This window comes from Triticum aestivum, chromosome 1B (genome assembly GCF_018294505.1).
Source record: "Triticum aestivum cultivar Chinese Spring chromosome 1B, IWGSC CS RefSeq v2.1, whole genome shotgun sequence".
Taxonomy (NCBI): domain Eukaryota; kingdom Viridiplantae; phylum Streptophyta; class Magnoliopsida; order Poales; family Poaceae; genus Triticum; species Triticum aestivum.
In genome coordinates, this window is record NC_057795.1 from 572,801,341 (window position 1) to 572,945,519 (window position 144,179).

General features: G+C 45.0%; 3 protein-coding genes, 2 long non-coding RNA genes and 1 pseudogene across 8 annotated transcripts; 5 read left to right on the plus strand and 1 right to left on the minus strand.

Moving 5' to 3' along the window:
* Positions 1 to 1,585: 1,585 nt before the first annotated feature.
* On the minus strand, positions 1,586 to 4,980 carry LOC123139193 (uncharacterized). 2 transcript variants are annotated; one of them, XR_006469505.1, is made up of 2 exons: positions 4,558 to 4,980; positions 1,586 to 2,525 (listed from the first exon to the last, which is right to left on the minus strand). XR_006469505.1 is itself a non-coding variant. In XM_044558998.1 (2 exons), exons 1-2 carry the CDS (start codon positions 4,808 to 4,810, stop codon positions 2,080 to 2,082), a joined length of 345 nt encoding a protein of 114 aa, XP_044414933.1. In that variant the 5' UTR covers positions 4,811 to 4,978; the 3' UTR covers positions 1,586 to 2,079. The 2 variants fall into 2 exon arrangements, 1 of the variants encoding a protein (XP_044414933.1); XM_044558998.1 differs by having other exon boundaries at positions 1,586 to 2,171; positions 4,558 to 4,978.
* Positions 4,981 to 16,153: 11,173 nt separating this feature from the next.
* Positions 16,154 to 17,093, plus strand: LOC123079960 (uncharacterized; annotated as a pseudogene).
* A 25,080-nt stretch (positions 17,094 to 42,173) lies between these two features.
* Positions 42,174 to 78,851, plus strand: LOC123139206 (uncharacterized). 3 transcript variants are annotated; one of them, XM_044559009.1, is made up of 11 exons: positions 42,174 to 42,861; positions 43,345 to 43,700; positions 43,777 to 43,926; positions 44,000 to 44,074; positions 44,163 to 44,339; positions 44,446 to 44,696; positions 44,777 to 44,926; positions 45,013 to 45,621; positions 45,718 to 45,912; positions 45,991 to 46,116; positions 46,211 to 46,263. In XM_044559009.1, the coding sequence occupies exons 2-8, from the start codon at positions 43,635 to 43,637 to the stop codon at positions 45,020 to 45,022; spliced, it is 879 nt and encodes a 292-aa protein (XP_044414944.1). In that variant the 5' UTR covers positions 42,174 to 42,861; positions 43,345 to 43,634; the 3' UTR covers positions 45,023 to 45,621; positions 45,718 to 45,912; positions 45,991 to 46,116; positions 46,211 to 46,263. The 3 variants fall into 3 exon arrangements, with proteins under 3 accessions (XP_044414944.1, XP_044414957.1, XP_044414949.1); XM_044559022.1 differs by lacking the exons at positions 44,777 to 44,926; positions 45,013 to 45,621; positions 45,718 to 45,912; positions 45,991 to 46,116; positions 46,211 to 46,263 and having other exon boundaries at positions 44,414 to 44,688; XM_044559014.1 differs by lacking the exons at positions 42,174 to 42,861; positions 43,345 to 43,700; positions 43,777 to 43,926; ... (3 more) ...; positions 44,777 to 44,926; positions 46,211 to 46,263 and adding exons at positions 78,167 to 78,294; positions 78,375 to 78,450; positions 78,526 to 78,851 and having other exon boundaries at positions 45,018 to 45,621.
* Positions 74,130 to 75,863, plus strand: LOC123139235 (uncharacterized). Its single transcript, XR_006469512.1, has 3 exons — positions 74,130 to 74,818; positions 75,301 to 75,656; positions 75,733 to 75,863. It is a non-coding gene; the product is annotated as an uncharacterized lncRNA (long non-coding RNA).
* On the plus strand, positions 75,995 to 77,387 carry LOC123139225 (uncharacterized). Its single transcript, XM_044559029.1, has 5 exons — positions 75,995 to 76,030; positions 76,119 to 76,295; positions 76,370 to 76,652; positions 76,733 to 76,882; positions 76,968 to 77,387. Exons 3-5 carry the CDS (start codon positions 76,551 to 76,553, stop codon positions 77,181 to 77,183), a joined length of 468 nt encoding a protein of 155 aa, XP_044414964.1. The 5' UTR covers positions 75,995 to 76,030; positions 76,119 to 76,295; positions 76,370 to 76,550; the 3' UTR covers positions 77,184 to 77,387.
* Positions 78,852 to 128,218: 49,367 nt separating the features above from the next.
* Positions 128,219 to 129,323, plus strand: LOC123095748 (uncharacterized). The gene is made up of 2 exons (XR_006446325.1): positions 128,219 to 128,743; positions 129,003 to 129,323. It is a non-coding gene; the product is annotated as an uncharacterized lncRNA (long non-coding RNA).
* The last annotated feature ends 14,856 nt before the right edge of the window (positions 129,324 to 144,179 follow it).

Consider the following 144,179-nt stretch of genomic DNA (forward strand, 5'->3'; position numbering starts at 1 on the left):
TGCCATGGGATAGAACCGATGCTATGTCCAATACATATGGATGTTGGATGTACACTACACCAATAAAGGAAGCTAGAGTATCCGCCTCCTAGGGACTTCGACATGCGAGAGTGCCCTCCGCGCTGTTCGTAGCGCCCGGGTCTCTCGTCGATGCCTCCTTAGTAGGCCCTCAACCCTCCTATCACAGTAGGGACCCCACACCTAACCGGTTTTCCTCGGAGGTCCATGAACCATCAAGCTCGCATGCTGCCCCGTGCACGTCGGGTGCCACTGGGTCCGCCTAGCCCCTGCCAGGCTGTTTCGCTCACGCGAGCAGGGTGCACGTGTTCGCAACATCGTTTGCTTCACCCGGGGTTGTTCCATTCGCCAACCTGGGTATGCATAGCCACATCGTTCACTTTGTGCCAGCCTGTTTCATTCGCCCGACACGGGCACGCGCGGATGCATCGTCATTCACTACGTGTTTTGCTGTTTCGTTCGTATAGCCCACTGGCGGTGCGAGTAACAGACCCAGGCCGCCGAGGCTAACCTATGAGGTGACTCCTGGGGACGATGCTTCGCTTGTGCGAGTTGGGGTGCTTTGTGGGTGCTTCGGTCCTTTCCTTAATGCGGTTGCGCTTTCCTAGATATCTGTTTTCTTATGTCGCACACTGGACACCGGCCTTTCACTTACTTTGCTTTGTAGGGGATTCTTCGAGCTTTCTCAGCATAGTTTAAAATCGCGGCGGAAAGACCGCTATCGCGGCACTATCTCAGCGTGAAATCTGCCTCGCGATTTGCTTCCTTCCCAGAATCACAGGAGATCGCGTCGTCTCTTTGTTAACTATCCCGGCAAATTTTCCTTCCGCAATTTCCCTTCGCCTGCGATTTTAATCTATGTTTCTCTTTGTAGGTGCTTTGTTTGCCATCAGCGGCGTCCAATGGCCCATTAGCTTTTGGTGCCAGCTCGGGTTTGTGTTTGTGGTCTATTTGGTCCTCGCGCCGACTGTGGTTATTTGTTTCCTACTTGGCTATGGCGTGTGTTTTCTTCTCGCTCACCGTCCTTTGTCTATCTCTTCATTGCGGGTCTCAACAGCCTCTGCTTCATTCTTTGCCAAAGGCGAGATGGTGGAAGGAAAAGGTGTGGAGACAGGCCCCGCAAAGATGTCTACTAAAAACACTTATCAGGTTGGAAAATATGGTCGTTTCAAGCTGTTAATGTGTCTGCAATTTTGTGTGATGTCTTTGCTTGAAAAAATGGTGTTGTTGAATATTACCTTTTTTATGTATATACTGCTGATCGATGGAGCTTATTCAATCTAATTGCTTAATTTGATGCCTTAATGGGCGAGTCCTAGAGTCGCGGAACGCGCGATTGTGTAGCCTGAACAAATGTTGATGTTGGATATTGGTTTCTTATATGCAGTCCTTATGTGCAGCACATGTTGCTTATGCATGCGATACCAGGTTGTCCGTACATGCTGATGTAAAAAGGCACTAGTAACACTAGTGTGTATGCACGTGCAATGCACGTCTTAACAGTATGGTGCGATTATAACAAAATGAGGAGGAGCGGGGGGCATACATTACTTTGAAAATGAATTCTGGGCAAAAAAATATATATTGTTGATGTGCGCAAAATGAAGTTTAGAAATTTACTAATTGCTACAATACAACCACTGCCTGTTGTCACCTTTTTCTATAAGAATATAAAGAAAGATGTACATGGTGGAACCCACAAATTGTTTACTTCAGCTTCTATTTCTCCTCCCGCATGGACTCACAACCTACGTTTATTTTTTACTCATCACAAGTTCACAACCTGACAATTACAACATGGCAGAAGAGGCATAGGTCTTCTTTTCTAGGAGGTACCATGCGATAGTTCCAGAACCCAGTAGATTCAGCTGCATGCTATTGTTCATTACGAATCCCTCTAATCTCAGCCGTTAGATTTGGAAAACCAGTGGCTAGGATTGATGCTCCAGTAGTATAGATGTATGAATGTCAACTCATATGGACCGTTGGATCTTATTTATCCAATGGCTCACATTTAATGTCATTAGCTAGAAGACAAGTGGCTGCAACTACACCGTTGGATTAGTGTATCAAACGGTCCGTACTGCAGGGATTCGCGGCCAATGTGGCAGCATGCTCTCTGGACAGGCTTGTACGAACTGACGACGTGACCTCTGTGTAGAAAGTTCCCGCATGCTCACGTAATTAGTGATTAGTAGGACTAGCAACAGTAAAGAGAAAGAGAGAGATAGCTCTGCCATGCTCACGTGAGTGTAGTACTACTAGGCTACTAGCAACGGGTAAGAGAGAGAGAGATGGATTAGAAAATTCTACTAGCATGCTCACGGCAGGAAATAGGTGACACAAGAAATGACATGAAGGCATGCAACGGTACAGCCGCTGGAAAGACGTTTCTTTGATTCTTTCTACCAACTTAGACAAACCATGAGTAAAATGAAATGTACTCCCTCCAGGTTTTTTTACTCTGCATATAAGGTTCATCTAAACTCAAATTTCATAAAGTTTACCTGCAAAAAAAATCATAAAATTTGACCATGTTTATATTAAAAAATATCAACATCTAAAATATTAAACTTATATGATATGATGATAAAATCCATGATGCATCTACTAATATTGATTTTATATTATGAATATTGTTTTTTTATATATAATTGATTAAACTTTATGAAGTTTGACTTCAAACAACTCTTATGTGCGGAGTACAAAGGACCCGAGGGAGTGCCAATGTGATGTATGGTGTAACTGGATGTCTTTTACCTTTACTTATAGATCTTTTTACAAATCTTGTGACATGGTTTTCCCTTTATTTTATCAACATTTTTTATATAGAAATTGGTCAGCGGCGAGGTTGCTAGTCAAATTGATATGCAAATTACTAGTCAAATTACTAGTCTAAGTTAGACTCCACTATGACCAGCCTAAGATGGTGGGCACGTGGGTGCCAGCGGCGAGGTTGCTCGCTCGGCAATGGCGCCGTCCTCCGCTTGCTGTACCAGATGGCGCGGCACACTGCTGCGGTCCCTAGCAGAAACGGGCTGAGCGCTAGCGCTTGAGCAGGGATGCAAGACAGGTGTCCACCGTCTCACGTCAGGTAAGCAGGGCAGAATTCGGAATTTTCTTCCCATGCAGGACACGCCCACGAGAGGACCCTCACGTCAGCCAAAGTGAGGCTGGCGATGGCCTGAGAACTCGGCAAGATGGCCGAGCCTAAACTTGTAGGGGATATCACCCCTGCCTACATGAACCACTCACGCACGGCACAACACTGCCTAGCGTGAGTATGTGCTTTTTCCCAACGGATCAAACAGGCAACGACCCTAGCCAATGGAATCAGAGACCCGAAACGGCAACCCAAAACTCAAGTAGACAACACATCAGTACAAAGAAAGTGGAAAATCTTGGCTTACCCGGTTGAATTTCTCACCCCAAACGATGAAGGCAAAAGGGAGCGGAGCAAAACCATATGGCTATCCAGGGGAATAACGTGACTTGAGAACACATGCAAGGCACATGCATATAGTGTTGGTATTGATCTAGAGGTCCAATGGGCCGAAACGAAAACAAAAGACCAGAAATAAAATTACATTAAAGAGAAACAAAGAGGTCACGAACCAACGTTCGTACCCCTCGATCTCCACTTACGCGTCCTGATCGGGGGCACCCTAACCAACTATGGTTTTGGTCCCCTGTCGCCAGCGCACATTAAAAGATGAGGGAGCAGCCGGCACCTACTTCAGACGAGTTCTCGTAAGGTTTACTCCTGCTCCCCACATCCCAAAACCCTAACCGATCTGGGGGAGCGCTGCACGACGGGAAGATCATCTCCTACCACTGCCCGTGTTCCAGGGCAGTGCCGGTGGCGCCCGGAGGGACGCCGCTACCCGCTGCGAATATCTACCCCAAGTCTGCATCACGCCTGCATCGAGCAGGCACGGGACTTCGCATCGCCTACACCAATGGCTTCTTCCATTGGTGGTAAGATCACTCAACCCCTCTCTGTTCATATGCAATTAGGTGATCTAATGCCTGGCTTACGATCTGTTAAGTGATCCTACGGGATTTATTGTCTAACAATGGTACCTTGAGCATGGTTAAGCCTACATTAGATCCCTAAGATGATCTATTTAAGTTTGATGATCATGATTACGTACGGATGATTAAGGCTTAAGATTATGGTTCATGATTAGATTGATTGCCCACTGTTCAAGTTAATAATGCTAGGTTAGGGTTCATTGATTTCGGTTAAAGGACTATTTGCTACAGGATTAGTGCTAATCAAATAACAGAAATTATGATGATTAACATGTTCTGTTAGTCTAGCTATGCCACATTTCCGCATCAAGATATGGCAATTAGCACTGGTTTTAGTTCTTGTTAGCAATTAGAACATGATGAATTGGCGAAGTTAAAGTCAGCCGAACCCTAACTCCAGGAAATCCCCAAATTTGAAACCCTAGTTTTCCTTTTGTGAAATCCTCCATTGGTGAGTCCAAATGATGAATGAAATTGGAAGAAGAGAAAAGATGACGGGCTCACCTAGATGATGCCGGCCTTCAGGGTCCGCACGGCCGCCGCGGTGCGTGCATGCCATGGCCGGAACGCCGCCGCCCTCCGAGGTGGCGCGCGGAATGAAGCAGCAGCTGCCGCTGCCGCGCTCACGCACGCGCGCGTCGCCTGGCCTCCACACCTTGGAGGTCGCCGTCGCCGTCGAATGCCAGTGCCGGCAGCAGCCGGCGAAATGACCTCCCGTCCACTGTACAGGGCGCCATGCGCGTGACACCGGAGCCATGCTCGCCGGAGGAGCGCACTGGATTCAGTTTGTTATGCGCTGCTCCGGCGAGGACAGCTACCGTGCCGCCATGGCCGGCCCGTTTCGGTCGCCGCTGGCGCCGTCTCTGTGGCCGTCGTGAGCGAGTGGATCGGGAGGGATGGGGAAATGAGGCTAGGGTTTGACGCTCGCTCGTTTTGCTCCGTGCGGGACGATCGCGGCCATCGGCCCGATCGGACGGCCAAGAGCGACGGGTGGCTCAGGGCAGGCCTTCGGGCATTATACAGGCCGTTTTCGCGGCTGGGCTTCGGCCCAAGTTGTCTTAGCCCGCAGAAAAGGTGTTTTTTTTTTGTTTTCGTCTGCTGGGCTAGAAATTTAACGGACCGCCATGGGTTGATGGGCTAAAATAAAGTTTCAGTGCATTTTCTATTTATTCAGTGTATTTCTGTATTATGATCATTCCCAAAAATGTTCTTGCACTGTTAAAAATAGAAAATTGCCAGAAAAATAATGCTGTTAAATTATGTTTCAGTTTTCTGAATGAAATGGAACCAATGAGAAATTTTATTTAGAAAACATTTATGAATTAATGTTTGTGTCATTTTATGGCATATTTCATCTCATGGTAATTTCAATAAATGGTGAATTATTAATGTTGGAAAATTGATATTACACATGAGATTAATGTGATCTTTTTTGTAATACAGACCAACGTTGCTTTACATTTTTGAATCACTCTGTTAATTCCTTATTATTTTCTGCCTAACGGTGATATAATTTGGAGTTAATTTTTGTTTTATTTTTTTGCATGAAAATTGATTAAACCAACGTAGGTTAATTTTTGTGCAATTTAATTTTATGATGTTCTTTTCCTTTGCTTATGATATTTTGAAATCATGACAGCTTCCGGTCCTCGTGGTCTCGAGAATATCGAACCACTCATGGGAAACAACTTCCAAACTTGGAAGGACTTGTTGCTTTTGCATTTGGGTTGGCATGATGTTGACCTTGCACTAATGGAAAGTAAACCAGTGGAACCTAAAAAGGATGCCACTGGGTATGCTGAGCTTAAGAAAGCCTACGACACTAAAGTTGAGAAGTGGGAGAGGTCCAATAGAATGGCACTCCTAATTATGAACTTCTCCATCTCCACTGAGATTAAAGGGGCTATTCCCCCTAATGAAAGTGCAGCCGAATATTTGAAATCGGTGGAAGAACAATTTAAAGGCTCAGAGAAAGTGTATGCTGATGAGGTTTTACACAAGCTGCTTGCAAAATATGAAGGAAATGGAAATGTGAGGGAGCACATTTTGAGCATGAGCAATGCCGCGGCAAAGCTTAAAACCATGAAGTGTGACTAGAGCCAAGAGCTTCTTGTGCTCCTAGTTTTTAGGTCACTACCCTCACAGTTCAATCCATTCAAGATAAACTATAATTCTCTTGAAATCAAATGGAAACTACCTGAACTCATTGCACATTGCATTCAGGAGGAAGAGAGAATTAAGAGTGAACAGAAAGATCAAGCTTTCCATGTTAGTTCTGGGAAAAGGAAGCATGAGAACCATGCTCATAACAATAATGTGCCCAAGAAAAAGCAGTTTTTCAAAAAGAATCCTCAAAAGCCTAAGCAATGCAATGAGGCAAGTTGTTCACGTTCCGCTCCTCCAACGGCTATTCCAGTTAATCTTACAAATGCCGCTGGAGAAAGACTTTGCAATTTTTGCAAGCTGCCAAATCATGTCAAGGCGGATTGTCCAGGTTTTCTTAAGTGGCTGAATAAAAGGGGTAAGGATGAGATCACTCTTGTAGATGAATCTCTATATGTTGATTTTTCTGAATCTACATGGTGGATTGACTCAGGTGCGACCGTTCATGTCGCGAATTCTTTGCAGGGATTCTATATAAGCCACACCCTAAAGGGAACAAGAAGACTTAATGTCGCGAATGGGAAGGAGGCTGAAGTTGAAGCTGTGGGCTCCCTCACCTTGAAGCTGCACACTGGTTTCCTACTTCAGCTCAAGGACGTTCTTTATGTGCTTACTTTGAGTAGGAATTTGATTTCAGTTTCATGTTTAGATGATTTTGGTTTTTATTGTGCCTTCAGGGAGAAACAATGTTTTTTAAAGTATTGTAATAAGGATGTTGGTCTCGCCGTCCGACGTGGCAAACTTTATATGTTAAATCTTTCCGGTTATCCTATGTGTGTGAATCTCTGCGAAATGAATATGAATGAACGTAATCATAAAAATAATGGGAGAAGTAACAATCCTTCTTCGAAATTGTGGCATCTTCGCTTGGGCCACATTTCGAGGGAGAGAATGGAACGATTGATTAAAGAAGAAATACTTCATCCGCTAGATTTCTCTGATGCGGGCAATTGTATTGACTGCATTAAGGGAAAATATGTGAAAACGATTAAGAAAGGAGCAGTAAGAGACACATCGGTCCTTGAACTTATTCATACTGACATATGCGGACCTTTTAATGTAAAGTCTATGGATGGTTTTGATTCCTTCATTATGTTCACAGATGATTTCTCTCGCTATGGCTACATTTACCCCATACGTGATCGATCCAAAGCTTTGGAAAAATTTAAGATTTATAAAGCCGAGGTTGAAAATCAACTCAACCAAAGATCAAAGTAGTACGGTCTGATCGTGGGGGAGAATATTATGGCAGGCATGCTCCTCATGGGCAAATTCCAGGACCGTTCGCAAAATATCTTGCTGAAAATGGAATAATTGCCCAATATTCAATGCTTGGTGAACCTCAACAAAATGGCGTAGCTGAGCGTCGCAACCGCACTCTTATGGACATGGTACGTAGCATGCTTAGTCATGCAAACTTACCAGCAAGCCTTTGGATGGAGGCATTGAAAACAGCTGCACACATCCTAAATCTTGCTCCAACTAAGTCAGCACCGAGCATACCTTACGAGATGTGGGCGGAAAAGAAACCGAGCTTGAATTACTTGCGAGTGTGGGGCTTCCCGGCGGAAGCTAAAGTATTCAATCCACATATTAAGAAATTGGACCCAAAGACAGTTAGTTGTTTTTTCATTGGGTACCCTCATAATGAAGTCACTGAGGTTAGGGCGATTGATCTTGAGGAGAAGCGGGTGTACGTTCCATCCCCGACTATCCAACAGAACTTTATCCCTATGCCTAATATGCATGAGACACCTACTGGTGATCCCGAACCTGAAGTGGATCCTCAACCCGACGAGGAGCCTCAACATAATGAAGATCCTCAGCCTGATGAGGATCCTCAGCCAAATGATGAGCCTCAACCCAATGTTAATCCTCAACCTTCTCGGGCAAGAGAAAATGCACATACTAATGAGCCTACGAGAAGATCACAACGGGAAAAGAAAAAAGCCATCTCTAGCGATTATGTCACTTTCATGTGTGAGGATGAAAATGACATAGGGAAGGCACAAGATCCGACCTCATATAAATAAGCCACTAAAAGTGAAGACTCGTCCAAATGGTTGGTAGCCATGGAAGACGAATTGAAATCTATGAGCTCGAATGATGTTTGGGACTTAGTAGAAGTTCCTGATGGAGCCAAAAGGGTAGGCTGCAAGTGGGTCTACAAAACCAAATATGATTCCAAAGGGAACGTCGGAAAATTCAAAGCGAGACTTGTAGCAAAGGGTTTTACACAGAGAGAAGGAATTGATTATAAGGAGACCTTCTCGCTTGTGTCATCCAAAGATTCTTTTAGAATTGTCATGGCACTTGTAGCTCATTATGATTTGAAGCTGCATCAAATGGATGTCAAGACGACATTTTTGAATGGTGACTTAAAAGAAGAAGTTTACATGACTCAACCTGAAGGTTTTGTTGTGGAAGGAAAAGAACATATGGCATGTCGTTTAAAGAAATCCATATATGGCTTGAAGCAAGCTTCAAGGCAGTGGTACCTCAAGTTCGACGAGATTATTAGAACTTTTGGTTTTAAAGAGAATGAAGTGGGCAACTGCATATATGTTAAATTTAAAGGCAGTAGGTTCACATTTTTAGTCCTATATGTGGATGATATTCTATTGGCTTGCAGCGATAAAGATATGCTGCATGAGACCAAGAGATTTCTATCCTCAAAATTTGACATGAAGGATCTCGGTGAAGCCTCATATGTCCTTGGCATCGAGATTCATCGAGATAGGTCCAAAGGAACATTAGGACTATCGCAAAAGGCATACTTTGAGAGAGTACTAAAGAAATTCAATATGCAAAATTGCTCTTCCTCACCTGCCCCCATAGTTTAGGGTGATAAGTTTGGGACATTCCAATGTCCGAGGAACCAAAATGAAACTGATCAGATGAAGTCGGTTCCTTATGCTTCAGCTGTCGGAAGCATCATGTATGCTCAAGTATGTACACGCCCTGACTTAGCTTTTGTAACCGGGATGCTTGGCAGATTTCAATCTAATCCAGGGATGGACCACTGGAAGGCCGCAAAGAAAGTCTTGCGTTATATGCAAGGTACTAAAGATTTCATGCTTACATATAGAAAGTCTGATAAGCTGGAAGTTATTGGTTATTCAGACTCTGATCTTGCCAGGTGTGTGGATAGTATGAAATCCTCGTCAGGTTATATATTCACACTCGCTGGAGGAGCCATATCATGGAAAAGCTCCAAGCAAAAGATAGTTGCCTCATCTACGATGATAGCAGAATATCTAGCATGTATTGAGGCCACTGGGCAGGCTGTATTCCTAAAGAATTTCCTTCCTGGACTTAGTGGTTGAAAGCATTTCCAAACCACTGACATTGTACTGCGATAATGAACCCGCAGTTTTCTATACGAATAACAACAAGTCAAGTGCTGCTGCCAGACACATTGACCTAAAGTACCGTGTTGTTCAACATAGAATCCAGGATCAAACTATTAATGTTAAGCATATCAATACGACACGTATGCTTGCGGATCCGCTTACTAAAGGCTTACCACCCAATATATTTCGTGAGCATGTAGCCGTCATGGGATTATTGGAAGCCTCTTCATTTTGGAATTATGGGACCGCTAATATAAACCACTCCTAATAAGTAAAATGTGTTCCACTTTGAAATAGGATGTGTGCTATGAGTATTGAGGTTCAATGGTTTTTCATCGGCTATTGTAACACCTTACTCTGGTATACTATTCCTATGGAGAATGGACATTGAGCCTAACGATCAAGGGGGAGAATGTTGGTATTGATCTAGAGGCCTAATGGGCCGAAACGAAAATAAAAGACCAGAAATAAAGTTACGTTAAAGAGAAACAGGGAGGTCACGAACCAACGTTCGTACCCCTAGATCTCAACTTACGCGCCCTGATCGGGGGCATCCTAACCAACTATGGTTTTGGTCCCCTGTCAACAGCGCACATAAAAAGGGGGGAGCAGCCGGCACCTACGTCAGACGGGTTCTCGCAAGGTTTACTCCTGCTCCCCACATCCCAAAACCCTAACCGATCTGGGGGAGCGCTGCACGACGGGAAGATCATCTCCTACCACTGCCCTGGTTCCAGGGCAGTGCCGGTGGCGCCCGGAGGGACGCCGTTACCCGCTGCGAACATCTACCCCAAGCCTGCATCACGCCTGCATCGAGTAGGCACGGGACTTCGCATCACCTACACCAATGGCTTCTTCCATTGGTGGTAAGATCACTCAACCCCTCTCTGTTCATATGCAATTAGGTGATCTAATGCCTGCCTTACGATCTGTTAAGTGATCCTACGGGATTTATTGTCTAACATATAGAACACGTGTGGCACTCCGGCTTAGAACGACCGGTTTACCTTGCATTGCCAGTCAAGACATCAAGTCTTCTGGCAACACACAACAGCTTGGTACAGAAAGATAGCCGCTTTATTAAAGCATAGAGTCAATATTACATTAAGTAGCGAGGCCAAGCGGCACACACAGTGCTGCTGAACATATGTACATTATTTAGTGAACATGAACAGGGGCCTCGGCATCACGACGAAGCTACGCGGCAGCGGAAAGACGACGTAGAAGGACTCCATCTCACAGGGACACTGATGTCGACACGGTCTAGACTGCGATTCAACGATGCAACTCCAACTCCGGTATGACTTCTCCTAAAACTGGCATGACATGCCAGATGAGTACGTTGAATGTACTCGCAAGCTCACACAAATAAAGTAACAATGGCAAACAACAACATGATATTTAAGCAGGTTAAATGCAAGAACTAGCATGCTACTCATGAAGTGAAAGTGCTCATAACAGGGCCTTTCAGACCCGCTTAACATCTCGGTTACCTTGTAACCACGAACATGATCATACCAAGGTGATCACCTCTGGATCACAAACGAAACTATCTCGATGGTCTCAACAACTTCACCAACACAACAAGTGCCATGAGTATACATTTAGTGTGCAAGTTTAACATTTCTATTGATCCGCGGTGTGATCTATTACGAACTTGTGTCCATGATCGAGGATGCGGCTATCGATAGACTATACACACTCTGCAGAGGTTAGCACACTGTACCCACATCACAGAACCCATGGTCTCGTACTCCCATTCGGGTGGACCAATGGCGTTCCGACAGAACCAGTCTATTGCCATGACACTCTCCCGGCCACTCCGACCAACTCCCCTTTGGGCTAAGTCATGGGTGGCCCCTATGCCACTCCAGACATCCAACGACCACCGTCGTGGCAAAACAAACGGTCCCAAACGCGGACAGGGTATGAAAAAAACTACGGGCACACAAGGCTATGCCTGCCTACCGGGCCAGGGTAGCGCAAGCGCATAATCTTTCCTAGTTGGAGGCACCGACAAGAGGCATAACAACAGTCCTACAAAGGGCATTCCCATAAAAGGCAAATGTGGTTGCACTTTGGGAAGCTCGCTCCACTGGCACCATGACTCGATCAACAGTATGTTCAAGTTGGATTATTATCAGGTTTCAACTTGCAAATAAATTTCACCGAGTCATAATATGCCATGAGAATGCAATGAACTACATATGCATCATAACAACATAGTACCGACATGAACTACATCAAGGTCATCATCATGTTACCCTACTGCATAAACTTAGTTATCCAACTAAAATGCTACTGATAACAGAACAAGCATAGCAAGAACATGAAATAAGTTCAAGTGATATTATAGGAATTTTCTATATGCTTTAAAAATAACCATATTCAAGTGAAATTCATAGTTCTTGAAATGACACTCTTGCAAATATTTGTGATGGCTTGCCTTAGTGCACAGGAGGCTCACACTCCTCCTGGTTATCCTCAAGGAAGCAAGTTCCTTATGAAAATAGTTAAAATAACAAAAATAAAATATCACATAACACTGTTTAATGCACAAGAAAATATCTACAACAAGCAAAGATCTCATCTTTTCCATGCATAGAGGAATTCAACAAAAAACCAATGCAAAATGAATCATATCATTTGGACTTATAGAATAGAAGTTAGAGCAGGTCAAAGTTTAGTCAAATTTCTGAATTTAATTGATTTTCAGAAAAAATAGAGAGGGGGTGACGTCGATGGCGTAAACCCGAAAGGCACCACCACTTATACCGCTTCGGGGACGGCTGAGAGGCTGACCAGTGGCCCCCCTTGGCAGGTTTAGAAGGAGAGAGAGAGAGAGAGAGAGAGAGAGAGAGAGAGAGAGAGAGAGAGAGAGAGAGAGAGAGAGAGGGAAACAGAGGAGGTGCCACGGTCGCCGGTCGGTCTTCGGTGAGGAGACCACGGCTGCCGCTGGAGAGTGGATGGATGGATGCGCAAGACTACGGCGGACCTGCACGTACCCGTAGCTCGGCGAGAGGTGGACGGACGGCGTCGCGGTGGTCGTCTCCACAGGCGTCGATGGAGGAGGGCTCGTCGGAGTTGATGAATCCGGCGATGCAGGGCCGGTGCAGCAGCTCCAGCAGCACCAGCACGACCAATGGAGCACCACGAACTCGCCGGAGAGGTCGGAAGAAGACGATGAGCGCCGGAGGAAGCAGAGTGTCGAGAGGGGCTCGGCGGCGATATCCAGAGCAGAACGGCAGCCAGAGGCCCGCCTGGCCTGGCCACGACCTTCCCCGAGAAGTGTCGTGATCTGAAGAGGTGGGTGGTGTGGTGGAACGAGCTCGGGAGGGTCCTATATATAGCCACGAGTGAGAGGGGGATCGAGAGCGTCGACGAGCTCTCTGGAAGCGGCACACGGCGACGAGAAGGGTCAGAGAGTGGGAAGAAATGGCCAAGAGCTGACGTGGCCACTGTCGAGGCTCACAGCCAAGCACACGGCACGGAGACGGACGAAAACAGAGGCACGAGTTCACTGTGCTCTCTGCTCCACCGTGCCCGTGCTTGCGGCGGCTGTCGCCGATGTCGGCGAGCGCCAGGGAGGGGTCAGGGTGATGAGTCGCGGCAGAGAGGGGCTCCGGGACTTGCTAGTTTGGGCCCGTGCTCACTGCACCGTGTCCACACGCGGTCACCGCGTGCACTGGCACTATGCATCGCGCCCGAGAGGTGAAATCATGTCTAGGAGCTTGTCCCTGCAGTGTTTGGTCTAAATGAGCTAATGGATCGAAGCCAGTGAGACAGGAAATTACGTGAGCTTCACAGCAAGTTTCTGGACAGAAACTTGGGAGCTAAGTAGAGAGGATTCAAAAGAGAGTTAGGAGCTGATTTTTGGTAGTTAAGGGTTACTTCGGAAGGTAATGATGCCACAAAAATTTCAGCTCCAGAGGATCAAGCAAAAATACACTTCCTTCAGAAAGTGCATTTTCTGACCAGAATGGAAAAGATTTTCTGTAGCAAAAATATTCCAAATAACCATGAAATATTTTTGCACAGGAAGATGGGCCAAGGTCCAAAGAATATTTGGGACTTTTCTTAGATTTTTGTGGGCAAGAAAAATGAGGGTTGCTTTGGAGCAGAAGTGAATGAAGGGCTTTATCAGGAGGAAAATGAATATTTTCATTTAAGAAAAATATTCCCAAGGTCATATTTCGATATATCAAAGTGCAAGAGATGGGTTGTAAGGTGAGATGAGTCACTTGGGTGAAAATCAAAGAAATACCCAAGTGATTAATTCCAAATGAGTTGACTCAAAACTCAAATACCAATAAAAATGCAATAAAACCTAGTAAAAGAAAAATGACAAAAACCAGGGTGTCACGACACGTCATCTTGACTGGACCCCCCCCGCTAGGCCATCAGCATGGAGACGAGGCCTTCAAAACGTAAGTTCGATGGTGTTGATTCTAATAAATAAAGTGCTAAAAAGGAGTTTTTACCGCAAATATAAAGCGGTGTTCCGCTCACCATATTGATGACATTATTCAAAAACTGTACCACCCTGTATTCTGTGTGGAACCACCATGGTGTTGTCCGGAGATAGTCGCCCACCACACCAGGAATTCCTCACAATCATGCACCAACCAAAGCACATGCCCGAAGGGGCCACCTAGTTCCTGAGGCTGGTCACAATGGGCAAGAACATAAGCTAGTAACTTACATGATTGTGACCAGCCTGAGGAGGAGTGCTCCGCCACCAGCAGCAACAACAAGAGGAGTTCGTGGTGATAGCGGAATGGTGGGGTGTCTTCATACCTATGTTTGACGCCATAGCAGTCGGGGAGCCTCCAAATTCGTGTTGTGGATCTGGTCAATGCCACCAAAGCTTGAGTCAGTCATATCGACAATACTACCGAGCTAAATGGATCTAGCAGCAAGGCTTCACCCACTGCCTCCTCTCCCACAAGTGAGCGTGCGCTAGCCTTCGGGAACACCCTTCACCCCCAGCCTACACCAATTACCAGCACGAGGAGTTTTGCTACAACCACTCAATTAAATTTGGTCGTCACGGCCACCATACAAGCTTTGCTCGATGGCGCACTGCAGCGGCGGTGAGGGGAGGGGGGCACGGAGGAGTGAGTTCTGGAGGACACGATTGTTGGTAGGCCCATGTTACTCGAGAGCGATGCGGGAAACATCAGGTGTGCTTCTACCAGTGTCAGAATTGAGGATATAGTCACATGGTCCACCAATGGGAGCAACTTGATCATGAAATCTGTATCATTGGTTTTCTTGTTATTTTTTGAGTAAGGCGAAACCTTTGTCCATCTCATCAACAACCATAAAGCACAAAAAGGAACAACCTACCTGCATTAGTGCATTGTACACTGGGCCAACAATGCAAACACGCATTATGGAGACAACTCCAAAATTGGTGTGACCAATGAACTCAGGAAAAGAATTGAAACCCACTATTGTCATATTAATTTATCTTCTCCATTTACTGACACCCATTTTTGGGTCAATTTGAGTTATATATCGTCACCTAAATTCCAGCATGAACGATGATGCGCGAACAAATATCACCTCATGACGTTGCTATGAGTTAAGAAATAAACCCAAATTGCAGCTATCACTTAAGTAACCATCTTGTCACCCTTTTGTATTTGCAACGTTAAATCAGCAAATAGAGTGCTACTGCACCCACAAAATTTTGAGACACATGTTGATATGTAAGTTTACCAATATTTTAAGTTTCCACTGCAATTTGAAGCAATCAACTAACTGTGGAAGCAAATCAACACATTTCAAAATCACCGAGATATTAAAATCATGCGATGATTTCTTGGTATTTTGGGTACCACAATAAACATTCTATGGCACTGGTCGGCTGCCAAACAAAAACCCGAATTATATGAAACCATTTTCCCATATTTGTTTCCACGGTGTAGTGTATGATGTCCTAAATGCCACTCGTTTATCATGTCATAAATGTCCTAACTGTGGAAGCAAAGCAATACATTTCTTGTTACCAATTTCATTGAAATGAAGTCGACATGATAGTTAATCAAGGATCTATAAGGGAAGCCAAAACATTCCCAATCGTACTATACTCAAAGACTAACGCATCCCTAGCTAGCCCGCAACAATGACTACCCTGATCGTCATCACAAAGATCTCCCATGTTTCATGTACATAACAAATAATCTTCCGGTATAAGTATTGCAGGGTCTCGACTCATAGCAAGGAGGGGCTCTCGCACTACATTAAGCAAATTTACACCATCAACAATAATTCCCAATGTATCTCATTCCCTATGGATATCTCGCTTTGCAGAATAAGATGCCACTTGGTGCATGTACACGTCGGATGCTATCATCTACCATTGATTCTGAAGTGATTGACCTGTTACTTATGGATACACTATATGTAAGCTGTTACCACTCCCTTACTCCATAAAGATGATGGTACATGTACTCGCTGTTCTCAATGAATGAGACAATGCGGCTAGCGTTGTAAAAGGAGCTTCTTGATGAGTGAGAGTGTGTATATGCATCGTCAATATACGTGTCACCTCTGAGCACAAATCAAATGTAGCACTCCCAAGCTGAAAATTTGGGCAAGGAAAGAAGAGACCGAGCCGGCCGGTAACATGGAAACTGAAACTGTAGAAATGAGTGAACGCCCTTTGGGTGTGGTTGCTGGTCCCTCAAGCTGTTGACGGAAATGCAGACAAGAAAAGTAAGCATCGAAGGAGATCACCGAGCTTTCTGTCTCAGAGCGGGAGTGGCAAGTGTTGCAAGTTGAAATGTGATATGATATGATGATGCCAGCTCTTTTTGGGTTTGTGATAATTCATCGGTCCACACGGCAACGATCTCCTTGTCTTTCAAATCACTAGCCTTCGCCCTTCGCCGCTCAACGGTTGCGAACGAAATCTGTTGGCGCACCATTGACTATTTTAATCTCTTTCGCTCGCTCTTGGCTCCATCCAACACTCTCCTCTTGCCTAACACAGTCCTTTGCTTCAGTTGCTTGGGAGTGATAAAGAGCTTGTGTGGTGTTGGCAGCAACAATGGCGGGCAGGCAAGTGGCTGGACACAGGGCATTGCAACTATGCAACTACGCACTTCTGAGAGCGGCGTCGGCCTGCACTTCCTCACGCTCTCGCTTCGTCTTGTCCCATCTCCGAGCGGCCTGCTCCTCCTCTTCCTCCACGCACTCACCGCCGTGTTCGTCGTGGCCAGCTTCTCAGGCTTGTTCACCACACCCACCGCCGGCGCCAGAAACCAGCACAACACGCACACCGTCGGTGCCATCCTAACTGCCATTTTCCAGTGCGCTGCTGCGGTCCTCGCATTAACCCGCAGAGCCGAGTTCCTCGTCAAGCTGCGATCCAATGCCCGGAGGACGACGGCGCGGCCATTCTCATGCTTGTTGGCGCTTCGGCTCGGCAACCACGGTGACGAGGACGCGGTGCAGGAGGAGTACGCCAAGAGCTGGCCATCTGCCTACCACGTATGTTTCCGTTTGGGCCTTTAGTCGGTACAAAATAAAGGAGAACTTTCGTTCGCAATTTGAACAAAATTGTGTTGCACGGGCCTCTTCTAACTTGCTGTTAAGTCAACCATGACTCGGAGGTTGACTTACTCTGCCTCTTCCCGCACGTACGTAGGAAGCTAACTGAATTATTTTTATCCTAAAAAAATGGAATGATTTTTTCTGCGTAGGGTACTGCTAACTATAACCGATCCTCTATAACCGGTTAGAGCATATCTAGCAGACCCCGCATCCCGTCGACCTGCATTTCGTGTTTGCAGTTCGCGGAAAAGCTGTTTTGCAGTCCCTAGCGAAAAGCTGCAGAGGCAGACCCCGCAAAGCCGACCCGCATCCTGTTTTACGGGTCGGCATTGCGGGGTCTGCCTGTGCGGCCGTCCTCCCCCAACCGGCAAAATGTAAATTTCACCTTAATTGGCATTTCTTTGCATTTTCAACCACATTGGATACATAGGACATCACCAAAATTTTGCTAGAAAAGCAAGCCCATAGAAAACAAGAACCACAAGTATGCATTTTAGAAGATTTCCAACTTCCGAGGTGCTTCGGCGTGTCCGAAGTCAGCCGCAGCACTGTCCGCGGGCAGTCGTCGCACTGTATGAGCGGCATCGGCGAGCCACAGAGCCTCTGTGCGAGGGCCGAGCCCGGCGGACGGCCGGCTGAATCCATGCCGGCAAACCGTCGGCGGCGGCGAGCGGACGAACCCGCACCTGCATGAGCCGATGAGCCTTTGTCGGGACTGCACGAGGTGCTTCCTGACCATTCCATAGCTTGGTGCAGTCGCCAGCGGCCGGAAAAGCCAAATCCGGCCGCCCGCGATGAAACGCCGCAGATCTGCAAGGTCCCGGCCCGCTGACACAGGAGGAGGGGGAGGGGAGGGGGGCGAGGGGCTACCTCGTGCGTCTGGAGGCCTTTCCACATGCTCCCGCCAGCCACTTTCGCCAAGAGGGAAGGTGGTTGGTGGGGAAAGCGCGGGCTGAAATGTTCCCCCCACCAACCGCTCCCGCTATATGCATGGCACCGACGGGCCGAGGCGGGGGCGGGGGGGGGGGGACCGCGAATACGCTGGTTGGGGCCTAGTTTTTGCTGCGCCCCTCAAATTTTTTTGCAGGCTAGCCGCGTTTGCGGTGTCTGTTCGGGCGGGGTTTTCGCCGGCAGCCCGTATTTTGGCGGTTAATTTGCGGGTCGGGGGCTTTTGGGGGGTCTACTAGAGTTTCTCTTAGAGGAGTAACAATCCGATTTTACTCCTCTAATCGAGACCTAACCGAACCTCTAAATCCGTTAGAGGAGCAAACTATTACCTCCATTGGTTATCCGGCAACTATATTTACTCTCCCGCTCGGCGGCGGAGTAAAAAAATCTTCCCCTTCCTCTGCATCTCCTCCTCCCCAATCCCCGACTCCGACGAGTCCCCTGTTGTCCTACCGGATCCCGTGCGCGCCTCTCCCCACCGCCTATCCGCAGTGCGGATCCACGAAGCCAAGAGCACATCGTGGGCTCGTCCTCAAGACACCGCCGCCACACCAATGCGGCCCCATCCCTCCGGCTCTCCGGCTTCCCCGTCCTCCATCCGCCACGGCAGCCGCAGAGGAAGTACCTCGGCATCTAACAGCGGGCATGGGGATGTGGGTGACGAAGATAACCGACGACGACACCTATACTAAGCACTGGCTGAGCTCCTTCCTCACGGTGGGCTCGCCGCCCTCGAGGACGACTGGTGGCATCGTCGAGGGCCCTCGAGTATGACTGGTGGCAGGTGATGATGTTATGTATCTAGGGTAGGGTCATGGACCTATCTAGGATACCATACCCAAGGACATCCTTAGACGAAGCTACCTTCCAGTCGACTAAGAGGGATTCCACTCGACCGGTTAGAAGACACTCAACGAACCTAAAGACACTCGACCATGAAGACTCACTCGACCACCAGGAGTTCAAGATCTACTCTGTATCCAAACGGTCTGTAATTAAGTAGTCTTAATGGTCATGATGACACTTTATGTAGGGCGTTACCAGTAACGCCCGGCCTTAATGTACTTTAACCCTCTGCTACGTGGGTTGGCTGGGGTCCTGGCGTCCTCTATATAAGCCACCCCCCTCCACTGGTAGAAGGGTTCGCACCCCTGTAACTCATATACACATAAACCAGTCGACCGCCTCCGGGCTCCGAGACGTAGGGCTATTACTTCCTTAGAGAAGGGCCTGAACTCGTTAAACACTCGTGTGTACAACTACTCCATAGCTAGGATCTTGCCTCTCCATACCTACCCTCCATTCTACTGTCAGACTTAGAACCACGACAGTTGGCGCCCACCTTGGGGCGGGTGTCTTAGCGACTTTTTGGAGAAGTTGCAATTTGTCCGATTGCCTTCATCATGGTTTCCAGCAGAGCTCTGGTCGAGGGCCGCGAGATCCGTCTCGGTGCGCTCGCTTTCATCGCCGACGACTCCGCTTGGCTCCAAGAGGCACCACTCGACATCGACGCGCTCCCCGTCCGCGGGGCGACGCACTTTCGGGCGTGTGTCCGCGGCGTCCTGCTGCGGCAGCCGTCGACCCCATACCGGTCGACTCCTGTGCCATCCTCCCTCCCTGTCTCCCGCCAGCGCAAGCGCTCCGGTCGGTCGAGGCTCCAGCGATGGGTGAGACACGTAGTGGCTCGCCAATCGACCACCACCCAAGTCGCAGCAATTGAGCCCGACGAATCTCTCTACGGCCTGTTCGACTGGCTCCGTAGAGACTGCATCCGAGTGCGATAGCAGTGATCCAGCGGCGGAGGTCCTAATGGTCAACGGGCCTCGTAGTCCTCTCGGTTTCCCCCGCAACAACGGGATGGACGACGGGGGCGACCCCGCTCAGGCCCACGAAGAGTATCAGCCCGAGCCACTCACTTCTCAGCAGAGGGAAGAACTTCGCCGCCGGAACATGGATGCCCTGCATACTCCCATTGCAGGAGAAACTCCTGAGGCTCGTGCGCTGGAAGAGGCGCGTTTGGCCAATTTGGCTGAATGCACTCGATTGGAGAACCTCCAGCGAGCACTCGACGAGCGTGCGCGTCAACGAGTACCCGACGTCAGCTCTTTCCGCAACCGACTCAGGTATATCGAACCCCGATTCAGAATTTGGCAGCTGCAACCCGTATAGCGGAGTCAATTTAGCCCTCTCAGTCGGAGGCTGGAAGAGGCTTGATGCAGATCAGAGATTTGCTCCGGGCGGCAGGAGATCAGAATTCAGTTGTGTCACAATCGCGCAACAGGATTCACAGTCAATCCGTCGCTGCGAATACTATTCAGTCGGCTCACAGTCCAAGGTCGCCTCTGAGGCGCTTGGGACATGAAGGCCGGCGGGACCACTATGATGATCGATTTGATCGTGATGACCGGCGTCGAGTGCCCACTCCTCCCCCGAGAAGTGGGTCTAACGCCCATTGGCAGCAAGATGGCAGACGCCAGCTCAGTGTTGGGCGGAGAGCTCCAGTCGACCCCAGAGAGCCAGGCTTTGACGCGACATCCATCATCGTGCAAGGTTTGGTCGACCGGAACAGAGCTCATAGAGGTGGCCATGACAGAGATGTGCCCACAAGCAGCCGAGTCCATGTTTCAGGTCCAGAATGCTTTAGCAGAGCCATCAAAGCCGCAGTGATACCCCCCAACTTCAGGTTGGCGACTGGAGTGAGTAAGTTCACTGGAGAGTCTAAGCCTGAAACTTGGCTTGAAGACTACTGAGTGGCTGTTCAGATTGGTGGCGGTAATGATGAGGTGGCCATGAAGCATTTGCCACTTATGCTAGAAGGTTCGGCCAGGGCGTGGTTGAATCAGTTAGCTCCTAGCAGCATTTACACCTGGGAAGATCTTTCCCGAGTGTTCGTCAGGACGTTCGAGGGAACTTGCAAGCGACCGGCCGGACTGACAGAGCTGCAAGTTTGCGTACAAAAGTCAAGTGAAACTCTGAGAGATTACATCCAGAGATGGATCACTTTGCATCATACTGTAGAGAATGTGTCGGACCATCAAGCGGTCTGCGCCTTCAAGGATGGTGTCAAGAACAGAGAGTTGAGCCTGAAGTTTGGTCGAACTGGAGATATGACCCTGAGTCGGATGATGGAAATAGCCACCAAGTACGCCAATGGAGAAGAAGAGGACCGACTCCGGAGTGGCAAGTACAAGCCGAGTCAGTCTGAGAAAGGAAACTCCAGTCGGAAGCAGAAGCGGAAGGCCGAGCCAGCTGCTCCTGGAGAGGCTCTTGCCATGACTCAGGGAAAATTCAAAGGGAAGCCCAAAGGATCTTGGAACCCCAAGAAGGTAAAAGATAAGGAAGGTAACGACGTGCTGGATCTACCATGTCATATCCACACGAAGAAAGACGAAGAGGGTAACTTCATCTACCCAAAGCATACCACTCGCCAATGCCGGCTCTTAATCCAGCAGTTTCAAGGAAAACAGCCGAAGGACAAAGAGAAGGAGTCGTACAAGGCTGAGGACAAGGAGGACAGTGATGGAGAGTACCCTCATGTCAACTCCACTCTGATGATTTTTGCTGATGTAGAGAGCAAAAGTCGACTGAAAGTGATCAACTGTGAGGTCAATATGGTCACCCCGGCGACACCAAGCTATCTGAGATGGTCGCAAACTCCCATCACTTTCGACCAGTCTGATCACCCCACTCACATTGCCACCCCTGGGAGGCAAGCGTTGGTGGTCGACCCAGTCGTCAAAGGCACTCGACTGACGAAGGTACTGATGGATGGTGGCAGTGGATTGAATATACTGTATGTAGAGACGCTCAAGGGAATGGGCATTCCAATGTCCAGGCTCAGTTCCAGCAACATGAGTTTTCACGGAGTCATCCCTGGAAAGAAGGCTGAGTCACTCGGCCAAATAGCTCTGGATGTAGTGTTCGGCGACTCGAAGCATTTCCGCAAAGAGAAGCTGACATTTGAAGTCGTGGATTTTCGAAGCGCCTACCGCGCTATTTTGGGAAGACCAGCCTATGCCCGCTTCATGGCTCGACCATGTTATGTGTACCTCAAATTAAAGATGCCTGGCCCCAAAGGCGTGATCACTATCACTGGCAGCCGGAAGAAGGCAGGAGAGTGTTTCCAGAAAGGCTCAAAGATTGCGGATGACCAGATAACAGTGGTAGAGCTGGAGGAATACAAGAAGAATGCAGATCCGAGTGATTTGCTGCGGGCCAAGAAGCCCGCCACAGAGTCAGCATTTCAGTCGTCTGGGGAGACGAAGCCAGTTCATATCCATCCGACTGACCCCAATGCAGCTCCGACCCATATTTCCACAACACTCGACTCTAAATAGGAAGAAGCGCTCATCCAGTTCCTCCGTGAGAACTGAGACATCTTTGCATGGAAGCCAGCTGACATGCCGGGTGTTCCCAGGGGGCTGGCTGAGCATCGCCTTAGAGTCGACTCAAAAGAGAAACCTGTTAAAGAACATCTTCGACGATCCGCCGTTCAGAAGAAAAAAGCCATTGGCGAGGAGGTGGCTCGACTCCTTGCAGCAGAGTTTATCCGAGAGATATACCACTCCGAGTGGCTCGCCAATGTCGTCATGGTTCCCAAGAAGGACAACTCACTTCGCATGTGCATTGATTTCAAACATATCAATCGGGCCTGCCCGAAAGATCATTTTCCTCTCCCTCGTATCGACCAAATTGTCGACTCGACCGCAGGGTGCGAGAGATTGTCTTTTTTAGACGCTTATTCCGGGTATCATCAGATCCGTCTGTATGGACCTGACGAAATCAAAACAGCTTTCATCACTCCATTCGGGTGCTTCTGCTATATCACCATGCCATTCGGCCTCAAGAATGCCGGAGCCACGTTCATGAGAATGATTCAAAAGTGTTTACTCACTCAAATCAGTCGGAATGTGGAAGCGTACATGGATGATATCATGGTCAAGTCGCGAAAGGGTTCCGACCTATTGACTGACCTAGCTGAAACATTTGCCAATCTCAGAAGGTATGATATCAAGCTCAATCCATCGAAGTGCACATTCGGAGTACCTGGCGGAAAGTTACTCGGTTTTCTCGTTTCAGAACGAGGAATCGATGCTAACCCAGAAAAAGTTGGCACCATACTCCGAATGAAACGCCCTGTGCGTGTGCACGACGTCCAGAAGCTTACTGGATGCTTGGCCGCTTTAAGTCGATTCATCTCTCGCCTCGGTGAAAAGGCATTGCCCCTTTACCGACTGATGAAGAAGGCAGACAAGTTCGAGTGGACTCCAGAAGCTGATGCAGCGTTTGCCGAGTTAAAAACTCTGCTCTCCACCCAGCCGGTGCTTGCTGCTCCAATCAGCAAAGAGCCTCTGTTGCTTTATATTGCAGCCACAGGACAAGTCGTCAGTACAGTACTTACGGTCGAGCGGGAAGAAGAAGGGAAAGCCTTCAAAGTTCAGCGCCCAGTGTATTATCTCTCTGAAGTTTTGACCCCATCGAAGCAAAGATATCCTCATTATCAGAAGCTTGTATATGGGATCTACATGACCATGAAGAAGGTTGCTCATTATTTCTCTGATCATGACATTACAGTCGTCAGCGACGCACCATTGTCAGAGATTCTGCACAACAGAGATGCAACTGGTCGAGTGGCTAAATGGGCGATTGAACTCCTTCCCCTTGATGTCAAATTCGAGGCAAAGAAAGCCATTAAGTCCCAGGCTATAGCAGATTTCCTTGCCGAGTGGATTGAGCAACAGCAGCCGACTCAAGTTCACTCGGAGCATTGGACCATGTTCTTTGATGGCTCTAAGATGTTAAATGGTTCTGGTGCTGGGGTTGTTTTGGTTTCCCCCCGAGGAGACAAGCTCAGATATGTGCTCCAGATCCACTTTGATTCCTCCAACAATGAAGCAGAATATGAAGCACTCTTGTATGGGTTGCGCATGGCCATTTCACTCGGCGTCCGTCGCCTTATGGTCTATGGGAACTCAGATTTGGTGGTCAATCAGGTGATGAAGGAGTGGGACGTTAGAAGCCCAGCCATGACTGGATACTGCAATGCAGTGAGGAAGCTCGAAAAGAAGTTCGAAGGGTTAGAGCTCCACCACATACCCCGACTGAAAAATCAAGCAGCTGACGATCTGGCGAAGATAGGATCCAAGAGAGAAGCCATCCCCAGTGATGTGTTCTTGGAGCATATCCACACTCCGTCAGTCGTAGAAGATCCTTTTACCGATGAAGCTCCCAACCTAAGAGTGTTACGGATCCCGACTGAGGTTGAAGTCCCAGCAGTGGTCGACCTGATCATGGAAGTTTTAGTGATCACTCCAGATTGGACAGTACCATATATCGCGTATATCTTGAGGAAAGAACTCCCGGAGGACGAAGAAGAGGCTCGACAGATCGTCCGCCGATCTAAGGCCTTTACCGTGATAAGGGGACAGTTGTACAGAGAAAGCGCGACTGGAGTTGGTCAGAAATGCATAACACTGGAGGAAGGTCGAATAATCCTTGATGACATCCACTCGGGGACCTGTGGCCATCATGCGTCCTCTCGGACCATCGTGGCCAAAGCATACCGAGCCGGATTTTATTGGCCAAGAGCGAATGAAATGGCGAAGGAGATAGTCGACAAGTGCGAGGGATGTCAATTTTACTCCAATATGTCACACAAGCCCGCGTCAGCTTTGAAGACTATACCACTCATCTAGCCCTTTGCAGTGTGGGGTTTAGATATGGTCGGTCCTTTGAGAACAGGCAGAAGCGGTTTTACCCATGTGCTGGTAGCAGTCGACAAGTTCACTAAGTGGATCGAAGCTAAACCCATCAAGAACCTCGATGCCGGTACTGTTGTCAGCTTCATCAGAGAATTGATATTCAGATATGGAGTCCCGCACAGCATCATCATTGACAACGGGTCAAACTTCGAATCCAAAGAGTTCAGAGCTTTCTGCACGTCTCAAGGCTCACGAGTCGACTATGCTTCAGTCGCTCATCCACAGTCGAATGGACAGGCAGCACGAGCCAACGGTTTGATTCTCAAAGGGTTGATACCCCGTTTGATGCTGATCTTAAGCATGCGGCTGGTGCATGGGTCGATGAACTTCCCTCGGTGCTTTGGGGGTTAAGGACCACGCCCAACTGGTCGACTGGAAGAACTCCATTCTTCTTGGTCTACGGAGCTGAAGCAGTCTTGCCGAGCGACCTTCTCCACACCGAAGCTGAATCAGAACAAGCGCGGCAGGATGCAGTCGACCTTTTAGAGGAAGAAAGGGAGATGGCTCTGATCAGATCGACCATTTACCAACAAGACTTGGGTCGCTTCCACGCCAAAAACGTGAAGAGTCGAGGCTTCCATGAAGGAGATTTAGTTCTCCGAGTGGATCAGCAGACACCACACAAGCTTGCTCCTTCTTGGGAAGGTCCCTTCATCGTCACCAAGGTTCTCCACAATGGAGCAACCGTCTTTACAATGTCGAGCATCAGATCGACGAGCCCCGAGCTTGGAACGCGGAGCTTCTCCGCCCCTTTTACACTTAAGTATTCACTCGGATGAGTTGTAATAAAAGTACTTCTGTAGTTTATTTATCAAAGACAAGAGCTTTATAATTTCCCCAGTAATTGTTATTTCTTTTGTCCACACAAAACAATCCACCAGTGGGTGGCTTGGCTGCGAATCCGATTCGCCCAAGTCTGTAAAAAAATCCTAACCGAGTGGTGAGCCAGTCTCCCACACGAAGGCTTAGCTGCGAAATCCGTTTCGCCTAAGATAAATAAAATCCTACCGAATGGTAAGCCAGCCTTCCACTCGGAGGCTTAGCTGCAGTCCAAGTACTCGCCTAAGATAAACAAAATCATGTCGAGTGGTAAGCCAACCTTCCACTCGGAGGCTTAGCTGCAGTCCAAGTACTCGCCTAAGATAAACAAAATCCTGTCGAGTGGTAAGCCAGCCTTCCACTCGGAGGCTTAGCTGCAGTGCAAGTACTCGCCTAAGATAAACAAAACCTATCGAGTGGTAAGCCAGCCTTCCACTCGGAGGCTTAGCTGCAGCATTGCGCTCGCCTAAGTACAAATACAACGTGCGCTCTGCAAGGAGGACGAGGTGCAGGTCGACTGCTACCCTCTCCTTCCGAGCTACGCCACAAATACAACGTGTGCTCTGCAAGGAGGACGAGGTGCAGGTCTGCTACTACCCTCTCCTTCCGAGCTACGCCACAAATACAACGTGCACTCTGCAAGGAGGACGAGGTACAGGTCGACTGCTACCCTCTCCTTCCGAGCTACGCCACAAATACAATGTGCACTTTGCAAGGATGACGAGGTGCAGGTCGACTGCTACCCTCTCCTTCCGAGCTACGCCACAAGTACAACGTGCGCTCTGCAAGGAGGACGAGGTGCAGGTTGACTGCTACCCTCTCCTTCCGAGCTACGCCACAAGTACAACTTGCGCTCTGCAAGGAGGACGAGGCGCAGGTCGACTGCTACCCTCTCCTTCCGAGCTACGCCACCAATACAAAATCCTACCGAGTGGAGAGCAAACCTCCCACTCGGGGGCTTAGCTGCAGCCCAGTGCTCACCTAAGTTCTTGAAAATCCTACCGAGTGGAGAGCAAACCTCCCACTCGGGGGCTTAGCTGTAGCCCAGTGCTCGCCTAAGTTCTTGAAAATCCTACCGAGTGGAGAGCAAACCTCCCACTCGGGGGCTTAGCTGCAGCCTAGTGCTCGCCTAAGTTCTTGAAAATCCTACCGAGTGGAGAGCAAACCTCCCACTCGGGGCTTAGCTGCAGCCTAGTGCTCGCCTAAGTATCTAAAATCCTACCGAGTGGAGAGCAAACCTCCCGCTCGGAGGCTTAGCTGCAGTCTAGTGCTCGCCTAAGTATCTGAAATCCTACCGAGTGGAGAGCAAACCTCCCACTCGGGGGCTTAGCTGCAGCCCAGTGCTCGCCTAAGTTTTTGAAAATCCTACCGAGTGGAGAGCAAACCTCTCACTCGGGGGCTTAGCTGCAGCCCAGTGCTCGCCTAAGTGTATTGGGGAACAAGTCGATTGCAATGAGCGCTTCACTTTAACCTGCAAAAGACACCTCAAACCAAATGCAAACATATTCAACATTGAATCCAAGTTCGGATAACACCTAACGGAACCGAAAGTGCTCAGGCGCTAGGCCTGTTAAGGTTTGTCGGTTACAAAACTCACTCGGCATACCGAGGCAAATTTAAAGTATCAAGCTCAGAAGTTTTTTACCCCTCCTGTGGAGGGCTGGAAGGTGCAACAAACTCGTCCAGGTCAATTCCATCTGCAATCCGAGTGGCAGCAGCAATGAAGGTCTCCATGAAAGATCTGAAATCGTGCTTCTTGGTATTAGCCACCCTAAGAGCCACCAGCTTGTCCTCTCGTGCATCCTTGCAGTGAACGCGGACCAGAGACAGAGCAACATCCGCACCGCACCTGGCCGAAGACTTCTTCCACTCCTGCACTCGACTTGGGACCTCGTTCAGTCGAGTCATCAGAGACTCGAGGTCGTTCTGGAGTGTCTCTCTTGGCCAGAGTGTTGTGTCGATGCGAGAAGTTGCGACTTTCAGCCTTGCGAGATAGTCGATGACAGCAGCAACACGAGATTCAAGCCGGAGCACATTCATGGCGACTTCATCTTTCACGGGAGAGTTGATGGGGTCCAGGTTTACTTCCAGTCGACCAGTCTCCTCTTCAAAGTTCTGGCAAAATTCTGCAAGCACAACCACCGAGTCAAGACAACAGTCGGAGGTTACAGTTAAAATATTTGTTTGATACAAAAGATTACCTTCAAGCATGAGGAACAACTTCTTGGCGAGTCCACCCAGATAAGCCTCCAGATCGTTCTTCTTTCTCATCAACTCACTGGCCTTGTCATTCAGGGTGGTCTTGTCACTTTTCAGTCGACTGACCTCCTGGTTGGCAGCATCAAGAGCAGCTTTCAGATTGGTGTTTTCTTCTTCAAGCTTGGTCACTGAAGCCAGCTTCTCATCTGCAAGCTTGGTCTTCTCTAAAGCAGTTTTTTGCATCTCAGCCAAGTCAAGGTTCTTGCTTCTTCAGGGCATCCCTCACTTTGTCTGCAAAGTTACAGTGAGATTAGATTCGGAAACAAGTGAGAGGCAAAGGCAGTCGTCAAAGGCCTCACCAAGCATACCTTTAGCTTCCTCCTTCGCCTTCGTCAAGTTCTCTTGGGCCAGTTTCAGATCGAGCTCGAGCTGAATGTGTTTGTTCTCCAACTCAGTATAACGAGCCGCAAGGTCACAGGATTTCTACGAAGAACCAATCGACAGATGTCAAAGACAATTCACTTCCGAGTGAGTAAGGAAAAATCATAGTGTTTCTAAGACTACGGCCGAATACAAACATTCGACCATAGTCTCGGGGACTACACCCAGTGGGTGCACTCAGCGTGCCCCCACTAGAGTCGACCAGTCGACCAACAAAAAAAAGGAGATGTTCTTCAGACTATAGTCGACTGCCAGCAGTCGACCACAGTCTCGGGGACTACACCCAGTGGGTGCACTCAGCGTGCCCCCACCGGTCTATGAATCTATTCGACCTAGTCGAGTAAGGAAAAAACTTAAGACATAAAGCCTATGGTCGACTGCCAGCAGTCGACCATAGCCTTGGGGACTACACCCAGTGGGTGCACTCAGCGTGCCCCCACTAATCCGGAATTTCAATCGACACACCCAGTGGGTGTAGGACAAACTCTAAGAATTTCAGAAGGAAGAGTTTTCAGATATCATATCCTAACAGAACAGGCAGTGACCGACTGACCTGAACATTACTCTGAAGAGCCGAACTGGCGTCATAGGCTGCCTGGCTGGCTTCTCGTATTGCCTTCACTTGCTCCATCATGACCCCCGCTTGGCGTATTGCTTCTTTAGCAGCACTAGCTTGGTCTTCAGGAACGGGGTAGGTTGAGAAAAGCGAGGGTTGAGCAGCACTCGACGACGAAGGACGAGCACTCGTCAACGGCACCGCAAAGGTTACGGTAGGCCGAGTGACATTGTCTCCCTCCACGACCAACGTCTCGGGTGCTGGCACGTCCTGAGTCGCCTTGCCAGCAGACGCCTTCTTGCTCCTCCTCTGCCTTGGTGGTTCCTCGTCGTCGTCATCGGGAAGATCGATAACGACGTTAGATGAAGCTGCAGAAAGAATCAAAATTAGAGACAATAAGTCAATCGACTGAAAACGGCATCACAAGAGTCATACCAGGTTTTGAGGTAACAGCATCCTCCATCTCGTGGTCTTCAGCCCTGGCCGAAGTATCAGAAGTAGCAGCACTGCAGTTCCAGAAGTCAGTCGATTGGCCCATGAGTCGACCAAGAACAAGTTCATGAAACGGGGAAAACTCAAGACTACCATTACCCTGAGATAGTGGGGATCACCATCTTCATCTTCGGCAAGACCTTCGCAGGTTTCGACGGTGCCACTCGAGATTGCTTCGGAGCCTTCTCAGTCGGCACCGGAGAAGTAGTCCGAGGGCGCTTGGTCGACTGTGTAGCGGTTGCGACCCCCTTACCACGCTCAGTCGCGGGATCATGGACAAGCTTCGAGCGTCTTTCCGAGCGGGGAGGTGCAACTTCCTCCTCCTCCTCCTCCTCTTCCTCCTCATCAGAGTCATCACCCTCATCATCGTCGTCAGCATCCGAATCCCACTCCTCCGGGCTTTCGCCCCCACTTCCTTCCTCCTCTTCAGTCGGCGTCTGCGCTCCATTTGGCATCGAGTACAACTCAGTGGTGGCCTATCAGACAACAAAACAAAACAAAGATCAATCGACCAATTCGCAGCAAAGCAGAATGAATACAGCAAGATTACAATTGGAGATAAGTGGTCATACCGTGTCCGGTGTATAGGTACAGTCGAGTGGTGGGATCCTCCTAGCCCCTCGAGGGTTGTCCTTATTCCCTGTGATGGCTGCCACCCACCTCTCCAGTGTGGCGTCGTTGACCGCTTCTGGATGGACCCGAGTGGTGTCTTCGGTACCACAGTACAGCCACATCGGGTGGCCTCGGTACTGAAGCGGTTGGATGCGCCGTCTAAGGAAGACCTCCAGAAGATCCATACCCGTCACTCCGTCCCTAACAAGTTGGACTACGCGCTCCATCAACAATTTCACCTGAGCTTTCTCCTCAGGAAGCACCTTCAGAGAAGAGGGTTTGTCCACTCGGTCCATGGAGAACGGAGGGAGACCAGTCGACTGCCCCGGCGTCGACTCGTCTTGGCAGTAGAACCAAGTCGACTGCCACCCTCTGACCGACTCAGGAAGGGTCATGGCCGGGAAAGTACTCTTATTCCTCATCTGAATCCCAAGACCACCGCACATCTGGATAACCTTAGTCCTCTCATCGTCCGGACTCGCCTTTTTCACTGTCTGTGAGCGACAGGTGAATTGTGCTTGAAGAGACCCCAGTGTGGTCGACAACCCAGGAAGTTCTCGCACATGGACACAAAGGCAGCAAGATAGGCGATGGAATTGGGGGTGAAATGGTGAAGTTGCGCCCCAAAGAAATTCAGAAACCCTCGAAAGAAAACACTCGGCGGCAGAGAAAAGCCATGGTCTACATGAGTGGCTAGGAGAACGCACTCACCCTCCTGCGGCTGCGGTTGACACTCGGTCCCCGGAAGCCTTGCTGACCCATGGGGGATCAGTCCCTCATTGGCCAGGTCATTGAGATCTGTCTCGGTGATGGTCGAGTGGATCCAATCCCCTTGGACCCAACCTTTCGGCAGGCGGGACCTTGACGAAGATCCGCCCCGACTGGACGGTCTCCCCTTCGCTTTCCCCGTCGTCGTCGCCTTCTTCGCGCGCTCTAAGGCCGCCATCTTCTCCTTCACCATTGTCGCCGGCGAAGCGCGCGAGGAATGAATAGGCGGAGGCGAGAGCAGGCGCAGTGGGCGGAGGCAAAGAGGGCGGAGAGAAGAATGGGAAGGCACTGTTCAAAAAACCCTCGCCCGACGCTTTATATAAGGGCGCTTCCGAGTGGCTGACGAGTGGGTCCGGGCGGTCCTGTCACATCCCGAAACAGTCGCGCACGCACGATACATGGCGAAAAAGGCGGAGCGGAAATCAAGGCGTCCACGCCTTATCCCATCCGAGTACCGCGGTCCGCCCCGCTTCGCGCGCTTCCCAAAATTTCGGATCCCGCAAAATCCGCTAACAGCAGATCAATCTGTCAGATGATATCTTTCCTGCGATCCGTCGCTCGGAAGTTCACTAAAGTTCAAAAGTTCACTCGACAGAAGACAAGAATGGATCAAGGCGACTGAAGTAAAAGTTGACGCCAACGCCGAAAGAAAAATCGCCGATCCAAGATACGACATAATCAAAGCACGGGAAATAGGTCGGAGAGAAATCATCAACTCCTTCCTCACTCGAACCTCGATCCATTCGGGGGCTAATGATGATGTTATGTACCTAGGGTAGGGTCATGGACCTATCTAGGATACCATACCCAAGGACATCCTTAGACGAAGCTACCTTCCAGTCGACCAAGAGGGACTCCACTCGACCGGCTAGAAGACACTCGACGAACCTAAAGACACTCGACCATGAAGACTCACTCGACCACCAGGAGTTCAGGATCTACTCTGTATCCAAACGGTCTGTAATTAAGTAGTCTTAATGGTCATGATGACACTTTATGTAGGGCGTTACCAGTAACGCCCGGCCTTAATGTACTTTAACCCTCTGCTACGTGGGTTGGCTGGGGTCCTGGCGTCCTCTATATAAGCCACCCCCCTCCACTGGTAGAAGGGTTCGCACCCCTGTAACTCATATACACATAAACCAGTCGACCGCCTCCGGGCTCCGAGACGTAGGGCTATTACTTCCTCAGAGAAGGGCCTGAACTCGTTAAACACTCGTGTGTACAACTACTCCATAGCTAGGATCTTGCCTCTCCATACCTACCCCCCATTCTACTGTCAGACTTAGAACCACGACAGCAGGTCCGGCTGCACGACGCCATGGCACGCCTCTACTTCCGTGGAGGATGGTGCCCGTTTGACGGCCCGCCGCCATCAGGGGTGGTGAGTACGGTGGAGGCCGAGGAGAACCAGGAGGCGAGGGAGTGCATCATGGTGGAGGCTGCCTATGAAGAGTACATGTTGGACCTCCGCTGCTAGTACCCCGAGCAAGTGGAGGTGGAGCTTAAGATCTTGGCAGAGCGCGCTGTCGATGGGCAGGTCATCGTCCTCTCCGATGACGCGGAGCACGACAGGAACGTCGGCGGCAACGACGAGAAGGACGCCGACGTTGAAGAATTGTGGCGCATCTTCACTGACTGCGGCAACAACGGCACAGGGCTGGGCCCCATGGGCGGTGGGATGTTGCAGGCGGATTGGCTTGCCCTCTATAAGGGTGATGATGATGTATACTTTTACTTTAAATTCATGTTTAATTTTAAGTTCAAGGTCATATTTAGGCTTATAAACTAGACTATGTTTCGGTGGATCGTTATGTACATTATGTGTCGAATTTTTGTTTTTTAAATCGATGTATGTTAAAGGTACAAAATAAATCTTTTTACTACATTAAATTTAGGTGTTCGGCTTGGTCGGACCAAAACATAGTGGAGTAAAAATCCTGCACTAAGTATACTCCGCCGATTTGCTCCTAAATGATCTATTAGAGTTGGCCTTAGAGCATCTCTACGAGATCGTATATTCTAAAGATCTAAAATCTCTCCTCTATCCTAAAAAGTAAAAACAAATAGGGGATTACACTTTTTCTCAAGAATCAGATACTGAAAACATAATCTGACACAACATGTACCCACATGAATTCATATAAAATAGAATTTAGACTACTCGCTTCCATCCTTCCGCTTGACGATGACATGGTGCAGCCACACACGGGTTCTTGCGGACGATGACCTGGTACAGCTACAGAAGTGGATTCTAAATTTCTTTTTCCACTTTTTGTGGTCTATTTTGATGGCTTGTAGCAACCAGGGACTTTCTTTTATGAAGATGTGGCGATTTTGTACTAATATATATTAGTTTTGATTGTCATTAGTCTCGTAGAATTACCACCATGAAAATTTTAGCTTTCTTAGTAAGAGAATAATTTAGAATATTAGTATATGAAGTTTCTCAATTATTTACATAATTTTTGACGAGTTAGTATCACAATTGTTAGGGATAAGTATCTTGCAATTTACTTCTAGAAGATGCAATTTCATGGAATTTGTATCACAATTGTTAGGGATAAGTATCTTGGAATTACTTCTTTTTCATTTACAATTTTAATGATCATCAAATAAACTATTTATTTCTAATATTTTGGGATTATAATTTAAGTTTTATCACACATAACTCACTGAAATTATTATGTTTTGTACATGCTAAATTTTGGAAATGTTTTAAATGCATTAAACATTAATTATATTTAAATTTTAAATAATAAACTCATGAAATCTATTTTTATATTGAATTCTGGTATTAGTTGCTGAAAATCATATGTGGGAACGTTGTTAGATGTTAGTCCAACAGTCGGAGGTAAATGCATTATTATCATTCACTGAAACCAATCACTTATGCATATACTTATATCTCGATATACCTATCAAACACAAGTACTATTACAGAAGTTAAGAATCTCAAGGCATGTGAATGGATGGATAGCAGTGAGTTGCACCTAATACCCTTTCCAGTGATGTACGGTGTATTGGTGCTAAGAATGCAACATAGGCAAATCAGTTAAAGAGGAGAGGGAGGACTTTGGTGACCCAAAGAGGAAACAACGTCAAAGGCGTGAACCTATGCAAAATGCCTATCAACCAATGCATGGTGGAGTTTAGTTGCTAAACAATTAAATGAAGGAAGTTTAGCTACAAAAGATAAGCATCTATGCATTGGTGACATTGGTTGCTAAGCCTTTTAATGCATTTCGCACCGGACCTAAGCACCAATGCATTGAAAGAGGGTTGAGAGCTCCCATGGAATTACGCTCATTCATCTCATTTATCCAAAATAAGTTTAAAGGCTACTCATGCACCGGTTTGTATGGAACGTAATGTTACATGCATGTTTCTCCATATAATTTTGCTTTGATCTTTTTATATGCCCTCATGTTTACATTTTATATTTTTGGCTCATTAGCTGATTGCTCATGCAAGTTTGCATTCAAGCATATACATGTGGTTTTACTCAAGTTTCTAAAATGCCACACTATTACTTTGAGATGGGACTAGCATTTAGTATTTGCAAGAGCATGTGCATGTGTACATGTTATACACACATCTATTTTTGTTAAGAAATATTCCGTTTACTCTCCTGGCCTCTCCATGTGTCAAGAGGATGCTCGGCGCCCAGATATATATAACATCCTAGTACATGTAGTTGAACCAACCCTTAATCAACAACAGTACAAGCTAGATAGCATGCCTGGATAATGCATGTGAACAAATTGAGTGGCATATATAGGCTATTACATAAAGAGGCCATTTAGCTGGATGAGAGACATTGGGAATCTTACTTGAAGTTGACCCATAGAGATGCATGCAACCCAAGTTATCCCTTCAATAAGTTAGAGAGTATCCCTCTAGCTTCTTTTATCTTTGTTAAAAAGAACAAATTACCTTGCACCAGCCACTCCAACAGATATTTGTTCATCAGTAGACAATGGGGCGGAGCTAGGATTTGGACATGAAGGGGGGGGGGGGGGGGGGGGCGTTGCGAGAATCCAATGCTCTCTTGCAAAATGATGTGTCTCCTACTGTAACTTTCCATTTACTAGTACGAGAACTCGAAGACATGAAAATTCTCAATTCTCTACGATGTCTAGTAGATAGATAGACTATTTTCAGGAACAAGTAAATCTCAGGAATCTTTCTCTCTATTCACTATCATTCCGCGTCTTTAACTTCTATTAGTTTCTTTTCTTCTTTAATGCAGTAGTTATAGATTGACATAAGAATCCATTTCTTAGTTTCACAGTAACATTGAAAACATAGCATAATGATATAGTATGACTGTAAATATAAAATGAAGTTGCATATCAATTATCTTAAATTGAGCCCTAGGACTACCCGTGTCTTGCAAGTTGATAATCTCCTGAGAAGTGATCGATCCAACTAGTTCACTGCCAATTTATATGATCATGTAATGCCTAATAAAGTTGTCTCACATTTTGTTTCAAAGACATGCCTTGACTAGCTTCATAGCCTAAAAAGCTCAATCGATTATTGCGTTTGACATTCGAAGAGTTATGACCAACCATGCATAGTAAGCTATCAAGGGTTGAGTATGTAACAACTTCACATATTTTAAATAATCAAAGAGCCAAATTGGCAAGATTTGTGTCCAGCTGTGTACTAATGTATCAACCATTGATTATGTAGCAATTATACATGTTTTAAATAACCCAATAGTCAAACGAAAAGTGAAGGCATGTTTTCTAGCTCCGGATGGTTGCAAATATCCAGTGGGAAATGAATTAGTTGGGACTCCAATTGGGTCAATTATTCACTAGAAAAATCTATAGGATAACTTTGTTCCACCAATGCACATATATCAGACACATCAAATGAGTCATGTCATAGATCCGAAGATTGACACAGTGTCAATACCTCTACGCTTTGATAACAAAAATGATCATTTAACTCAACCAATTGTTGATCTATAGCAACATCAAAAACATCTACTTTGTAGTGATAACACTAGTAGAAAAGGGGGGATTTGTCCCGGTTCGTGAGGGCCTTTTGTCCCGGTTCTTGAACCGGGATTAAAGGGTCGTTACTAATGCCTCCCCCTTTAGTCCCAGTTCTAACACGAACAGGGACAGATGGGCCTCCACGTGGCCGGTGCGCCGAGCCCAGGCAGGGGGGCCTTTGGTCCCGGTTGGTGGCACCAACCGAGACCAAAAGGCATCCAAGCGTCAGCATTTCAGTGGCTGGGGTTTTTGTTTTTTTTTGAAAGGGGGGAGGAGGGGTTGGGGGTTTTGGGGGGTTAATTTAGGTGTTTCATATATTGTGTTAGCTAGCTAATTAATAGAGAGAAGTGTCGTATCTTATGTCCGTGCTTGGTCGACGCTACGTACTATACATAGAGAGGCCCTCGACACGCTAGCTAGTAAGAAAATGAAGGGAACCATTAAGTACAGAAGTTCGTCATGCATACCGAGAGAAGTGATCGATCGACCTCTCCTTCTCCGAGAGATTAAGGTCGAACAACAATTTTTCGTATTATCTATCCGACGCTACTGGCTACATACATATACAATATGTAAGATCTCTTAATTACAATCCCTAGCAATTGAAATCAACTTCCACATGGTATTCTCCGGCTTTATTGATGATGTGGTCAAGAAAGAATCCCGCCAATTCCTCTTGAATTGCTTTCATGCGATCTTGTTCTAGGAGTTCATTCCACATCTGCTACGTCTAATTTGAAGAAGGGAGTTAATTAATACATATATATGAATAAAACTCAACAGAAATGATGGTGTAATAAAATGAAATTTTGAATATTATTGCTTATGCACTTCATATTGTCTTTTAGAGTAGCCCCGCTTATTTTTTAAAGTCGCATTGTAGATGAACTCGCACACGTAGTATCCACAGAAATCATTCCCTTGTTCCTGCCACAAGCACTTTATGAGAAATAGAGGTCAATCAAACTAATAATGAAGCATTATAAATGGCACTGATGAAAGTATAGCTATAGAATCAACGGGAGATGCGCGCAACTAGCTAGCTAGTAGTACTTACTTTCGGGTATGTATATCGCAGCTCCTTCGGCAGTCCCGGAGCTTCTGCAGTGAACTGTTTCCAAACCCTGCAAGACAAAGAAAATAATTATTATTACTTGAGATATCAGGAAATGAACAAAAAGTTGCCGATATGGTGCGATAATGATCGATTGAACTTACTTGTTGAGCAATTCAGTCATGTCCGCATAGGTTTCAGGATCTTTTCGTCTCGAGTCTAAGACAGTTACTAGTCCCCGCTCAAGCTTAATCTCGAGAAGAACATAGTGGAAGCTGCGCACGCATGCATAACTCATCAATTACATTACTATAACCTCGCTCGAGTAACAAGGGAAACCGAATATGCACACGACAGTAACACTCACTTGAAGTTGTAAGGAAAGAGTATGGTATCTTTGTTTTGATTTTTGATCAATGATTGTAGCAAGTTGGCCTCGGCCTCGTCGGCGTGCTGTTTAACCTGAATATCATCTATGATATTTGTGTTAATGAACCCAATATCATATATTTCTTGTTTTCTGCACTCGACGATCTTCAATCTACATAATATATTGAGGATAATTAATTATAAATACATGCAATGAAAGAGCCAAGCTATATATAAAGACTTAATGACAGAAATAGTACTTACAGACAGTAGCAAAAGACCGTTAATTTATCGAGGGCCTTTTGATTGAAGAACGCGAAGAACTCCTCAAATGGAACAGGCAACAGATCAGTTCCAACGAGGTCGTGCTCCTCTTTAATGTTCAGATACAAACTATTCGTACCCCCAGACTCTCTACAGGTTTTCATGTACCAATTATGGAATCTTCGCATCATCGTTGTTAGAGATTTTTCATCTTTGACGAGAGGCTTCCCGTACTCGTATCTGTGTTCGTCCACCTCCATGAAATCAGGAAGTTGATCGTCAGGCATGTAATCTGCAAGATTGCCCTAACCGGCCACCGTCCCCGGAGCATTAGCGACGATGTCGCCGCTAGACACATTGAGCGGGGGGCACGATTGATTTGCTTGTTCGCCGAGCTAGGCAATATTTTTCGCAGCTGCTCGTTCTCTTGACCTTTGATGTCTGACAGTACTTCCCGACCGCTCCGCTTGGAGATATGTCTGTTCTGTAATGCGCTCATAGTTGGTTCTTGGTGGAGATTTTGTTGGTTTCTTCAGGGCATCGAGAGTGCGCTTTGCTTTCACCGGATCTACCTTCCCCTTCGGAGGTGGGTGTCTCTTTGCTTTCAACCCTTCAAAGAAGTTGTCCACTTCAGCCTGCACGATCTTCGCGTTTTCCTCCACGGTCCTCTCGTACGGTAACTTCTCTAGAGGCTTGAGAGGAGGACCGTATCTGTATTGCTCCCCGCCTTTGGCTGTACTGCTAGACGCCGGAGCAGACGGAGCGGCTGCGGCGTCTGTCTTATTTCGTGCTTGCTTACGAGGCGGAAGAGAAGGACTACAACGCGCCGGAGCAGCCGGGGCGGCGGTGGGTCTCTTTCGCCCTTGCTGGTGAGGTGGAGAAGGGGGAGACTGATGGCTGCTCGGGCGTGCTGGCGCAGGCGGAGAAGGAGGCGGAGTGCCGCCACGCGCCGGAGAAGGAGGCCCAGTGCCCTGATCTTCACTCGCCGGAGGAGGAGGTGGTGGAGGAGGCGGAATGCCCTGACTCGCCGGAGTAGGAGGAGGAGGCGGAGGCATCCAGTTTGGAAGGTTGATGAGCTCCTTCCGCCATAGGCATGGACTCTTCAGAGCAGAACCCAGCCTAGTCTCCCCTTCACCGGTAGGGTGGTCAAGCTGGAGGTCCTCAAATCCCTCCATTATTTCATCCACCATCACCCTAGCATATCCTTCTGGAATCGGCCGGCAGTGAAAAGTTGCGTCGTGTTCAGTAGGATAAACAGAGCCAACAGCCGCCTTGACCTTCAAATTCATCCATCGCGTCATAATGTGGCAATTTTGAGACTCCGTGATAGCATCCACGGGATAGCTGGCAGGAGCCGTCAACACATGCTCCGACTGAAGCAGCTCGGTGGAAGCCACGCTGCTTCTCCGCTGAGATGGCGGGGTAGCTTCGGGGGAAGCTTCGGCAGGTCGTTTGCTGCGATCTGCTTCTCGTTCCTCTAGCCACATTACCCTTTCGTGCAGCGCCTGCAGTTGGCTCCGCTCCAGTTTCTTCCTCCTCTCCTGGGTCTTGTAACCCCCTGCGTTTGGAAAACCAACCTTCCACGGAATGGATCCTGGCATGCCTCGTGTCCGTCCAGGGTGCTTAGGATTCCCGAGGGCCATTGTGAGCTCGTCCTTCTCCTTGTCTGGAACGGACGTCCCTTGTTGCGCTGCATCGATATACTGCCGAAGCCTTGTGACTGGTGTTTTCAGTTGCTCGTCCGTCCAATGGCACTTCCCTGATACAGGTTCCAAGGTTCCGCCAGCCCCGAAGAACCAAGTCCGGAAACGGTCTGGCCATCTCAACGTCTCTGGTTTGATCCCTTTATCAAGCAGATCATTCTCAGCCTTGGACCACTTAGGCCGGGCTTTGAGGTAGCTACCTGACCCCGTGCGCTGGTGAAACTTCTTCTTCGCAACATTTTGCTTGTTTGTCACCGACATCTTCTTACTCTTATCCGATGTCGTGTGGGCCATAAATGCGGGCCAGTGATCTCTGATCTTCTCATATTTACCGATGAATTCTGGTGTCTCTTCTTTGTCGACAAACTTTTTTAGCTCTTTCCTCCACCTCCTGAATAGGCCTTCCATCTTCTTAAGAGCACATGACTTAATTAATTGCTCTTTAAATGGCTTATCCGGATCCTCCGCTGGCGGTAGGGTGAAATTTGCCTTCAGCTCAGTCCAAAGATCATCTTTCTGCATATCATTGACATAAGACACCTGAGGGTCCTCCTCCTTAGGCTTATACCATTGGTGGATGCTGATCGGGACTTGTCCCTAACAAGAACCCTGCACTGAGCAGCAAATGCATTCTTTGTCCGGATGGGTTCAATCGGTTCTCCGTCGCGCGCGATTGTTGTGATCTCAAACTTTTCATCCGAGCTCAACTTTTCTTCGGGCCTCGTCTCCTTACCGAAGTTGTGCTCGATCCGGAGGGCTAGAAAAAAGAAGAAAGATGAGAGTTAATTAATATGTGTACACATACCAAAACAATGAATGCATCAATTAGCTAGTCAACAGGCTTAACTAATATATATACCTGGCCAGACTCGGTTCGGTCACCGGAGCCGTCATCATGGTCTCCTTCTTGCACCGTCATTGGGTCACCGAAGCCATCCTCATGGTCTCCTTCTTGCACCGTCATTGGTTCACCGAAGCCATCCTCATGGTCTCCTTCTTGCACCTGCTTCTTCACCCTGTCCTTCCAGACCATCGGTGTCGTTCAGAAACGATAAGACGGCATCACTTCCATGTGCGATTATCTCCTCCAACATCACTTCTGTTGCTTCGTCTCGAGGGGTGTCCATAGTTTCTACAAATATTTACAACATGGCAATTATTATTCAAACATGACAGATATGGATATATTAGTGGCAAACATAGAACTAGCTAGCTAATCACAGTAAGGAATCATATTAATTAGTGGCCTCGATGCTGCCTCGAGAGAGTTTGTCGGGTAGGGGCGCGGTGGGAGGGGGTAGGAGAACAAGAGTTTTTTCTCTAGGGATTGGGTGTCCTCGAGAGTTTTGGTCGAGCGAGAGGGCCGAGGGGGGTGCTGCCGTGGTATAAGTTATCACGGTCGAGAGGGGGTATATATATCGACCGCCCTCATGTCGAAGTTATTCGGGAGGGGTTATATCGACAACGACGACATACATACATGGGAAAATAATGTTATCGGGGAGGGGGTATATCGACCCTCCCCCCTCGTGTTGAAGTTATCGGGAGGGGGTATGGCAACGACATACCCGATAAAAAAGTAAGAAGACAAAAAAAGAAATAAAAAGAGGAGAAGAAGAAAAGAATAGAAGAGAGGATCGAAGAAAAAAAGAAGAAAAAAAGAGAGGAGAAGAAGAAAGGAATAGGGGAGAACAAGAAAAAATAGAAAATATTCTATTTTCTCTTCTTCTCCTCTATTCCTATCTTCTTCTCCTCTTCTTTTTCTTCTTTTTTCCTCTTCTTATTTGTTTCTCCTCTTCTCCTCGTTTCTTCCTATTCTTATTTTCCTTTTCCTCTCATTCTTATAGTATTGCTTGTTTTTTTAAAAAAATGTTCAAATAGAAAATTTCGAAAAAAGTAAAGGTTTTGCCTAATGCATTGTTCATATGAATATAAAAATATTTGTATATTTTACAATAATTAATATCACCAAAAAAATCTATGAACAGAAAAAAATCCTAACTTTTCTAAAAATCTGTCTTTTGCATATATGAAAACATTAATACACATATGAACAAAAAATACATATATGAACAAAAACATGCTCTGAACAATTTTTTTATACATTTTGAACATCTACATACATACACATATACATTATATATATATATATATATATATATATATATATATATATATATATATATATATATATATATATGAACAAAAAAACTAAACTAATAAAAATGAAAAAAACAGAGCCGCATAGCCACATACATACACATATACATTTTATATATATATATATATATATATATATATATATATATATATATATATATATATATATATATATATATATATATATATATATGGAAAATCCATCCTACCACCCGGTGGTAGTTACCCCACATGTCTCATATACTATCATTTGATACTATATATACTATTTTACTATTTTAAATATGTTTATATACTATATCTAAGATATTTCAAAGCAAGTTACATGAAAAAAATTGCATATGAGCCTATAGTTTTTGTTCTATTTATGAAATACGTACATATTTGTACGTAAAAAAGAGCATACTCAAAAAATGAGTCATACTACCTAAAAACTATTATATATACTACCTAATCTTTGTTATATACTATGTACTACACATATATACTATCGGTTTCGACAGATACTATATACAACATAGAAAACGCAAGTGGTGGTAACTATCACTGCTTGTAGGAAACATTTGTCATATATATATATATATATATATATATATATATATATATATATATATATATATTTATATATAGACAAAAGCAAAGATATAAAGTTTCTTTGGAAAGGTGGCAATCAGAGCCACATAGTCTTCTTGAGATCTGGTCCAACTTCTTTCCCTTTTATCATTTCATTCATTTTAGACGGTCGAAGGTTATTTCCTCTTTGAGATGAAACAGGACCACGTTTGCATGTGGATAGCTCACTAGGCTGAGCTCGTAGGCTGACATGCCTGTACTGTATCAGACCTCGGCCGGTGAGCGAAGGGTTCATAGGCGACGAGAGGTTCCAATGAGTGGACGGTGCCAAAAATTTCTGGACATTTTCCTCTCTTCCCCATCGATCCTCCTATTTCTTCCACTCTGTCATCTCCGGTCACCTCTTCCCATCCTAGTTCAATGCATCCAGCCTGTCGTGGCACCGTCTCCCCTTTGCTCTTCCTCCACCACGGCCGTAACTCTACGGCGGCCAAGATCCGCAGCCTCATCTCCTCACTGACGGTGACCAAATCCGCAGCCTCGCCTCATCTCCTCTCTGGCGGTGGTCGGGGCTGTTGGAGAAGCCCCCGTGACCCTCTATGGTCAGCCGACGGAGGAGATAAGACGCGAGCACGTTCCTCACCTCCCATGCTCCATCGCTCCTTTGTCTCTTCCACCTCATACCCGACCTCCAGCGGCACACGCTCTCCTACCCTGCCATAGCAAGGCGGGCCTCATCTGAGCTGCTAAAATGGAGGCCAAGCTGCTGCTCCGCTTCTCCTCCCCGCCCAACAACGTGATCCAGTGAAGCACCACCACTGGCTCATCGTCCTTGCTCGATTCTAGCCGATTCAATTCGACGCGGTTTGAGTAGATTGATGTGATTCATTTCGGTTATGCGATTGATCTGGTTGTAGGAGCCAGCGGGAACGACAGGTGACATGGCAGCGGCGCCAGCAGCGGCGGCCCCGCAACTCTACCTCTCACGGTCACACACAGAGGTACCATCAGAACACCACCTCTGTAGTTATTGTGCTGCAACCATGCATCCGTTACTCGGTCAAATTTATCTGCTTTATTTATTTAAATCATATAACAATATAATTTCTGCCCAGATTCCGTTTTCTCTTTGCTGGTCTGCTATCTATGCACTATCAGCTGTTACAAATTCCATCTATGCAGAGTGATGCAGACTACTACTGTGTACAGATTTTCGCCTGAGATTATTTTAGCTTTTACCTGCCTTGAACTCTTCTCTTCACATTACACGTCTTCAGTAATGGAACGGGAATATTCATTAGAAGTATGTAAAATTTCTAGTTTGTTCTTAATCTTGCTCCTATTTTATCTAATAATGGCGTATGATAATTGATGAATTAATTACATTGCATTTATGGATGCTGGGATGAATTAATTGATGAATTAATGTATGAGTATGTTTTATTTTCTGCCGATCACACTAAAAGATGTGGAGCATATAACAGGCATACCCTACATGGGGAAGAATCACGTCTCTTCAAATCACAACGATACTTTGGAGTTGTGGAAGGAACTGAAAGACCCCAGTGACACAAAAGTAACTTTGAAAGGATTGCTAGCCAAAATGAAAGGCGACAACACACCTAATTTTGTCAGGCCATTTGTCTTGTACACCATAGGCAAATATGTATGCCCGACAACATAGCAGTATGTGGACAACAGATACCTTTGGATTGTTAGAAACGTTGAGACAATAAAGAGCACCAATTTTAGACAGCTTACACTTGACCATCTTATGGCTAGCGTCAGGAAATTTGTAAATGGTGGAGCAAGTCTGGAGGGCAACCTACCACTGCTGCAGGTAATACAATCATTATTAACATACCATACATATAATTTTACGGAAAATTGTCTAAGCTGTTTTAGTTGTAATGCAGACATGGTACTACGAGAAGTGGAGGGTGCACCAATTGGACTCTACCATCTCGTATGCATCAAGGTTAAGGCCGCTGATCCAAAACTGGAGTGACGAGAAGGCACAGAAGGTTGACAACATAATCAACAAAAATTATATAGGGGTTGGAGAGGTAAAGTGTTAGTACTGTGTGCCTGGATTATGTACCATATGTTTTGAATGACACTAACGACACTAACATGCAGTATGTCGATGACCTGCTGCGGCCCTTCAATACGCCACTAGTTGGGACGCCGGTCAAACCAAAGAATGACGGCCAGGTAAATGATGAACATCACGCACAAATATATATTGTAACTTTTCAAGTACAATCAAAGTCATATGCTCCTAACTGCTTGTAATTTGCAGGATAAGGCACTCATGGGCCGTGTATTGGCTGATTTGAAAGAAGTTGTCTCCATTGTGCGGGAGGCCAGTGCACAACAATTTGATAGGATGTGCACCCTTGAAAGAAAAATGGACGAGTGCCTTAGGCGTACCCTTGCGAACGGTAGACGCACGGACGGCCTCATCACAGAATTCAATGTAAGTATACCATTGTGAGTTTCTATAAATAATTTTACTGTCAATACTCTCCACACTAACACATTTTTTTAAAGAACCACCGAAATATTTGATGTTGATCGCCCAGGAGTCGAGGACATACAACTATCTGACCTGGGAGTACCTGCGGACCCAATGGAGGTCCCAGGAGAGAATACTACTCGCCAGCAATAACAAAAAGATGACACGGAGGTCATTGCCAAAGGCATTTCTGCTAAGGGAATACAAAAAGATTACATGGATGCCCCCAAGAAGAACGTATCTGAAGATTTGCAGCCTGCTCCTAGTTTGCAATCGCGAAAGCATTCAAAAGCCAAGATTAGCCTTGAAGCTTTCATGGTGATACACATTTTACATCTAACTGATTTTGTTTTAAGTTAACGCAGATTCGTAGCTAACATATGATCTTCCACGTTCAGGATGAAGAAGACAAAGTTGTTGCTGCAGCTTGCAAGGAGAGTCTCAAGAATGTTTCACAGCTTTATAAAGAGGTGGATGCATCGCAGGGTGCTCCGAGTTTGGATTCGCGAAAGCGTTCCAAAGCCACCACAAGCCTTCAAGCTTTCCTGGTGATGCACATTTTACAGTTAACTGGTTTTGTTTTTTTTATTTCACGCAGATTGCAAGCTAACAAGTGCTTCATATTGAATCACAGGATCCTCTGAATTGGAGGCACAATGAGAATGTGCGAAAGACTCAAGAAAGAAGAAATCAAGATGATGAAGATGTCAGTATTGAGGTGGGTGCAGAGGTAGGTACCAAAAGCAACCACCAGTCTGCCAAGGCTAAGGGAATAAGGGAGCCGGAAGAGCCCCATGTCTTCCCAGTTGATGAGGACAACTATGATGGTTCTTTAGCAAAGCAGCGATAAGATAGTGGGGTTGATTCCATGCTACCAACTCGTGCGAGCAGACGGAAAAGAGTGGCCTCTTCATTATTGTGCAATGAAGATTTTGTTCTGTACGATAGTGATAAGAAGAGAAAGAAAAACAGGACTCCATCGAAGTCTACCAATGATTCCAAGGACACAAAGAATACAAAGAGGAAAAACCGTGCAAGCAATTTAAAAGATACAGACACAAGTGCTTCGACGCTGGAGACCAACCTTGACAAGTTCCGACAGAGTTATGTGGCCGAAATTATCAACACCTCAGATCTTGATAAACAATTGGTGGTAATTGATGACATTGTTCTGCAATAGAAGCATTTGCAAGGCCTCACCATGACAGATGTAGGCGAAGATGACAAATGGTTGGGTGACGAAGTAAGATATTTTCCCAAATTAGTTATCAATTTTTTTGCACAGTACAATTAACTTGAATTTTTTTGAATGCCACAATTAACTTGAATTTTGTTTTAGTTGGTTGATGCTGTGATTCAGATCATGCGTCATGATCATCCTAATGACATAAGGGATGGGCAGCTGGTTTACATTGAGATGGTGGCCGGTGTCGCTATGCTCGAAAGAGATGGTAAGGTAGAGAACTGCCACGAGGCCGCGTTGGCGGGCAGTCATGGAACAACAAAAGGAGACAACTACCTCAGACATGATCTGGTACCATCTCACCATGACATAAACACATTTATTTTTCTAATTATTATGCATGTTGATGTAATCATATTTGCTGTCCAGGTTTTACTGCCTACGAACATGGCGAACACCCACTGGTTCCTTGTGGTCGTAAACCCCAGAAGGAGGGAGATTCAGATTCTTGATTCACTTTTCGGCTACCTAGAACGCACACAAGTGGTTCACGTGGTGAGATTTTAAACGTCTTTCAATATAACACAGGATTTAGCATCATACCTAGCCATGAACCGTGAGCAACTTCTCATACCATGGACTTTGGCAGATACGTGGGGTGGAAGCACATCTGAGAGCATCGCTGCGAATCAATGGACCACAAAGCCATGCATGGCAAGACATTAACGTGACCCAATGGACAGTAAAGCATGTGCCTGTGCCAAGACAAGATGACAAGTCAGTCAACAGTATTAGCTTCTAATTATGTTTTTCATTGTTAATACGTGAAATGCTGCTAACAGAATTAATTGTTGTAGTTCTTCTTGTGCACTCTACATGCTGAAGAACATCGAATTCTTTATGGGAGAAGATCTTAGACTGCATTATGACCAAGTACGCAGAGTAACACCTAAAATTCTCTCAATTTGTAAACATATGGAACGATACTAACATATCCTCCCATGCAGGCATACATCGACAATTATAGAAGAGAGCTGCCTGTTGTCCTTCTTAATTCGCCCTACAACAAATTGAAGTCCATGAAAAGGCTGAAGACGTACAATGCTAGCCTATCGGATGCAGCTGCGATTGAAGATCATGAAGATGCAAGCATTTAGTCCAGCAATGGTCCATTCTTAGATATGGAGTGTACATTTGGTTATGAAGCGGTAGAGTAGGGTGTGGTTTGGTTTTAGTCCCGAAGAAGGTTTCCTAGCCATGTTCTTAGTCCAGTGCGGATTAATCAAGTTGTAATACTTCACAGTACTGGTTCCAAATACTATTCTTGAAATAAATTTGGTCTGCATGGGAGACGCTGAAACATATATTTGCTTTTGACAAGAATTTGAAGCTTAGGAAGGTTAACTGAATTCTTAAATTTATATTTAAGTTTCGTCGGAGTCTGGACAAGATTCAGAACAATTATGTCGCTAGTTAGAAGTTTCAGAATTTTTTTAACATGGCTAGTTAGAAGTTCCAGAAAATTTCAGCGAGTGCTGAAATATTTTGGCCGAAATTCAGTGAGGCTCAAATATTTTGGCCGAAAGGCAAATATTGCAGTGAGTGCTGAAATGAATGAAATTCAGTTATTTCATCGAAATCTCACCGAAGCGAAAACCATGGTGTCGTGCCATCTTGAGCAGCACCAGACATGATTCAGTATTATCAACAAAATTTGGTCTCACATATACGAGGAAAAAAGGTATGAGCACGGATGGGCAATAAAATAGCTTCACAAGAGAGAGGAAAATACTTCACGTGTGAACAGTCAATCCTAGTTGACTTTAGAACCAATTTTCATCCTAAAAGAGGTCCAGTGATTTACTTATAACCAATAATAAAAGCGGTCCAGTTCTTTTGGCTATTTTCAAAGAAACGGGAACTATATCTTTTTGACGATCGTGATTCTCAGGAGACCTAAGTGTTGTTACGCAACTTACCTTAGTTTTTTTACACCATAACTTACCTTTGCTAAACTCTCCACGCCCCCCTAATATTCAACCAGGTGGGTCCCCTCCCTTGATTTCCTCCAACCGAAGAAATCTATACGTGGATATATGCCCGGGTTGTTACGATCCCTATAAATAGGGATCCTTTGAAACCTCATAGATCATAGTTCGTCCTTCTGCGCCGCCCAAAGCAGCAAGACCGAAGGACGGAGCAACCCAGGAATCCAGCAAGACCGAACGACGGAGCCAAACATGAATCCTCAGGTAACTCCCCACGATCTCCTGCTGCAGCCGCTGCTATTTTTCATGCCACGATCTTAATCCCATGATCTCTTGCTGCAACCCCACTCGTTGTTTGCATATTCATGTAACTCAGCATGTTTTTAAACAAATTAAGTTGGGGGCGTTAGGGGAGGGCGCTAGGATTTGTTTCCTACCAGATTGGCAGTTCATTGATTAATTCCAGGCTAAATCTTAGGTTCTGGTCTTGTCGATGCCAATTAGGGCAGCGGGCGCTTGCCTTCTTTTTTCCTTCCGCACGAGTTATGGAAGGCATCGATGGCCCATGTTTTAATTCCATACTACTGACCATGATTAGCGCCTAGAGTTGAGGAGACCACGGTTGGATAGTTTTTTATTTTCGAATCTTGATTTTATTTCAGATCAGCGCCTTGCAATGGAGATTACCTTATATGACCGTTCAAACGTAACCAAGCTGAATCTAATGCTAGTATTTGCACATTCATGGAACTCAGCTTGCTTGTAAACAAATTACCTCATGAAGTAGCGTAGAGCACAATTTTTATGTTGGTATATATAAGTTGTATTCGTCTGTATGAGTGTTTAAATTGTATACCATGCTGAATCTAATCACACTTGCACATCCATTGAACCCAGGATGCTTCTTTGCCGCCATATGAGGAGTTCATAAAGGGATTAAACACGCAGCAAAGGATGTACATCCAGTTGATAGGACTGGGTGGACTTCTCAAGACACCTAGCATCAAAATCAGACGTGTACTGTGCATGGCCATCGCTAATTCATATGATGCAGAGCAGGATGCCTTTATCATCAACGGGAGACCATGTAGGATCACACTAGAAGATGTAGCGCATATAACAGGCATGCCCTGCCATGGGAAGAAGCACGTCCCTTCAAATCTTGATGATAATATGGAGTTGTGGAAGAAACTGAAAGACCGTAATGACACCAAAATAACTTCCAAAGGATTGCTAGCCAAGATGAAAGGCGACAACACACCAAAATTTGTCAGGCCATTTGTCTTGTACACCATAGGCAAATATGTATGCCGAACAAAAGAGGAGTATGTGGATAACAAATATATTGGGATTGTTAGAAACGTTGAGACGATAAAGGGCACAAATCTTGGACAGCTAACGCTTGACTATCTTATGGATAGCGTGAAGAATTTTGTAAATGGTGAGGCAATTCTGGAGGGGAATCTACCACTGCTGCAGGTAACTCGTAGTAGTACAATTATCACTTACCTAACATACATTACATAATGTACGAGAATATTTGTAAACTGCTTTTGTTGTCATGCAGACATGGTACTACGAGAAGTTCAGAGTGCACCAATTGGACTCTAGCATCTCGTATGAATCAAGGTTAAGGCCGCTGATCCAGAACTGGAGCGAGGAGAAGGCAAAAAAGGTTGACAATATAATCCAGAATAATTATCTGGGAGTTGGAGAGGTAAAATGTCAGCACATTGCCTGGATTATGTAACATGTATATTTTCTAAATCATACTAACGACACTAAACTGCAGTATGTTGAGGACCTGATGAGGCCTTTCATTCCAGCACGAGATGGTACGCTGGCCAAACCGAAGACTGGCGCTCAGGTAAATGAGTTACATCAGGCACCCAATATATATTGTAACATTGCAACTAGTATGAAGTTATATGATTCTAACTGTTTCAAAGTCTCAGATTAAGGTACTCGTCGGACGTGTATTGACTGATTTGCAAGAAGTTGCCTCCCTCGTGCGGGAGGCTGGTGCACAACAAGTTGATAGGATGTGCACCCTTGAAAAGAAAATGGATGAGTGCCTTAGGCGTACCCATACAAATGGCAAGCTCACAGAGGACCTCATCAAAGAATTGAACGTAAGCCTAGAATTATGAGATTAGTATATATAATTGGAAATTTACGTGTACAAGGTTTTTTCTAAATTAGTTTACTATGAAAACACCCCAGACTAACATGTATTTTTTAAAGACAAAACGCGACGGAATATTTCCAGGACTGGAGGACATATATCTTTCTGACCTCGGGGCACCTTCACACCCAATGGAGGCCTCTGTTGAGAATGCTGAGCAGGCTTCTGACCAGGGGAAACAAAATGATGTCACGGAGGTCGCTGCTAAGCACCATTGTAAGCAGGGAATAAAAAATGATGACATGGAGCCCCCAGTGAAGAACCTTGATGAAGAGTTTGATGTACGCATGTTAACTTAATTACGAAACAATCATTGTCATTTCAGAAATAACATGTGATCTTCCACATACAGGATGAAGCATTAGAAAGAGCTGAAAGAAAACTCAAACAGGATCTCAGTGGTATTCATAAGCTTTTGAAAGAGGTGGATGATATCCAGGGTGCTCCTAGTTTGGATAAGCAAATGCATTCCAAAGCCACCACAAGCCTTGAAGAATTCCAGGTGATGCACAGTTTACCTATAATTGAGCAAGAATCTGCTAAAGGCTAACATGCGGTTTATTTCGTATGACAGATTCGTTCAACAGATGGAGTAAGCAGCACTCTGTGAAGGCTACGGGATCGCGAGAGCCCGAAGAGCCCCGTGCCTTCGCAGATGATGACAGCCATGATGAATCCTTTCGAAAGCAGCAAGAAGTAAGTGTGGTTGAATCGACGCCACCAAATCATGGGGCAAAAAGAAAAATGTGGTATTGCAATTATTTAAGAATGACGAGTATGCTTCGTACGAAACTGAGAAGAAAAAAAAGGGAAAAACAAGACTCCATCAGAGTCTACAAATGATTCCGAGGACACGAACAATAAAAAGAGGAAAATCGGCTCTAGCAACTTAAAAAAGAGGTCAGAAGTTACTGAAACCCAGAGGGACCAGCTAGATGTGGTTCGACAGGATTTCGTGGTGTCACTGATCAACAGTACAAATCATGAAAAACAAATGGTCTTAGTTGATGACATTGTCGTGCTATCGAAGCATTTGCAATGCCTCACCCAAAAAGATGGATCTGAAGAAGCCGTATGGTTGGGTGACGAAGTAAGATATTTCACAAATTAGTTTATGAAGTTTCATTTTTGTACAATACAATTAACTTGATTATTGTTGTAGGTGGTTGATGCTGCGATCCAGCTCATGCGTCATGATGACCCAATTGACACAAGGGACGGCCAACTGGTTTACATTGAGAGGGTGGCCGGCGTCGCTAAGCTCGAAAGAGATGGTAGGATAGAGGAGTGCTACGAGGACGCTTTGGCAGGCATTCCTGGAACAACACAAGGCACCAGCTACCTGAAACATGATATGGTATTTTAACCTGACTTTGAACAGATTTTTTATTACTATACACGTTGATCTAATTATCTGTGCAATCCAGGTTTTCCTACCTACGAACAGCCAAAACGTCCACTGGTTACTTGTGGTCGTAAACCCCAGAAGGAAGGAGATTCAGGTTCTTGATTCACTTTTCCACTGTATGGTACCCAAAGAAGTACATAACGTGGTGATAATTTCAACATATTTAATTATAACAAAGGATTTGACATCGTATGTATGTATTAGTCATAGGCAACTTCTCATCCCATTGGGCTTGCAGGTACGTAGGATGGAAGCACATCTGAGAGCAGCGAGGCGAGTCAATGTGATAGAAAGCAATGCATGGGAAGACATTAACGTGACGCAATGGCCAGTACGGAACATTAATGTGCCAAAATCCGATGAAACGTCAGTCAAAAATATTAGCTTTTGTTTTTGTTTTAGATTGTTAATATCTGAAATGCTAATCTAACAACATAAAATGTTGCAGTTCATGTTGTGCACTGTACATGCTGAAGAACATCGAATTATTTACGGGACTAAAACTGAGTAAGCAATATGACGAAGTACGTAGTGTAACACCTAAAATTATGTCATTTTCTGAAGGTAAAGGAACGATACTAACATATCCTTGCATGCAGGCGTACATCGAGAAATTCAGAAAAGAGCTACCTGTTGTGCTTGTCGATTCACCCTACAACAAAATGAAATACAGGAATAGGTTCAAGCAGTACCATGCTAGGCTATCGGAGGCAGCTGCGGTTGAAGACGACGAAGATGCAAGCAGTTAGTCCAGCAGTGTGGAGTGTTCACTTGGCCATAAAGCGATAGAGTAGGGTGTGGTTGGGTTTTAGTCCCGAAGAAGGTTTCCTAGCCGTGTTCTTAGTCCATTGCACATGAGTCAAGTTGTAAAACTTCAATAATATTGGTTACTATATTTTGCTTGAAATAAATTTGGTCTGTACGGGATCTCGTAGAAATCTATATTTGCTTTTTACTACCATGTGACAGTAATGGTGCCTGGGGCAACCCTAGAAGAATAATGGATTATGATATGTCTATTATCATACGAGAGAAAAAGGTACGAGCATGAGCATAGCCTCACAACAGAAGTCAAAAATACTGCCTGATTCAACACGCAATCCCAGCTATGTCTCGTAGGCAGGCCGCAAAGCCAAAAAAATAGAGCATAGGATAACAAGAGTAAAGCACGTACCATAGGGGGCCTCTGCAGGTGCTGCAACGCTGAATTGAAGCGATCACCTTCAGGAGCACAGTGGTGTGGCCATGGTACATCCATCCTGCCTCAGGGAATCACATAGCATGTTCTGTCATAGCCCTGCAAAACAGAGGAAAAATTACTACTTGTACTAACCTTGTCAAGTGTGTGCATGTAACAAATGTTGGACATAACTAAACACGGAAGAATGAAATGCAACATATGGAAGAATCAAATGCTCATTCCTTTCTCTCTGCTTTTTGCGAGGACCATTACTCTCCCTTTAACAAGGGCTAAAACATCATAATAAGAATTAACAGCAATCTTGAAAAGGTGGATATCCCATGTGAATCTAATTTTTCATATAAAGCACATGCCAAGTCTGTTGATCCCAGTCCAACAATTGCACAAGAAGAAGCGAGCATCATAAATATTGAGCAACATAAGCTATGAATTGTTTATAGTACATTCTAAAATTAATAGCTTATCATCTCTATTGATCTCCAAATCTCACCTATCAGCCAAATTGAAAGAATACATGTTGAATGCAACGATTGAACGTTCATAGATCATGCAGTCGGGGCTGGACGAATGGGGCTGGCCGTCGAGGCCGGCAGCCGGCTTCATCTAGTCCCGCAGAACATGATCCATACCCAACCACCTTGCCATCGGACGAGATGCATGGCCAGATCAAAGCTGTAGCCATGGCTGAGAAATGATATGTAGAGGACGCAAACAACCAATTGGGGTGTGAGGGAAAGAGGTTTCCTATAACCTTGTGGCTATAGGCACCCGCATGGAGGATTGGGAGGTGGGATGGCGCCGACTCTTCGCCAGCGGCCGCCGCGGGAAGGGCAGTGGGCCTTCTCTAGTGTTCGTTGAAAAGGTGGTGCGAGATCGCGAGGGAATTGGGGTGGAGGAAGAGAGGGGCCGTGACGCGCGGCTAGATCCTGCCGGCGACGAGGGAGGGAGGGGACGCCATGTGTGGCTAGATCCTGCCGGCGACGAGACAGGGAGGGGCCGCGACGAGCGGCTAGATCCTGCTGGCGAGGATTAAAACCCTAGCGGTGGCGAGGAATAAACCCTAGCGGACGGGATAAAAATCGAACCAAAAAAGCCCTGAAATTCGTACCGAGAATACCCTCGAAATATTTGGGAGTGAAAATCAGATCAGTTCAAAATATTTTTTCTCCCGAAAATGCCCCTCGGGGTCTGATATAATACACGTGACATCAGTGTATTGCATCGGATCTGGACCGTCGAATTCGCTCCGACGAACGATCCATATCATTCCAATGGACTGTAAAATGACTCAAGAGCTTCGGCATCAGACAAGTAGGGAATGTGTCATGTAGCAGCCCCAATAATCTGCGAGTCATCTGAGATCAAGAGTGGTATCGCTGAAAATTGGCATATCTATACAGCTGCACCATAGGATCTTCTTTTAACTAATATTTAGTTCCATGGCGGGTTTCTTTTTGCGGGATCATAGCGGGTCTTGTAGCAACTCGTTTTAGCAGGGGTGTTGTAGCAATTAAGAAACACAATTCTCATCAAGCGGCGGTAATGAATCTATTGGTTCTGGAAGAGATTGTTTCTCCGTACGTTCGTCAATATGCTATCGTGACTCTCGTTGAATAGAAAAGTGAACACGTTGGCAACAAATTACTATTGATGCTCTAAACGCATTCTATGTACATGATCGGATATATGAAATTCAATGCGATGAGATTGGAAGTGAAGAATCATGGCTAATGAAGATGCCAATGAAAAAGGGTTTTCCCGCTTTGTATTACAAAGCAACCAAGCGAACCAATCAGGGATAGATGCTGGGACGGAAGCAGCACAGTCACGCCCAAAAGAAACGACAGAGAAAGAACAAAAGAAACAAATGCCGACAACGGCGGATCAACAAAAACGAAGAAGCCTCGCGACCGCTGCGTCCACCGGGGATCTTCCACTAGGCTCCAAGACTCCGAAGCGCCGGCACCAATCAACACCTCCAAGAAGGATCGCGATGATGACAACGCTGCTGCCAAGGGTTTTCCCCGGTACACAATGAGGCGAGAGGAAGGGTAGCCCCCGACACCCTCCCGGAAGGTCAAGTGGCACCCACAGGCGCCACAGCGCCGGTGTCGGCCATGCCGACAGGGGTTTCCCCCGATCCCAACCCGCACCTCAGGTGCTTCGGAGCCTGCCACCAAACCAAACACCTCCCTGCGCCAACGCGGTCTTGAGGCCCCCACGCTGTGTCACCACGGCATCGCGAAGTGAGGACAGCACGACGATGATTCGGAGCCGGGACTAGGGCAACAACACCGTCGGCACGCGGGAGGGCTCAACCTCCACCATCATCGACGGTAGCCGTCCGGACGCAATAGCAGGAGCACACCAAGCCCGTGGGCCCACAAGCTCGGCCGAGCCCTCGTAGGCCCGTAAAGCTCCAGCCCTCGCGCTGCTGCAGGCACGCCGTCGGCGCCGCCGCCCCACATCCCAGCCGCTCCTCCTCGTCACCGTGCAGCAGACAATGAGGCCACGCCGGGGGGGGGGGGGGGGGCGGCCCGCTAGGACCCAGATGGGACTCGCCGGGCCCAGATCTAGGCTGGGGGCGCGATGTCGGCCACCTTGCCCCACCACGCCGCCCCGCCGCCAAGGAGCGGCGCCGACTCCACGCCTGCTGCCGGACCGCCACCACAGGGCCGCCGGACCGCAGCCAAACCAGGCTGCACCACCGCCGCCTCCCTGCCCCGGGAAGGAAGCACACACGTGCGGGGACGTCCTCCGGCGGCGGCGGGGGGGGGGGGGGGGAAGGAGTGAGCCCGCGGGAGCTCGAGCTCGAGCTCCGCCCTGGCCACCTCCCAGGGAGGCGGCGCGAGGGCGGATCTGGACGGGGAAGGAGGGGGCGGAAGGGGACGGGGGCGGGGGGCTAGGCCGGCGGCCGGCGGCAGCGGGAGGGGAGGAGGGGGAACCCTAGTCGCCTCCTGTGTCGCGGGAGCTAACGAAGATGCCTAGCTGCTAGCTGGTGAGGTGATCAAACGGTTTTCACTTTATCACAGTGTATTAACCAGTAGTGCTTTTCTGGACTTCTTAGTTGGTTGTGCTTGGTAGCGATGCGTGACAAAGTAAGATATTATCAGGTTGTTCATCCGTTCGAGATAGTTGGTTTAGGCTCCGCCGTTGATTCACAAACAGACACACTGATAAAATGGAGAAAGTAAGGAAAAATATGTTCAAGCAAGGATCTACGCCTCCATAGGACAAGTACTTAATTAAGGCAAGAGGGTCATGCACAAATGCGTTCAATGACAAATTTCAGGTCAAATCTTATCAGATAAGTATCTCCCCAGTATAAGCTAATCTGCCATGCCATTCAAAAATAACGTCTCAGATGAAGCCAAGGAAGAAGACGGTCGATTCCGAAATCTCCCTGCCGATAGGATTTAAGGAGGCAGATCGGCTTACAAGCCCCTCTGAAGAGATCATTGGAACTGAGCGAGGAGGATGCCAAAGGGTGCAGTCTCTCCATAGAATCGTTCCGCTCTATTATCAATGTCCTATCAGTCGCAATCTGCAGCCTGGCTCGTGCCGTAAGAACAACTATAATAGGGTGACATAGGAAGAACTATAACAGGTGACACATCATAATTTCACCTAGTTGGAGGGGAGGGAAAGGAGAGAGAAGAGAAACATACATTAGATTTATAGCATGAGGTAGCACGGGCTTGAAAACACTTTGTGAAAAATAATATGGGCTATATACTAATGATATGGCATACAAGTATGACTAATTATTATAGGAGTGAGATATTAGGGTGTCTATAATTGACGTGGCAACTCCATATAGCGGATTATTGGCTATGCTATTAGCATTACTAGAAGGCAAAATACAACGTGGAAGCTAGCCTGCTGCTGCTACCCATCAGGGGTTTGCCCCACGGCGGTGAGAGAAATAAGGCTGGAGACATGACTAGAGGGGGCGTTTGGTGACTACGCACAACAAATCTCATAGAAAAAAATGACATAAATATCCTTGGAGAAATGAAGGCTACTGCCTATCGGGTTAAAGCACATAAATGCTAGTGTGTTATTATCAATGCATCCTGCATATAGGCAACTGGCTCTTGCGGTAGCAAGATGAACCTCATAGTTGGAAAACCTTGTGAGCTCCATCTATTTAGTTTGTTGTGGAGTACTGTATGAGGCGATGTGGAAGACTGTGCAAGTCATGAGGGTGAGCAGTTAGAAAATGATATATATGAGAATCGGACACATCAATAATTAGAGATGATTATATGAACTATATTGTCAAAAATTGTTAGTATGCCAAAAAACAGTCGTACAAGATACTGTAATTCATAGTTCCTTAATCGGAACCTATAGAGAACGAACATTCTCACTATGAGCCGTAAGATGATGGCTTGCGACGGCACAGTCGCATGATCAAGATGTATACGTGGCATCTACAAAAAAAATCTAAAATCACCTAGCTGCATTGAGGGTTGGTACGCCCTTCCATAATAGGCGCAATGACAGCTAGGAAATTGAATTCTCTAACAGCTCTCAATGTCAATCATCAATCGGTTAAACTAGCAAACACTCTAGATAACCATATTGTCATAGTAGAGCTTGTTTCCGATAGCTTCCCATTCAGAGAGCTTGAATGTGTTGTTCTTTTTAGGCATTTATTTCACCTAAATAAAAAATCCATCGTTAAAAATTTACACTGTTAGCGTTAAGTATATTATGCATTAGTTGTTCAGATGAAAATCAGGGCTATGAGATTCAGGGGGTGTTTGGTTCAGAAGTCCTAGGACTTTTTCTAGTCCCAGAGACTAATCAAAAAAGACTCTCTATTAGAGTCTTTTTCTAGTCCCCGTAGAAAAAGTCCCTCCCATTTGGTTCCTAGTGACTTTTTATAGACTTTTTCTAGTCTCTGGGACTAAAAAGTCCCTGAAACAAACACCCCCTCAATGTAATGAATCACTGGCAACGAACTCCAAGGTGGCTAGGAAGGTGGTCTATGTTGCTTTGACAGGACACAAAATAAATGATTGCTCGGATATAAAGTGTGATAAAGAACACTGCTTTGTATTATAGCAGGTAATTTTCAATATAGAAAAGGGAACCGCAATGTTGATATGTTTTTTAGAGTATTATTGTTCAATAAATAATGTTCATAGGGATACAAGAGAGTCCCGGGCCATGCACTAGTAGAAAAAGGGCCATTTGACCCGGTTCGTGAGGGCCATTTGTCCCGGTTCCCGAACCAGGACTAAAGGGTCGTAACTAAAGCCCTATACCTTTAGTCCCGGTTCGATCGGGAACCGGGACAGATGGGGCTTCACATGGCCGGAGCAGCTTACTTAGGCATGGGGTCCTTCTGTCCCGGTTGGTACCATCAACCGGGACCAAAAGGCTTTCACGCGTTAGCAGTTCAGGGGCTGGTTTTTTTTTTCTGAAATTGGAGGGGGGGGGGGGGGTTGGGGGGTTTTGTAGGGTTAATTTAGGAGTTTCATATATTGTGTTAGCTCGCTAATAAGATGAGTGTCCTTTCTTATCTCCGTGCTTGGTCGACGCTACGTATAGAGAGGACTCGACACGCTAGGTAGCTAGTAGGCAAATGAAGGAAACCATTAAGTACAGAAAATCGTCATGAACATATACACATAGAGAAGTTCGACCTCTTCTTCTCCGATAGATTGATCGAACAATAAGTTTTCGTATATCTATCCAACGCTACTGGCTATATATATGTATATATGTATATGTATGTATATATATATATATATATATATATATATATATATATATATATATATATATATACAAAAGCAAAGATATAAAGTTTCTTTGGAAAGGTGGCAATCAGAGCCACATGGTCTTCTTGAGATCTGGTCCAACTTCTTTCCCTTTTATCATTTCATTCATTTTAGACGGTCGAAGGTTATTTCCTCTTTGAGATGAAACAGGACCACGTTTGCATGTGGTTAGCTCACTAGGCTGAGCTCGTAGGCTGACATGCCTGTACTGTATCAGACCTCGGCCGGTGAGCGAAGGGTTCATAGGCGACGAGAGGTTCCAACGAGTGGACGGTGCCAACAATTTCTGGACATTTTCCTCTCTTCCCCATCGATCCTCCTCTTTCTTCCACTCTGTCATCTCCGGTCACCTCTTCCCATCCTAGTTCAATGCATCCAGCCCGTCGTGGCACCGTCTCCCCTTTGCTCTTCCTCCACCACGGCCGTAACTCTACGGTGGCCAAGATCCGCAGCCTCGTCTCCTCACTGACGGTGACCAAATCCGCAGCCTCGCCTCGTCTCCTCTCTGGCGGTGGTCGGGGCTGTTGGAGAAGCCCCCGTGACCCTCTATGGTCAGCCGACGGAGGAGATAAGACGCGAGCACGTTCCTCACCTCCCACGCTCCATCGCTCCTTCGTCTCTTCCACCTCATACCCGACCTCCAGCGGCACACGCTCTCCTACCCTGCCATAGCGAGGCGGGCCTCATCTGAGCTGCTAAAATGGAGGCCAAGCTGCTGCTCCGCTTCTCCTCCCCGCCCAACAACGTGATCCAGTGAAGCACCACCACTGGCTCATCGTCCTTGCTCGATTCTAGCCGATTCGATTCGACGCGGTTTGAGTAGATTGATGTGATTCATTTTGGTTATGCGATTGATCTGGTTGTAGGAGCCAGCGGGAACGACAGGTGACATGGCAGCGGCGCTAGCAGCGGCGGCCGCGCAGCTCTACCTCTCACGGTCACACACAGAGGTACCATCAGAACACCACCTCTGTAGTTATTGTGCTGCAACCATGCATCCGTTACTCGGTCAAATTTATCTGCTTTATTTATTTAAAACCTATAACAATATAATTTCTGCCCAGATTCCGTTTTTTCTTTGGTGGTCTGCTATCTATGTACTATCAGCTGTTACAAATTCCATCTATGCAGAGTGATGCAGACTACTACTGTGTACAGATTTTCGCCTGAGATTATTTTAGCTTTTACCTGCCTTGAACTCTTCTCTTCACATTACACGTCTTCAGTAATGAAACGGGAATATTCATTAGAAGTATGTAAAATTTCTAGTTTGTTCTTAATCTTGCTCCTATTTTATCTAATAATGGCGTATGATAATTGATGAATTAATTACATTGCATTTATGGATGCTGGGATGAATTAATTGATGAATTACTGTACGAGTATGTTTTATTTTCTGCCGATCAGCAGTATGTTGCTATCTGGCACAGTATTGTACTAGTCATGGATGCTGGGATCAAATTGTATTTTGAAGTTTCTGGCTTGAATTAAAATAATTAAACTAACTTCCATTCTTCTCATTTCTGATAAGTACGCAACATGAAAACAGTTCAAAAAATATGTACACGCTGGCGCTTCAAAGTTCTGGCAAAATTCTGCAAGCACAACCACCGAGTCAAGACAACAGTCGGAGGTTACAGTTAAAATATTTGTTTGATACAAAAGATTACCTTCAAGCATGAGGAACAACTTCTTGGCAAGTCCACCCAGATAAGCCTCCAGATCGTTCTTCTTTCTCATCAACTCACTGGCCTTGTCATTCAGGGTGGTCTTGTCACTTTTCAGTCGACTGACCTCGTGGTTGGCAGCATCAAGAGCAACTTTCAGATTGGTGTTTTCTTCTTCAAGCTTGGTCACTGAAGCCAGCTTCTCATCTGCAAGCTTGGTCTTCTCTAAAGCAGTTTTTTGCATCTCAGCCAAGTCAAGTTCTTGCTTCTTCAGGGCATCCCTCACTTTGTCTGCAAAGTTACAGTGAGATTAGATTCGGAAACAAGTGAGAGGCAAAGGCAGTCGTCAAAGGCCTCACCAAGCATACCTTTAGCTTCCTCCTTCGCCTTCGTCAAGTTCTCTTGGGCCAGTTTCAGATCGAGCTCGAGCTGAATGTGTTTGTTCTCCAACTCAGTATAACGAGCCGCAAGGTCACAGGATTTCTACGAAGAACCAATCGACAGATGTCAAAGACAATTCACTTCCGAGTGAGTAAGGAAAAAACATAGTGTTTCTAAGAATACGGCCAAATACAAACATTCGACCATAGTCTACGGGACTACACCCAGTGGGTGCACTCAGCGTTCCCCCACTAGAGTCGACCAGTCGACCAACAGAAAAAAGAGATGTTCTTCAGACTATAGTCGACTGCCAGCAGTCGACCACAGTCTCGGGGACTACACCCAGTGGGTGCACTCAGCGTGCCCCCACCGGTCTATGAATCTATTCGACCTAGTCGAGTAAGGAAAAAACTTAAGACATAAAGCCTATGGTCGACTGCCAGCAGTCGACCATAGCCTTGGGGACTACACCCAGTGGGTGCACTCAGCGTGCCCCCATTAATCCGGAATTTCAATCGACACACCCAGTGGGTGTAGGACAAACTCTAAGAATTTCAGAAGGAAGAATTTTCAGATATCATATCCTAACAGAACAGGCAGTGACCGACTGACCTGAACATTACTCTGAAGAGACGAACGGGCGTCATAGGCTGCCTGGCTCGCTTCTCGTATTACCTTCACTTGCTCCATCATGACCCCCGCTTGGCGTATTGCTTCTTTAGCAGCACTAGCTTGGTCTTCAGGAACGGGGTAGGTCGAGAAAAGCGAGGGTTGAGCAGCACTCGACGATGAAGGACGAGCACTCGTCAACGGCACCGCAAAGGTTACGGTAGGCCGAGTGACATTGTCTCCCTCCACGACCAATGTCTCGGGTGCTGGCACGTCCTGAGTCGCCTTGCCAGCAGACGCTTTCTTGCTCCTCCTCTGCCTTGGTGGTTCCTCGTCGCCGTCATCGGGAAGATCGATAACGACGTTAGATGAAGCTGCAGAAAGAATCAAAATTAGAGACAATAAGTCAATCGACTGAAAACGGCATCACAAGAGTCATACCAGGTTTTGAGGTAGCAGCATCCTCCATCTCGTGGTCTTCAGCCCTGGCCGAAGTATCAGAAGTAGCAGCACTGCAGTTCCAGAAGTCAGTCGATTGGCCCATGAGTCGACCAAGAACAAGCTCATGAAACGGGGAAAACTCAATACTACCATTACCCTGAGATAGTGGGGATCACCATCTTCATCTTCGGCAAGACCTTCGCAGGTTTCGATGGTGCCACTCGAGATTGCTTCGGAGCCTTCTCAGTCAGCACCGGAGAAGTAGTCCGAGGGTGCTTGGTCAACTGTGTAGCGGTTGCGACCCCCTTACCACGCTCAGTCGCGGGATCATGGACAAGCTTCGAGCATCTTTCCGAGCGAGGAGGTACAACTTCCTCCTCCTCCTCCTCCTCTTCCTCCTCATCAGAGTCATCACCCTCATCATCGTCGTCAGCATCCGAATCCCACTCCTTCGGGCTTTCGCCCCCACTTCCTTCCTCCTCTTCAGTTGGCGTCTGCGCTCCATTGGGCATCGAGTATAACTCGGAGGTGGCCTATCAGACAACAAAACAAAACAAAGATCAATCGACCAATTCGCAACAAAGCAGTATGAATACAGCAAGATTACAATTGGAGATAAGTGGTCATACCGTGTCCGGTGTATAGGTACAATCGAGTGGTGGGATCCTCCTAGCTCCTCGAGGGTTGTCCTTATTCCCTGTGATGGCTGCCACCCACCTCTCCAGTGTGGCGTCGTTGACCGCTTCTGGATGGACCCGAGTGGTGTGTTCGGTACCACAGTACAGCCACATCGGGTGGCCTCGGTATTGAAGCGGTTGGATGCGCCGTCTAAGGAAGACCTCCAGAAGATCCATACCCGTCACTCTGTCCCTAACAAGTTGGACTACACGCTCCATCAACAGTTTCACCTGAGCTTTCTCCTCAGGAAGCACCTTTAGAGAAGAGGGTTTGTCCACTCGGTCCATGGAGAATGGAGGGAGACCAGTCGACTGCCCAGGCGTCGACTCGTCTTGGCAGTAGAACCAAGTCGACTGCCACCCTCTGACCGACTCAGGAAGGGTCATGGCCGGGAAAGTACTCTTATTCCTCATCTGAATCCCAAGACCACCGCACATCTGGATAACCTTGGTCCTCTCGTCGTCCGGACTCGCCTTTTTCACTGTCTGTGAGCGACAGGTGAATTGTGCTTGAAGAGACCCCAGTGTGGTCGACAACCCAGGAAGTTCTCGCACATGGACACAAAGGCAGCAAGATAGGCGATGGAATTGGGGGTGAAATGGTGAAGTTGCGCCCCAAAGAAATTCAGAAACCCTCGAAAGAAAACACTCGGCGGCAGAGAAAAGCCATGGTCTACATGAGTGGCTAGGAGAACGCACTCACCCTCCTGCGGCTGCGGTTGACACTCGGTCCCCGGAAGCCTTGCTGACCCGTGGGGGATCAGTCCCTCATTGGCCAGGTCATTGAGATCTGTCTCGGTGATGGTCGAGCGGATCCAATCCCCTTGGACCCAACCTTTCGGCAGGCGGGACCTTGACGAAGATCCGCCCCGACTAGACGGTCTCCCCTTCGCTTTCCCCGTCGTCGTCGCCTTCTTCGCGCGCTCTAAGGCCGCCATCTTCTCCTTCACCATTGTCGCCGGCGAAGCGCGCGAGGAATGAATAGGCGGAGGCGAGAGCAGGCGCAGTGGGCGGAGGCAAAGAGGGCGGAGAGAAGAATGGGAAGGCACTGTTCAAAAAACCCTCGCCCGACGCTTTATATAAGGGCGCTACCGAGTGGCTGACGAGTGGGTCCGGGCGGTCCTGTCACATCCCGAAACAGTCGCGCACGCACGATACATGGCGAAAAAGGCGGAGCGGAAATCAAGGCGTCCACGCCTTATCCCATCCGATTGCCGCGGTCCGCCCCGCTTTGCGCGCTTCCCAAATTTCGGATCCCGCAAAATCCGCTAACAGCAGATCAATCTGTCAGATGATATCTTTCCTGCGATCCGTCGCTCGGAAGTTCACTAAAGTTCAGAAAGTTCACTCGACAGAAGACAAGAATGGATCAAGGCGACTGAAGTAAAAGTTGACGCCAGCGCCGAAAGAAAAATCGCCGATCCAAGATACGACATAATCAAAGCACGGGAAATAGGTCGGAGAGAATCATCAACTCCTTCCTCACTCGAACCTCGATCCATTTGGGGGCTAATGATGATGTTATGTACCTAGGGTAGGGTCATGGACCTATCTAGGATACCATACCCAAGGACATCCTTAGACGAAGCTACCTTCCAGTCGACTAAGAGGGACTCCACTCGACCGGCTAGAAGACACTCGACGAACCTAAAGACACTCGACCATGAAGACTCACTCGACCACCAGGAGTTCAAGATCTACTCTGTATCCAAACGGTCTGTAATTAAGTAGTCTTAATGGTCATGATGACACTTTATGTAGGGCGTTACCGGTAACGCCTGGCCTTAATGTACTTTAACCCTCTGCTACGTGGGTTGGCTGGGGTCCTGGCGTCCTCTATATAAGCCACCCCCCTCCACTGGTAGAAGGGTTCACACCCCTGTAACTCATATACACATAAACCAGTCGGCCGCCTCCGGGCTCCGAGACGTAGGGCTATTACTTCCTCAGAGAAGGGCCTAAACTCGTTAAACACTCGTGTGTACAACTACTCCATAGCTAGGATCTTGCCTCTCCATACCTACCCCCCATTCTACTGTCAGACTTAGAACCACGACAGCAGGTCCGGCTGCACGACGCCATGGCACGCCTCTACTTCCGTGGAGGATGGTGCCCGTTTGACGGCCCGCCGCCATCAGGGGTGGTGAGTACGGTGGAGGCCGAGGAGAACCAGGAGGCGAGGGAGTGCATCATGGTGGAGGCTGCCTATGAAGAGTACATGTTGGACCTCCGCTGCTAGTACCCCGAGCAAGTGGAGGTGGAGCTTAAGATCTTGGCAGAGCGCGCTGTCGATGGGCAGGTCATCGTCCTCTCCGATGACGCGGAGCACGACAGGAACGTCGGCGGCAACGACGAGAAGGACGCCGACGTTGAAGAATTGTGGCGCATCTTCACTGACTGCGGCAACAACGGCACAGGGCTGGGCCCCATGGGCGGTGGGATGTTGCAGGCGGATTGGCTTGCCCTCTATAAGGGTGATGATGATGTATACTTTTACTTTAAATTCATGTTTAATTTTAAGTTCAAGGTCATATTTAGGCTTATAAACTAGACTATGTTTCGGTGGATCGTTATGTACATTATGTGTCGAATTTTTGTTTTTTAAATCGATGTATGTTAAAGGTACAAAATAAATCTTTTTACTACATTAAATTTAGGTGTTCGGCTTGGTCGGACCAAAACATAGTGGAGTAAAAATCCTGCACTAAGTATACTCCGCCGATTTGCTCCTAAATGATCTATTAGAGTTGGCCTTAGAGCATCTCTACGAGATCGTATATTCTAAAGATCTAAAATCTCTCCTCTATCCTAAAAAGTAAAAACAAATAGGGGATTACACTTTTTCTCAAGAATCAGATACTGAAAACATAATCTGACACAACATGTACCCACATGAATTCATATAAAATAGAATTTAGACTACTCGCTTCCATCCTTCCGCTTGACGATGACATGGTGCAGCCACACACGGGTTCTTGCGGACGATGACCTGGTACAGCTACAGAAGTGGATTCTAAATTTCTTTTTCCACTTTTTGTGGTCTATTTTGATGGCTTGTAGCAACCAGGGACTTTCTTTTATGAAGATGTGGCGATTTTGTACTAATATATATTAGTTTTGATTGTCATTAGTCTCGTAGAATTACCACCATGAAAATTTTAGCTTTCTTAGTAAGAGAATAATTTAGAATATTAGTATATGAAGTTTCTCAATTATTTACATAATTTTTGACGAGTTAGTATCACAATTGTTAGGGATAAGTATCTTGCAATTTACTTCTAGAAGATGCAATTTCATGGAATTTGTATCACAATTGTTAGGGATAAGTATCTTGGAATTACTTCTTTTTCATTTACAATTTTAATGATCATCAAATAAACTATTTATTTCTAATATTTTGGGATTATAATTTAAGTTTTATCACACATAACTCACTGAAATTATTATGTTTTGTACATGCTAAATTTTGGAAATGTTTTAAATGCATTAAACATTAATTATATTTAAATTTTAAATAATAAACTCATGAAATCTATTTTTATATTGAATTCTGGTATTAGTTGCTGAAAATCATATGTGGGAACGTTGTTAGATGTTAGTCCAACAGTCGGAGGTAAATGCATTATTATCATTCACTGAAACCAATCACTTATGCATATACTTATATCTCGATATACCTATCAAACACAAGTACTATTACAGAAGTTAAGAATCTCAAGGCATGTGAATGGATGGATAGCAGTGAGTTGCACCTAATACCCTTTCCAGTGATGTACGGTGTATTGGTGCTAAGAATGCAACATAGGCAAATCAGTTAAAGAGGAGAGGGAGGACTTTGGTGACCCAAAGAGGAAACAACGTCAAAGGCGTGAACCTATGCAAAATGCCTATCAACCAATGCATGGTGGAGTTTAGTTGCTAAACAATTAAATGAAGGAAGTTTAGCTACAAAAGATAAGCATCTATGCATTGGTGACATTGGTTGCTAAGCCTTTTAATGCATTTCGCACCGGACCTAAGCACCAATGCATTGAAAGAGGGTTGAGAGCTCCCATGGAATTACGCTCATTCATCTCATTTATCCAAAATAAGTTTAAAGGCTACTCATGCACCGGTTTGTATGGAACGTAATGTTACATGCATGTTTCTCCATATAATTTTGCTTTGATCTTTTTATATGCCCTCATGTTTACATTTTATATTTTTGGCTCATTAGCTGATTGCTCATGCAAGTTTGCATTCAAGCATATACATGTGGTTTTACTCAAGTTTCTAAAATGCCACACTATTACTTTGAGATGGGACTAGCATTTAGTATTTGCAAGAGCATGTGCATGTGTACATGTTATACACACATCTATTTTTGTTAAGAAATATTCCGTTTACTCTCCTGGCCTCTCCATGTGTCAAGAGGATGCTCGGCGCCCAGATATATATAACATCCTAGTACATGTAGTTGAACCAACCCTTAATCAACAACAGTACAAGCTAGATAGCATGCCTGGATAATGCATGTGAACAAATTGAGTGGCATATATAGGCTATTACATAAAGAGGCCATTTAGCTGGATGAGAGACATTGGGAATCTTACTTGAAGTTGACCCATAGAGATGCATGCAACCCAAGTTATCCCTTCAATAAGTTAGAGAGTATCCCTCTAGCTTCTTTTATCTTTGTTAAAAAGAACAAATTACCTTGCACCAGCCACTCCAACAGATATTTGTTCATCAGTAGACAATGGGGCGGAGCTAGGATTTGGACATGAAGGGGGGGGGGGGGGGGGGGGGCGTTGCGAGAATCCAATGCTCTCTTGCAAAATGATGTGTCTCCTACTGTAACTTTCCATTTACTAGTACGAGAACTCGAAGACATGAAAATTCTCAATTCTCTACGATGTCTAGTAGATAGATAGACTATTTTCAGGAACAAGTAAATCTCAGGAATCTTTCTCTCTATTCACTATCATTCCGCGTCTTTAACTTCTATTAGTTTCTTTTCTTCTTTAATGCAGTAGTTATAGATTGACATAAGAATCCATTTCTTAGTTTCACAGTAACATTGAAAACATAGCATAATGATATAGTATGACTGTAAATATAAAATGAAGTTGCATATCAATTATCTTAAATTGAGCCCTAGGACTACCCGTGTCTTGCAAGTTGATAATCTCCTGAGAAGTGATCGATCCAACTAGTTCACTGCCAATTTATATGATCATGTAATGCCTAATAAAGTTGTCTCACATTTTGTTTCAAAGACATGCCTTGACTAGCTTCATAGCCTAAAAAGCTCAATCGATTATTGCGTTTGACATTCGAAGAGTTATGACCAACCATGCATAGTAAGCTATCAAGGGTTGAGTATGTAACAACTTCACATATTTTAAATAATCAAAGAGCCAAATTGGCAAGATTTGTGTCCAGCTGTGTACTAATGTATCAACCATTGATTATGTAGCAATTATACATGTTTTAAATAACCCAATAGTCAAACGAAAAGTGAAGGCATGTTTTCTAGCTCCGGATGGTTGCAAATATCCAGTGGGAAATGAATTAGTTGGGACTCCAATTGGGTCAATTATTCACTAGAAAAATCTATAGGATAACTTTGTTCCACCAATGCACATATATCAGACACATCAAATGAGTCATGTCATAGATCCGAAGATTGACACAGTGTCAATACCTCTACGCTTTGATAACAAAAATGATCATTTAACTCAACCAATTGTTGATCTATAGCAACATCAAAAACATCTACTTTGTAGTGATAACACTAGTAGAAAAGGGGGGATTTGTCCCGGTTCGTGAGGGCCTTTTGTCCCGGTTCTTGAACCGGGATTAAAGGGTCGTTACTAATGCCTCCCCCCTTTAGTCCCAGTTCTAACACGAACAGGGACAGATGGGCCTCCACGTGGCCGGTGCGCCGAGCCCAGGCAGGGGGGCCTTTGGTCCCGGTTGGTGGCACCAACCGAGACCAAAAGGCATCCAAGCGTCAGCATTTCAGTGGCTGGGGTTTTTGTTTTTTTTGAAAGGGGGGAGGAGGGGTTGGGGGTTTTGGGGGGTTAATTTAGGTGTTTCATATATTGTGTTAGCTAGCTAATTAATAGAGAGAAGTGTCGTATCTTATGTCCGTGCTTGGTCGACGCTACGTACTATACATAGAGAGGCCCTCGACACGCTAGCTAGTAAGAAAATGAAGGGAACCATTAAGTACAGAAGTTCGTCATGCATACCGAGAGAAGTGATCGATCGACCTCTCCTTCTCCGAGAGATTAAGGTCGAACAACAATTTTTCGTATTATCTATCCGACGCTACTGGCTACATACATATACAATATGTAAGATCTCTTAATTACAATCCCCTAGCAATTGAAATCAACTTCCACATGGTATTCTCCGGCTTTATTGATGATGTGGTCAAGAAAGAATCCCGCCAATTCCTCTTGAATTGCTTTCATGCGATCTTGTTCTAGGAGTTCATTCCACATCTGCTACGTCTAATTTGAAGAAGGGAGTTAATTAATACATATATATGAATAAAACTCAACAGAAATGATGGTGTAATAAAATGAAATTTTGAATATTATTGCTTATGCACTTCATATTGTCTTTTAGAGTAGCCCCGCTTATTTTTTAAAGTCGCATTGTAGATGAACTCGCACACGTAGTATCCACAGAAATCATTCCCTTGTTCCTGCCACAAGCACTTTATGAGAAATAGAGGTCAATCAAACTAATAATGAAGCATTATAAATGGCACTGATGAAAGTATAGCTATAGAATCAACGGGAGATGCGCGCAACTAGCTAGCTAGTAGTACTTACTTTCGGGTATGTATATCGCAGCTCCTTCGGCAGTCCCGGAGCTTCTGCAGTGAACTGTTTCCAAACCCTGCAAGACAAAGAAAATAATTATTATTACTTGAGATATCAGGAAATGAACAAAAAGTTGCCGATATGGTGCGATAATGATCGATTGAACTTACTTGTTGAGCAATTCAGTCATGTCCGCATAGGTTTCAGGATCTTTTCGTCTCGAGTCTAAGACAGTTACTAGTCCCCGCTCAAGCTTAATCTCGAGAAGAACATAGTGGAAGCTGCGCACGCATGCATAACTCATCAATTACATTACTATAACCTCGCTCGAGTAACAAGGGAAACCGAATATGCACACGACAGTAACACTCACTTGAAGTTGTAAGGAAAGAGTATGGTATCTTTGTTTTGATTTTTGATCAATGATTGTAGCAAGTTGGCCTCGGCCTCGTCGGCGTGCTGTTTAACCTGAATATCATCTATGATATTTGTGTTAATGAACCCAATATCATATATTTCTTGTTTTCTGCACTCGACGATCTTCAATCTACATAATATATTGAGGATAATTAATTATAAATACATGCAATGAAAGAGCCAAGCTATATATAAAGACTTAATGACAGAAATAGTACTTACAGACAGTAGCAAAAGACCGTTAATTTATCGAGGGCCTTTTGATTGAAGAACGCGAAGAACTCCTCAAATGGAACAGGCAACAGATCAGTTCCAACGAGGTCGTGCTCCTCTTTAATGTTCAGATACAAACTATTCGTACCCCCAGACTCTCTACAGGTTTTTATGTACCAATTATGGAATCTTCGCATCATCGTTGTTAGAGATTTTTCATCTTTGACGAGAGGCTTCCCGTACTCGTATCTGTGTTCGTCCACCTCCATGAAATCAGGAAGTTGATCGTCAGGCATGTAATCTGCAAGATTGCCCTAACCGGCCACCGTCCCCGGAGCATTAGCGACGATGTCGCCGCTAGACACATTGAGCGGGGGGCACGATTGATTTGCTTGTTCGCCGAGCTAGGCAATATTTTTCGCAGCTGCTCGTTCTCTTGACCTTTGATGTCTGACAGTACTTCCCGACCGCTCCGCTTGGAGATATGTCTGTTCTGTAATGCGCTCATAGTTGGTTCTTGGTGGAGATTTTGTTGGTTTCTTCAGGGCATCGAGAGTGCGCTTTGCTTTCACCGGATCTACCTTCCCCTTCGGAGGTGGGTGTCTCTTTGCTTTCAACCCTTCAAAGAAGTTGTCCACTTCAGCCTGCACGATCTTCGCGTTTTCCTCCACGGTCCTCTCGTACGGTAACTTCTCTAGAGGCTTGAGAGGAGGACCGTATCTGTATTGCTCCCCGCCTTTGGCTGTACTGCTAGACGCCGGAGCAGACGGAGCGGCTGCGGCGTCTGTCTTATTTCGTGCTTGCTTACGAGGCGGAAGAGAAGGACTACAACGCGCCGGAGCAGCCGGGGCGGCGGTGGGTCTCTTTCGCCCTTGCTGGTGAGGTGGAGAAGGGGGAGACTGATGGCTGCTCGGGCGTGCTGGCGCAGGCGGAGAAGGAGGCGGAGTGCCGCCACGCGCCGGAGAAGGAGGCCCAGTGCCCTGATCTTCACTCGCCGGAGGAGGAGGTGGTGGAGGAGGCGGAATGCCCTGACTCGCCGGAGTAGGAGGAGGAGGCGGAGGCATCCAGTTTGGAAGGTTGATGAGCTCCTTCCGCCATAGGCATGGACTCTTCAGAGCAGAACCCAGCCTAGTCTCCCCTTCACCGGTAGGGTGGTCAAGCTGGAGGTCCTCAAATCCCTCCATTATTTCATCCACCATCACCCTAGCATATCCTTCTGGAATCGGCCGGCAGTGAAAAGTTGCGTCGTGTTCAGTAGGATAAACAGAGCCAACAGCCGCCTTGACCTTCAAATTCATCCATCGCGTCATAATGTGGCAATTTTGAGACTCCGTGATAGCATCCACGGGATAGCTGGCAGGAGCCGTCAACACATGCTCCGACTGAAGCAGCTCGGTGGAAGCCACGCTGCTTCTCCGCTGAGATGGCGGGGTAGCTTCGGGGGAAGCTTCGGCAGGTCGTTTGCTGCGATCTGCTTCTCGTTCCTCTAGCCACATTACCCTTTCGTGCAGCGCCTGCAGTTGGCTCCGCTCCAGTTTCTTCCTCCTCTCCTGGGTCTTGTAACCCCCTGCGTTTGGAAAACCAACCTTCCACGGAATGGATCCTGGCATGCCTCGTGTCCGTCCAGGGTGCTTAGGATTCCCGAGGGCCATTGTGAGCTCGTCCTTCTCCTTGTCTGGAACGGACGTCCCTTGTTGCGCTGCATCGATATACTGCCGAAGCCTTGTGACTGGTGTTTTCAGTTGCTCGTCCGTCCAATGGCACTTCCCTGATACAGGTTCCAAGGTTCCGCCAGCCCCGAAGAACCAAGTCCGGAAACGGTCTGGCCATCTCAACGTCTCTGGTTTGATCCCTTTATCAAGCAGATCATTCTCAGCCTTGGACCACTTAGGCCGGGCTTTGAGGTAGCTACCTGACCCCGTGCGCTGGTGAAACTTCTTCTTCGCAACATTTTGCTTGTTTGTCACCGACATCTTCTTACTCTTATCCGATGTCGTGTGGGCCATAAATGCGGGCCAGTGATCTCTGATCTTCTCATATTTACCGATGAATTCTGGTGTCTCTTCTTTGTCGACAAACTTTTTTAGCTCTTTCCTCCACCTCCTGAATAGGCCTTCCATCTTCTTAAGAGCACATGACTTAATTAATTGCTCTTTAAATGGCTTATCCGGATCCTCCGCTGGCGGTAGGGTGAAATTTGCCTTCAGCTCAGTCCAAAGATCATCTTTCTGCATATCATTGACATAAGACACCTGAGGGTCCTCCTCCTTAGGCTTATACCATTGGTGGATGCTGATCGGGACTTGTCCCTAACAAGAACCCTGCACTGAGCAGCAAATGCATTCTTTGTCCGGATGGGTTCAATCGGTTCTCCGTCGCGCGCGATTGTTGTGATCTCAAACTTTTCATCCGAGCTCAACTTTTCTTCGGGCCTCGTCTCCTTACCGAAGTTGTGCTCGATCCGGAGGGCTAGAAAAAAGAAGAAAGATGAGAGTTAATTAATATGTGTACACATACCAAAACAATGAATGCATCAATTAGCTAGTCAACAGGCTTAACTAATATATATACCTGGCCAGACTCGGTTCGGTCACCGGAGCCGTCATCATGGTCTCCTTCTTGCACCGTCATTGGGTCACCGAAGCCATCCTCATGGTCTCCTTCTTGCACCGTCATTGGTTCACCGAAGCCATCCTCATGGTCTCCTTCTTGCACCTGCTTCTTCACCCTGTCCTTCCAGACCATCGGTGTCGTTCAGAAACGATAAGACGGCATCACTTCCATGTGCGATTATCTCCTCCAACATCACTTCTGTTGCTTCGTCTCGAGGGGTGTCCATAGTTTCTACAAATATTTACAACATGGCAATTATTATTCAAACATGACAGATATGGATATATTAGTGGCAAACATAGAACTAGCTAGCTAATCACAGTAAGGAATCATATTAATTAGTGGCCTCGATGCTGCCTCGAGAGAGTTTGTCGGGTAGGGGCGCGGTGGGAGGGGGTAGGAGAACAAGAGTTTTTTCTCTAGGGATTGGGTGTCCTCGAGAGTTTTGGTCGAGCGAGAGGGCCGAGGGGGGTGCTGCCGTGGTATAAGTTATCACGGTCGAGAGGGGGTATATATATCGACCGCCCTCATGTCGAAGTTATTCGGGAGGGGTTATATCGACAACGACGACATACATACATGGGAAAATAATGTTATCGGGGAGGGGGTATATCGACCCTCCCCCCTCGTGTTGAAGTTATCGGGAGGGGGTATGGCAACGACATACCCGATAAAAAAGTAAGAAGACAAAAAAAAGAAATAAAAAGAGGAGAAGAAGAAAAGAATAGAAGAGAGGATCGAAGAAAAAAGAAGAAAAAAAGAGAGGAGAAGAAGAAAGGAATAGGGGAGAACAAGAAAAAAATAGAAAATATTCTATTTTCTCTTCTTCTCCTCTATTCCTATCTTCTTCTCCTCTTCTTTTTCTTCTTTTTTCCTCTTCTTATTTGTTTCTCCTCTTCTCCTCGTTTCTTCCTATTCTTATTTTCCTTTTCCTCTCATTCTTATAGTATTGCTTGTTTTTTTAAAAAAATGTTCAAAATAGAAAATTTCGAAAAAAGTAAAGGTTTTGCCTAATGCATTGTTCATATGAATATAAAAATATTTGTATATTTTACAATAATTAATATCACCAAAAAAATCTATGAACAGAAAAAAATCCTAACTTTTCTAAAAATCTGTCTTTTGCATATATGAAAACATTAATACACATATGAACAAAAAATACATATATGAACAAAAACATGCTCTGAACAATTTTTTTATACATTTTGAACATCTACATACATACACATATACATTATATATATATATATATATATATATATATATATATATATATATATATATATATATATATGAACAAAAAAACTAACTAATAAAAATGAAAAAAACAGAGCCGCATAGCCACATACATACACATATACATTTTATATATATATATATATATATATATATATATATATATATATATATATATATATATATATATTATATATATATATATATATATATATATATATGGAAAATCCATCCTACCACCCGGTGGTAGTTACCCCACATGTCTCATATACTATCATTTGATACTATATATACTATTTTACTATTTTAAATATGTTTATATACTATATCTAAGATATTTCAAAGCAAGTTACATGAAAAAAATTGCATATGAGCCTATAGTTTTTGTTCTATTTATGAAATACGTACATATTTGTACGTAAAAAAGAGCATACTCAAAAAATGAGTCATACTACCTAAAAACTATTATATATACTACCTAATCTTTGTTATATACTATGTACTACACATATATACTATCGGTTTCGACAGATACTATATACAACATAGAAAACGCAAGTGGTGGTAACTATCACTGCTTGTAGGAAACATTTGTCATATATATATATATATATATATATATATATATATATATATATATATATATATATTTATATATAGACAAAAGCAAAGATATAAAGTTTCTTTGGAAAGGTGGCAATCAGAGCCACATAGTCTTCTTGAGATCTGGTCCAACTTCTTTCCCTTTTATCATTTCATTCATTTTAGACGGTCGAAGGTTATTTCCTCTTTGAGATGAAACAGGACCACGTTTGCATGTGGATAGCTCACTAGGCTGAGCTCGTAGGCTGACATGCCTGTACTGTATCAGACCTCGGCCGGTGAGCGAAGGGTTCATAGGCGACGAGAGGTTCCAATGAGTGGACGGTGCCAAAAATTTCTGGACATTTTCCTCTCTTCCCCATCGATCCTCCTATTTCTTCCACTCTGTCATCTCCGGTCACCTCTTCCCATCCTAGTTCAATGCATCCAGCCTGTCGTGGCACCGTCTCCCCTTTGCTCTTCCTCCACCACGGCCGTAACTCTACGGCGGCCAAGATCCGCAGCCTCATCTCCTCACTGACGGTGACCAAATCCGCAGCCTCGCCTCATCTCCTCTCTGGCGGTGGTCGGGGCTGTTGGAGAAGCCCCCGTGACCCTCTATGGTCAGCCGACGGAGGAGATAAGACGCGAGCACGTTCCTCACCTCCCATGCTCCATCGCTCCTTTGTCTCTTCCACCTCATACCCGACCTCCAGCGGCACACGCTCTCCTACCCTGCCATAGCAAGGCGGGCCTCATCTGAGCTGCTAAAATGGAGGCCAAGCTGCTGCTCCGCTTCTCCTCCCCGCCCAACAACGTGATCCAGTGAAGCACCACCACTGGCTCATCGTCCTTGCTCGATTCTAGCCGATTCAATTCGACGCGGTTTTGAGTAGATTGATGTGATTCATTTCGGTTATGCGATTGATCTGGTTGTAGGAGCCAGCGGGAACGACAGGTGACATGGCAGCGGCGCCAGCAGCGGCGGCCCCGCAACTCTACCTCTCACGGTCACACACAGAGGTACCATCAGAACACCACCTCTGTAGTTATTGTGCTGCAACCATGCATCCGTTACTCGGTCAAATTTATCTGCTTTATTTATTTAAATCATATAACAATATAATTTCTGCCCAGATTCCGTTTTCTCTTTGCTGGTCTGCTATCTATGCACTATCAGCTGTTACAAATTCCATCTATGCAGAGTGATGCAGACTACTACTGTGTACAGATTTTCGCCTGAGATTATTTTAGCTTTACCTGCCTTGAACTCTTCTCTTCACATTACACGTCTTCAGTAATGGAACGGGAATATTCATTAGAAGTATGTAAAATTTCTAGTTTGTTCTTAATCTTGCTCCTATTTTATCTAATAATGGCGTATGATAATTGATGAATTAATTACATTGCATTTATGGATGCTGGGATGAATTAATTGATGAATTAATGTATGAGTATGTTTTATTTTCTGCCGATCACACTAAAAGATGTGGAGCATATAACAGGCATACCCTACATGGGGAAGAATCACGTCTCTTCAAATCACAACGATACTTTGGAGTTGTGGAAGGAACTGAAAGACCCCAGTGACACAAAAGTAACTTTGAAAGGATTGCTAGCCAAAATGAAAGGCGACAACACACCTAATTTTGTCAGGCCATTTGTCTTGTACACCATAGGCAAATATGTATGCCCGACAACATAGCAGTATGTGGACAACAGATACCTTTGGATTGTTAGAAACGTTGAGACAATAAAGAGCACCAATTTTAGACAGCTTACACTTGACCATCTTATGGCTAGCGTCAGGAAATTTGTAAATGGTGGAGCAAGTCTGGAGGGCAACCTACCACTGCTGCAGGTAATACAATCATTATTAACATACCATACATATAATTTTACGGAAAATTGTCTAAGCTGTTTTAGTTGTAATGCAGACATGGTACTACGAGAAGTGGAGGGTGCACCAATTGGACTCTACCATCTCGTATGCATCAAGGTTAAGGCCGCTGATCCAAAACTGGAGTGACGAGAAGGCACAGAAGGTTGACAACATAATCAACAAAAAATTATATAGGGGTTGGAGAGGTAAAGTGTTAGTACTGTGTGCCTGGATTATGTACCATATGTTTTGAATGATACTAACGACACTAACATGCAGTATGTCGATGACCTGCTGCGGCCTTCAATACGCCACCAGTTGGGACGCCGGTCAAACCAAAGAATGACGGCCAGGTAAATGATGAACATCACGCACAAATATATATTGTAACTTTGCAAGTACAATCGAAGTCATATGCTCCTAACTGCTTGTAATTTGCAGGATAAGGCACTCATGGGCCGTGTATTGGCTGATTTGAAAGAAGTTGTCTCCATTGTGCGGGAGGCCAGTGCACAACAATTTGATAGGATGTGCACCCTTGAAAGAAAAATGGACGAGTGCCTTAGGCGTACCCTTGCGAACGGTAGACGCACGGACGGCCTCATCACAGAATTCAATGTAAGTATACCATTGTGAGTTTCTATAAATAATTTTACTGTCAATACTCTCCACACTAACACATTTTTTTAAAGAACCACCGAAATATTTGATGTTGATCGCCCAGGAGTCGAGGACATACAACTATCTGACCTGGGAGTACCTGCGGACCCAATGGAGGTCCCAGGAGAGAATACTACTCGCCAGCAATAACAAAAAGATGACACGGAGGTCATTGCCAAAGGCATTTCTGCTAAGGGAATACAAAAAGATTACATGGATGCCCCCAAGAAGAACGTATCTGAAGATTTGCAGCCTGCTCCTAGTTTGCAATCGCGAAAGCATTCAAAAGCCAAGATTAGCCTTGAAGCTTTCATGGTGATACACATTTTACATCTAACTGATTTTGTTTTAAGTTAACGCAGATTCGTAGCTAACATATGATCTTCCACGTTCAGGATGAAGAAGACAAAGTTGTTGCTGCAGCTTGCAAGGAGAGTCTCAAGAATGTTTCACAGCTTTATAAAGAGGTGGATGCATCGCAGGGTGCTCCGAGTTTGGATTCGCGAAAGCGTTCCAAAGCCACCACAAGCCTTCAAGCTTTCCTGGTGATGCACATTTTACAGTTAACTGGTTTTGTTTTTTTATTTCACGCAGATTGCAAGCTAACAAGTGCTTCATATTGAATCACAGGATCCTCTGAATTGGAGGCACAATGAGAATGTGCGAAAGACTCAAGAAAGAAGAAATCAAGATGATGAAGATGTCAGTATTGAGGTGGGTGCAGAGGTAGGTACCAAAAGCAACCACCAGTCTGCCAAGGCTAAGGGAATAAGGGAGCCGGAAGAGCCCCATGTCTTCCCAGTTGATGAGGACAACTATGATGGTTCTTTAGCAAAGCAGCGATAAGATAGTGGGGTTGATTCCATGCTACCAACTCGTGCGAGCAGACGGAAAAGAGTGGCCTCTTCATTATTGTGCAATGAAGATTTTGTTCTGTACGATAGTGATAAGAAGAGAAAGAAAAACAGGACTCCATCGAAGTCTACCAATGATTCCAAGGACACAAAGAATACAAAGAGGAAAAACCATGCAAGCAATTTAAAAGATACAGACACAAGTGCTTCGACGCTGGAGACCAACCTTGACAAGTTCCGACAGAGTTATGTGGCCGAAATTATCAACACCTCAGATCTTGATAAACAATTGGTGGTAATTGATGACATTGTTCTGCAATAGAAGCATTTGCAAGGCCTCACCATGACAGATGTAGGCGAAGATGACAAATGGTTGGGTGACGAAGTAAGATATTTTCCCAAATTAGTTATCAATTTTTTTGCACAGTACAATTAACTTGAATTTTTTTGAATGCCACAATTAACTTGAATTTTGTTTTAGTTGGTTGATGCTGTGATTCAGATCATGCGTCATGATCATCCTAATGACATAAGGGATGGGCAGCTGGTTTACATTGAGATGGGTGGCCGGTGTCGCTATGCTCGAAAGAGATGGTAAGGTAGAGAACTGCCACGAGGCCGCGTTGGCGGGCAGTCATGGAACAACAAAAGGAGACAACTACCTCAGACATGATCTGGTACCATCTCACCATGACATAAACACATTTATTTTTCTAATTATTATGCATGTTGATGTAATCATATTTGCTGTCCAGGTTTTACTGCCTACGAACATGGCGAACACCCACTGGTTCCTTGTGGTCGTAAACCCCAGAAGGAGGGAGATTCAGATTCTTGATTCACTTTTCGGCTACCTAGAACGCACACAAGTGGTTCGCGTGGTGAGATTTTAAACGTCTTTCAATATAACACAGGATTTAGCATCATACCTAGCCATGAACCCTGAGCAACTTCTTATACCATGGACTTTGGCAGATACGTGGGGTGGAAGCACATCTGAGAGCATCGCTGCGAATCAATGGACCACAAAGCCATGCATGGCAAGACATTAACGTGACCCAATGGACAGTAAAGCATGTGCGTGTGCCAAGACAAGATGACAAGTCAGTCAACAATATTAGCTTCTAATTATGTTTTTCATTGTTAATACGTGAAATGCTGCTAACAGAATTAATTGTTGTAGTTCTTCTTGTGCACTCTACATGCTGAAGAACATCGAATTCTTTATGGGAGAAGATCTTAGACTGCATTATGACCAAGTATGCAGAGTAACACCTAAAATTCTCTCAATTTAGTAAACATATGGAACGATACTAACATATCCTCCCATGCAGGCATACATCGACAATTATAGAAGAGAGCTGCCTGTTGTCCTTCTTAATTCGACCTACAACAAATTGAAGTCCATGAAAAGGCTGAAGAGTACAATGCTAGCCTATCGGATGCAACTGCAATTGAAGATCATGAAGATGCAAGCATTTAATCCAGCAATGGTCCATTCTTAGATATGGAGTGTACATTTGGTTATGAAGCGATAGAGTAGGGTGTGGTTTGGTTTTAGTCCCGAAGAAGGTTTCCTAGCCATGTTCTTAGTCCATTGCGGATTAATCAAGTTGTAATACTTCACAGTACTGGTTCCAAATACTATTCTTCAAATAAATTTGGTCTGCATGGGAGACGCTGAAACATATATTTGCTTTTGACAAGAATTTGAAGCTTAGAAAGGTTAACTGTATTCTTAAATTTATATTTAAGTTTCGTCGGAGTCTGGACAAGATTCAGAACAATTATGTCGCTAGTTAGAAGTTTTAGAATTTTTTTAACATGGCTAGTTAGAAGTTCCAGAAACATTTCAGCGAGTGCTGAAATATTTTGGCCGAAATTCAGTGAGGCTCAAATATTTTGGCCGAAAGGCAAATATTGCATTGAGTGCTGAAATGAATGAAATTCAGTTATTTCATCGAAATCTCACCGAAGCGAAAACCATGGTGTCATGCCATCTTGAGCAGCACCAGACATGATTCAATATTATCAACAAAATTTGGTCTCACATATACGAGGAAAAAAGGTATGAGCACGGATGGGCAATAAAATAGCTTCACAAGAGAGAGGAAAATACTTCACGTGTGAATAGTCAATACTAGTTGACTTTAGAACCAATTTTCATCCTAAAAGAGGTCCTGTGATTTACTTACAACCAATAATAAAAGCGGTCCAGTTCTTTTGGCTATTTTTCAAAGAAACGGGAACTATATATTTTTGACTATCGTGATTCTCAGGAGACCTAAGTGTTGTTACGCAACTTACCTTAGTTTTTTTACACCATAACTTACCTTTGCTAAACTCTTCACGACCCCCCTAATATTCAACCAGGTGGGTCCCATCCCTTGATTTCCTCCAACCGAAGAAATCTATATGTGGATATATGCCCGGGTTGTTACGATCCCTATAAATAGGGATCCTTTCAAAACCTCATAGATCATAGTCCGTCCTTCTGCGTCACCCGAAGCAGCAAGACCGAAGGACGAAGCAACCCAGGAATCCAGCAAGACCGAACGACGGAGCCAAACATGAATCCTCAGGTAACTCCCCATGATCTCCTGCTGCAGCCGCTGCTATTTTTCATGCCACGATCTTAATCCCATGATCTCTTGTTGCAACCCCATTCGTTGTTTGCATATTCATGTAACTCAGCTTGTTTTTAAACAAATTAAGTTGGAGGGCGTTAGGGGAGGGCGCTAGGATTTGTTTCCTACCAGATTGGCAGTTCATTGAATAATTCCAGGCTAAATCTTAGGTTCTGGTCTTGTCGATGCCAATTAGGGCTGCGGGCGCTTGCCTTCTTTTTTCCTTCCGCACGAGCTATGGAAGGCATCGATGGCCCATGTTTTAATTCCATACTACTGACCATGATTAGCGCCTAGAGTTGAGGAGACCACGGTTGGATAGTTTTTTATTTTTGAATCTTTATTTTATTTCAGATCAGCGCCTTGCAATGGAGATTACCTTATATGACCATTCAAACGTAACCAAGCTGAATCTAATGCTAGTATTTGTACATTCATGGAATTCAGCTTGCTTGTAAACAAATTACCTCATGAAGTAGCGTAGAGCACAATTTTTATGTTGGTATATATAAGTTGTATTCGCCTGTATGAGTGTTTAAATTGTATACCATGTTGAATCTAATCACACTTGCACATCCATTGAACCTAGGATGCTTCTTTGCCGCCATATGAGGAGTTCATAAAGGATTAAACACGCAGCAAAGGATGTACATCCAGTTGATAGGATTGGGTGCACTTCTCAAGACACCTAGCATCAAAATCAGACTTGTACTGTGCATGGCCATCGCTAATTCATATGATGCAGAGCAGGATGTCTTTATCATCAACGAGAGACCATGTAGGATCACACTAGCGCATATAACAGGCATGTCCTGCCATGGGAAGAAGCATGTCCCTTCAAATCTTGATGATAATATGGAATTGTGGAAGAAACTGAAAGACCGTAATGACACCAAAATAACTTTCAAAGGATTGCTAGCCAAGATGAAAGGCGACAACACACCAAATTTTGTCAGGCCATTTGTCTTGTACACCATAGGCAAATATGTATACCGAACAAAAGAGGAGTATGTGGATAACAAATATATTGGGATTGTTAGAAACGTTGAGACGATAAAGGGCACAAATCATGGACAGCTAACTCTTGACTATCTTATGGATAGCGTGAAGAATTTTGTAAATGGTGAGGCAATTCTGGAGGGGAATCTACCACTGCTGCAGGTAACTCGTAGTAGTACAATTATCACTTACCTAACATACATTACATAATGTACGAGAATATTTGTAAACTGCTTTTGTTGTCATGCAGACATGATACTACGAGAAGTTCAGAGTGTACCAATTGGACTCTAGCATCTCGTATGAATCAAGGTTAAGGCAGCTGATTCAGAACTGGAGCGAGGAGAAGGAAAAAAAAGTTGACAATATAATCCAGAATAATTATCTGGGAGTTGGAGAGGTAAAATGTCAGCACATTGCCTGGATTACGTAACATGTATATTTTCTAAATCACACTAACGACACTAAACTGCAGTATGTTGAGGACCTGATGAGGCCTTTCATTCCAGCACGAGATGGTACGCTGGCCAAACCGAAGACTGGCGCTCAGGTAAATGAGTTACATCAGGCATCCAATATATATTGTAACATTGCAACTAGTATGAAGTTATATGATTCTAACTGTTTCAAAGTCTCAGATTAAGGTACTCGTCGGACGTGTATTGACTGATTTGCAAGAAGTTGCCTCCCTCGTGCGGGAGGCTGGTGCACAACAAGTTGATAGGATGTGCACCCTTGAAAAGAAAATGGATGAGTGCCTTAGGCGTACCCATACAAATGGCAAGCTCACAGAGGACCTCATCAAAGAATTGAACGTAAGCCTAGAATTATGAGATTAGTATATATAATTGGAAATTTACGTGTACAAGGTTTTTTCTAAATTAGTTTACTATGAAAACACCCCAGACTAATATGTATTTTTTAAAGACAAAACGCGACGGAATATTTCCAGGACTGGAGGACATACATCTTTCTGACCCCGGGGCACCTTCACACCCAATGGAGACCTTTGTTGAGAATGCTGAGCAGGCATCTGACCAGGGAAAACAAAATGATGTCACGGTGGTCGCTGCTAAGCACCATTATAAGCAGGGAACAAAAAATGATGACATGGAGCCCCCAATGAAGAACCTTGATGAAGAGTTTGACGTACGCATGTTAACTTAATTATGAAACAATCACTGTCATTTCAGAAATAACATGTGATCTTCCACGTACAGGATGAAGCATTAGAAAGAGTTGAAAGAAAACTCAAACAGGATCTCGGTGGTATTCATAAGCTTTTGAAAGAGGTGGATGATATCCAGGGTGCTCCTAGTTTGGATAAGCAAAATGCATTCCAAAGCCACCACAACCTTGAAGAATTCCAGGTGATGCACATGTTACTTATAATTGAGCAAGAATCTGCTAAAGGCTAACATGCGGTTTATTTCGTATGACAGATATCGTTCAACAGATGGAGTAAGCAGCATTCTGTGAAGGCTATGGGATCGCGAGAGCCCGAAGAGCCCCGTGCCTTCGCAGATGATGACAGCCATGATGAATCCTTTCGAAAGCAGCAAGAAATAAGTGTGGTTGAATCGACGCCACCAAATCATGGGGGCAAAAAGAAAAATGCGTTATTGCAATTATTTAAGAATGACGAGTATGCTTCGTACGATAGTGAGAAGAAAAAAGGAAAAAGAAGACTCCATCAGAGTCTACAAATGATTCCGAGGACACGAACAATAAAAAGAGGAAAATCGGCTCTAGCAACTTAAAAAGAGGTCAGAAGTTACTGAAACCTAGAGGGACCACCTAGATGTGGTTCGATAGGATTTCGTGGCGTCACTGATCAACAGTACAAATCATGGAAAACAAATGGTCTTAGTTGATGACATTGTCGTGCTATCGAAGCATTTGCAATGGCTCACCCAAAAAGATGGATCTGAAGAGGCCGTATGGTTGGGTGACGAAGTAAGATATTTCACAAATTAGTTTATGAAGTTTCATTTTTGTAAAATACAATTAACTTGATTATTGTTGTAGGTGGTTGATGATGCGATCCAGCTCATGCGTCATGATGACCCAATTGACACAAGGGACGGCCAACTGGTTTACATTGAGAGGGTGGCTGGCGTCGCTAAGCTCGAAAGAGATGGTAGGATAGAGGAGTGCTACGAGGACGCTTTGGCAGGCATTCCTGAAACAACACAAGGCACCAGCTACCTGAAACATGATATGGTATTTTAACCTGACTTTGAACCAATTTTTTTATTCCTATACACGTTGATCTAATTATCTGTGCAATCCAGGTTTTCCTACCTACGAACAGCCAAAACGTCCACTGGTTACTTGTGGTCGTAAACCCCGGAAGGAAGGAGATTCAGGTTCTTGATTCACTTTTCCACTGTATGGTACCCAAAGAAGTACATAATGTGGTGAGAATTTCAACATATTTAATTATAACAAAGGATTTGACATCGTATCTAAATATTAGTCGTAGGCAGCTTCTCATCCCATTGGGCTTGCAGGAATGTGGGATGGAAGCACATCTGAGAGCAGCGAGGCGAGTCAATGGGATAGAAATCAATGCATGAGAAGACATTAACGTGACGCAATGGCCAGTACGAAACATTAATGTGCCAAAATCTGATGAAACATCAGTCAAAAATATTAGCTTTTGTTTTTGTTTTAGATTGTTAATATCTGAAATGCTGATCTAACAACATAAAATGTTGTAGTTCATGTTGTGCACTGTACATGCTGAAGAACATCGAATTATTTACGGGACTAAAACTGAGTAAGCAATATGACGAAGTACGTAGATTAACACCTAAAATTATGTCATTTTCTGAAGGTAAAGGAACAATACTAACATATCCTTGCATGCAGGCGTACATTGAGAAATTTAGAAAAGAGCTACCTGTTGTGCTTGTCGATTCAACCTACAACAAAATGAAATACATCAATAGGTTCAAGCATTACCATGCTAGGCTATCGGATGCAGCTGCGGTTGAAGACGACGAAGATGCAACCAGTTAGTCCAGCAGTGTGTAGTGTTCACTTGGCCATAAAGCGATAGAGTAGGGTGTGGTTGGGTTTTAGTCCCGAAGAAGGGTTCCTACCCGTGTTCTTAGTCCATTGCACATGAGTCAAGTTTTAAAACTTCAATAATATTGGTTACTATATTTTGCTTGAAATAAATTGGGTCTGTATGGGATCTCGTAGAAATCTATATTTGCTTTTTACTACCATGTGACAGTAATGGTGCCTGGGGCAACCCTAGAAGAATAATGGATTATGATATATCTATTATCATACAAGAGAAAAAGGTACGAGCATGAGCATTGCCTCACAACAGAAGTCAAAAATACTGCCTGATTCAACATGCAATCCCAACTATGTCTCGTAGGCAGGCCGCAAAGCCAAAAAAAATAAAGCATAGGATAACAAGAGTAAATCACGTACCATAGGGGGCCTCTGCAGGTGCTACAACGCTGAATTGAAGCGATCACCTTCAGGAGCACAGTGGTGTGGCCATGGTACATCCATCCTGGCTCAGGGAATCACATAGCATGTTCTGTCATAGCCCTACAAAACAGAGGAAAAATTACTACTTGTACAAACCATGTCAAGTGTGTGCATATAACAAATGTTGGACATAACTAAACACGGAAGAATGAAATGCAACATATGGAAGAATCAAATGCTCATTCCTTTCTCTCTGCTTTTTGCGAGGACCATTACTCTCCTTTTAACAGGGCTAAAACATCATAATAAGAATTATCAGCAATCTTGAAAAGGTGGATATCCCATGTAAATCTAATTTTTTATATAAAGCACATGCCAAGTCTGTTGATCCCAGTCCAACAATTGCACAAGAAGAAGCGAGCATCATAAATATTGAGCAACATAAGCTATGAATTGTTTATAGTACATTCTAAAATTAATAGATTATCATCTCTATTGATCTCCAAACCTCACCTATCTGCCAAATTGAAAGAATACATGTTGAATGCAACGATTGAACATTCATAGATCATGAAGTCGGGGCTGGACGAATGGGGCTAGCCGTCGAGGCCGACAGCCGGCTTCATCTAGTCCCGCAGAACATGATCCATACCCAACCACCTTGCCATCGGACGAGATGCATGGCCAGATCAAAGCTATAGTCATGGCTGAGAAATGATATGTAGAGGACGCAAACAACCAATTGGGGTGAGGGAAAGAGGTTTCCTATAACCTTGTGGCTATAGGCACCCGCATGGAGGATTGGGAGGTGGGATGGCGCCGACTCTTCGCCAGCGGCCGCCGCGGGAAGGGCAGTGGGCCTTCTCTAGTGTTCGTTGAAAAGGTGGTGCGAGATCGCGAGGGAATTGGGGTGGAGGAAGAGAGGGGCCGTGACGCGCGGCTAGATCCTGCCGGCGACGAGGGAGGGAGGGGACGCCATGTGTGGCTAGATCCTGCCGGCGACGAGACAGGGAGGGGCCGCGACGAGCGGCTAGATCCTGCTGGCGAGGATTAAAACCCTAGCGGTGGCGAGGAATAAACCCTAGCGGACGGGATAAAAATCGAACCAAAAAAGCCCTGAAATTCGTACCGAGAATACCCTCGAAATATTTGGGAGTGAAAATCAGATCAGTTCAAAATATTTTTTCTCCCGAAAATGCCCCTCGGGGTCTGATATAATACACGTGACATCAGTGTATTGCATCGGATCTGGACCGTCGAATTCGCTCCGACGAACGATCCATATCATTCCAATGGACTGTAAAATGACTCAAGAGCTTCGGCATCAGACAAGTAGGGAATGTGTCATGTAGCAGCCCCAATAATCTGCGAGTCATCTGAGATCAAGAGTGGTATCGCTGAAAATTGGCATATCTATACAGCTGCACCATAGGATCTTCTTTTAACTAATATTTAGTTCCATGGCGGGTTTCTTTTTGCGGGATCATAGCGGGTCTTGTAGCAACTCGTTTTAGCAGGGGTGTTGTAGCAATTAAGAAACACAATTCTCATCAAGCGGCGGTAATGAATCTATTGGTTCTGGAAGAGATTGTTTCTCCGTACGTTCGTCAATATGCTATCGTGACTCTCGTTGAATAGAAAAGTGAACACGTTGGCAACAAATTACTATTGATGCTCTAAACGCATTCTATGTACATGATCGGATATATGAAATTCAATGCGATGAGATTGGAAGTGAAGAATCATGGCTAATGAAGATGCCAATGAAAAAGGGTTTTCCCGCTTTGTATTACAAAGCAACCAAGCGAACCAATCAGGGATAGATGCTGGGACGGAAGCAGCACAGTCACGCCCAAAAGAAACGACAGAGAAAGAACAAAAGAAACAAATGCCGACAACGGCGGATCAACAAAAACGAAGAAGCCTCGCGACCGCTGCGTCCACCGGGGATCTTCCACTAGGCTCCAAGACTCCGAAGCGCCGGCACCAATCAACACCTCCAAGAAGGATCGCGATGATGACAACGCTGCTGCCAAGGGTTTTCCCCGGTACACAATGAGGCGAGAGGAAGGGTAGCCCCCGACACCCTCCCGGAAGGTCAAGTGGCACCCACAGGCGCCACAGCGCCGGTGTCGGCCATGCCGACAGGGGTTTCCCCCGATCCCAACCCGCACCTCAGGTGCTTCGGAGCCTGCCACCAAACCAAACACCTCCCTGCGCCAACGCGGTCTTGAGGCCCCCACGCTGTGTCACCACGGCATCGCGAAGTGAGGACAGCACGACGATGATTCGGAGCCGGGACTAGGGCAACAACACCGTCGGCACGCGGGAGGGCTCAACCTCCACCATCATCGACGGTAGCCGTCCGGACGCAATAGCAGGAGCACACCAAGCCCGTGGGCCCACAAGCTCGGCCGAGCCCTCGTAGGCCCGTAAAGCTCCAGCCCTCGCGCTGCTGCAGGCACGCCGTCGGCGCCGCCGCCCCACATCCCAGCCGCTCCTCCTCGTCACCGTGCAGCAGACAATGAGGCCACGCCGGGGGGGGGGGGGGGGGCGGCCCGCTAGGACCCAGATGGGACTCGCCGGGCCCAGATCTAGGCTGGGGGCGCGATGTCGGCCACCTTGCCCCACCACGCCGCCCCGCCGCCAAGGAGCGGCGCCGACTCCACGCCTGCTGCCGACCGCCACCACAGGGCCGCCGGACCGCAGCCAAACCAGGCTGCACCACCGCCGCCTCCCTGCCCCGGGAAGGAAGCACACACGTGCGGGGACGTCCTCCGGCGGCGGCGGGGGGGGGGGGGGGAAGGAGTGAGCCCGCGGGAGCTCGAGCTCGAGCTCCGCCCTGGCCACCTCCCAGGGAGGCGGCGCGAGGGCGGATCTGGACGGGGAAGGAGGGGCGGAAGGGGACGGGGGCGGGGGGCTAGGCCGGCGGCCGGCGGCAGCGGGAGGGGAGGAGGGGGAACCCTAGTCGCCTCCTGTGTCGCGGGAGCTAACGAAGATGCCTAGCTGCTAGCTGGTGAGGTGATCAAACGGTTTTCACTTTATCACAGTGTATTAACCAGTAGTGCTTTTCTGGACTTCTTAGTTGGTTGTGCTTGGTAGCGATGCGTGACAAAGTAAGATATTATCAGGTTGTTCATCCGTTCGAGATAGTTGGTTTAGGCTCCGCCGTTGATTCACAAACAGACACACTGATAAAATGGAGAAAGTAAGGAAAAATATGTTCAAGCAAGGATCTACGCCTCCATAGGACAAGTACTTAATTAAGGCAAGAGGGTCATGCACAAATGCGTTCAATGACAAATTTCAGGTCAAATCTTATCAGATAAGTATCTCCCCAGTATAAGCTAATCTGCCATGCCATTCAAAAATAACGTCTCAGATGAAGCCAAGGAAGAAGACGGTCGATTCCGAAATCTCCCTGCCGATAGGATTTAAGGAGGCAGATCGGCTTACAAGCCCCTCTGAAGAGATCATTGGAACTGAGCGAGGAGGATGCCAAAGGGTGCAGTCTCTCCATAGAATCGTTCCGCTCTATTATCAATGTCCTATCAGTCGCAATCTGCAGCCTGGCTCGTGCCGTAAGAACAACTATAATAGGGTGACATAGGAAGAACTATAACAGGTGACACATCATAATTTCACCTAGTTGGAGGGGAGGGAAAGGAGAGAGAAGAGAAACATACATTAGATTTATAGCATGAGGTAGCACGGGCTTGAAAACACTTTGTGAAAAATAATATGGGCTATATACTAATGATATGGCATACAAGTATGACTAATTATTATAGGAGTGAGATATTAGGGTGTCTATAATTGACGTGGCAACTCCATATAGCGGATTATTGGCTATGCTATTAGCATTACTAGAAGGCAAAATACAACGTGGAAGCTAGCCTGCTGCTGCTACCCATCAGGGGTTTGCCCCACGGCGGTGAGAGAAATAAGGCTGGAGACATGACTAGAGGGGGCGTTTGGTGACTACGCACAACAAATCTCATAGAAAAAAATGACATAAATATCCTTGGAGAAATGAAGGCTACTGCCTATCGGGTTAAAGCACATAAATGCTAGTGTGTTATTATCAATGCATCCTGCATATAGGCAACTGGCTCTTGCGGTAGCAAGATGAACCTCATAGTTGGAAAACCTTGTGAGCTCCATCTATTTAGTTTGTTGTGGAGTACTGTATGAGGCGATGTGGAAGACTGTGCAAGTCATGAGGGTGAGCAGTTAGAAAATGATATATATGAGAATCGGACACATCAATAATTAGAGATGATTATATGAACTATATTGTCAAAAATTGTTAGTATGCCAAAAAACAGTCGTACAAGATACTGTAATTCATAGTTCCTTAATCGGAACCTATAGAGAACGAACATTCTCACTATGAGCCGTAAGATGATGGCTTGCGACGGCACAGTCGCATGATCAAGATGTATACGTGGCATCTACAAAAAAAATCTAAAATCACCTAGCTGCATTGAGGGTTGGTACGCCCTTCCATAATAGGCGCAATGACAGCTAGGAAATTGAATTCTCTAACAGCTCTCAATGTCAATCATCAATCGGTTAAACTAGCAAACACTCTAGATAACCATATTGTCATAGTAGAGCTTGTTTCCGATAGCTTCCCATTCAGAGAGCTTGAATGTGTTGTTCTTTTTAGGCATTTATTTCACCTAAATAAAAAATCCATCGTTAAAAATTTACACTGTTAGCGTTAAGTATATTATGCATTAGTTGTTCAGATGAAAATCAGGGCTATGAGATTCAGGGGGTGTTTGGTTCAGAAGTCCTAGGACTTTTTCTAGTCCCAGAGACTAATCAAAAAAGACTCTCTATTAGAGTCTTTTTCTAGTCCCCGTAGAAAAAGTCCCTCCCATTTGGTTCCTAGTGACTTTTTATAGACTTTTTCTAGTCTCTGGGACTAAAAAGTCCCTGAAACAAACACCCCTTCAATGTAATGAATCACTGGCAACGAACTCCAAGGTGGCTAGGAAGGTGGTCTATGTTGCTTTGACAGGACACAAAATAAATGATTGCTCGGATATAAAGTGTGATAAAGAACACTGCTTTGTATTATAGCAGGTAATTTTCAATATAGAAAAGGGAACCGCAATGTTGATATGTTTTTTAGAGTATTATTGTTCAATAAATAATGTTCATAGGGATACAAGAGAGTCCCGGGCCATGCACTAGTAGAAAAAGGGCCATTTGACCCGGTTCGTGAGGGCCATTTGTCCCGGTTCCCGAACCAGGACTAAAGGGTCGTAACTAAAGCCCTATACCTTTAGTCCCGGTTCGATCGGGAACCGGGACAGATGGGGCTTCACATGGCCGGAGCAGCTTACTTAGGCATGGGGTCCTTCTGTCCCGGTTGGTACCATCAACCGGGACCAAAAGGCTTTCACGCGTTAGCAGTTCAGGGGCTGGTTTTTTTTTTCTGAAATTGGAGGGGGGGGGGGGGTTGGGGGGTTTTGTAGGGTTAATTTAGGAGTTTCATATATTGTGTTAGCTCGCTAATAAGATGAGTGTCCTTTCTTATCTCCGTGCTTGGTCGACGCTACGTATAGAGAGGACTCGACACGCTAGGTAGCTAGTAGGCAAATGAAGGAAACCATTAAGTACAGAAAATCGTCATGAACATATACACATAGAGAAGTTCGACCTCTTCTTCTCCGATAGATTGATCGAACAATAAGTTTTCGTATATCTATCCAACGCTACTGGCTATATATATGTATATATGTATATGTATGTATATATATATATATATATATATATATATATATATATATATATATATATATACAAAAGCAAAGATATAAAGTTTCTTTGGAAAGGTGGCAATCAGAGCCACATGGTCTTCTTGAGATCTGGTCCAACTTCTTTCCCTTTTATCATTTCATTCATTTTAGACGGTCGAAGGTTATTTCCTCTTTGAGATGAAACAGGACCACGTTTGCATGTGGTTAGCTCACTAGGCTGAGCTCGTAGGCTGACATGCCTGTACTGTATCAGACCTCGGCCGGTGAGCGAAGGGTTCATAGGCGACGAGAGGTTCCAACGAGTGGACGGTGCCAACAATTTCTGGACATTTTCCTCTCTTCCCCATCGATCCTCCTCTTTCTTCCACTCTGTCATCTCCGGTCACCTCTTCCCATCCTAGTTCAATGCATCCAGCCCGTCGTGGCACCGTCTCCCCTTTGCTCTTCCTCCACCACGGCCGTAACTCTACGGTGGCCAAGATCCGCAGCCTCGTCTCCTCACTGACGGTGACCAAATCCGCAGCCTCGCCTCGTCTCCTCTCTGGCGGTGGTCGGGGCTGTTGGAGAAGCCCCCGTGACCCTCTATGGTCAGCCGACGGAGGAGATAAGACGCGAGCACGTTCCTCACCTCCCACGCTCCATCGCTCCTTCGTCTCTTCCACCTCATACCCGACCTCCAGCGGCACACGCTCTCCTACCCTGCCATAGCGAGGCGGGCCTCATCTGAGCTGCTAAAATGGAGGCCAAGCTGCTGCTCCGCTTCTCCTCCCCGCCCAACAACGTGATCCAGTGAAGCACCACCACTGGCTCATCGTCCTTGCTCGATTCTAGCCGATTCGATTCGACGCGGTTTGAGTAGATTGATGTGATTCATTTTGGTTATGCGATTGATCTGGTTGTAGGAGCCAGCGGGAACGACAGGTGACATGGCAGCGGCGCTAGCAGCGGCGGCCGCGCAGCTCTACCTCTCACGGTCACACACAGAGGTACCATCAGAACACCACCTCTGTAGTTATTGTGCTGCAACCATGCATCCGTTACTCGGTCAAATTTATCTGCTTTATTTATTTAAAACCTATAACAATATAATTTCTGCCCAGATTCCGTTTTTTCTTTGGTGGTCTGCTATCTATGTACTATCAGCTGTTACAAATTCCATCTATGCAGAGTGATGCAGACTACTACTGTGTACAGATTTTCGCCTGAGATTATTTTAGCTTTTACCTGCCTTGAACTCTTCTCTTCACATTACACGTCTTCAGTAATGAAACGGGAATATTCATTAGAAGTATGTAAAATTTCTAGTTTGTTCTTAATCTTGCTCCTATTTTATCTAATAATGGCGTATGATAATTGATGAATTAATTACATTGCATTTATGGATGCTGGGATGAATTAATTGATGAATTACTGTACGAGTATGTTTTATTTTCTGCCGATCAGCAGTATGTTGCTATCTGGCACAGTATTGTACTAGTCATGGATGCTGGGATCAAATTGTATTTTGAAGTTTCTGGCTTGAATTAAAATAATTAAACTAACTTCCATTCTTCTCATTTCTGATAAGTACGCAACATGAAAACAGTTCAAAAAATATGTACACGCTGGCGCTTCTAGTTTGACTAATGCAGAGGTAATGGGATTAGGCAGGGACAATTATGTACATACATTTTGTCGATGTTGGCCTATTCAGTAGCGCCCAAGGATTGATCTCGAACGGCCGCAGTTATTTTTCCTTTTTTTCCAACGAGCTCGGGTGTGGAGGTGACCCATCATATTTTTCTTTGGTGCCTGTTGTGGTGGTACCAGAGACAGGTGATGGGCGTTGGTGCCAAGCTCAGAGAATTCTTCGGTATTGATTGTAATTTTATAAAACGGTCTAATTAGCTTATAAAACCGTCGAGACCATCGGTTCCGGTTTTTCCCGATCCGACCGGTGGCCATGTCCAGATTTTTAAACTATGCCCCATGACGGTGAGCACTTTTTAAACCATGTGATAGGCATCGTCCATACGGTCTCTTCGGTCTTTTCTCATACATTTCTTTTCAAAAACTTAAATCAACACATCCCACATGCAGTGGTGCTCCATTTGTCACAAACCTTTTATTGGCCAAACCTTTGTTTGTCATTGTCAAACCTTGCACATGAACCTTTTACCCCATCCCTCTCTATCTATCTGTCTCTTCCTCTCATTATAATGACTCAAGAACCTTTATTTTCCATTGCCCGAACTTTGCACAACCGTGTCTGTGCACTCTTTTTATTTGACCGAGCACCTTTTACCCCATCCCTCTCTATCTAGCTATCTCTTCTTCTCAATATATTGGCACGGGAACCTTTACTTTTCATTGTCTGAACTTTGCACAATCATATGTGTGCACTCTTTTTATTTGACTGGGCACCTTTTATCCGGTAACTCCCTGTCTACCTATCTCTTCCTCTCATTATAATAACACAAGAACCTTTATTTCTCATTGCCTGAACCTTTCACAATCATATGTATGCACTCTTTATATTTGACCGGGAACCTTTCATCCCATCCCTCTCTATATATCTATCCCTTCCCCTCGTTGTCTCCATAGACCAGCCTGACGTTGTTGCTGCCGGACGCGTAGGTCCTGAACCCGGGCGGCGTGGTGCAACCATTGTACTCATCCTCGTCCACGACCACCACGGCCAACAGGTTGTACCTGAACAGCACCCTATCAGAATGCTCAAGACGTGTGTTAGCTTCACTTACCGAGGACATCGCCGGCCTGGCGGCGTGGAACAGCTCCCTGTTGGGCCAGCTGGCGCTCCTCGGCGACTAGCTTTACTTACAGAAGACAATGCAGCAGCACATGACAGCGAACACGGCGACGACGGCGCCACAGCTTGCACTGCCTCTTCCCGCAGCCATTTCGCTAGCCACCGAAGTGATTGTTAGGGAGTGATTGTTAGGTATGCCCAGGAACACACACATACAAGGAAGAAGAAAAGCGTACATTTTTTCTTCCCTGGCACCGCACACAACTTGTGTCTCTTTCTCTATTTCTTCTCAACACAAAGGGGGACATGCATGGACACGCACGACCAGCCATACAACGGCTTGATCCATTTACCACTCACCACTAGCTACTTAGCTAGTACGTACATGCAGGCACACGTACTGGACTAACACAACTGACTGACATGCACATGCAGCCTACTCTGAAGGATCGACTCAAGTTTGTGTGTATGCATCAACTAACTCAATGCCCCTAGAACTAGTCTCCCGGCTTGCCAACATACTAATCCTCACACTCTGTTAGCTACCTGCATCAGCTAGTTTTCAGCCCACTAACACACATGACTATTGACTAAGTGATCTAGGTAACGTATGCATACATGCAAACATCTCCGGGCGGTCTGCACGCTCGCGCACTCGCCTTTGTGCTGCTCATCCAACATTAGCACCTAGCTCACTCTACCTTGTTGAACACTGTCAAAGAGATGCAGTTATATTAGCGCCGATTTGATCGTCTTCACTACAGACTCATTTTTGGTCTGCAATTGATGGCCCTTTCGACACTATAATGATCAGTTGACCACCGTTAGCACAGCTTGCAAGTCACAATGAATGGATGACTCATTAAAAATTTAAGCTGAGTTGCAGCATGCAACGTTTTCTCAGGCTTGCAATTGAAAACGGGTCCTAGCTTGTCAAAACGGGACCTGCCCAGCAGCAAGGGCAGTTATTGACGACCGGTGTTGAAGGTGCCGAACCGTTAAGGCATATTCATACTTACTAAAAATAGCTTAGGATGGATGGAACCTTTGAGCGTTAACTACACAACAAAACTTACAGCACATGCTTTCCCAGAACGGTTCATGCTCGAAGACCAATGCTAGAAAGGGGTTGCACGCATACTCTGAATACACTTGCCATTGCAGGTCATAGGCTGCCATTTTGGTCTGCTGCTACGTAAAGGACCCCCACATGGCTTCCTCTCTGGTAATAGAGATCATCCAAAATTCAAGAAATAGGAACCTTATCTACAAAAAAGTTCGGATCTCGATGCAAAGAAAGGGTTCAGATAGCAACCACCCTAGCAAGTGTTGATAGAAAATCCATGCTCTCTCTCTCTCTCTCTCTCTCTCTCTATATATATATATATATATATATATATATATATATGAACAAATAATTAAACTAATAAAAATGAAAAAAACAGAGCCGGGGCGGCGCCGCGGCTCACAGCGCGGGCGCGGCTAGCGATGACGATGGCGCCGGCGGGGGCGGCGAGGGCGTCGGCGCGCGGGGGCGGGACGGGGCAGGGGCTTGGGGCGGCACGTGGTGACGGGGACGGCGGTCTCGGGCGACACGCGGTGACAGGGACGAGGAGGGTGGGCTCGGGGAGACAGGCGGCGACGGGGACGAGGACGGCAGGCTCGGGGAGGCTGGCGACGAGGACGGCGCGGGCTCGGGGAGGCCGGCGACGAGGACGGCGCGGGCATGGGGAGGCCGGCGACTTGGACGGCGCGGGCTCGGGGAGGCCGGCGAAGAGGACGGTGTGGGCTCGGGGAGGCTGGCGACTTGGACGGCGCGGGCTCGGGGAGGCGACGGCCTTGGCGGCGGCGGCGGCGACGGCGAGGTGGAGCAGCCTGACGGCGTCGATGAGCTTGGCGTCGTCGGGGGATGGGGGCAACTGGCGATGAAAACTGAGAATTTTTCACAAGTGTTTCTTATATAGTCAAAGCATTGGTCCCGGTTCGTGGCACCAACCGGGACCAATGCCCCCTTTAGTAGCGGTTTGTGCCACCAACCGAGACCAAAGGCCAGTTTTCGGCAGCCCAAAGGGCGGGAAGCGGCGGCCTTTGGTCCCGGTTGATGGCACCAACCGGGACTAAAGGGGGGCATTGGTCCCGGTTGGTGCCACGAACCGGGACCAATGCCCCCTTTAGTCCCGGTTGGTGTCATCAACCGGGACCAAAGGCCCCTATGCTGCCCGTGTCGTGGCCAAAGTTTAGTCCCACCTCACTAGTTGTGAGGGCTCGAGAGTGGTTTATAAGCGCTGCTGCGCCCACCCCCTCGAGCTCCTCTCAACTGCAGGTTTTTGGGTCTAATGTCACACTATGCTGTTGTGGGCCTATTGGGCCTTCTGCGGGCCTGAACCCTGGCCCAGGTTGGGTTTCTAGTCGTATTCAGGCCGTGGTGGCCCAATAGGTGACAGTTTTTTTTAGTTTTTTTCCAGTTTTTTTGTTTTGTTTTTTGCATTATTAATTTTCTTTTGTTTTTTGCTTTATTTTTTAATTCTTTTTGCTGTTAGGTCAGAAACATTATAAACTTTCTTTTAGTGTCATTAGTTTTCAAATTTGAATAGTTAAAATTTGTGTGAATCACAAGTTTGTGATTAACTTTACTAAAAAAATGTGCATGTTATCATAATTTCACCCACATAGCATGTTCATGTACAAAATGGACAATGGTATCATACTCGTCTGTTACAAAGTTGGCATGGTATTATCATAATAGTTGCGGGAGAAAGTCTTCACTTTTTCTTCGCTTGTGTCATTTGCTTATTGCGCCGTAACCATGAATAATCTTCATCGTTTATCAGGATGCTTGGGCCAGCCTTGACTTTGAAGGGAGGAACTTCATGAAACTTTTCATAATCTTCAGACATGTTTGTCTTGCCCTCCACTCCCACGATGTCCCTTTTTCCTGAAAGAACTATGTGGCGTTTTGGCTCATCGTATGATGTATTCGCTTCCTTATCTTTTCTTTTTCTCGGTTTGGTAGACATGTCCTTCACATAGATAACCTGTGCCACATCATTGGCTAGGATGAACGGTTCGTCAGTGTACCCAAGATTTTTCAGATCCACTGTTGTCATTCCGTACTGTGGGTCTTCCTGTACCACGCCTCGTGACACATTGACCCATTTGCACTTAAACAAAGGGACCTTAAAATCTTGTCCGTAGTCAAGTTCCCATATGTCCACTATGTAACCATAATATGCGTCCTTTCCTCTCTCGGTGGCTGTATCAAAGCGGACACCGCTGTTTTGGTTGGTGCTCTTTTAATCTTGGTCAATCGTGTAAAATGTATTTCCATTTATCTCGTATCCTTTCCAAATCGTAACAGTCGAAGATGGTCCCCTGGACAACAAGTACAGCTCATCACAAACAGTGTTGTCACCTCTGAGACGTGTTTCCAACCAACTGCTGAAAGTCCTGATGTGTTCACATGTAATCCAGTCGTCGCACTGCTCCGGGTGTTTGGAGCGCAGACTGTTCTTGTGTTCATCGACATAAGGGGTCACCAAGGTAGAGTTCTGTAGAACTGTGCAGTGTGCTTGAGACCAAGAATATCCGTCCCTGCATATTATTGAGTCCCTTCCAAGCGTGCCTTTTCCAATCAGTCTCCCCTCATACCGCGATTTAGGGAGACCTATCTTCTTAAGGCCAGGAATGAAGTCAACACAAAATCCGATGACATCCTCAGTTTGATGGCCCATGGAGATGCTTCCTTCTGGCCTAGCGCGGTTATGGACATATTTCTTTAGGACTCCCATGAACCTCTCAAAGGGGAACATATTGTGTAGAAATACGGGTCCCAGAATGACAATCTCATCGACTAGATGAACTAGGACGTGCGTCATGATATTGAAGAAGGATGGTGGGAACACCAGCTCGAAACTGACAAGACATTGCGCCACATCACTCCTTAGCCTTGGTACGATTTCTGGATCGATCACCTTCTGAGAGATTGCATTGAGGAATGCACATAGCTTCACAATGGCTCATCGGACGTTTTTCGGTAGAAGCCCCCTCAATGCAACCGGAAGCAGTTGCGTCATAATCACGTGGCAGTCATGAGATTTTAGGTTCTGAAACTTTTTCTCAACCATATTTATTATTCCCCTTATATTCGACGAGAAGCCAGTTGGGACCTTCATACTAAGCAGGCATTCAAAGAATATTTCCTTCTCTTCTTTGGTAAGAGCGTAGCTGGCAGGACCTTCATACTGCTTCGGAGGCATGCCGTCTTTTTCGTGCACACGTTGCAGGTCCTCCCGTGCCTCAGGTGTATCTTTTGTCTTCCCATACACACCCAAGAAGCCTAGCAGGTTCACGCAAAGGTTCTTCGTCACGTGCATCATGTCGATCGAAGAGAAGACCTCTAGGTCTTTCCAGTAGGGTAGGTCCCAAAATATAGAATTCTTCTTCCACATGGGTGCGTGTCCCCCAGCGTCACTCGGAACAGCTAGTCCGCCAGGACCCTTTCCAAAGATTACATGTAAACCATTGACCATAGCAAGTACGTGATCGCCGGTACGCATGGTGAGCTTCTTCCGGTGATCTGCCTCGCCTTTGAAATGCTTGCCTTTCTTTCAACATTGATGGTTGGTCGGGAGAAATCGACGATGGCCCAGGTACACATTCTTCCTGCAGCTTCCCAGGTATACACTTTCGATTTTTAAATAGTACGTGCATGCGTGGTATCCCTTGTTTGTCTGTCCTGAAAGGTTACTGAGAGCGGGCCAATCGTTGATGGTCACTAATAGCAACGCCTTTAGGTCAAATTCCTCCTGTTTCTGCTCATCCCACGTATATACACTGTTTCCATTCCACAGCTGTATAAGTTCTTCAACTAATGGCCTTAGGTACACATCAATGTCGTTGCCGGGTTGCTTAGGGCCTTGGATGAGAACTGACATCATAATGAACTTCCGCTTCATGCACATCCAAGGAGGAAGGTTATACATACATAGAATCACGGGTCAGGTGCTGTGATTGCTGCTTTGCTCCCCGAAAAGATTAATGCCATCTGCACTTAAAGCAAACCATATATTCCTTGGGTCACGTGCAAACTCAGCCCAGTACTTTCTCTCGATTTTTTTCCATTACGACCCGTCAGTGGGTGCTCTCAACTTCTCGCCTTTGTTACGGTCCTCACTGTGCCATCGCATCAACTTGCCATGCTTTCCGTTTCTGAACAGACGTTTCAACCGTGGTATTATAGGAGCATACCACATCACCTTCGCAGGAACCCATTTCCTGGGGCTCGCCGTCAACATCACCAGGGTCATCTCGTCTGATCTTATACCGTAATGCACCGCATACCTGGCATGCGTTCAGATCCTTGTACGCACCGCGGTAGAGGATCCAGTTATTAGGGCATGCATGTATCTTCTGCACCTCCAATCCTAGAGGGCATACGACCTTCTTTGCTGCGTATATACTGTTGGGCAATTCATTATCCTTTGGAAGCTTCTTCTTCAATATTTTCAGTAGCTTCTCAAATCATTTGTCTGGCACATCATTCTCTGCCTTCCACTGCAGCAATTCCAGTACGGTACCGAGCTTTGTGTTGCCATCTTCGCAATTGGGGTACAACCCTTTTTTTTTGATCCTCCAACATGCGATCGAACTTCAGCTTTTCCTTTTGACTTTCGCATTGCGTCCTTGCATCGACAATGACCCGGCAGAGATCAACATCATCGGGCACATCGTCTGGTTCCTCTTGATCTTCAGCAGCTTCGCCCGTTGTAGCATCATCGTGCACATCGTCTGGTTCCTCTTGATGTTCAGTAGCATCACCGTATGCAGGGGGCACATAGTTGTCATCGTACTCTTCTTCTTCGATGTCTTCCATCATAACCCCTATTTCTCAGTGCCTCGTCCAAACATTATAGTGTGGCATGAAACCCTTGTAAAGCAGGTGGGTGTGAAGGATTTTCCGGTCAGAGTAAGACTTCGTATTCCCACATATAGGGCATGGACAACACATAAAACCATTCTGCTTGTTTGCCTCAGCCACTTCGAGAAAATCATGCACGCCCTTAATGTACTCGGAGGTGTGTTTGTTACCGTACATCCATTGTCGGTTCATCTGCGTGCATTATATATAATTAAGTGTGTCAAAAATCATTACAGAACATCATAGATAATTAAGTCACCAAATTAATAGAAGTTCATCATCACATTAAAACCAAAGTACATACATAGTTCTCATCTTTAAGCGAAAATCATTACAGAAGAACATAAAGCTCTGCAGAGCATCTAAATTAATTAAACCATACATTGAAACTATGTAAAACATTTCAATGCGAAAACAAATGTGATCATAATCGCAACCAAGGTAACAACTGATCCAACGGCATAATGATACCAAGCCTCGGTACGAATGGCATATTTTCTAATCTTTTTAATCTTCAAGCGCGTTGCATCCATCTTGATCTTGTGATCATCGACGACATCCGCAACATGCAACTCCAATATCATCTTCTCCTCCTCAAATTTTCTTATTTTTTCTTCAAGAAATTGTTTTCTTCTTCAACTAAATTTAACCTCTCGACAATAGGGTCGGTTGGAATTTTCGGTTCAACAACCTCCTAGATAAATAAAATCTATGTCACGTTGGTCGGCATAATTTTCATAAACAATAAATGAACCAATAGTTATGAAAAGATAATATATACCACATCCGAATCATAGATAGGATGAGGGCCGACGGGGGCGGATAACAAAACCATCGCACTATATAAGATGCAATAATAGAAGTAAGAAAATAATACAAGTATCTATCTAAACATACAAGTAAGAATATTTTTCCTTTCAGAAAGAAGATAAGAACAAGAGGCTCACCACGGTGGTGTCGGCGATGAGATCGGCACGGGTGATCGACGGCGGTGAAGACGGGGACGGGGCGTGACGGACCGCTAAACCTAGACAAATATTGAGAAAAATGGAGCTTGGAGAGGAGAAAGCTTAAGTAGTGTGGCTCGATCATTCCATCGAACACCTTGTGTGCATAGGAGGTGAGCTAGAGCACCACCAAGCCCTCTCCCCCTCGGCTGCCAGAAAAACAGAGCAGTGTGCTCTGCTCTTACGCGAGGGGATATATATAGGCACTTCAGTGGTACCGATTGGTGGAATGAATTGGGACTAAAGGACTACCTTTGGTCCCGGTTCAAGCCACCAACTGGGACCAATGATGGTGGGCAAGGAGCGAGGCCCATTGGTCCCGGTTCGTTCCACCAACCGGGACCAAAAGGTCCAGACGAACCGGGACCAATGGCCCACGTGGCCCGGCCGGCCCCCGGGGCTCACGAACCGGGTCTAATGCCACCATTGGTCCCAGTTCTGGACTAAACCGGGACTAATGGGCTGACCCGGCCTGGACCATTGCCCCTTTTCTACTAGTCTAATGATCATTTAGCTGAACGAGTTGTTGATCTATGGCAACAATGAACACATCTTTGTACCGATGTAGTGTGTTGGTGTTACCATGTTTGTTGTGAGACTTTGTCACATCAACGTACCTACAAATTGCTTCATATGTTAGTAATTAGGGTAAATAATATTTTAAAATGTATATACATGAAAATATATGTACCTTCTATTCAAATTAGGGATGACAATCTCATGCTTCAAACAAGAAAGATTGAACCTTTCTCTAGAAACGGTTCCATCCACCTTCTCCCAGCTTACCAAATCTAATTTTATATCTTTCGAATGTTCGTGACTTGTTTTGGAGTGTTTAATGTCAGACATCGATTATCTTCATGATTTTCTCCATCGATCTAAAATAAACACAAAATAAAATGACATAATTATATCTAAGGCTCCTACAAAATCTAATCTAGATTATTTTAAGACTACACAATCATTTACAATACTCCTTCAAACATCAACTGACTTCAGGACAGGACTCCATCTAGTGTCCCCAGGCATTCATAAAGTTCCACTATGATTTTTACCTTTTCCTGTATCAAATTTGCCCAAGTAAATTTCATGTGCAATTTTTGCCGCTTGATTTGCCGGCAATCCAGCATTGCATTTAGTCAATGAACTAACAACATTTATGATGAAATTTTCATGCTGGAAAAAAATTGTGCACATCATATATATACCTTCCTTGATGGCGCGGAAAGAGCCATGTGTAATCGATGAGCCATGCAATGTACACAATATGCATAAGGGCACTCATTAGAAATAAAGCATATAATCCATTCTCTCCACCTTGCATATTACTTGCCCCATCATGGCCTACTATTCTAATTTCTTGGACATTCAAATTATTATAGCCAAGATTACTACAAATTGGCTTCTTGGTAGTCAAGCAGTAGTGTCATTGACACGAATGACATTAAGGAGGCCCTTCTGTATGAACCCTTATTTCTCGGAAATCGGAGGACCTGCTTTCGTATACCATTATACATAACTTGCTATTACCGATTTATTCTCTAATTTATGTACAAACTCTTCGAGAAAGTAATCTAAGAATTCCTTGTTGCACCATTTGTGAGGTGTACTTCGCCTTCCTTGGAGCATTTACCAAGACAACCGCATTCACCTCTTTTCTGTAAGAAGCAAGAACCTCACCAGTTCAGGGAAATTACCCTGATTGTTTTATCCTAGAGATTCCTCATGTCCCCTATGAGCACAAGATTGGACTTGTTTCATAGTACATTATATAATATTATAATGATTTACCTACTTGATTCAATCACTATAACTTTAAACCTTAGGGTTACTTCTACAACTGTTTTTGTTGATGCTTGCTTAATTGCCTTGTCGATGTGAGTCATCCTATATTTTTTTTGAGTATCCTAACACAAAACTGAAAAGCTATGAGTAGAGTTGCAACTTTGCCCATGTTAGTTAAGAAAGCACAATTATTTCCACCATTCACCTTCTTTTTGTTTATAAATCCCTTGAATGTGAATGCATTAGAGCCACAACTATGACTTGGCTTTTTTGTAAGGAGAAAACAAGGTAGCCAGTATGCACAATCTGTGCTAATGAATACTCTAGCTAGGGAAAAGCTTTGATTTTTTGCTTCGAGTCCTACATTGTTGAGCAACTTGTTTCGATCCCTAGACCAATTGATCACCAGTTTGCACATAATCTTTCATTTTTTCTACCTTACACAAGAAGCTAGGTTTGCAGTGTAGTTTCATCACCACTGAAGATCAGTCCAAGCTCATGCAAAATATCCAAACTTATTAGTTCTAATGGTGGTACACGAATATAATAAATATATTCAAGTAGTGATCTCTTTCATTGTAACTAAGCTGCCTATGTGCTTGATATCACAAAAGGACCCCAGAATTTATCGGAATTTTCTGTAAAAAAACATTATTGCTAACACCTCAAGGTCCATACACATAGTATTTGGCATCATATATGCCAACATTCTCCTGCCCTCAGGGTCGCAAGTTCACCACCCCGCCTTTAAGTTTTTTAAAGCCAGCGAATAGAGACGTCAACTCTCGCAAAAAAAAACTATAAGCTAAGAGTATATAATAGAACTGAGCCGTTGATCTCATTGATTAGTGGTCTGATTAATTCTTACCTCTTACCTTATATGTAAAAACACGGGGTAAGAGGGAGCATGTTAAAATTTGCCTTCGTTAAATGGATGGATGGATGTGCTGTCTAAATTTGTTTAGAACACTTCTCTAGGCAGAGGGAGGTGATGAGAAGCTGGGGAACAAGTAGCGGTGGGTTTGAAGATTTCTATATATTCTGTGCACGTATCCATCCAAATTAAGCTAAGCGCACACGAGAGAGATTAGGTAGCTAGCCCCAAAACGGCATACTCATATCAGAACGCCGTGCAGTACGACAGTGCTTCAGGTTGCAGACCGGAATGAAGGAATATTTTGGACCGCACCAGATAATGTACCTGTGTATGTAAATAATAAAAATGGCACGATGTTTCAAGTATTCGGTATGGCTGTATTGTAAGCTACTGCCATACGTACTGGTTCCTGTCGAGTTCTTTCTCCAACACAACTCTAGATTAGAGAGACGGTGTGATGTGGTCGACGTCATGGATGACCAAATGTATGTGGAGACAAGGAGAGGGTATTTGCTAATATATATAATGCCGGGGACATAAAATTCAGGCAGGCTGCAAGCGATAGATAGAAAATTGTTTGTTACAGGTGCCAAGCTAGGCCGGTGGTGGGTCCCATCCACGCCACCTGGCTGGCGTTTGCCAATCACGGTGCAACACCGACCACACAGATACTTGCACCCTTATGCTGGATCCAGATCACAGTTTAATTAATTATTAGTTACTCCCTCCGGTTCAAAACAAGTGTCTGGTTTTAGAGCTTGAATTACCACATTATTTAAGATCGGAGGGAGTAGTTAACTGTTGTATATAGTAACTGTAGCAGTATATAGATAGAGTGGAGTGGGGTGTATATATATAGTGCCGAGGGAGAGATTGGTTTTGGGATAGAATCCATTCCAGATTAATGGAGCCGCAGCTAGCTAGCATATATGTTGATGGTTGATGGTGGGTGTTTGCGGGCGTGGTATCATCAAGATTCACATCCATCATGCCTCTCTCTCTCTCTCTCTCTCTCTCTCTCTCTCTCTCTCTCTCTCTCTCTCTAGGTCTATATGGAGCAGTTTGTATTTTTTCCAAATGAGATATATAGATGCATAGATAGATAACATACTTTGGATGAGAATCTTGATGATGCTGCATCCGCACACAAGTGCCTCCTTGGCCCTTGATCGATACATACATGATCAGGTGAGAGCTTGGATTCATTATGTTTGTTTTTATTTCGTTGCTATCACTTTCTAAACATGCATGGTTCTACACTTCCTGCAGCCACTGGTATTGGTGGTTCTGCGTTGGTGGTAGACGCGTAGGTGGCACAAGTGATTGCAGACGGAAACGGCACAAACATTGGCAGTTCTGCGTTGTTCGTGCCGGGCCGCTGCGACCATGAGGCCGGACCCTCCATGTTCGTCATCGACTCACCTCAACCAGCAACGTCCATGGCTACACGCCGAACTCCAACGAGGAAGAGTAATACATGGGAGCACGTTCGGCGAAGACCAAGACGTGGAACATAGACGTGCCCATGGCCGATGAAGATTTATATTAGGATAACTTTTGTTATGTATAAAAAATTCGACAATGCCATGTCCGCTTTCGTTTAATGTAATATGTCAAACTTTGCATGAAATTCAATCGGTTTGCATAAAATTTGTCCTTTGAGTTCAATTTTAGTTTGAAATGTGGATGAATGTGTGGTTGGGTGGCCGGCTCCTGTATCCATGTCCCCGAACGTGTCCGCTGACGGATAGTGTGTCTGATTTACGGCACAATGTTGGAGATACCCTAAGCAAGCAAGCCCCCAGTCCGGAGTCATTGCCTAGGCCAGTTTGCCACGGTCAGGGCATTGTCGGTTGGCACGTCATCATACATGGATGTTAAGGAATAGTCCCGGGGTCCGGGAGGATGCATGCATCACCAAAGCCGTGCATGATATAAGCGCATGTGCAGGCGGTCCACTATGGTGGCCATGGGCTTCACTCTTTTCCTTTTGGTCTGGCTCGCTGCTGAGAAATTCGAGCGGGGCTGCGGCTCGGTCTCGCAAGGTTCGCTGCGGCCTGGCTCCTCCTCAGGGTCAGAGATGGCGAGGCATAAGGCTTTGGCCAAAAGACGTGTTCTTCGACGTGGGTCGTTGCCAATGATGTTGACGTTTATGGGTCCTCCTCATTTAGGCAATGTTCAAGAGTACTTCCTTCCACTTGGCCATGGCTCGATGATGGGGACGTGGGGTAGGAGGTTGTTGGATTGGCTGAACCTATCTTGGTTTCAGTGGGGTGATCATGTGCGGGTTTGGGCGAAAGCTTTTTGATCGATGGGGGCCGATGCCGGTGACGGCAGCGTCCTCAGACGTTGTTACCTTCTGGAAGGCGTCTTCAAAGATCTTGTTTACCATCATTCCAGGATGAGGTCTTGTTAGGTGCTGGTCTATGAACTGGCTTCAACAATTGTTTTTTCTTCTTTTTGTGGAATGGTGTTTGGTCGGTTTCCATATAAACTGGCAACCTCTGTATTTTTCTCTCTTAATGAAATCGGCAGTGCTCCTGTTTTTGTACATAAAAAAAAAGTGATGAGCTCCTTGTCTGTGGGGCGCCATCCTGCATGACAGAGTGTGCAAACACACTGATTGCTTTACTTATGGCAATTAATATATGTTCAGGGTTAAAAAAAATCTGCTGTACTGATGTGTAGTAATAATGATTCCCACATTAATTGGAAGAAAAAAGGTTAATCTATGTACATCATCCATTTTAATGGGGTTTGATTTATTTGAAAAGGTCAATATCATAAATTTCCTGGTTCAGTGGTTCTTACATTTTATCCATGTGATGTCCCTTTTTTCTGGTCGTGCCTGATCTTTATTATTGGAGAAATATGATATGGCTACTATTGGTTGTTAAAAGAAATATACAGATGCAAGTACGCCGGCAGGTACATGTGGTTTTATTGAATTTTCTAGAATGTGAAGCTATTGCTTTGAGCAGGGACCAGCATTTAGTATTCGCTGAAGTAGGTGCATGCGAGATTTCATTGATGCAAGCCCTCGGCGTGTGCCAAGAAGATGCTCGACACTACTAACACATCTATAAATAAGATCCCTGTACATGAGTAGAACCAACACTCGGGCAACAATGGTACGTACAAGTTAGATAGCATGCCGCATGGGTGCATCATGCATGTGAACCAGCCGTGTAATAGGCTATTCCACAGCAAGACCTTTTCTTAAGGAATGAGATACATTGGGAATTTTAGCTGATGCTTGTCATTGTCAACACGTAGTGCATGAACCGCCTCCTGGACACCTTCCTGCAATTGTCCCAGCATGAGTTTACCCATGCGGGTCCTCGACCAGGGCGACGGTCCATGGCACCCTACAAAAATGTACGCACAATATTAGTAGGTAATAGGACATCCTTTGTGTATCAGCCCACTGCCCGGCCCGTACCTCCTGGAGTCGTACTGAATGAAACTGTGAAATTGAGCTGAGCTGCAAGAATACCATGTCAGTCGGTTAGTATATGCAAGGACACATGGATAGTCTATAGCTTGATTCCTTGAAGGCCCAACCAGAGACTCTTTCAAGTAAAAACAAGACAAAAGCAATTTCTCACATATGCACGGAAAGTCCCCTGCATCTGCATGGGACAGCCCTTTGAATTGGTTGCAGATTTCAAGGCCTGCATGGTACTGTCCATAGTTCATCAGCTTTTCATGCAAGCACACTTTTCCATCTATGGTCCATTTTTTTTGAAGCCATCGCTGAGGGCTACATACTCAACCGCTTTGTTTCCTTTCTTTGAGACCTGAGAATTTTCTTCCATCTATGGTCCATCATCCATAGGTTTTTCATCTTTTTTCCAAATTTAAATTTATTTTATCTTTAGAGTCAAAATTTCAATTTATGACCCATTTGCATATTTGTGTTTATGAGGATTAGGACTTTAAGATGATACACTTTTGATTTTGAATGTATTTAACAAGTATTAAATTTCAAATTTGAAACATGGTGTAACACTCTGAAAATACACAAAACAATGAGATGTTTTGCTAAACTTATTCATGAGCCGAACACAATGGTATGCTCTGGAACACAATTCCCCCAAATTAAACTCAACATAAACTACTCTCATTTACCAACTTGTACATACCGTACCAAACAATTTAAAGCATACTAACACACGATAAACATTGTGATGCATTCTATATCATAATATACCATAATGAATTTGTAACTTTTTTGCAATAAAACCCACTAATATTTACAAACTTTGAGGTTCCTAAAAACCAGTTTCACACAAACAGATACATAATGTAAAATTATGATACACTATGGAACATGGCAGGCCATAGTGAAACAATAAGACTTTTTGCGAAATAGGATGAAACATTTTTTTGCACCGAATTAATGAATTTTGATGAAATTTTTTTGATGTGTGCTCATTTAGTTGTCAAAAAATTAATTTTAAAAATATATTCAATATTGTTCTGTTTTAAAGATCTTGTCAGAAACAACACAATCAAACAAAATGAAAAACAAATTTTAATTTCAAAATAAATTAGACATCTATTTATTTGAATAAAAGTTAGTGAGTAGGAAATAATACTTCAGTGAGTGCTTTCTTTTATAAGAAGAGTGTCGGCTTGGAAGAGGAAATATGAAATATGAACAACCGTGCTGGTTGTAATAGATCGACTTGAATGCTTCTTCTTGTTCCAACATTCAAGTTCTATTTCAAGGGAGGACGGCGTACCATGCATGATACTTTCTGTTTTGTCGAGCCCTGCTTTGGTCTCTGGGTTTATGGTTGTATGTACGTGCTTAAAAATCCGGTACGTTCCGTTTTGTTTCCCATCCTAGTCTTTTGCGACACTTCTGGTTTACTTATTTTGTTAGGTCTCGACTTCTCCGCTATGATCTCCCAAGTAGTTCATATAGGAGCTATTGCAGTTTCATTCCTATTCGTGGTTACTATGTACAATATTCAAATAGGGGAGATTCACGAAGAAGTATTGTGCTATTTACGAGTCAGTGGTATTATTGGACTGATCTTCTGGTGGGAAATGTTCTTCATTTTAGATAATGAAACCATTCCATTACTACCAATATTACATCCCCTGCTTCGGCCCAAGCCTACCGGCGATGGGCCTCGCTCCGCTCGTTCATTAGAAGTTAGCCTTTCTCTTTATACTTGAATTTGGATCACAATATAACATCCCCCATTATCTCGGCGAACGACGACGGATGTGCTGCCAGCCTGAGCGGCGTGCGAACGTGGTCACCTTCCGGTACCTCACTTAGTTTTCGTTCAGTATTTTTAAAAAAAGTTGAAGTTATTAAAAATCGTACGTTTAAATGTAATGTAATGTATAGAACTCGTTAAAAATAGGACATGTGCCCGTTCACTCTTGTTGTTGCTATTAAAATTTATTTTTAATTACTACTAGTAATTATTCTAAATGTATTTGCAATGTGGAGAACACTTATTGAATAGATTTTTGCATGTGCGTAAAACTAAAGTTGTGCATCTCCACGCTAGAAACTGCTAAGTGTTTGCTGGTTTTCCCTTGGATCAATGCCCTCCATTGCTTGTAGAATGAACGCTTGATTAGTGCCCGCATGTTACGGCGTGACTGCCCATGGGCAAGTCACCTGATCCCAGTCGTCTGAAGGGTAAACAGTGATCTGTACCACATGTCCAGCAAGTCTGAGCCCCAACGTACGTCCGTGGAAGCCACTGGATTTGAAACTTTCCCGTCGTTCGCTGGTCCCACCGTACATACCACTTAAATACTAGTGATCTAAACGACTTTATATTTCTTTACAGAGAGAATACAAGCCATTTTATACACTGATATCTAAAGGCACGTACGTCTAGTCATAACACTACTAGAAATCAGCATATAGGTGGGGTGACATTAGTGGCAGACTGGCTCAGGGCTCTGTCACTGGTATTTTCGACAAATACCAGCAACACCACGCAAAAACAAGCCTGCCACTGGGATTAAATTACCAGTGGCGGGTGCCCCAGGCTTGCCCGTCACTACTAGTTAGAGCAACAGTGGCGGGCACTACTAACGCACAACACTGTTAATTTGGCTACCGACCGGGCTCACCACAGTCATGGGGAAGGTATACCAGTGGCATTCCACCTATGCTCAAATATGTAGACCAGTGGCATTCCACCTATGCTCAAATATGTAGACCAGTGGCATTCCATCTATGCTCAAATATGTAGCTAATTTGGTTTTCTGCAATCTGTTAGTATTTATTATGTTATTTCTGTTGACCATGATATTGTTTGAAAAAGATTTGTACTTTGTATTAAATTGAATACAATTCATACAACTGTACCTACGTTTAAAATTTTCAAAAGATTGTACAAAATATCATAAATAAATTATGTAGGTCTAGTACCAGATTGCTACGGCCAAGAAACAAGCACATCTGCATCTGAGAGCCAAAACAGCACTCCCACTAGTTTGTCCAATATATTTTGTTTCTAATTTTTTGCATTCCAAAATGCAATCCTAGGACACATTTTCGTAGACCTCGCGACTGTGTTAATTAGCTCAAGAGAAACCAAAGGGATTTGAGACGATCACTAGTGCAGAACCGGGCAATAGCACCGGTTCGTAAGGCCCTTTAGTGCCGGTTCCATAACTGGCACTAAAGTGTGGGCACTAAAGCCCCCCCCCCTTTAGTATCGGTTCAGCACGAACCGGTGCTAAAGGGAAACCACGTGGCACGAGCCAGCTCCAGGGGCCTGGAGCCCTTTAGTATCGGTTGGTAAGACCAACCGGTACTATAAGGTTTGGGGGGTTTTTAGTTTTATGATTTCTTTTTCATTTAATTTTGTGTTTCCATTTTAATTCTTTTTCGTTTGCTGGTATTTTACGATACTACACATTGTACACATTATGCATATATATATCATCAATGTCTCACAAACCATCATATTAATTAATTCACACATACACACATGTATAGCTATATACAATTTCTCCTACATATGCATGTTGCCTTCGGAGCCAGTGACATTAGCCTAATTGGTGCCTTCGGAGCACGATGACAATTGGAAGTGGTTTTCATGGGGGCGGTAGCGGAATATAGCATTCTCCCTTCGGATTTATGACCTGGTCGAGCAAAAATCCCGCTATTTCCTCTTGAAGTGCTTCTACGCGCTCCGTTTCTACGAGCTTCGCCCGCACCTCTCTGAACTGTTAAGAAGGAGATCATGTTGGGGAACATAGCAGAAATTCAAAATTTTCCTACGTGTCACCAAGATCTATCTATGGAGAAACCAGCTACGAGGGGAAGGAGAGTGCATCTACATACCCTTGTAGATCGCTAAGCGGAAGCGTTCAAGTGAACGGGGTTGAAGGAGTCGTTCTCGTCGTGATTCAAATCACCGATGATCAAGTGCCGAACGCACGGCACCTCCGCGTTCAACACACGTACAGCCCGATGACGTCTCCCATGCCTTGATCCAGCAAGGAGAGAGGGAGAGGTTGAGGGAGACTCCATCCAACAACAGCACAACGGCGTGGTGGTGGTGGAGGAGCGTGGCAATCCCGCAGGGCTTCGCCAAGCACCGCGGGAGGGAGGAGGATTGGGAGAGGGGAAGGGCTGCGCCAGAACTTCGTGTGTTCCTCCCATGCGTCTCCCCACTATATATAGGGGTGGAGGGGCTGGTTTCTTGCCCTCCAAGTCCATTGGGGCGTTGGCCAAGGTGGGAGGAAAGAAATCCCATCATTTCCTTCCCCACCGATTGTTATCCCCCCTTTTTAGGGATCTTGATCTTATCCCTTCGGGATATGATCTTATTCCTTCTAAGGGGGATCTTGGTGCGCCTTGACCAGGGGTGTGGGGCCTTGCCCCCACTACCCACGTTCATGTGGGTCCCCCCATGCAGGTGGGCCCCACTCCGGAACCTTCTAGAACCTTCCCGGTACAATACCGAAAAATCCCGAACATTTTCCGGTGGCCAAAATAGGACTTCCCATATATAAATCTTTACCTCCGGACCATTCCGGAACTCCTCGTGACGTCCGGGATCTCATCCGGGACTCCGAACAACATTCGGTAACCACATACAAGCTTCCTTTATAACCCTAGCGTCATCGAACCTTAAGTGTGTAGACCCTACGGGTTCGGGAGACATGTAGACATGACCGAGACGTTCTCCGGTCAATAACCAACAGCGGGATCTGGATACCCATGATGGCTCCCACATGTTCCACGATGATCTCATCGGATGAACCACGATGTCAAGGACTTAATCAATCCCGTATTCAATTCCCTTTGTCTATCGGTATGTTACTTGCCCGAGATTCGATCGTCGGTATCCAATACCTTGTTCAATCTCGTTACCGGCAAGTCACTTTACTCGTTCCGTAACACATCATCCCGTGATCAACTCCTTGGTCACATTGCGCATATGATGATGTCCTACCGAGTGGGCCCAGAGATACCTCTCCGTTTACACGGAGTGACAAATCCCAGTCTCGATCCGCATAAAACAATAGATACTTTCGGAGATACCTGTAGTGCACCTTTATAGTCACCCAGTTACGTTGTGACGTTTGATACACCCAAAGCACTCCTACGGTATCCAGGAGTTACACGCTCTCATGGTCAAAGGAAGAGATACTTGACATTGGCAAAGCTCTAGCAAACGAACTACACGATCTTTGTGCTATGCTCAGGATTGGGTCTTGTCCATCACATCATTCTCCTAATGATGTGATCCCGTTATCAACGACATCCAATGTCCATAGCCAGGAAACCATGACTATCTGTTGATCACAACGAGCTAGTCAACTAGAGGCTCACTAGGGACATATTGTGGTCTATGTATTCACACGTGTATTACGATTTCCGGATAATACAGTTATAGCATGAATAAAAGACAATTATCATGAACAAGGAAATATAATAATAATACTTTTATTATTGCCTCTAGGGCATATTTCCAACAGTCTCCCACTTGCACTAGAGTCAATAATCCAGTTCACATCGCCATGTGATTAACACTCATAGGTCACATCGCCATGTGACTAATACCCAAGAGTTTACTAGAGTCAGTAGTCTAGTTCACATCACTATGTGATTAACACTCAATGAGTTTTATGTTTGATCATGTTGCTTGTGAGAGAGGTTTTAGTCAACGGGTCTGAACGTTTCAGATCCGTGTGTGCTTTACAAATCTCTATGTCATCTCCTAGATGCAGCTACCACGCTCTATTTGGAGCTATTCCAAATAACTGTTCTACTTGGAGCTATTCTAAATTGTTGCTCCATTATACGTATCCGGTATCTCTACTCAGAGCTATCCGGATAGGTGTTAAGCTTGCATCGTCGTAACTCTTTACGTCGAACTCTTTATCACCTCCATAACCGAGAAAATTCCTTAGTCCACTAGTTACTAAGGATAACTTTGACCGCTGTCCTATGATCCATTCATGGATCACTCTTGTACCCCTTGACTGACTCATGGCAAGGCACACTTCAGGTGCGGTACTCAGCATGGCATACTGTAGAGCCTATGTCTTAAGCATAGGGGACGACCTTCGTCCTTTCTCTCTATTCTGCCGAGGTCGAGCTTTAAGTCTTAACTTCGTACCTTACAACTCAGGCAAGAACTTCTTCTTTGACTGATCCATCTTGAACACCTTCAAGATCATGTCAAGGTATGTGCTCATTTGAAAGTATTATTAAGCATTTTGATCTATCCTTATAGATCTTGATGCTCAATGTTCAAGTAGCTTAATCCAGGCTTTCCATTGAAAAACACTTTCAAAATAACCCTATATGCTTTCCAGATATTCTACATCATTTCTGATCATCAATATGTCAACAACATACACTCATCAGAAATTCTATAGTGCTCCCACTCACTTCTTTGGAAATACAAGTTTCTCATAAACTTTGTACAAACCCAAAATCTTTGATCATCATCAAAGCATACATTCCAACTCCGAGATGCTCACTCCAGTCCTTAGAAGGATTGCTGGAGCTTTGCATACTTATTAGCATCTTTTGGGATTGACAAAACCTTCCGGTTGTATCACATACAACCTTTCCTCAAGTATAACGTCGAGGAAACAATGTTTTGACATCCTATCTGCAAGATTTCATCAATCATGCAGTAACTGCTAATCCAATTCCAACAGACTCTTAGCATCGCTACGAGTGAGAAAACCTCACCGTAATCAACTCCTTGAACTTGTCGGAAAATATCTTAACGACAAGTCGAGCTTTCTTAATGGTAATTCTTACCATCATTGTCTGTCTTCCTTTTAAAATCCATCCGTACCCAATGGCCTTACGACCATCAAGTATTTCTTCCAAAGTCATGGATCCGTTCTCGGATTTTATGGCCTCGAGCCATTTATCGGAATCCGGGCCCACCATCGCTTCTCCATAGCTCGTAGGTTCATTGTTGTCCAGCAACATGACTTCCAAGACAGGATTACGTACCACTCTCAAGTAGTACGCATCCTTGTCATCCTACGAGGTTTGGGAGTGACTTGATCTGAAGTTTCATGATCACTATCATAAGCTTCCACTTCAATTGGTGTAGGTGCCACGGGAACAACTTCCTGTGCCCTGCTACACACTGGTTGAAGTGATGGTTCAATAACCTCATCAAGTCTCCACCATCCTCCCACTCAATTCTTTCGAGAGAAACCTTTCCTCGAGAAAGGACCTGATTCAAGAAACAATCCTTTATTGCTTTTGGATCTGAGACAGGAGGTATACCCAACTGTTTTGGGTGTCCTATGAAGATGCATTTATCCGCTTTGGGTTCTAGCTTATCAGCCTGAAACTTTTTCACATAAGCGTCGTAGCCCCAAACTTTTAAGAAACGACAACTTAGGTTTCTCTAAACCATAATTCATACGGTGTCATCTCAACGGAATTACGTGGTGCCCTATTTAAAGTGAATGTGGTTGTCTCTAATGCCTAACCCATGAACGATAGTGGTAATTCGATAAGAGACATCATGGTATGCATCATATCCAATAGGGTGCAGTTATGATGTTCGGACACACCATCACACTATGGTGTTCCAGGCGGTATTAATTGCGAAACAATTTCCACAATGTCTTAATTGTGTGCCAAAACTCGTAACTCAGATACTCATCTCTATGATCTTATCATAGACATTTTATCCTCTTGTCACGATGATCTTCAACTTTACTCTGAAATTACTTGAACCATTCAATAATTCAGACTTGTGTTTCATCAAGTAAATATATTCAACATCTACTCGAATCATCTGTGAAGTAAGAACATAATGATATTCACTGCATGCCTCAGCACTCATTGGACTACACACATCAAAATGTGTTACTTCCAACAAGTTGCTATCTTGTTCCATCTTACTGAAACCGAGGCTTTTCAGTCATCTTGCCCATGTGGTATGATTTGCATATCTCAAGTGATTCAAAATCAAGTGAGTTCAAACGGTCCATTTGCATGGAGTTTCTTCATGCATATATACCAATAGACATGGTTCGCATGTCTCAAACTTTTCAAAAATGAGTGAGTCCAAAGATCCATCAACATGGAGCTTCTTCATGCATTTTATACCGATATGACTTACGTGGCAGTGCCACAAATAGGTGGTACTATCATTACTATCTTTTGGCATGAACATGTGTATCACTACGATCGAGATTTCAATGAACCATTCATTTTAGGTGCAAGACCATTGAAGGTATTATTCAAATAAATAGAGTAACCATTATTCTCTTTAAATGAATAACCGTATTGCGATAGACATAATCCAATCATGTCTATGCTCAACGCAAACACCAAATCTCGATGGTAGAGGGAGCGTGCGATGCTTGATCATATCAACATTGGAAACACTTCCAACACATATCGTCAGCTCACCTTTAGCTAGTCTCCGTTTATGCCGTAGCTTTTACTTCGAGTTACTAACACTTAGCAACCGAACCGGTATCTTATACCCTGGTGCTACTAGGAGTACTAGTAAAGTACACATTAACATAATGTATATCCAATATACTTCTATCGACCTTGCCAGCCTTCTCATCTACCAAGTATCTAGGGTAATTCTGCTCTAGTGACTGTTCCCCTTATTACAGAAGCACTTAGTCTCGGGTTTGGGTTCAACCTTGGGTTTCTTCACTGGAGCAGCAACTGATTTGCCGTTTCATGAAGTATCCCTTCTTGCCCTTGCCCTTCTTGAAACTAGTGGTTTCACCAACCATCAACAACTGATGCTCCTTCTTGATTTCTACTTTCGCGGTGTCAAACATCGTGAATACCTCAAGGATCATTTTATTTATCCCTGATATGTTATAGTTCATCACGAAGCTCTAGCAGCTCGGTGGCAATGACTTTGGAGAAACATCACTATCTCATTTGGAAGATCAACTCCCACTCAATTCAAGTGATTGTTGCACTCAGACAATCTGAGCACAAGCTCAACGATTGAGATTTTCTCCCTTAGTTTGCAGGCTAAGAGAATCGTCGGAGGTCTTATACCTCTTGACGTGAGCACGAGCCTGAAATCCCAATTTCAGCCCTCGAAACATCTCATATGTTCCGCGATGTTTCGAAAACGTCTTTGGTGCCTCTACTTAAACCATTTAACTGAACTATCACGTAGTTATCAAAACGTGTATGTTCGATGTTCGAAACATCCACAAACGACGTTTGGGGTTCAGCACACTGAGCAGTGCATTAAGGACATAAGCTTTCTACTGTTCGCATAATCGCTACTATCAACTTTCAACTATATTTTCTCTAGGAACATATCTAAAACAGTAGAACTAAAGCGCGAGCTACGACATAATTTGCAAAAGGTCTTTTGACTATGTTCAGGATAATTAAGTTCATCTTATGAACTCCCACTCAGATAGACATCCCTCTGGTCATCTAAGTGATTACATGATCCGAGTCAACTAGGCCGTGTCCGATCATCACGTGAGACGGACTAGTCATCATCGGTGAACATCTTCATGTTGATCGTATCTACTATACGACTCATGCTCGACCTTTCGGTCTCCGTGTTCCGAGGCCATGTCTGTACATGCTAGGCTCGTCAAGTTAACCCTAAGTGTTTTCGCTGTGTAAAACTGTCTTACACCCGTTGTATGTGAACGTAAGAATCCATCACACCCGATCATCACGTGGTGCTTAGAAGCGACGAACTGTAGCAACGGTGCACAGTTAGGGGAGAACACTTCTTGAAATTGTTGTAAGGGATCATCTTATTTACTACCGTCGTTCTAAGCAAACAAGATGCATAAACATGATAAACATCACATGCAATCAAATAGAGTAGTGACATGATATGGCCAATATCATATAGCTCCTTTGATCTTCATCTTCGGGGCTCCATGATCATCTTGTCACCGGCATGACACCATGATCTTCATCATCATGATATCCATCATCGTGTCTTCATGAAGTTGTCACGCCAATGACTACTTCTACTTCTATGACTAACGCGTTTAGCAATAAAGTAAAGTAGTTTACATGGCGTTCTTCAATGACACGCAGGTCATACAATAAATAAAGACAACTCCTATGGCTCCTGCCGGTTGTCATACTCATCGACATGCAAGTCGTGAATCCTATTACAAGAACATGATCAATCTCATACATCACATATATCATTCATCACATCCTTTTGGCCATATCACATCACATAGCATACCCTGCAAAAACAAGTTAGACGTCCTCTAGCAAGAATGTTTCTTACCTACGCAAAACCACAACGTGATATGCCAATTGCTATTTACCCTTCATAAGGACCCTTTTCATCGAATCCGTTCCGACTAAAGTGGGAGAGACTGGCACCCGCTAGCCACCTTATGCACCAAGTGCATGTCAATCGGTGGAACCTGTCTCACGTAAGAGTACGTGTAAGGTCGGTCCGGGCCGCTTCATCCCACAATACCGTCGAAACAAGATTGGACTAGTAACGGTAAGCATATTGAACAACATCAACGCCCACAACTACTTTGTGTTCTACTCGTGCAAAGAATCTACGCAATAGACCTAGCTCATGATGCCACTGTTGGGGAACGTAGCAGAAATTCAAAATTTTCCTACGTGTCACCAAGATCTATCTATGGAGAAACCAGCTACGAGGGGAAGGAGAGTGCATCTACATACCCTTGTAGATCGCTAAGCGGAAGCGTTCAAGTGAACGGGGTTGAAGGAGTCGTTCTCGTCGTGATTCAAATCACCGATGATCAAGTGCCGAACGCACGGCACCTCCGCGTTCAACACACGTACAGCCCGATGACGTCTCCCACGCCTTGATCCAGCAAGGAGAGAGGGAGAGGTTGAGGAAGACTCCATCCAACAGCAGCACAACGGCGTGGTGGTGGTGGAGGAGCGTGGCAATCCCGCAGGGCTTCGCTAAGCACCGCGGGAGAGGAGGAGGATTTGGGAGAGGGGAAGGGCTGCGCCAGAACTTCATGTCTTCCTCCCATGCGTCTCCCCACTATATATAGGGGTGGAGGGGCTGGTTTCTTGCCCTCCAAGTCCATTGGGGCGTTGGCCAAGGTGGGAGGAAAGAAATCCCATCATTTCCTTCCCCACCGATTGTTATCCCCCCTTTTTAGGGATCTTGATCTTATCCCTTCGGGATATGATCTTATTCCTTCTAAGGGGGGATCTTGGTGCACCTTGTCCAGGGGTGTGGGGCCTTTCCCCCACTACCCACGTTCATGTGGGTCCCCCCATGCAGGTGGGCCCCACTCCGGAACCTTCTATAACCTTCCCGGTACAATACCGAAAAATCCCGAACATTTTCCGGTGGCCAAAATAGGACTTCCCATATATAAATCTTTACCTCCGGACCATTCCGGAACTCCTCGTGACGTCCGGGATCTCATCCGGGACTCCGAACAACATTCGGTAACCACATACAAGCTTCCTTTATAACCCTAGCGTCATCGAACCTTAAGTGTGTAGACCCTACGGGTTCGGGAGACATGTAGACATGACCGAGACGTTCTCCGGTCAATAACCAACAGCGGGATCTGGATACCCATGATGGCTCCCACATGTTCCACGATGATCTCATCGGATAAACCACGATGTCAAGGACTTAATCAATCCCGTATTCAATTCCCTTTGTCTATCGGTATGTTACTTGCCCGAGATTCGATCGTCGGTATCCAATACCTTGTTCAATCTCGTTACCGGCAAGTCACTTTACTCGTTCCGTAACACATCATCCCGTGATCAACTCCTTGGTCACATTGCGCATATGATGATGTCCTACCGAGTGGGCCCAGAGATACCTCTCCGTTTACACGGAGTGACAAATCCCAGTCTCGATCCGCATAAAACAATAGATACTTTCGGAGATACCTGTAGTGCACCTTTATAGTCACCCAGTTACGTTGTGACGTTTGATACACCCAAAGCACTCCTACGGTATCCAGGAGTTACACGCTCTCATGGTCAAAGGAAGAGATACTTGACATTGGCAAAGCTCCAGCAAACGAACTACACGATCTTTGTGCTATGCTCAGGATTGGGTCTTGTCCATCACATCATTCTCCTAATGATGTGATCCCGTTATCAACGACATCCAATGTCCATAGCCAGGAAACCATGACTATCTGTTGATCACAACGAGCTAGTCAACTAGAGGCTCACTAGGGACATATTGTGGTCTATGTATTCACACGTGTATTACGATTTCCGGATAATACAGTTATGGCATGAATAAAAGACAATTATCATGAACAAGGAAATATAATAATAATACTTTTATTATTGCCTCTAGGGCATATTTCCAATAGATCAATATGCATGTGTATTAGTTGTGTGACTAGATATCGATAATGGTGTAAAAATTGTGAATAGTGTTTTGACAAGTGTACCCATTCCTGTCTTTGAGATCTGCTCCTTTCGGACGCCATCATGCGAATGTTCTCGCAAATGCAGAATGCACACAGATCAGTCCCCTGCGCCTGCTTCAGGGCCTTTACGAGAATGGAATTTGATCAGATAATAATTAATCAAGCATGATAATTAAAGAGATGGCAGCTAGCTAGCTAGCTAGTACTACTTAATTACTTACCTTGGGTCTTCCCCATTTAAGCTCTTCTTTCCATTCGCCTTCCGTGACGCTGATGAACCTTGCCCAAGCCCTGCCCGCCGACAAAGAAAATGAATAAAGGGGTTATTAAATAGTTCATATCATGAAATGACGAACTAAATAGGTCGAGATATATAGTTAATAATGATTGAAATTACCTGTTGACTATCCCAAACAAGATGTTATAGTCAGTTTTTTCTTTGAGTAGTGAGTCCAATATTTCAACTGTTCCGGCGTCAACTTTAATGATACACAAGACCCAGTGAAATCTGCATGCACACACATTTGCATGTCTTAATTGTCTTCCATCGTAACCCCTCTTTCCCCAACGGGCTCATCTGATGCCTCTTCTTCAGCTTCTTCCCGCATTGCCGGCTCAGCTTCTTTCCGCATTACCGGCTCAGCTTCTTTCCCCATTGTTGTATCATCGTATTCAGGGAACCCATGGGCAGGATAGATGTCGTCGTCCTCTTCTTCTTCATTGTATTCCATCATAACCCCTCTTTCTCCGTGCTTGGTCCAAACATTATAGTGGGGCATGAAACCGGACTCAAACAGGTGGACGTGAATGGTTCTTGACGTAGAGTAATTGCGATCATTCTTACAGCCAGCACATGGACAAGGCATAAAACCATCCGCCCGCTTGTTTGCCTCAGCCGCAAGCAGAAAAGTATGCACGCCCTCAACGAACTGGGGAGAGCATCGGTCATCGTACATCCATTGCCGGCTCATCTTTATTACACAACACCGAATAGACCAAATTAATACAAGTTCATACATAAAGTTCATACAACACTTAAATGCAACAAACAAATAACTCTCTAGCTAAAGCATTTAAATGCAACAACAAATGCGATCAAGATCGCAACTAAGGTAACAATTGATCCATCAGCATAATGATATCAAGCCTCACTATCGATGGCATATTTTCTAATCTTTCTAATCTTCAAGCGCATTTTCTCCATCTTGATCTTGTGATCATCGACGACATCGGCAACATGCAACTCCAATTCCATCTTGTCCCCCTCAATTCTTTTCAATTTTTCTTTCAAGTACTCGTTTTCTCTTTCAACTAAATTTAACCTCTCGACAATAGGGTCGGTTGGAATTTCCGGTTCACATACCTCCTAGATAAAAATATCTATGTCAACTTGATGGGCATAATTATTTGTCATAAACACGAAATGCAACAAATAGTTTTAAAAGAGAATATACCACATCCGAATCATAACAAGGACGAGGGCCGACGGGGACGGATATCAAAACCATGGCACTATGTATAACAAACAACGTACGGGTAAGATAATTATTATACGAGTAACTATATATCCAAATCACACAAACATCATTTTTTTTATATAAACTTTCATGAACAAGAGGCTCACCACAAGGTGGTGCCGGCGACGGGACAGTGTGGGCGATCGACAGTGGTTACGACGGAGATTTAGAAGGCACTAAGTAAACCACACCTACATATGCAAACTAAGTGTTATTTTGACCTCAAATTGCATATAAATCAAATACTACCACATATAATTCCTCCCAAATTACGAAAACCCACAATTAATCACTATATAAACCAATGCAAGAGCTAATCTAGCAATGAGAGATGAAAGTACAAAGTTGCTAACCTTGGTGATCATTTGAATGGATGAGGGCCTGCAAATCTTGACAAATTTGGGGCAAATTTTGTGATGAACTCGAGAGGAAGAAGGGAAGAACAAAAGAGAGGGAGAGGGGAAAGGGGGAAGAACAGAGTGCGGGTGGACGAAGGATTTATATAGGACGACCTTTAGTACCGGTTCGTGCCACGAACCGGTACTAAAGGTGCTGGAAGGGCCCCACTCTGACAACATCCTGCCACCACTCTCATTAGTACCGGTTCGTGGCACGAACCGGTGCTAAAGGTTTGCCACGAACCGGTACTAAAGAGCTCCTCCCGGCTAGCCGTTGGAACCGGCACTAATGGACACATTAGTGCCGGTTCTGTTACAAACCGGGACTAATGTGTCTCACATTTGACCATTTTTCTACTAGTGGATGAATTTGGTGGGGCTCAGCCTTTTGCATTTACAGAAGGAAGATGAATGTGTACATATATGCACACAGGCACACACACAAATAATTGTTGCCAAAATGGAGGCTAAGGTCTCCATATGGTCCGAAAGAACTAATGTGAGACATGATGAGAAGTAGGGCAAGAAGATGAGGCAAAATAGAAATAAAATCAGAGATCAATCTACCTTGAACATACTTGTTAACTGGGTTGTGAAGAAATGCTGGCGCACAAATTCTTGGTGCGTCCCAATCCCAGTAGGCACGTCACTGATATTGTGTGCCTCTCAACGTCCTCAACACACTTTGTAAACCCTCGCTTCCTCTCTTCTAGCTAAAAGCCAGTTAATAGACGGGAACAAGTTTGTACTGCAACACTGTCTTGCCATGGTGTAGGCTCTGCTATATATGGATGGCAGGTGGATTGTGCTGGATTTTAGTGCTTCAACAAATATTTCGTCATTTATTACTTCTTTAGTGTAAACTAACAGCGGAGCAGTATCAACTCTCTCTCTCTCTCTCTCTCTCTCTCTCTCTCTCTCTCTCTCTCTCTCTCTCTCTCTCTCTCTCTCTCTCTCTCTCTCTCTCTCTCTCTCTCTCTCTCTCTCTCTCTCTCTCTCTCTCTCTCTCTCTCTCTCTCTCTCAAAGAAGCTCCGTCGCGCCCGGCGAGCACGCGAATTGATCTGTCTTCCTGAATCAAACTGATTTCGTGAATGCTCGTCGTCCACTTCACAGCACTACAAACAGAAAAAAAATTCAGCTTCCATTAAATTAGTAAATTACACGTGAACTCTTGCAGAAAGAAACAAACAAAGCATTACGCTGTGAAATGTCAAATATCGATTGTACTACAGTCATAGTGCTGTAAAAAGTACAGTGTATAAAATCCTCGTTCCTAATTTTCTTACACCTCTTTCATTGCTTTCATACGTGATATTGCCACATTGATACCACAGCATAATATGGGTCCAGGTTTTCTTTCTTTCAAAAAATCAAGGGATAAGTATATTTTTCGTTCTCGAACTCTTCCCAATGTTGAGAAATCGTCCCTCAACTCCAAAACCACCAAAAGCCAGTCCCTGAACTATTTAAACCGGATACTTTTCGTCCTTCAACTATTTAAACCGGATACTTTTCATCCATCATAACGCTTAAGGTGGTTTTAGTGTGACTTGGACCATGTTCTGATTGAAACACGCCACGTTGACTGGTTTGACTGCCACGTCAATTAAGTGTTTGTGCATGAGTGTGCGTGTGTGTGTGAGCGCGCGCGTGTGTACAAGTGAGAACAATATAAATGGAAAGTGTACTGAATATAGATTAACAAAATCTGAATATGACTGAATATAGTCTCGACATTTCAGAGCACTTAATTTAGTTGAACATAATCTGAACCCAATTTAGCTGAAAATAGTCTGAACATAGTCACGACCAAATTTAGTTGAACATAGTCTGACAAAGTACTAAATGTGAAAGGGAAATAGTACTGAATATAGCTTATAATCAACGACAAACATGAATTCTCACATGGTCTGACATAAGAACAGGCAGCAGCAAATAAGCCATTCATAAGAACAGACAGCAGCAAATAAGCCTCGGAATCTTCATTTGCAGGCTCATTTGAGTTACCAGCAGTGATTTCCCATCATTCAAAAACTTCCCGTCAAAAACAAACTTGTGGCGATAGACGAATGACATGGCCTCTTTTCCCCCATTGTACTGCACTGATTCCCCATCATCCAAAAACTGCCGGTCAAAATGAAATCCAAAAACAAGCAGAATGCGAGGCATGTCCTTACTCACAAATGGAAGATTGCAACGGTTGCAACCAAAAATATTTCTGCCGTGCCGAGCCAGCTGCCACAGCGCAGCCGTGCTCAACCAGCAACCACAGGCCTCAATCACCGCCGCCCGGAATCGTCGTCGTCGCCGCCGCTGCCGCCCAGGACTGGTCGTGCTCAAGGTCGCCGCCGCCATGCCCTGGCAGACACCAACATAGCAGTCGTGCTCAGCCAGCAATCACTGGCAGGCCACACCGCCACCGCCGCCGTAGTCACGCCTCACTGTTTGCCTCCGCCGCCCATGAGGGAATCGCCGCCGCCACCGCTCTGTTTAGGATTCGTGAACGGGAAAGGGGATCAAGAGAATGCAAGAGCCAACGGGTGACTGTTTTAGTCAAAACCAGGCCACCTCACTGTAAAACCACCTTAAACCTTATCAAGGACGGAAAGTATCCGGTTTAAACAATAGAGGGACTAACTTTTGGTGGTTTTGAAGTTGAGGGACGATTTCTTAACTTTCGAAAGAGTTCTAGGATGAAAAATATACTTATCCCAAAAATCAATAGGTCCTCCAGTCACAAGCGTATGTACGGGGCGAAGAACGCGCCGTGTACATCATTATGCACACAACAGTCACGCGTCACCATGGCACATGGTCGCTCATCTCGTCTCTGCCTAGTCTTGCAGCCACCTTCGTGCGCCTAGCAACAAAGGCTTCTCCCTTCTGGCCGCTCAGAATCTACTACCTCCACTACCTCCAGTTCCACGCATGATGTTGGGAACCCAATCTGTGCCTTATCAACCTTGCTAACCAAATTACTGATTTCTACTAAGATTCCCAGTGCATCTCATTCCCTCAAAAGATCTTGCTGCGTGGAACGTCACATACCACTTGGCGCACATGCATGATATGTGCCAAGTTCTCCCATTGAGACACGAGTGTTGGTTTCGTTACATGTACAAGCCTATGCTATTTATAGCCGCACCAGCTACATGTATCATGAATACAGAAACTTTGAGCCCGTCTCTAATATTAATAGTTTGGCATTCTATAAAATTAATGTAATATTCTCCTGTTAAAGTACTCTATGTATTTGAAAGAAATTCATGTGAATATTGCAATTTGTGGCATGACAGAAAATAAAAACAATTGCTGCAAAAGAAGACGTGATATATTAGCAGAATTTCAGTCTGAAGCTGCACTTTACTCACTCGACTTGCACATATCAATTTTTCGGTTGATTTAGATGTAGAGACCAGTTACGTTAGCTCAAAAGAGCTTACAATGCCACAACAAAAGCAGGAGATAATAGACAAAACAGTAACCTATGTATTGCTATTAGACGTCTACACCTAAGACAGTAACTTTGCGCCACCACGGACCAGATCCGCAGAGAACTCAACCCTCCTCACAACTCCATGACCAAAAACCCAAACAACCTAGACAAAAATACAAGTGTGAAAAATGACAACTTGTAAAAAATAAAAATGCATACTACGTCAACCACGTGATCTTGCAATGGCAGACAGCGTAGAGAGCACAATACATTTGACTACAGCACAAGCGCCCAGAATCCAAAAGCATAAAAGTCCATATGCAGAGACGACCATGAGTGCATTAGAACAAGGTGAGGAAACAATGGCCCCACCCCGTCGCAGCAAAGACCTTAGGGAAATATAGCCCATTACTTCAAAACGATAGGTCCACCAATCAGAAGCGCACGTACTCGCCTACCGCTTCAAACCACGACCACCTCATTAGAGCATCTACAACCGGACTTGGCAAATCCGCCCCCTATACGACCGCGGACGGTTCACAGAAAGTGATGGGCGGCCTCGCATTTCGACTACCGTATATCCACACATCTCAAATACGGATCCTTAAATTAATGCAATCCATGCACGCCGATCATATGATACAAACATCTGAATTTATCAGTTCGGAACAAATTGACAAAGCAAACCAAATCATAGTTTAACAATCCGGACATGCCAAAATGAAATCTATGTCCGAGCGTAATGGATCACTTGCTGGCTGGCCAAACCAGTCACTGAATGCCATCCATGCCACATGTCCCTCCGCCATCCTTGCGTCCTGCCCCTTCTACTCTGCCCGAATACTTGCCACCTGGTCCTCATCCTTGCGTCCTGCCCCTCCTGCTCGGCCCGAATCATTGTCACCTGCCACGCCCCTGCATCTTTGCCGCGTGCTTCGCTGCTGCCATTGCCGCTCTTGCCGCCTCGTAGTCCCTACTATCATTGATCTCTTTTTCTTTCCCACAAGCCACTTATTTGCATGCTCATCCAAGAGGTTTCCTCCGTCAACATATGTGCTCATTGTATTTGGATCCTCTTGATGCTCCATTTTGTGCCAATTCCACCCTTTATACAAAAAAAAAATCAAATTCTCTCTTACTCTTTCTCATTATTTATTGTCTTTCATCCCAAATAAAAACAAAGAACCTTCCTTGCGTCGGGAGATCACGTGAACTGATATTCTCTTCCTAAATCAAACTGGCCTGGTGAATGCTCACTATCCACGTCGGAGAACCACAAAAAGAAAGATTTTGATCTTCCAATAAATTAGTAAATTACAAGTGAACTATTGCACAAACAAACAAAGCCTTAGGCTGTGAAATGTCAAATTCATTTCTATTATCATCATAATATATATATATATATATATATATATATATATATATATATATATATATATATATATATACCTACTAATAAAGGGATAAATGCTTCTTACCACCGTAATTTCGTCCGGTGTCCTTGCGCTGCCATATTTTTCCTCCGTCCGGTATGATGGTTGCAGGCTTCGTAAGTTATAATGGGCCAGAACTTTTGTTATGGGCCGCTATAAAAATTCGACCTCATGACCCCCTCCCCTCGAGGACGGCTGCAAAAAGAGAGTTTGCTTATGCCTATGTTAAAATTTAATATTCTTATTAATAGTCGCACCTCGCCATTATACATCAAATCATAGCAGTTTATATACATTCGGAGTTGTGATAATCAACATGCCAAGAAAAGAGGGTGAGATATGTGTGAGGGTCATGAATAATCAAACATGAGGGAGGCGCAAGAAATCCAAAAAAGCAGCATGGGATGCCAAGAGGAGAAAGAGCCGACGGGGACGGTCGTTGCAAGAAATCCAAAAACAGCATGGGATGCCCAGATGAGAAAGAGCCGACGGGGACGGACGGTGTTGGAATATGAGCATGGCCGCCGGACCGGTGTGGGGTTGAACTACACGAGTATGAGACGGCCGTCCGTACTTGAGCTCCTCATGGGTCATCACAGGATTTGGCACACGTGAGTGGAGACCAGGGGAGTGGCATCTCAGTTGCGAGGGGGTGTGTCTTTCGCCATGGGTCAATGGAAGGCAATTGCGACTGCATGGCCCTCAACATGACTGCAACTGGGCCGGTAGGGGGGGTGGGCGTTGCCAGTTGCATGTCCGGCACTAGACTTGATACATTAAGAGTTGTCACTCGACTACAACTGCTTGCCCCCCTACGAGACTGCAATTGGGGGCGAGAGGAGGTTTGTCAACCAGTTACATGCTCACAATGTTTTTTAAATGTTCATGATTTTTTTGTCTATGTTTGTTTAATTCCTAAACTTTTTCTTAAAATTGACACCAATTTTTAAACGGGATATTTTTTCCAAATTCATGAAGATTTTTTTCAATTTCGCGAGCATTTATTCAAATTCACGAACCTTAATTAGTAGTGTTTAAGGGCTATAGTATAGTCATAAAATCCTTTTATTTACAACCTTGTGTAGTGCATTGCATTTTTCCCATTTGTCTGTTTGGGAGTTTGGATGAATGAGGTTTCTATTTCATATAATCAATTGTGTTTGTCTTGTCTTGTGCCTGTTCTGCTGTTGCAACTTGTTTCTGTTACTTGATGTCGGTAGCCGTCCAATGCCCACTTCAGATTTGAATGGATAGAAGCTTACAAATTCCAATTCAAATGTCCAGATGTCCACTTCAGTGTAAAAGTATGGGGACGGGTCCTACAGTCCTACTGCGACCCTCTGGGATGGACTGACTTTGACAGAGACGTGCACATCGTCCTGCCTGCCTGCTGCCTGTGCTGGGTTGCCTGCAACTGCACAATCTGGTTCCAATCCTTGGACAACAAAACAACAACAAAGAAAGTAGGTCACACTGTTTATATGTGTCACTTACATGTGCATTGATCGGATCACATCTAGATGTGCCCTAAACATACTCTTAAATAATTTATGTAGATCCTGATTTGCATGGATTGAAAAGCTGTGTTGGGTCTAACCCTAGACTAACTCTCTCTCTCTCTCTCTCGCAGCTGGACAGAGGTAGAAGAAAGAGTAGAACACAATGGAATTTTCGGCGACGAACGCCCCAGGCCGCATGTACAGCCTTTTCCTTCTTTCAACACCAACTGTGTGGTTACATACTAACAACCAACGAGCTCCAACAAAAAAATAACAAGCAACGAGCTCTTTTTTTTTTTGAGAAATTGTTCATTCAAATCACGAATCAGTACAGAGTAGGTGACCCTTACAAGCACACTGAAACGCAAAAACAAAGGACCATGAACACCTAGAGTACCCTAAGACAACCATAACACAAGAAGATCTCCGGAGCCATGTGTCATCATGCCTGAATCTTGAGAGAAGACCCCTGCAGCAGAAGGATCTGCAACCAGTCGCAAATATGTCATCATCTTCGACCACAGTACAATTACCGCCACGCTGCTTCCTCCTTTCTTGACACCAGCGCTGAGAGGGCATGGACATCAATCCAACACACCTGCAACAGCCGTCGCCATCTTTGGCTTTGAGTACCGCGAAAAGTGTCCCTTCCGGAAGGAAGAGATCTCGAGTCATCCGACCGGTCCGGCACCGCGGCCGGGCCATCCGCCCGGGCAAAGCAGGATCTCCCACCAGCATCAGCGCAGAGGAAGGAGAAGAACAGCAGCAGCAAATCGTACCAACAAGGAAGAAGAAAAGTCTTCGTCTCCCTACCTCCATCGCCCATCTGAGGATCCAAATGGCCAGTGCCGATGGACCTCCAACCACCATAGCCCGCGACCTCGACGAGATCCGGGGATCCCCAACACCGCTGGCTCCTACACGAAGGCAAAAGCCTCGCCTGACCGCGAACGGAGCCCGGAGAAACTTATTCCGACGCTACACCACCGCAACAGCCTCGGCAGCGTCTCCCTCAACCCTAACCCTACCACACACCCACCTAGTGAACAGACCCGAGGTTCCCCTTCCCTCCAGCCGCCGGAGCGGCCGACGGAGAGAGAGGGAACCGGCGGCGTCACCGGCGGCGCGCAAGGGACCCCTAGTCGTCTCCCTGATCGCCTCGAGCGATCCAACTTTTCCGGGCGTGCGGTTAGGAAACGATAGATCTAGACAGAGGGAATAGCAACGAGCTCTTTATGGAGTTTATACCCAGCTGGTGCTCGTACACGTCTCAACCCACCCCGCCCTGCTGCATGCGCACGATCTGCATGCCCGGCCTCAGGCACCCACGACGCGCACACCGCGGTTCGCACGCAACCGATTGCCAACAGCCTCGCTCACGCGGTGGTACGTACCACCACGCCACATGTGCACATATGCACGCTACACATGCGCACACGCACACTCGTCACGGCGCCCGGCACGACCAGTTCGCGCGTGCACACTGATCAGCACGGCGCCCTGTCTTATTCCTAACAAACAGTAATCTCTACTATTAAAAAGGAATCTGCAGTCGTCGTGATGGTTCAACCACAGCGATCCTCCCTAGGCACGGTCGAGAAAAAAAACTCTTGCACGACCGCACCAGCCCAAGACGATCGCACCTAACACTAACACTGAAAAAAAGGGAAACAACCGCGACCCACACCATGCACACAACCTCCCACGTCTCACGCCCCTCTCGCTCCCCTCTCTATTTGGATCTCACAGAAAAACTTCCGCCCGCAGCCGCGCCCCCCGCCCCCACACAGATCTGCCACGATGGCCTACCCTTCTCCAACGCCGTTCGACGGTCATCTCGGTCGCCGTCGTGCAGCCCCTGTAGGCCGCCCTGATCGGGACCGACACCTCACCTGGACGGGGTGGTACGACCACGGCCCAATGCGACGGCTGGAGGGGGGGTTCGTGGTGATCCAAGCCATGATGTCGGAGGTCCAGGAGGAGGAGAGTGACGCCAGCTCAGCAGTGGCGGCGGCGATGGAGACAGGAAGGAGGAGAGGTACGCGAGCTACGGCGACGGAGGCCATGGCGGAGGTTGGGGACGAGAGATAAGCGCTCCACACCATGTGCAGGGTGCTCGCCGGAATGCCCAATACGTGGAAGTGGCCGACGCCGTCCTGCCGCCGCTCTCCATGCCGGTGCTCACGCCGTCCCTGCTGCACGTTCCTCTCCAGCAGCAAGTCTCTCTCTTTCTTTCTCTCTCTCTCTCTCTCTCACACACACACACACACACACACACACACACACACACACACACACACACACACACACACACACACACACACACACACACACAAACAAACATTCTTGTTGTATGAATGAAGTGACTTACTGTTGTTGTATGGATAAAGTGAGCTGCTGGCTGTTTGCAAATTCTTGTAAGAGCAGAAGAAAGATACAATTGACCTTGTGCACTGACTGTTGTATGGATGTCAATAGCAGCAACACATCAAAGGAGCTCCGGGTCAAGACGGTGGCGGCCGACATGCATAGTCTGCTCTTTGAGGAGGTCATCCGCCTTCCTGTACAATCTTGGCTTCGTGAGAAACTGGACTGATTTGATTTAATTCAGTAGTTGTGGTAGTGTTGAATTCTGCGATGCATCATTTGTTTGGCAAGGCTTTACTCCATTGGAGTCACTGAGATTGAAGTAGGAGAGGAAGAAAAAGGATGTCATTGCATATTTGGGTCAGTGTTAATTGCTTCTATATGACTCAAAAAGAAAATAGAGACTACAAGTTAAACTGTGAAGATTATTTGTGCCATTCCCTGTAAAGTGTCACATTTGGTTCAGGAGAGGTTTGTACCCCTGAGGTTATATTGATTTTGTTTGTGTAATCTTCAGGTCATCATTTTGTAAATAATGACAAGTCCTTAAGAGAATGGCCTAATTTAATATGCTGCTAAAAAATGATGAGCAGATAGCTTGCTTGACGTTTTGCTACTGCTTGTGTGCCACTTCACGAACATATCGCTTGTGGACATTAGATGGATTAATTTAGGGTAAAAAAGGAACTTACTTTGTTCTGGAAAATAGTTGGAGCATTGTGTGGATTATTTTCATCTAATCCAGTTTTGGTTCTACCTGCATGGCAGCATAGCCCGTGCAAATGCAAATTGATGAAAACTTCATGTAAATCATATTCTGAACTATTTAATGTGAAATGATTAATGAGAGTTAGGGACATGATATGTTCTACATATTTTTAACCTTTTGAAATCTAACTCAAACACACCATAATTAATTACTGATATAGTGGTTCCATTGTTTGGCTAAGTATCGGTCTCCTCTGTCTAAGATGTGATTGATTTTGGCCTTGACATTTGTTTAGATATAGAAATTAGTCTGTCGAACAAAATGTATTGTTTTGAGAATAATTTAGTAAGCTATTGTGGCAGTGTAATACACATAGTTCATTCCATATGTTAAGTTTTTGTAAGTCACAAGTTGCCTTTAGATTAGAGGGAGAGGGACGAGGGGGGAGGCCTTGCTAAGACAAGGGATGGAGGTCAAAAGGGAATTGTGATAAGTATTCACCATTGATAGGGGTGAAGAGCTTGTATTTGGTGGAGATTGTGGGTGTATCAAGAACAAGATCAATTTCCTGGTAATAAAAAAAAGATGATACCGCTTGATGTGCTTGAGGAATCTAACTATATATTTAGACATGATTAATGTCGAACCAACAAAATATACATGTCCCGTAGCAACGCACGGGCAATTAACTAGTTCTATGTAGATGGTGGAGTCGACGAGTCAATGAATCACATGTGATCAACAGATAGCCCAGATGTAGGAAAAAATTAGAGGTTTCTTTTAGAGAATACAAAACAGTTAGTGCAAGAAATTATTTCTTCTGTTGCACGCACGGACATATTTGCTAGTGCTGTAAAAAGTACAGTGTATGGTATCTGTGTTGCTAATTTCCATGTGTACCTCTTTGTTTGATTTCATGTGTGATACCGGCTACCTGCACATTGTTACCGCGGTAGATACATCTGGCGACCAGCTAGCTGATTGAGGAACGCCCTGGGCCATGCAGCTTTAAACGATGACACCTCGTTGTGCCTGTGTACGTACCTCAGTATACACACAACAGTCACGCGCCACCATGGCACATAGTCGCTCATCTCGCCTTTGGCTAGTGTGTCGCAGGACTCGCATGGACTCATGCAGCGCATAATCAACTACCTCAGGCTCTACGTATAACGTTGGGATCCCGGTCCGTGGCTGATCTACTGCGCTAACCAAATTGCCGTCTACAACTAAGATTCCCGATGCATCTCACTCCCTCAAAAGATCTTGCCACTTGGTGCACATGCAAGATCTGTGCCAACTTCTCCCATTGACATCCTAGTGTTGGTTTTCCTACATGTAGAAGCCTATGTTATTTATAGCCGCACTAGCTACATCTACCATGAATATAGAAACTTTGAGCCCGGCCCATCTCTACCATTAATAGTTTGGCATTCTAGAAATTAAATAATATTGTCCTGTCAAAGTACTACTTGTGTTTGAAGAAATTTATGTGGATATTACAATTTGTGGCACGACAGAAAATGAAACAATTGCTGCAAAAGAAGACATGCTATTTTAGCATATTTTTGGTCTGAAGCTGCACTTTACTGACTTGACTTGGACAAAAAAAATTGGTTGATTTAGATGTAGAGACCAGTTAGGTCAGAAAGAGTTTACAATGCCTAAAAAGTACTACCTCCGTCATGGTTTATTAGTCCCCTTTCTAAGGGAAAGACATTTTGGAGCTCAGCCTCGATGGAGGCCCCCTTTTTTTGAAAAATTCAAAATTCATATTTTTCGGTTTCTATTTTTTTTGAAAAAGATTGTACAAGTATACAAGGATGTGATGTGTATGTGTGCAAAATTTCAGGATGAAATATCTTGAGATGCGATCTCTGCAAAAAGAACAAATTCATGGACATTTGCGATGAATAGTACCATGTGTTAAAAGGCCATAGATTTGTCTTTTTTGCACGGCCCTCACTTCAAGGTATTTCGTCCTGAAAATTTGCACACATGTGTGTTATGCCCCCATATATGTCTGTATTTTTTTCAGAATTTTTTAAATGTAAAAATATGAGATTTTTGGAATTTTGAACTTTTCAAAAACCGACCTCCATGGAGACCGAGCTCCAAAAGCAATTTGTCTTTGCAATTTGTATCAAATTTTGACCAAAAATTTAACTCACGAAATTTTAATACATGTCAACAAAAAATATATCGTTGTATTCGTATTTGAATGATATAATTTTTAGTGACATGCATGGACATTTCGTTAGTTAAATTTATGATCAAATTTTGGCATGAAATACAATGGGGATCAATAAACCAAAACGGAGGTTGTAGGAGACAATAGACAAAGAAATAACCTATATATTGTTATTACACGTCTACACCTAAGACGGTACTTAGAGCCAGAGCGGACCAGATAACTCCACCCTCCTCACAAGTCCATGACCAAAGACCCAAACAACCTGGAGAAAATGCAAAAGGGGGGAAAACAACTTGTAAGACATAAACATACTATATTGGCCAGGTGAGCTTGCAATGGCAGAAATTGCAGAGATCACAATACATTTGATAGCACCCAAAATGCAAAAGCGAAAAGTCCACATGCAAAGACGACAACCGCTGCAAAATAACCATGAGAGGACTAGAACATGCTGAGGAAACAACACCCTCACGCCGCTGCAAGACCGCAACCGAGAGCTTAGGGCAACTCCAGCCGATCCCTTAAGAATGATTAACTCCTCAAAATATTCTCTTTTGGGGAGTTATTTGCACCCTAGCCGAACTCCTATCCTGTTAACTCCTAAAAATTTGGGGCTTTAATTTCCAAAAACTGCCCAACTCTCTTAGTTTGAGAAAAAGGGTTTCCCCCCGCTTTGTATTACAAAGCAACCATCCGATACAACCAATGATAGGAGCTGGGGCGGAAGCAGGCGCCACCGCGTCGGTGTCGGCCAAGCCAACAGGGATTTCTCCCTATCCCAGCCTCTACCTCAGGTACTTAGGAGCTCGCCACCAAACCGACCACCACCCTGCGCCAACACGGACACGAAGCTTCCCACGCTGTCTCACCACGGCATCACGAAGATGGTCTGCACAACGAAGAAGAGGAGTCGGGAATAGGGCAGCAGCACCGTTGGCATACGGAAGGGCCCCATCTCCACCGTCCACGACCGTAGCCGACCGAACGTCAAAGCAGGAGCCTACCAGGCCCGTGGACCCATAGGCCCGGCCGGGCCCTCAAAGGCCCGGACAGCTCCCGCCTCCGCGCAACAGCTGGCACGCCGTCGGCGTCGCTGTCCCAGTCCAAGCCGCTCCTCCGCCTCCCCGTACAGAGGGTGTCGCAGTCGCGCCTGAGCCGACCCGCAACGACCCAGAAGGGACCCTACGGGCCTAGATCCAGGCCGGGGACGCGCCACCGGCCGACCAGCATCACCGGACAACCCTGTCGCCAAGAGGCGGCACCACCATGGCGAGCGCAGCCGGCCTCCGCACCAGGACGGCGGACCGCCACCGGCCGAGCACCACCGCCGCCTCCCCCCACCCAAGGAAGGAGGAGCGCGCGCGGGTAAGGAACGGCGCGCCGCCACCGACACCACCCGGCCAGATCCGGGGGCGACCGCCGGCGACGCGGGGGGAGGGGGGGTGAGGACGGAGAGGGGGCGGTCGAGGCGGAAGGGGGTCGCGCGCCACCTCGGCCGCCTCCCAGGGAGACGGCGAAGGCGGCGGGACGGGGATGAGGGGAAAGGGGGGGGGGAGGGAAGCGGGAGCGGGCGCCGCGCCAGGCGCGCAGCGGCGTGAGGGGCTTAGGGCCTACCGGCGGCGGGGTGAACCCTGGCGGGGGAGCGGGGCACAAGGGTCGGTTGTGGTTGTTTTGGCCGTAGAAAAACGACCCCATTTGTCCCTTTGCTTCTCCAACTCTCTTAGTTTTAAGGGCCGGCCACAAGCTCTCAGGAAAAAAATTCCTTCTCCTCTAATGTGTGTGATGCCTCCTGCCACCGACCTACTCCAAGTTGAATATCACTACCTCTGCCAATTTATTGTTCATTTTTGTGTCAACACTGTTAACTGAATGTGCTTGGGTTGGAGCACTCCCTATACAGATATACACACATGGATGTGCATACAGATTGGAAAGAAAATGAGGAGAGATTGTGGCTTTGATTCTTCTCGCAATTAATCGAAGTGGTTGCTTGCGCAAAAATAGTACCACTGCTCTTGCACTGTGTAGTTCTTGTTCGATCTGAGCTAGCCTGATCCAGCTAGACTCGAGCCGCTGGATATAGGCCTGATAGAGAATTGTTCAGCTACATGCTTTTACCTATGTTAAAGTTGAGCATCATCACAGTCGTTGGATCTAGAATGAGTGGCATCTAAGATAGCTAAAGAGCAAAGAAATTCTTTTTTTTTTTGAAAGGGCAAAGAAATTCTTTTTGGGAGTTAAGAATAGGGGTTCGGTTGGGTCCGGCTACTACCTAAGTCCTTAAAGTTTAAGAAATTATCGTTTAGGAGAGCATTTGAGGAGTTATAGCATAGGGTATCGGCTATAGTTGCCCTTCTGGAACATCCACCTCCCAGGTCATCAAGAAGGGAAGACCCAGAAGAGTAGATACGTTTCTAGACGAGGAGGCAACAATTCCACCAGAGTTAGAAACCGCTTATAAGAATCAAGAACGAGAATATAAAAAAAATTCTCATGAGAGCTTTATTTATCACAGTTGAATGATTATTGCCGACAATTTCAAAGGACATGGATCATCGACCCATGCTATTTCATCTAGTCACACGCTAGAACTGAATAAGACTGTAGATACACCTGAGAAAAATCTCACTCTGTTCTTATTGACCGGACCCATGTGTGTACAATTGTGAGCACGAGAAATTAGACTACGCTGGGTCTTCTAGTATATATACTAGTAGAGTGCCCGTGCGTTGCCACGGGCTTTAAAAAATTAAGAACATTCTTTTGTTGATATTATTATTAGTATTCAATATCGGGTTACTGATTACATCACTATGCCTTCCTACTCATTGCAGGTTGGTTGTTACTGACTGCATATCAAATTTCACATGTATAAAAAAGATAGCCAATCCCATACGAAAATATTGAGATCCACTTCACTTGCAATGTAATTCGGTAACATATACGACCAGATATAATGAACAAAATAAATAAAGTCATACAAAAACATAGAACTCTTTATTGGGCATTACAAATGATAGGTGCCACATGGAGGCCGTTTTATGTTTAAGATTAATCATCTCATGAAAGCATGTCGGTTATTATCCATTATTTAAGAGTGAAGTGCACTGTAGGTCCTCGAACTATTTTCGGGGTGTCACGTAGGTCCTCCAACTATTTCAAGGGTGTCACGTAGGTCCTCGAACTATGAAAATCGTCATCTAGGTCCTCGAAGTGTTGTAAATGTGTCATTCAGGTCCAAAATCCCCCCTCTAACGGGCCATCTTGCGCCGTTAACCGTGAGCACTGAACAATAAACCATGAACAGAAATGATGTTGGAACTGGAATGCTATTATTACTATTCACGGTTTACTTTTTAGTGTTCACGGTTAACAGCATCAGCTGGCCAGTTAGAGGGGGCCAGGGAGATTTTGGACCTGAATAACACACTTACTGCACTTCGAGAACCTGGATGACGATTTTCAAAGTTTGAGGACCTACCTCACACCCCTGGAATAGTTCAAGGACCTACAGTGCACTTCACTCATTATTTCAATATGACACATGTAGGATTTTGTTTCCTTATTCCAAGATTCTACAACCAGAATTCCCTGGCAAACTTTTACACATGAAATTAGGCACTTGAAACCGTACGGGTTACTACACATACCTCCTACCATTTAGAAACCATGGAAACACAAAATATTTCAACACTTCCCATATACTATTCATAGCTTGGACATGCCCCATCAACTTTTCTTGGCTCAAAAGGACTGAGGCCCCTCCAACTGCACTCAACTTCTAGGATATCTCTTCCTTGAAGGTCATGAAAACAATCATACAACAAGATTGTTTGTGATCATAAATGGCATTTATAGTTACTTGGTATTTTCATATACAATATCTAAATAGTAAAGTTTATAGATGCAGTACTTTAAAAGAACTAAGGCTACTGGTATCCATAGCTAGAATACATAAATACAAATAATTAGAGGCATGAAACTCTAACATTAGATAGGCCCGTGTAAATTGCATACATGTAACCCTTATAAACTTTGCGTCTAATTTTTTTGCAATAGGCTTTTTACCTAGTATTTTCCTAAAAAATATACTTAAGTGAATAAAGCACTGCTCGAGATAACATTGTGAGTTGGTTCATGCTAAGATCATGCGAACTTTCACAAGGATACCGACATTGACCACTCCAGCTAGTAGATTCTCCAAGCAAAAAAAAATCCTATTCTACACATAGAGCAAACCTATATCATTCTTTAAGGCCCTTTTATGCTTAAGATTAATCATCTCATGATAGCATGTCTATTATTATCCATTATTTAAGAGTGAAGTGCAATGTATGTCCTCGAACTATTTCAGGGGTGTCACGTAGGTCCTCGAAGCTCGAACTATGAAAATCGTCATCCAGGTCCTTGAAGTGCTGTAAGTGAATCATTCAGGTCCAAAATCTCCCCCTCTAACGGGCCATCTGGCGCCGTTAACCGTGAGCACTGAACAGTAAACCATGAATAGAAATGATGTTGGAACTGGAACGCTATTATTATTGTTCATGGTTTACTGTTCAGTGTTCATGGTTAACGGCGTCAGCTGGCCAGTTAGAGGGGGTCAGGGAGATCTTGGACCTGAATGACACACTTACTGCACTTCGAGGACCTGAATTACGATTTTCATAGTTTGAGGACCTACATGACACCCCTGAAATAGTTCGAGGACCTGTAGTGCACTTCACTCATTATTTAAATACAACACATGTAGGATTTGTTTCCTTATTCCAAGATTCTACAACCAGAATTCCCTAGCAAACTTTTACACATGAAATTAGGCACTTGAAACCGTACAGGTTACTACACATACCTCCTACCATTTAGAAACCATGGAAACACAAAATATTTCAACACTTTCCCATCTACTATTCATAGCTTGGACAGGCCCCATCAACTTTTCTTAGCTCAAAAGGACCGAGGCCCCTCCAACTTCACTCTACTTCTAGGATATCTCTTCTTTGAAGGCCATGGAAACAATCATACGGCAAGATTTTTTGTGATCATAAATGGCATTTACAATTACTTGATATTTTCATATACAGTATCTAAATAGTAAATTTTATAGATGCAGTACTTTAAAAGAATTAATGCTACTGGTATCCATAGCTAGAATACATAAATACAAATAATTAGAGGCATGAAACTCTAACATTAGATAGACCAATGTAAATTGCATACATGTAACCCTTATAAACTTCACATCTAATTTTTTTTTGCAATAGGCTTTTAACCTAGTATTTTCCTAAAAAAAGATACTTAAGTGAATAAAGCACTGCTCGAGATAGCATTGTGAGTTGGTTCATGCTGAGATTATGCTTACTTTCACAAGGATATCGACATTGACCACTCCAGCTAGTAGATTCTCCAATGAAAAAAAATCCTATTCTACACATAGAGAAAACCTATATCATTCTTTAGTATAAATTAAGGCTTGACATTCCACTTCAGCTTATATTTTGTTCAATCTATATACATGGAAGATAATTTTGCACTAATAAATCAGAACTTGTATCATTAATTATTAGCAGCAAAATATTCTTTCCATAAAAAAATTAAACATGTCAAATTCTCGCCGTGAAATTATGTCTTGGGTATAGCTTAACCTATTCAGCAAGCTACCATTGACCATATTGTAGTTCATATGAAAAAGAGACGAACATCATATTCTGCTGAAAAACAACAATGTGAAGCCCCGTCCACCACGTTTCGCTTCATATCACATTATTCTCACGTATCACACATACTACAATTCAACCATGCATATCAGTTAAATATAGGAATGGATCTCTAGTACAACAATATATGCACACTTTTTTCCCAAAGTGACTTCTATGTTTGCTACTACTATCTTCTACACACAGTCCCTACAGCAGAATTGACTGTGGTTTCAAGTTCCTTCTCCCACTAACCATCTATGTCACAATTTTGTTGTAGCTATTCTAAATAGATGTCGTGGTTGCTGGGGAACGTAGCAGAAATTCAAAATTTTCCTACGAGTCACCAAGATCTATCTATGGAGAGACTAGCAACGAGGGGAAGGAGAGTGCATCTACATACCCTTGTAGATCGCTAAGCGGAAGCGTTCAAGAGAACGGGGTTGAAGGAGTCGTACTCGTCGTGATCCAAATCATCGGAGATCCTAGTGCTGAACTGACGGCACCTCCGCGTTCAACACACGTACAGCCCGGTGACGTCTCCCATGCCTTGATCCAGCAAGGAGAAAGGGAGAGGTTGAGTAAGACTCCATCCAGCAGCAGCACGACGGCGTGGTGGTGGTGGAGGAGCATGGCAATCCTGCAGGGCTTCGCCAAGCACCTCGAGACAGGAGGGGCACTTGGGAGAGGGGGAGGGCTGCGCCAGGGGCAAGGGTGAAGCTCCCATGCGCCTCCCCACTATATATAGGGGTGGAGGGGGCTGGTTTCTTGCCCTCCAAGTCCATTGGGGCATTGGCAAAGGTGGCCCGAAAGAAATCACATCATTTCCTTCCCCACCGATTGTTATCCCCCCTTTTTAGGGATCTTGATCTTATCCCTTCGGGATATGATCTTATTCCTTCTAAGGGGGGATCTTGGTGCGCCTTGACCAGGGGTGTGGGGCCTTACCCCCACTACACACATTCATGTGGGTCCCCCCATGCAGGTGGGCCCCACTCCGGAAATTTCTAGAACCTTCCCAGTACAATACCGAAAAATCCCGAAAATTATCCGGTGGCCAAAATAGGACTTCCCATACATAAATCTTTACCTCCGGACCATTCCGGAACTCCTCATGACGTCCGGGATCTCATCCAGGACTCCGAACAACATTCGGTAACCACATACAAACTTCCTTTATAACCCTAGCGTCATCGAACCTTAAGTGTGTAGACCCTACGGGTTCGGGAACCATGCAGACATGACCGAGACAACTCTCCGGCCAATAACCAACAGCAGGATCTAGATACCCATGTTGGCTCCCACATGTTCCACGATGATCTCATCGGATGAACCATGATGTCGAGGATTCAATCAATCCCGTATTCAATTCCCTTTGTCTAACGATATTGTACTTGCCCGAGATTCGATCGTCGGTATACCGATACCTTGTTCAATCTCGTTACCGGCAAGTCTCTTTACTCGTTCCGTAACACATCATCCCGTGATCAACCCCTTGGTCACATTGTGCACATTATGATGATGTCCTACCGAGTGGGCCCAGAGATACCTCTCCGTTTACACGGAGTGACAAATCCCAGTCTCGATTCGTGCCAACCCAACAGACACTTTCGGAGATACATGTAGTGCACCTTTATAGCCACCCAGTTACGTTGTGACGTTTGGTACACCCAAAGAATTCCTACGGTATCTAGGAGTTGCACAATCTCATGGTCTAAGGAAAAGATACTTGACATTAGAAAAGCTTGAGCATACGAACTACACGATCTTTTTGCTAGGCTTAGGATTGGGTCTTGTCCATCACATCATTCTGCTAATGATGTGATCCCGTTATCAACGACATCCAATGTCCATGGTCAGGAAACTGTAACCATCTATTGATCAATGAGCTAGTCAACTAGAGGCTTACTAGGGACATGGTGTTGTCTATGTACCCACACATGTATCTGAGTTTCCTATCAATACAATTATAGCATGGATAATAAATGATTATCATGAACAAGGAAATATAATAATAAGTAATTTATTATTGCCTCTAGGGCATATTTCCAACAGTCTCCCACTTGCACTAGAGTCAATAATCTAGTTCACATCGCCATGTGATTAACACTCACAGGTCACATCACCATGTGACCAACATCCAAAGAGTTTACTAGTGTCACTAAACTAGTTCACATCATCATGTGATTAAGACTCAATGAGTTCTGGGGTTTGATCATGTTTTGCTTGTAAGAGAGGTTTTAGTCAACGGGTCTGCAACATTCAGATCCGTATGTACTTCACAAATCTCTAGGTCATATTGTAAATGCTGCTTCCACGCTCCACTTGGAGCTATTCCAAATGGTTGCTCCACTATACGTATCTGGTTTGCTACTCAGAGTTATTCGGATAGGTGTTAAAGCTTGCATCGACGTAAACCTTTACGCCGAACTCTTTATCACCTCCATAATCGAGAAACATGTCCTCATTTACTCCAAGGACAATTTTGACCGCTGTCCAATGATCCATTCCTGGATCATTCTTGTACCCCTTGACTGACTCATGGCAAGGCACACTTCCGGTGCGGTACACAGCATAGCATACTATAGAGCCTACATCTGAAGCATAGGGGACGACCTTCGTCCTTTCTCTCTCTTCTGCCATGGTCGAGGTTTAACTCTTAACTTCATACCTTACAACCCAGGCAAGAACTCCTTCTTTGACTGATCCATCTTGAACACCTTCAAGATCATGTCAAGGTATGTGCTCATTTGAAAGTACAATTAAGCGTTTTTGATCTATCCTCATAGATCTTGATGCTCAATGTTCAAGTATCTTAATCCAGGTTTTCTATTGAAAAACACCTTTCAAATAACCCTATATGCTTTCCAGAAATTCTACATCATTTCTGATCAACAATATGTCAACAACATATACTCATCAGAAATTCTATAGTGCTCCCACTCACTTCTTTGGAAATACAAGTTTCTCATGAACTTTGTATAAACCCAAAATCTTTGATCATCTCATCAAAGCGCACATTCCAACTCCGAGATGCTTACTCCAGTCCTTAGAAGGATTGATGGAGCCAACATACCTTTTAGCATCCTTAGGATCGACAAGAACTTTCTGATTGTATCACATACAACCTTTCCATACGAAGACTGGTAAGGAAACTCGTTTTGACATCCATCTGCCAGATTTCATAAATGCAGCTAATGCTAACATGAATCCAACGGACTTAAGCATCGCTAGGGATGAGAAAATCTCATCGTAGTCAACTCCTTGAACTTGTGAAAAACTCTTCGCCACAAGTCGAGCTTCATAGACGGTGACATTACCGTCCACGTCTGTCTTCTTAAAGATCCATTTATCTCAATGGCTTGCCGATCATTGGGCAAGTCCACCAAAGTCCATGCTTTTTTCTGATATATGGATCCAATCCTATCTCGGATTTCATGGCTTCTAACCATTTGTCGGAATTTGGGCCCACCATCGCTTCAACATAGCTCGTAGGTTCATTGTTGTCTAGCAACATGACCTTCAAGACAGGATCACCATACCACTCTGAAGCAGTACGCGTCCTTGTCGTCCTACGAGGTTCGGTAGTGACTTGATCCGAAGCTTCATGATCACTATCATAAGCTTCCACTTCAATTGGTGTAGGTGCCACAGGAACAACTTCCTGTGCCCTGCTACGCACTGGTTGAAGTGATGGTTCAATAACCTCATCAAGTCTCCACCATCCTCCCACTCAATTCTTTCGAGAGAAACTTTTCCTCGAGAAAGGACCCGTTTCTAGAAACAATCACTTTTGCTTCCGGATCTGAATTAGGAGGTATACCCAACCATTTTGGGTATCCTATGAAGATGCATTTATCTGTTTTTGGGTTCGAGCTTATCATGATGAAACTTTTTCACATAAGCATCGCAGCCCCAAACTTTCAAGAAACAACAACTTAGGTTTCTCCAAACGGTGTCGTCTCAACGGAATTATGTGGTACCCTATTAAAGTGAGTCCGGTTGTCTCTAATGCCTAACCCATGAACGATAGTGGTAATTCGATAAGAGACATCATGGTACGCACCATATCCAATAGGGTGCAACTATGATGTTCGGACACACCATCACACTATGGTGTTCCAGGCGGTATAAATTGTGAAACAATTTCCACAATGTCTTAATTGCGTGCCAAAGCTTGTAACTCAGATACTCATCTCTATGATCATATCATAGACATTTTATCCTCTTGTCACAATGATCTTCAACTTCACTCTGAAATTACTTGAACCATTCAATAATTCAGACTTGTGTTTCATCAAGTAAATATACTCAACATCTACTCGAATCATCTGTGAAGTAAGAACATAACGATATTCACTGCATGCCTCAGCACTCATTGGACTGCTCACATCAAAATGTGTTACTTCCAACAAGTTGCTATCTTGTTCCATCTTACTGAAAATGAGGCTTTTCAGTCATCTTGCCCATGTGGTAAGATTTGCATATCTCAAGTGATTCAAATCAAGTGAGTCCAAACGATCCATCTGCATGGAGTTTCTTCATGCGTATACACCAATAGACATGGTTCGCATGTCTCAAACTTTTCAAAAACGAGTGAGTCCAAAGATCCATCAACATGGAGCTTCTTCATGCGTTTTATACCAATATGACTTACATGGCAGTGCCACAAGCAAGTGGTACTATCATTACTATCTTATATCTTTTGGCATGAAAATGTGTATCACTACAATCGAGATTCAATAAACCATTCATTTTAGGTGCAAGACCATTGAAGGTATTATTCAAATAAATAGAGTAACCATTATTCTCCTTAAATGAATAACCGTATTGCGATAGACATAATCCAATCATGTCTATGCTCAACGCAAACACCAAATGACAATTATTCAGGTTTAATACTAATCTTGATGGTAGAGGGAGCGTGCGATGTTTGATCATCAAACTTGGAAACACTTCCAACACATATCGTTAGCTCACCTTTAGCTAGTCTCCGTTTATTCCGTAGCTCTTTTATTTCGAGTTACTAACACTTAGCAACCGAACCAGTATCTTAATACCCTGGTGCTACTAGGAGTACTAGTAAAGTACACATTAACATAATGTATATCCAATATACTTCTATCGACCTTGCCAGCCTTCTCATCTACCAAGTATCTAGGGTAATTCCGCTCTAGTGACTGTTCCCCTTATCATAGAAGCACTTAGTTTCGGGTTTGGGTTCAACCTTGGGTTTCTTCACTAGAGCAGCAGCTGATTTGCCGTTTCATGAAGTATCCCTTCTTTCCCTTGCCCTTCTTGAAACTAGTGGTTTCACCAACCATCAAAAATTGATGCTCCTTCTTGATTTCTATTTTCGCGGTGTCAAATATCGCGAATACCTCAAGGATCATCATATCTATCCTTGATATGTTATAGTTCATCACGAAGCTCTAGCAGCTTGGTGGCAATGACTTTGGAGAAACATCACTATCTCTGGAAGATCAACTCCCACTCGATTTAAGTGATTGTCGCACTCAGACAATCTGAGCACAAGCTCAACGATTGATCTTTTCTCCCTTAGTTTGTAGGCTAAGAAAATCGTCGGAGGTCTTATACCTCTTGACGTGGGCACGAGCCTGAAATCCCAATTACAGCCCTCGAAACATCTCATATATTCCGCGACGTTTCGAAAAACGTCTTTGGTGCCTCAACTCTAAACCGTTTAACTGAACTATCACGTAGTTATCAAAACATGTATGTCCGATGTTCGCAACATCCACAGACGATGTTTGGGGTTTAGCACACTGAGCGGTGCATTAAGGACATAAGCTTTCTATTGTCCGCATAATCGCTACTATCAACTTTCAACTATGTTTTCTCTAGGAACATATCTAAACAGTGGAACTAAAGCGCAAGCTTACGACATAATTTGCAAAGATCTTTTGATTATGTTCAGGATAATTAAGTTCATCTCATGAACTCCCACTCAGATAGATATCCCTCTAGTCATCTAAGTGATTGCATGATCCGAGTCAACTAGTCCATGTCCGATCATCATGTGAGACATACTAGTCATCATCGGTGAACATCTTCATGTTGATCGTATCCTCCATACGACTCATGCTCGACCTTTCGGTCTCTTGTGTTCCGAGGCCATGTCTGTACATGCTAGGCTCGTCAAGTTAACCTAAGTGTTTCGCGTGTGTAAATCTGGCTTACACCCGTTGTATGTGAACGTAAGAATCTATCACACCCGATCATCACTTGGTGCTTCGAAACGACGAACTTTCGCAACGGTGCACAGTTAGGGGGAACACTTTCTTGAAATTTTAATGAGGGATCATCTTATTTACTACCGTCGTTCTAAGCAAATAAGATGTATAAACATGATAAACATCACATGCAACCAAATAGTGACATGATATGGCCAATATCGTTTTGCTCCTTTTGATCTCCATCTTCGGGGCTCCATGATCATCGTCGTCATCGGCATGACACCATGATCTCCATCATCATGATCTCCATCATCATGATCTCCATCATCGTGTCTCCATGAAGTTGTCTCGCCAACTTATTACTTCTACTACTATGGCTACCGGTTAGCAATAAAGTAAAGTAATTACATGGCGTTGTTCAATGACACGCAAGTCAAACAATAAATAAAGACAACTCCTATGGCTCCTGCCGGTTGTCATACTCATCGACATGCA

What these genes read in the sequence shown, in the direction of transcription:
- LOC123139193 (XM_044558998.1), bottom strand. Translation starts at nt 4,810, where the DNA reads ATGGCTCCGGTGTCACGCGCATGGCGCCCTGTACAGTGGACGGGAGGT. An exon ending in TGAAGGCCGGCATCATCTAG is followed by an intron (nt 2,172 to 4,557) that starts GTGAGCCCGTCA and finishes CTTTCTACACAG; the next exon opens with AGGTCACGTCGTCAGTTCGT.
- LOC123139206 (XM_044559009.1), top strand. Translation starts at nt 43,635, where the DNA reads ATGGCTAGCGTCAGGAAATTTGTAAATGGTGGAGCAAGTCTGGAGGGC. An exon ending in GCAACCTACCACTGCTGCAG is followed by an intron (nt 43,701 to 43,776) that starts GTAATACAATCA and finishes GTTGTAATGCAG; the next exon opens with ACATGGTACTACGAGAAGTG. An exon ending in GCCTCATCACAGAATTCAAT is followed by an intron (nt 44,340 to 44,445) that starts GTAAGTATACCA and finishes TTGATCGCCCAG; the next exon opens with GAGTCGAGGACATACAACTA.
- LOC123139225 (XM_044559029.1), top strand. Translation starts at nt 76,551, where the DNA reads ATGGATGCCCCCAAGAAGAACGTATCTGAAGATTTGCAGCCTGCTCCT. An exon ending in TTAGCCTTGAAGCTTTCATG is followed by an intron (nt 76,653 to 76,732) that starts GTGATACACATT and finishes TTCCACGTTCAG; the next exon opens with GATGAAGAAGACAAAGTTGT. An exon ending in CAAGCCTTCAAGCTTTCCTG is followed by an intron (nt 76,883 to 76,967) that starts GTGATGCACATT and finishes ATTGAATCACAG; the next exon opens with GATCCTCTGAATTGGAGGCA.